Source organism: Musca autumnalis, unplaced genomic scaffold (genome assembly GCF_047663935.1).
Source record: "Musca autumnalis isolate F117 unplaced genomic scaffold, ASM4766393v1 scaffold_2, whole genome shotgun sequence".
Lineage (NCBI taxonomy): Eukaryota > Metazoa > Arthropoda > Insecta > Diptera > Muscidae > Musca > Musca autumnalis.
Window position 1 is genome coordinate 243,739,082 of NW_027411755.1, and position 144,179 is coordinate 243,883,260.

Sequence of the window (144,179 nt, forward strand, 5' to 3'; positions counted from 1 at the left end):
TTTTTTTAAGACGTGGATTTTTTAAAATTTATTTTTTAAGACGTAGATTTTTTAAAAATTGTTTTTTAAAGAAGTGGATTTTTTAAAAATTATTTTTTAAAGACGTGGATTTTTTAAAAATTATTTTTTAAAGATGTGGATTTTTTAAAAATTATTTTTTAAAGACGTGGATTTTTTAAACATTATTTTTTAAAGACGTGGATTTTTTAAAAACTATTTTTTAAAGACGTGGATTTTTTAAAATTTATTTTTTAAAGACGTGGATTTTTTTTTTAAATTATTTTTTAAAGACGTGGATTTTTTAAAATTTATTTTTTAAAGACGTGGATTTTTTTTTAAATTATTTTTTAAAGACGTGGATTTTTTAAAAATTATTTTTTTAAGGCGTGGATTTTTTTAAAATTTTTTTTAAAGACGTGGATTTTTTAAAAATTATTTTTTAAAGACGTGGATTTTTTAAAAATTATTTTTTAAAGACGTGGTTTTTTCAAAAATTATTTTTTAAAGACGTGGATTTAAATAATATATATATTTTTCAAAAACGTGGATTTAGAAAAAAAATATTTTTCAAAGAAGTGGATTTTTTAAGTTTTTTTTAGAGTCGTAGATTAAAAAAAATATTTTTTCAAAGACGTGGATTTAAAAAAATATTTTTTTCAAAGATGTGGATTTTTTTTTTTAAAGTCGTAGATTAAAAAAAATATTTTTTCAAAGACGTGGATTTAAAAAAATATTTTTTTCAAAGATGTGGATTTTTTATTTTTTTAAGACGTCTATTAAAAAAAATAAAAAAAAACAAAAAACAAAATTTCAACAGATATCCCAATAAAAAACGGCACCAAAGGTCTAGTTGAAAAACACTGGCACGGTTGTATGTTTAGTTTTTGATGTAATAAGCAGACACATAACAGTGGGGAAGGATTGTCTTGTTTTGCAAACACTTTCGTTGGGGTTATGTGAGAATATCCCGAACCAAGAAACAATGCCAAATTAACTCCACTATTAAATTAGTTGTTTTGTTTGCTAGACTATTTTGAAAAAAAAAAAAACAAATTTGAAAAAATTATTTTAACAATATCCACGTTTCAAAAAATTATTTCTAGAAAATCCATGTTTTAAAAAAATTTTTTTAAAGAATCCACGTTTTAAAAAATTATTTAAGAAATCCATGTTAAAAAGTTGTTTTTAAGAAATTATTTTTAAAAAATCCACGGTAAAAAATTGTTTTTAAAAATCCAAGTTTAAAAAATTATTTTTAAAAAACCCACGTTTAAAATAATTATGTTTAAAAAATTATTTAAAAAAAAATCCACGTTTAAAATAATTATGTTTAAAAAAATATTTTTAAAAAACCCACGTTTAAAACAATTATGTTCAAAAAATTATTTTTAAAAAACCCACGTTTAAACTAATTATGTTTAAAAAATTATTTTTAAAAAACCCACGTTTAAAATAATTATGTTTAAAAAATTATTTAAAAAAAAATCCACGTTTAAAATAATTATGTTAAAAAATTATTTTTAAAAAAAATTCACGTTTAAAAAATTGTTTTTAAAATATCCACGTTTAAAAATATGTTGTTTAAAAGATTATTTAAAAAAAATGTTTTTCGAAAATAATTTTTAAAAAATCCATGCTTAAAAAACATTTTTAAAAAATCCGCGTTTAAAAATACATATTCAAAAAATCCACGTTTTTAAAACCATTAAAAATTTTTTTTTAAATATTTTTAAAACCAATTAAAAAATAAAGTTTTAAAAAATTATTTTTAAAAAATTCACGTTTAAAAAATCCGCGTTTTAAAAGATTATTTTTTTAAAATCCACGTTTTAAAAAATCATTTTTAAAAAAATCCATGTTTTTAAAACCATTTGTAAAAAAAACCACGTTTAAGGAATTGTTTTTTAAAAATCCATGTTTAAAAATATTATTTTAAAAAGTCCACGTTTTAATAAAATATTTTTAAAAATTCACGTTTAAAAAAAAATTATTTTTAAAAATCTAAGTTTTAAAAAAAATATTTTTAAGAAATATTAAAACAATAACAAAAACAGGCTCAATGCCAGACCAACAATGTTCTAAAAATATTTAAATAAAATTGTCGTATACCACACAAATTCAAAAATTTTCAATTTAATGTTGTTAGAGGATTGTTTTGAAATTTCTCCGAAGCAAGTCCTTGGGGCGTAATTCGTGGACAAGTCGATTCTTCCTGAAATAAAAGTTCAAAAGCTTAAAAAACGCTGCAGGCTTTTTGGTGGAATGAATGAACATTAAATACAGACTCGTCCGTGATTGAGTTCTGGTCTGGGATTGGTAATCATTTTCTTTTCTTAAATTGATATTGAGCGCCTTCAAGCTTTAAACTGATTGCAATCAATTGATGACTTTTTTTTGAAGTCCTATTTCTCGTTCTTAACTTCTCCACGTATAACTTCCATTCCATCTTTTCCTATTTACTTACAGAATGCACCCAATGGACTTACTTACTTACTTAGCTGGCCCATTACAGAACATTTGTTCTATAGGCCGAACTAAGAAGAGATCTCCAACTCTCTGGAATACCGCGCCTTGTCATCTCTTCATCAACTTGTTTGCGCCATCTATTCTTTGGCCTGCCAATTTGCGTGCACCGCCATGTGGCCCGAATTTATACGCCTTTTTAGCGGGTTCATCATCGCTCATTCTTATGATATGGCCTAGCCAACGCAATCGCTGCATCTCGATACGTTTAACTATATTGATGTCGTTGTATAGCAGATACAGCTCGTAGATCTTTCGAAGAATTTTTCTCTCAAACACACCAAGCACTGCCATGTCTGCTTGCGCTAGTACCCAGGCTTCGGAGCCATACATCAGCACGGGTAGTATCAGTGTTTTGTAGAGCGTTATTTTTGTTTGACGAGATGTGGCTTTGTTTTTAAACTGCTTACTTAAACCAAAGTAGCATCTCTTGGCCAATACAATTCTTCTTTTTATTTCACAACTGATGTCGTTTGTTGTGTTTACGGAGGTGCCGAGGTAGACGAAGTCTTTTACTACCTCAATATTATAAGAACCAACTTCCACAGTCGGTCCGAGCTCAATGGACGCATTGCGCGTCGACACCATCAACTTGGTCTTCTCACCGTTTACCGCCAGACCCACTTTAGCAGATTCTCCTTCGACCTTCATAAAGGTATCAGTTACTTCTTTTACTGATCGGCCCATGATGTCTATATCATCAGCATAAGCAAGTAACATGTGACTATTGGTGTAGATTGTGCCACTTCTTTTGACGTTTGCCTCTCGTATAACCTTTTCTAGCAGGATGTTGAAGAGGTTACACGAAAGGCTGTCTCCTTGTCTGAAACCTCTTTTGGTACCAAACTCTTCGGAGAGGTTCTTTCCTATTTTAACTGAGGACCTCGTGTCAGTTAAAGTCATTTTACAAAGCCGGATAAGCTTTGAGGGAATACCAAATTCAGACATGGCTTGGAATACCTTTGAACGCAGCGGGCTGTCGAAGGCTGCTTTATAATCGACAAAAAGGTGGTAGGTGTCGATCTGCATCTCTTGGGTCTTCTCCAGGATTTGCCGCAGGGTAAATATCTGGTCAATGGTGGACTTGCCAGGTCTAAAGCCGCATTGGTATGGACCAATTATCTCGTTGACCATAGGCTTTAGTCGTTCCCACAATATCCCTGACACGATCTTGTAGGCAATAGGGAGTAGACTTATGCCCCTATAGTTAGAGCATACAGTCTTATCTCCCTTCTTGTGGACGGGGCACAGGATACTCAGGTTCCAATCGTCGGGTACTCGTTCTTCCTGCCAGATGGTGCTAACTAGCTGATGAATACACCTTATCAGCGTGTCGCCTCCGGTTTTGAACAGCTCGGCTGGTAAGCCATCGGCCCCTGCTGCCTTATTATTCTTCAGCCGATTTACTGCTGTCTTTTCCTCATCTTGGCTGGGCGGTATACATTCAATACCATCTTCTGGGATTGGGACTGTGGTATCTTCGTTATTGGGATGAGGAGTGCTTTGATTAAGCAATTGGGCTAGTTGAGTGGAATATGCTGTGGCTATCTGTTGTGATTGCAGCTTACCGATGTCTAACTTTCGTGTTGTGTCTGTTCGTACTTTGTTTGCTACGTTTAAGCGGGTGCGTACCTTTGCTGCAACAAGGTAGTGGTCCGAATCAATGTTTGCGCCTCGGAACGATCGTACATCCAACACGCTCGATGAATGTCTTCCATCTATCACAACATGATCAATTTGGTTTCTTGTTTTCTGATCTGGAGACAGCCAGGTGCCCTTATGAATATCGAGATGCACCCAATGGACACTTTTCATAATACCTACCCCAAAACCGATTAAAAATGTACGCTTGAAACTTTCCAAATTTCTATGTGGTCCATGTTGAATTAGACAGGCCTAATGCCGCACTGAAAAGGTCCAATTATTTTCTTGACGGTAGGCCTTAGTGGTTCACATAATATCCCAGCCAATATTTTATATCCAATGCTGATCAGATGTATGTCCCTATAATTTGAACAAATATTCTTATCTGCATTCTTATGGACGGGACATATATGCTCTTGTTCCAGTCACCGGGTACGCGTTCCTCCTGCCTGATGATTCTAACTAGCTAAGGCATTTACCTTATCAGCCTGTCGCCTGAGGTCTTAAACAAGTCATCTGGTAAACCATCGGTTTATTGCTGTTTTTACCTCTTGGGCTACGCGTCGCTACCATGAGTTTCTTGGTGGAGGCGTCTAGTATCTAAGTATGAATATGGGTAATACTTTGCCACTGCGATGAATGGGACATGGTATGACTCTCTGTTGTGATTATTCGCATGTCCCTTGCGTACGTCCTGAGTGCCAATGCTGTGGGTTATTAACTGACGTTTTCATCCTTGTTATGGGTGAATTCGCTGTATGTCAGTGGTCAGTGTCTACTTGAAGGTCATTGTGCACTTGAGATGAAGTAGGGCCCAGATTAGTCCTTTGTCATATTAAAGCCGGTCATGACCTAAGATCCCCTAAATAAACTAAACATGAATTTTTGATTTAAAATTTCACATAAGTAAAGAAAAAACTTGTGTGAAATTTTAAATCGATTCATATTTAGTTTGGATATTCATTTACAATAATCTTCATTTTTAAAGTTAAAAATTTATTTCGTTAAATTTAAGACCAATAAAAATAAAACTATGTCAAAATTTAACTAAAATAAAATAAATTTCTTAAATGAATGAAAACCTCTAAAAAATATCACTACTGAATATTAATGTTGCCCATCATTGGCATTATACATTTTGACTTCCAAAATCCATTCAAAGAGGGGGAAATTCCAAAATAATAAAATTAAACATAAATCTGCAGAGGTGTGAATTGATGTGTTTAGTTATGTAAATTTCTATGATTTTGATAAGCCAAATTGAAATCAATACTGAATTCCGTATTATGGGTTTTTACGCAGTAGAAAATAAATTGAAAATTTCCGGTTTAATATTAGGTAGTATGGATTAATGGTATATTTTCTGAGACGATTCGATCAAATTCATTCAAATTACTTACTACTAAAATTTCTGTTGAACAAAAAAAAAAAAAAAAATATTTGATTCATATGTTGTTTATAGTTAAACAAAAATGTTCTACAATACAGGAGTTTGGTAGTAATTCGAACGAATTTGGTTTCGAATCGCCATAGAGAGACAAAATTAATTTTTTTCAATTCTAAAGGTCTCGGCACATAAGCTGCTGGCTTTCTTAGTCTTTTACCAGAAATAACTTCAGCCAGAAAACCAGCCGCTTATGTGTCGAGGCTTAAGGGCGACATAGAAAATCCGTAGCCTATTACGCTATGATGTACTGTTCCAGGTGAAACATAATGCCTAATAAATTACTTCATCGAAGAAATTATAATTTAATTTGGAGATCTTCAAATATGTCGTTCACATAATGCCCCACGCCTTTCTTATTTTCTGATAATTGAATTTAAATTGGAGCAAATAAATTCACTCCTGTCTCAATACTGTCAAAATTTGCCCAGTAACCGGCACTCATCAATTAAATCATTAAATTTATTTAAAAAATGCCAAAATTGGAAAGTAGAAATAGCAACTTGAAATGCGAAGCAAAAAAACAAACAAGTCCCTCCCATAAAAAATTCCCATTTATTGTTATGGCTTGACATGGATGTGGGTGTTGAAATCGTTGTTGCTGTTATTCCACTTTCAAAGTTGCTGATATCTTCTTCAACAGCAAACACTACGCTTTCAATTTGCACAGCAATGCGACGACACACCCGCCTAAATTTCAATACGATTGAATTTTTAATACCAAAAATTTTTTATTGGCAATATTTTTCTGTTTTTTGTTTTATGGATTTTTTCATTGAATTCGAATAAATGGTAATTTTTGGTTGATTTGCTGCCGATGCTGCTGTATTGAGATTTGACATATTCGCTGTTGTCTTAAAAAGACGGAGATGGCTTTTAAAATTTATTATACCCACTTTTTTTGAATATTTGAATGGCGAATGATAAAAGTGGTTGTCTGTGAATCAAAGATTTGTTTTCGTACATCAACACAGGTTTACATTGAGTTACAAGTGCCACGAAAATGGGAAATAATTTGGAACACCCCATGAACGAAAGTCGTATGAACGGATATTCTAGCCCTCCAGCCCTTAAATTGTATTGATGAAAAAATATTAGAATTTGTAAACTCAATTTGTGAATATAATTTAAAAGTATATTATAATTTGAGGACCTAGGCCCAATATTTTCAAAGCTTCCCAATGCATGAAGGATAAAAGACACTGTCATTTCCAGTTTTAGCACCTCAATAGAAAGATGTTCAATTTCCATCCAAAACTCTTTGTAATAATTCCTTGCCCGTTAAGACACCTCCATAGAGCGGTCCTTAAAAATGTCATCCAAAACAAACAACTCTTTGTAAACTTGTGTAATTAAATGAAATTCAATACTTTTGATGCATAAATAAAGCTAAAGTTAACAACACTCAAAACAAAAATCGATAAGAAGAACACAGTTTTTTTTGTTAAACAACAAGTTGAATAACAACAAATTTACGTATGAAATGACGTTGTTGTTGCTGTTGTTTTCTTGCTTTTTTTTGTTGATGGTGATAAAAATGTGTAACGTTCATTCATTTAAGTTAAAGTTTCGGCTTTGGTTCGGTGTTCATTGAATATAATGTTTATTACATTTATTTGCATTTAAATTGTCCAGTTCCACTTCCCAGCGAACACACGCACTCATCTTACTATCGGTGGGGGGTCTTAATGCTAAAGTGATGATGATTACCGTGCTGCTGGTGATACTTCCAACACAACATGGCTTTAATAATCAAATATTAAAAATATTCATTAAAAAATCCACGTTTATGGGTCTGAAGGTATTTGAAAAAATATTCCTTAAAAAATCCACATTTATGGGTCTGAAGGTCTTTGCAAAAATTATTCTTTAAAAAATCCACGTTTATGGGTCTGAAGGTCTTTGAAAAAATATTGTTTAAAAAATCCACGTTTATGGGTCTGAAGGTCTTTGAAAAAATATTGTTTAAAAAATCCACGTTTATGGGTCTGAAGGTCTTTGAAAAAATATTGTTTAAAAAATCCACGTTTATGGGTCTGAAGTTATTTAAAAAATATTCTTTAAAAAATCCACGTTTATGGGTCTGAAGTTATTTAAAAAATATTCTTTAAAAAATCCACGTTTATGAAACTGAAGGTCTTTGCAAAAATATTCTTTAAAAAATCCACGTTTATGAAACTGAAGGTCTTTGCAAAAATATTCTTTAAAAAATCCACGTTTATGAAACTGAAGGTCTTTGCAAAAATATTCTTTAAAAAATCCACGTTTATGAAACTGAAGGTCTTTGCAAAAATATTCTTTAAAAAATCCACGTTTATGAAACTGAAGGTCTTTGCAAAAATATTCTTTAAAAAATCCACGTTTATGAAACTGAAGGTCTTTGCAAAAATATTCTTTAAAAAATCCACGTTTATGAAACTGAAGGTCTTTGCAAAAATATTCTTTAAAAAATCCACGTTTATGAAACTGAAGGTCTTTGCAAAAATATTCTTTAAAAAATCCACGTTTATGAAACTGAAGGTCTTTGCAAAAATATTCTTTAAAAAATCCACGTTTATGAAACTGAAGGTCTTTGCAAAAATATTCTTTAAAAAATCCACGTTTATGAAACTGAAGGTCTTTGCAAAAATATTCTTTAAAAAATCCACGTTTATGAAACTGAAGGTCTTTGCAAAAATATTCTTTAAAAAATCCACGTTTATGAAACTGAAGGTCTTTGCAAAAATATTCTTTAAAAAATCCACGTTTATGAAACTGAAGGTCTTTGCAAAAATATTCTTTAAAAAATCCACGTTTATGAAACTGAAGGTCTTTGCAAAAATATTCTTTAAAAAATCCACGTTTATGAAACTGAAGGTCTTTGCAAAAATATTCTTTAAAAAATCCACGTTTATGAAACTGAAGGTCTTTGCAAAAATATTCTTTAAAAAATCCACGTTTATGAAACTGAAGGTCTTTGCAAAAATATTCTTTAAAAAATCCACGTTTATGGGTCAGAAAGTCTTTCAAAAAAATATTTTAAAAAATCCACGTCTATGGGTCAGAAGGTCTTTCAAACAAATATTTTAAAAAATCCACGTTTATGGGTCAGAAGGTCTTTCAAAAAAATATTTTAAAAAATCCACGTTTATGGGTCAGAAGGTCTTTCAAAAAAATATTTTAAAAAATCCACGTTTATGGGTCAGAAGGTCTTTCAAAAAAATATTTTAAAAAATCCACGTTTATGGGTCAGAAGGTCTTTCAAAAAAATATTTTAAAAAATCCACGTTTATGGGTCAGAAGGTCTTTCAAAAAAATATTTTAAAAAATCCACGTTTATGGGTCAGAAGGTCTTTCAAAAAAATATTTTAAAAAATCCAAGTTTATGGGTCAGAAGGTCTTTCAAAAAAATATTTTAAAAAATCCACGTTTATGGGTCAGAAGGTCTTTCAAAAAAATATTTTAAAAAATCCACTTTTATGGGTCAGAAGGTCTTTCAAAAAAATATTTTAAAAAATCCACGTTTATGGGTCAGAAGGTCTTTCAAAAAAATATTTTAAAAAATCCACTTTTATGGGTCAGAAGGTCTTTCAAAAAAATATTTTAAAAAATCCACGTTTATGGGTCAGAAGGTCTTTCAAAAAAATATTTTAAAAAATCCAAGTTTATGGGTCAGAAGGTCTTTCAAAAAAATATTTTAAAAAATCCACGTTTATGGGTCAGAAGGTCTTTCAAAAAAATATTTTAAAAAATCCACTTTTATGGGTCAGAAGGTCTTTCAAAAAAATATTTTAAAAAATCCACGTTTATGGGTCAGAAGGTCTTTCAAAAAAATATTTTAAAAAATCCACTTTTATGGGTCAGAAGGTCTTTCAAAAAAATATTTTAAAAAATCCACGTTTATGGGTCAGAAGGTCTTTCAAAAAAATATTTTAAAAAATCCACGTTTATGGGTCAGAAGGTCTTTCAAAAAAAATATTTTAAAAAATCCACGTTTATGGGTCAGAAGGTCTTTCAAAAAAAATATTTTAAAAAATCCACGTTAATGAGTCTGAAGGTCTTAAAAAAAATCTTTAAAAAAATCCACGTTTATGGGTCTGAAGGTCTTTGGAAAAATATTCTTTAAAAAATCCACGTTTATGGGTCTGAAGGTCTTTGGAAAAACATTCTTTAAAAACTCCACGTTTATGAGTCTAAAGGTCTTTGAAAACATATTCTTTAAAAATACACGTTTATGGGTCTGAAAGTCTTTGAAAAAATATTCTTTAAAAAATCCACGTTTATGGGACTGAAGGTCTTTGAAAAATATTCTTTAAAAAATCCACGTTAATGAGTCTGAAGGTCTTTAAAAAAATCTTTAAAAAAACCTACGTTTATGGGTCTGAAGGTCTTTGAAAGAATATTCTTTAAAAAATCCACGTTTATGGGACTGAAGGTCTTTGAAAAATATTATTTAAAAAAATCCACGTTAATGAGTCTGAAGGTCTTTAAAAAAATCTTTAAAAAAATCCACGTTTATGGGTCTGAAGGCCTTTGAAAAAATATTCATTAAAAAATCCACGTTTATGGGTCTGAAGGTATTTGAAAAAATATTCTTTAAAAAATTCGCGTTTATGGGTCTGAAGGTATTTGAATAAATATTCTTTAAAAAATCCACGTTTATGGGTCTGAAGGTATTTGAAAAAATATTCTTTAAAAAATCCACGTTTATGGGTCTGAAGTTATTTAAAAAATATTCTTTAAAAAATCCACGTTTAGGGGTCTGAAGTTATTTAAAAAATATTCTTTAAAAAATCCACGTTTATGGGTCTGAAGGTCTTTGAAAAAATATTCTTTAAAAAATCCACGTTTATGGGTTTGAAGGTCTTTGAAAAAATATTCTTTAAAAATCCACGTTTATGGGTCTGAAGTTATTTAAAAAATATTCTTTAAAAAATCCACGTTTATGGGTCTGAAGTTATTTAAAAAATATTCTTTAAAAAATTCACGTTTATGGGTCTGAAGTAATTTAAAAAATATTCTTTAAAAAATCCACGTTTATGGCTCTGAAGTTATTTAAAAAATATTCTTTAAAAATCCACGTTTATGGATCTGAATGTCTTCGAAAAAATATTCTTTAAAAAATCCACGTTTATGGGTCTGAAGTTATTTAATAAATATTCTTTAAAAAATCCACGTTTATGGATCTGAAGTTATTTAAAAAATATTCTTTAAAAAATCCACGTTTATGGGTCTGAAGTTATTTAAAAAAATATTCTGTAAATAATCCACGTTTATGGGTCTGAAGGTCTTTGAAAAAATATTCTTTAAAAAATCCATGTTTATGGGTCTGAAGTTCTTTAAGAAATAATAATTGTTGTAGAAAAGCAATCATAGTAGTTATTATTTAGTTGGCCATGTTAATAATAACCATAGCAGCCTATGAATTTTATTATTATATATACTAATGTTTAATGAAATATGTATTCAGTCTTCTCTCTGTTTTTCTTGTCAATAAATATACTTTCATATTATAAAACATTCTTGTTAGAACCAATATTGAAGTATTGCGAAGAATGAATACAACAAGAGTATTATTAAACAACATAAAGAAACGGAAAACAGCATATCTAGGGCACATTATGCGAAACCGTAAATACACCATTCTCCAGGAAATACTTCAAGCAAACATAGAAGGAAGACGTACCAGAGGAAGAAAAGAAATGTCATGGATTCAAAATATCCAGCAATGGACAGAATTCCAGAACGTCGAAAATTTAATAAGCATTGCGAGAAATAGAGATATATTTTCCTATTTTGTTAATAATTTATAAAAACATAAATATGTAATTTTTTGACAATTGTAATATGATCGCTAACATTCGAAAATCGAATACGCAATAAAGAAGAAGAAGAACCAACGAAATCTATAATAGGTTATGGGCGAACAAAAGGATAGCGTTGGTATACCCCAATTTAATGGATGCGGATATGATGAATGGCAGTTTCGAGTTCAAATTCATTTTGAGAATTTAAACCTGGAGGATGTTTTAACGGATAATCCTCCCGCAGAAAATACTGCAAAGCAAGAATTTTTAAAGAAGGATAAGAAAGCAAGAGACAAATTGGTATCCTTTATTAGCAATGATTGCCTGGGATACGTTCGAGAAAAGAAGACAGCCAAAGAGATGTGGGAGAGTCTGAAGAACGTATTTGCTAAGAAATCTATAACAAATCAAGTCTTGACCAGAAAGCAGATTCTGAACCTGCGTTTGAAAGAAGGAGAGTCTGTAGCGGAACACCTAATGAAATTTGAAAATTTAATCAGGAATCTTAAGATGGCTGGGGCTGAAGTTGGAGTCAGTGACGTTATTACGCAACTTTTTATGACATTGCCAGAGAAGTTCGATCCATTAATAACAGCTTTACAAAATTTGGACGAATCTCAGTTATCCTACAATATGGTTAAAGAGCGACTACTCTTGGAAGAAACAAAAATGACCCATCGTTCAGAAGGAGACGAAATTCCAGCAAAAACCGCATTTGAAGGTAAAAAGAATTTTAAAAGGAAATTTCAAGGTCGATGTCACAAGTGCCACAAATTCGGTCATAAAGCAATTGATTGTCGCCAAAGTGAAGCGAGAAGTGCCTCTAAAGGAAGCAAATTTACACAAAAGGAGAATAACAAATCAGTTTGTTTTATGACAGATGCAAATTTTTCAAACGTTGGTAAGTCTTGTGTAACATTTAAGCTAGATTCTGGTGCAAGCGATCATTTGGTGAATGAGAAATGGTATTTCGATTCAATGTCAATGTTGGCAACTCCCGTGGAAATAAAAGTCGCTAAAGATGATCAATATCTGATTGCCAACCATAAAGGCGTAATCAAAGGAATGAGTAACCGAGATCTTGATGTAGAACTAAAGGATGTATTATATGTACCCGATCTCAGAGACAACTTACTATCTGTAAAAAAGATGACATCAGCCGGCATTGAAGTGCGATTTGTTAAAGACAAGGCATATATAATGAAGGGAAAATACCACATAGGAACTGCATACTTACGTGGAAGTTTATATGAGATCAGATTTAACATTAACGATCGTGTGGTGAATTACTCAAACGTCGAAAAGAATCAGTTGTGGCATAAAAGATATGGTCATATTGGATCAATCTCCTTTAATGAACTGGTAAATAAGAAGATGGTACTGGGCATTGATGTAAAACCCGAAAAAATCGTGTTCTGTGATGTTTGTGTCGAGGGCAAACAATGTCGTGAACCCTTTAATAAAACCCGCGAAAAGACCACTCGTCCACTACAAAGAATTCACTCTGATGTATGCGGACCAATTGATCCTGTAGCTTGGAATGGTTCCAAGTATGTTGTATCATTCATATCATGACTATACCCATTTTACAGTAATATATCCCATCGCCAAAAAGTCTGAAGTATTTCAAAAATTTGTTGAGTATGAAGCCATGGCTGTTGCACAATTTGGTGTGCCAATTTCAAAACTAACAGTAGACCAAGGCCGAGAATATTGTTCACATGAGCAAGGGAAGTGGTATGCCATGAAGGGAATTCAAGTAGAGGAAACAATTGCCTACACCCCTCAGCAGAACGGGGTGGCCGAAAGATTCAATAGGTCGCTAATGGAAAAAGTAAGAAGTATGCTTCTAGAATCAAATGTGCCAAAGAATATGTGGAACGAAGCTGCTTTGACAGCTGTTTATTTAATCAATAGAAGTCCAACAAAATCCTTAATAAATACAACTCCAGCAGAAATGTGGTACGGCACCAAGCCAGATGTTGGGAAATTCAAGGTGTTTGGTTGCAAAGCTTATGCTTGGGTACCGAAACAAAAGCGAAAGAAACTAGATTCGAAAAGTCAAAGGTTAGTTATGTTGGGCTATGTTCCAAATGGATACAAGTTATGGAATATGCAGGAAAGGAAGATAATCACTTCCAGAGATGTCAAATTTGATGAAACGTGCTTTCCATATAAGGAAGATATCAACACAGTGAATCCTTTGAAAACACAAATTATAAGAAGTAACATGCAAGAAGGGGATGATGAGAATAGCGTGCCTGTTACTCTGACACCTGTCGACATTACAGAGAGCACACCTGACGTGGAGATTATTGATGAAGATAATGTAGATTTACCACAACAAGTTACCACATCAAATGGAAATACTACTGAATCAAGTGACAGTGTAGAGGATACGCCCAGAAGAAGTCAACGTACTAAGCACGTTCCCAACAGATTCATGGGATTTAAATTAGGATTTTCGGCATACATTAAAGAGCAAACACCTATGGACATTCCAGAAAAATTTTCCAATATAGCTGGTAGATCTGATGAAAATTTGTGGATTCAAGCAATAAATGACGAACTGCAGTCATTGGAATCAAACAAAGTTTGGAAAATTGAACGACCTCCCCAAACAGCAAAATTATTGAAATCAAAGTGGATTTTCAAAATCAAGTACGATGGAGATGGGAAGCCATTAAGGTACAAAGCGCGGTTAGTTGTAAAAGGGTTTCTACAGAGGAAAGGTGTGGATTACAATGAGGTTTATGCACCTGTTACTAAGCTTTCTACTGTCCGTGTTTTATTAGCCATCGCTGCAAACAAAGATTTATTTTTATATCAAATGGATGTAAAGACTGCCTTCTTGAATGGTGACCTGAAAGAAGAAATTTTTATGCATGTACCAGAGGGGGTTTCAGCAAGCAAAGATATGGCATGTCGACTTTTAAAATCTATCTACGGTTTAAAACAGGCGCCAAAGTGTTGGAACGAGACTCTTAATAAATACCTTATCACATTGGGATTCAATAGATCAAGTCATGACTATTGTGTATACACCAAACTTATGACCGATGAAGTTATTTATGTCATACTATATGTGGACGATCTACTTATTGCTGCCAGTAATATGGAACTTATTGCAGAGTTCAAAGCGCAATTAGAGAGAAAATTTCAGTTGTCACAATTTGGAGAACTGAAGTACTTTTTGGGAATAAAGGTAGAAAAGACCGCATCAAAAATAATGTTATCTCAAGAAGCAAACCTATCCCGAATATTGGAAAAATTCTCTATGCAAGATTGTAATCCCGTAAAGACGCCAATGGAAAAAGGTTTGAAATTACAAGTTTGCACAAGCGAAACGGCATGTAATAAACCATACAGAGAATTACTTGGAAGTATGATGTACGTTATGCTTTGTGTAAGGCCAGATATATGCTACCATGTCGGTTACTTGGGACGTTTCCAACAAAAACCCTCAGAAGCACATTGGCAAGCAGCTAAAAGGGTGTTGAGATATATAAAAGGGACATTGCAAACAAAATTGAATTATGAAAAAGAAAAGGATGAACCTTCCTTGGTAGGATTTGCCGATGCAGATTGGGCCGGAGACGAAGTTGACCGAAAGTCAGTAAGTGGTTACCTATTTAAAGTATTCGGATGTACCGTATCCTGGTCAAGTAGAAAGCAGCAGACGGTGGCTACCTCATCGAGTGAATCTGAATATGTCGCATTGAGTTCTGCTGTTTCAGAAGCAATTTGGTTACGTGGCTTACTTCAAGATTTAAATGTCATTCAAAATGAACCTGTGACAATTTATGAAGATAATCGGGGATGTATATTCATGGCGTCAAATGTTGAGACTAAGAAATCAAAGCACATAGACATAAAGCATCATTTTATAAGAGACTACATCGATAAAGGAATTGTCAAGATAGAACCTATCGGAACATGTGATCAATTGGCCGATATCTTCACGAAATCCCTGGATAATAATAGATTTAAAAAACTATCAAAATGCATTGGCTTATATGATTGAGAAGGGGTGTTGTAGAAAAGCAATCATAGTAGTTATTATTTAGTTGGCCATGTTAATAATAACCATAGCAGCCTATGAATTTTATTATTATATATACTAATGTTTAATGAAATATGTATTCAGTCTTCTCTCTGTTTTTCTTGTCAATAAATATACTTTCATATTATAAAACATTCTTGTTAGAACCAACGAAATCTATATTAATAATTTCAAAAAAAAAAATTTAAAAATATTGAGGATTTGAGATAATTTTATTGACAGAAATATCGCAAAACATCTCCACGAAAAATTGTCTAATAAGTTCGGTCCGGTCAAACTTAACGATTTTTACTTGTTTTTTTTTTAATAAAACCTCCATTCTGAATCGATATTTTAATTAATGATGGCTCTATCACTTCTCATTAAATGTGTTAAAAATAGCCCCACCGAGTTCTCATACCTCACAAATATCACATAGGTACCTACAACAAAAAACATTTAAAACAAAAATGCGGGTGGGCCGATAATAGTATTGAATATCAAAGTTTAAAAAGAAATGCCGTTAAAAATGGAAATTGTATCTACGCCTAACTAAAATAGTCGCTGGTGTTCTTTCTGTTGTTAGTTATCTGTTAGCTTTGCGTTGGCAGCAAACAATGGAGTTCGTCTCCAAAATAACAACAGCAGACACAACAACAAATTAAAAGGTTTCTTCTTTCATTCACTCATTCACTAAGTTGGGCCACCGTCTTCTTGTCTTCTCTACTACACATTCTTTCTCTTGCCTGAGCGCGTAAGCACAGTAGCCATTGTAAACGGCTGAAACTGTTGCTTGGGACAGACAGAGGAAGCAAAAAAAAAATGAACCACACAACCACATGGATGGTGTAGTGGTGTTGTTGCACTAATGTACACATCCAAAAGATCCCACCAACAACGATGAGCAGAGTATGCCGTGTGGCACTGATGCATGACGATGACGGCAACGACGATTGCTACCGGTTTTACGTCTTCTCATTGGCTTTTATAAACAACAACTAAAATAGTGGTGGTGGGGGTTTCTATTCCAGCTATATACGTAAAGTGTGGTGGCTCCACATTGCAAGAAATGAGTGAGCAATAAAAAATGGAGAATTACTACCCGCAGAAACCTGTAATACAACATTGGAAATTCTATGCAATAGCAGAGGAAGATAGTATTTCAAACTAAAGCTACCGAATTTAAGCATTTCTATTGGTTGAAAACCTCGCTGAGCGACCAACTGGCTTCTATCTACAATGTAGATACATATGTAGATTCTACATAGGTATTGAATTTTTTGTTTGAAATTTAAAATTTTATTAGTTTCAAGTGTAAGTTTTAGCGCCTTTTTTATTTTTATCGTAGGTATAGCTATTCTAATGAAGACTTCTTCTCTTTTTTGGGCCTCATAAAATATGTAATTTAGTTTCTGCAGCTGGTTTTTCTCCATGGGAAGAAACACCTTTTTTCTGCTGTTTTCTTTGATAATGTCATCAATGATACGGGTTTATTATTAAAACAAGTTTTCTTAACGCCATGTGTGGTTTCTCGAATAATAGCTTAGAAAAAGGGGAAGGACAAAATGGGTTATAGATGCATTTTAATTGCTTTGTCATCTTTCTATTCAAGAAAACTGAAGCGAGAGAAGGTTCATAGGTATGTAAAATACTAAAAAAGCAACAGTCAGCAGGGTTGACATGAAAGATATCACACCTTCAGGCCATTCAACTTGAATAAACTACAATTCACTACCATACAGTGGTATACATAGTTACGCACCGTGGTGCATACCGTGTTAAGTGAGTTATTGGTTGAAACGGTCATCGGCGAGCTTATGCTTCCAATATTATTTCAAAATATTTTCAAAAATCTTTCTTAAACCTATTGAAGTTAGGGCAAAAGTATAATTTTACTTTAGACAATTTTCAATAGTTAACAGATATGATGCAATTTAATTAACTCTTATTAAAAACTGAAAAATAAAAAAATCACATTATAATGCAAAATATTAATAAAGTAGAGTTAGGCTTTAGGGCCCGGGGGCCCTAAATAAACATAACAAAATTAAAGGAATTACAAAAACAAAACAGTTAGGCCATGTTTATATTATAGCCTTTTGCAGGGTTAACCTTCTTATTGAGGATTTATTTGACTTTGCTGCCAGATCTATTATATTTCCTTTACTTTTGTGCAAAACTTGTTACGTTATGCCGGGCATACACTATGGGCATGCACGACAGCATTTGTAATAGTATTAGTAAATTTTGAAGTTTTTGTCAATGTATTTGGGAGTAGTTTTGGCAGGATTGAAATCAAAATAGTTTTGATTTTGTAAATGAACCCCTTTCAATCTGATGAATTTTGTTTATTTTCCAAGTAACCAACAAATAATTTTTGAAAACAACAAATATTATTTGTGAGGAAATTAAAAATTTCGAAAACTTCAACCAAAAATCGAGTTCTGGAGGAAAATTCATCATTTTTGCAATATGGATTGAAGGAATGCCACACACTATTCAATCACACACTTACACAAGGGTTCATCGGTTGCTGTCCTGCATGCCCATAGTGTATGCCCGGCATTAGAGCAATTTTGACAGTTCTCTCTTTTGCTACTTTTACTATTAAAAAAGTAAAGGAACAAAGCTTATGTGTTGTTTTAGTTGTAATTCAAACGCATGTGTGTTACATAGATTTTTTTGATTTTTTTTGCAATTATTTAATATTTTATTTGTTGTGTTGTGTAGGGAAGCCTTCAAATTGAGAAAATATTAAATGTAAGTGCAACTTTTCTTAGAAATTTATAAAAGAAAATTGTAACTCTTATTCCGTTTAGTTGCCGTTGCCAGATTGAATAAAATATTATCCCTGAAGAAGTTGAAAAAAATACCATGGAAACGTCGGATAAGAAAATGAAAGCTCTGTTCCAGAACTAAAAAGTTTTTAAAATTTTTACCACTTTTAGACATTTTGTGTTCTCGTAAAAAAATGTATATGAAAATAGTTTACGACTTTTACAACTTTGACGACTTTTACCACTTTATAAAGTTCGGGAACAGGCCAGAAATAAATAATCTTTATCTTTATCTTATCTTTATTTTCTCTGAAAAATGACCTTTTAGGTTTAGAAGACAAAGACTTGAAAAAATTTTAAATAAAGAATAAATCTATTTACAATAAAACATTTTAATGTAAATGCGTAAACACATATTATCAACATCTTTTTGTCCGCATGTGATTTGAATGTTAAAACACCATACCATTAAAATTGCATATATTTTTCCAAAAATTAATATGAAGAGCAAAAATTAATATGAAGTTGTGGAAAATTACACAGTGATACAAAAGTTGAAACCAATTTGGAGGGGTTCCGATGTATTAATTCGGTTCTATTGGGGTCAATGGATGGTGAAAATACCGTTGGTTTCTTTTTGTCACATAATTTTGGATTGTATAACGGTAAACGGGGTTTGTTAGATTTTTAACTTTAAATGGGCATAACTACTTTTTCACAATTCTTTAAAAGGGCGAATAATATACGAGGAAAAGTTAGAATAATAAAAAAAATTACATTTTTTTTGACGCTACATGAACGATTTTTGTTACATGGATTGAAAAAAAAAAATCCCATTCTGAAATCTGTTCGTGATACTAATTTTGGATATTGCGCACAAAAATTATGGCGGTTTCAATTCTGATTATTAGAAAAAATCTTATAAAAACGCAATTCATTATAGGTATCGAGAAACATTGTTAATTTATGACTTCCTACATACTATATTTTTACTGAGGTCCCATAACTTAGTGAAAAAGTTGTACATTTTCGCGGAAATTAGGAAAGAATTCAAAACAATTGGTAGTTTGCAACTTGCTTTAACTATAACCCAATTGTCGTCATGCCACAAACACACGCACTTCAAACTAAACCTAATATAGCCTAAAATCGAAAACAAACTAATTTTATATTCAAGTTATTTCTATTAATTAGATTTTTATACCCTCAGCATTTATGCTATTATACGGGCAAAATGGGTCTCATCAAAAATAATGGTTTTAACCCCAAGTTTGTTAGGACGAAATGTGTTTCAGACAATTTGTAGTTGATTTAGCCATGTCCGTCCGTCTGTCTGTCTGGCTGGAGCGCACGATAACTCTCGAACAGATTCGGTCCAAAATTTGGCTTTTGTAATATTTTGTCCAAACTTAGTTTAAGTTCGATGATGGGTTATATCGGTCCACTCCTTCCGGTACCTCCCCCACGAAAGTTCGAAAATGTTCCGAAAATTTGTGGGCACGATAACTCTTCAAGGGAGGAACCGATTTGGTCCATACTTTGTATATCGTGAAATTTAAGGGGATCACCCCTTAAACTAAAGTTCAGTGCTCACATTTTGAAATTTGGTTGGAGTGGATAATTTTATTGAAATATTTGAGATATATTGTGGACACCACCCAGCATGTAGGCAGATGGATGTCTTCTGGAACTGAAAAATTAGCACACTGAGATTTCGTGCATGAAAATATTCTACAAAAATGTTGCTAGGAAAATTTTATGTATGGTCGGTCCACTAGTACAAGTAATCGATATTGTCATATTTTCATTGTCCTTTATCACTTTTACCCGATCCTTTTTTCATGAAAAACTATAAGATTATGTATTTTATTGAATTTCGTATAAGCTATTGATTGTGTAGAAAACTCGGATATACATGAACTATATCTGTTCCTGGCGGACGGATCCGTTTATTTGAATGTCTACATCTAAAGCCCTCATTGAGTATATAATGAATCCTAGAAGAAAAATGCTCTGATTCAGAAGCGTAACCCTCCGAATTTCATATATAGTTAATAGATTATGCGAACTTTACCGAAATACATAAACATAAGATTTTTTTTGAGAAAGTAATGGGTAAAACTGGCAAAGAACAATGAAAACGTGACAATATGGATTTCTTGGATATGGGAAACCTCATCAACTTTCGCGGTTATAGGCCTCCAAAAGTTTGAGGCTTTGATGTAAAAAGGGTCATTTTGTCAGGACTATATCTTCCAAACCGTTGAGAAATTTGAATTTATCTCAGAGGCAAAGTTGTAGCTCTTGTCTTAAAGAACAAAAATTGTGAACACATATAGCTAATCAAACTTCATCTGCAAGGTCAAAATCGCCATGGTCAAATTTCTTTTAAAAATTTTCTTAAGTTTTGTTATACAGCTATCAAACCGATCAAATTTGAAGCAAACCACCAACTACAAAAATGTACCTCAGATCTCAATAAATATCTTTCTAGAATATACGAACTCTGTAGAAACGGATCTTAATGGTCAAAATACCAAAACAATTGCGATTTTTATCCTCTTTTCTAGGATTCTGCTCCATAGATATTAAACCGTTCAAAATTCAAGAAAATAATCAACCACAATAGTGTAGCAAAGGCTTCAATAAACAACTTTCTGGAATATCCGAAATGTCTATGAACGGTTCTTAATGGTAAAAATAGCAAAAATCTTTTGAAAATATCAAATTTTTATACTTTTTTCTCCGACTCTGGTCCAAAGATACGCAACCGCCCAAAAATTAAGGATACAGTCAAGTACAAAAATGTACCTATGATTTCAATAAACAACTTTTTAGAACATATGAAGATTCTAGGAATGATTCTTAGAGCTGAAATTCACGAACAATTAAATTATTTTTAACATTCCCCCAGCTCAGGTTTGGAAATAACAAACTTTTAAAAACTCAAGGAAATTTGAAAGGTTTGTTACTTACGGACCTGAACAGGAAAGAATGATCTAAAATAATCGAATTTTGAGCTTGAAGAGTCTTCATTTGTTTGTTCTAGAAACTTGTTTGTTGAAATCTATGGTACATTTTTGGGCGGTTGCGTATCTTTGGACCAGAGTCGGAGAAAAAAGTCTAAAAATTTGATATTTTCAAAAGATTTTTGTTATTTTTACCATTAAGAACTGTTCATAGACATTTCGCATATTCCAGAAAGTTGTTTATTGAAGCCTTTGCTACACTATTGTGGTTGATAATTTTCTTGAATTTGGAACGGTTTAATATCTATGGAGCAGAATCCTAGAAAATAGGATAAAAATCGCAATTGTTTTGGTATTTTGACCATTAAGATCCGTTTCTACAGAGTTCGTATATTCTAGAAAGATGTTTATTGAGATCTGAGGTACATTTTTGTAGTTGGTGGTTTGCTTCAAATTTGATCGGTTTGATAGCTGTATAACAAAACTTGAGAAAATTTTTAAAAGAAATTTGACCATGGCGATTTTGACCTTGCAGATGAAGTTTGATTAGCTATATGTGTTCACAATTTTTGTTCCTTAAGACAAGAGCTACAACTTTGCCTCTGAGATAAATTCAAATTTCTCAACGGTTTGGAAGATATAGTCCTGACAAAATGACCCTTTTTACATCAAAGCCTTAAACTTTTGGAGGCCTATAACCGCGAAAGTTGATGAGATAGGGGAAAACGGCGTGACACGTGTCTTCTCATTTTTGGTGTTCTATCACACTGTGGAGAATATGGTTAATAATTTTCGTGTTGCACAGTGTAATTTTCGATGGAACATTTTTGTCAAAAATTTAATTTTGTTTTACTTTTTGAGTTCAAGAACAAAAAGGGCCACGAAGGAACGGAGGTAGAAGGACAGCATATTCGACAGAAAGGTTCCTCATTCTATTTAACTGAAAACATGACATCTAACAATGATCAAACAATATCTCGAAAGAGAGATAAAAAGCTATTTTCTCAATGATTGATGGGGGTCAATCAAAAAATTCATTATGTCATAACTCAGAAATTTCAGCTATGGGATCCTTTGGGGTTTTCAATTGGGGTTTTCATCCCGAAAAGGAATTTTTCCATCCCCAGATCTTGACTTCCATTTTGTGTCACAGGTATTCAGTAAGATTTCCCATAGAGACCACAATGTCTTTAATAATAGAAGACAAGAATAACTTCTCATAAAAACAAGATGAGAATACCAATAGAACTTTGTGAGAATACCAGTAAGACTTCTGACGAAAGAAGTTAAAGGTCCAATCTTAATTCGATTGTCATAGAACTTTACTCTTGTTTGCAAAAAGGTAAAAAATCAATTGGATCAACAAAATAGGGATGAATAGACTACACTTCAGAGCATAGTAAATATCCTGTGAATTTTCCTTTAACTTAGTATAATATACCGTTTGCATAAATGTTTCCTTATACCTTCTTTTCAAAAAATAATCTATATATCTATATATATAAAAATGGTGAAAAAAAATGTATAGTAATTCATAAAATGAGAACGGCTAGACCGATTTCTGTAAAATTTTTTGTCAGTTATTCGCATTTTCGAGGAGAAGGTCTTTACGGAAGAAAATTGTGGAAAATGCCTCTGGAAAAGTCGAAAAATTGGAAAAATCGAAAATTGAGTTTTTGTATGAAATTTTATTCCTTAATAGCGAGACGAAGTTCGCCGGGTCCGCTAGTATATATATAAAAATGGTGTAAAAACTGTATAGTAATTCGTATTTTCGAGGAGAAGGTCTTTACGGAAGAAAATTTTGGAAAATCTCTCTGGAAAAGTCGGAAAATTAAAAAAATCGAAAATTGAGTTTTTGTATGAAATTTTATTCCTTAATAGCGAGACGAAGTTCGCCGGGTCCGCTAGTATAATATAATAATTAAAAAAAAAATGTTCTTGTTCCAAATTTAATGTTATATTTCTATTTGGAGTTATTTTTTCGACTCAGAATCCGACTACAGCAAAATTGCTCGACTCCGAACCCCTGGTTTGGACCGCAAGATATAGATTAGGTTCGAATATGGGCTATATTTGTCCACTCCTTTTGGTACCACCCACACAAAATTTCAGATAAGTTCACTTTAAGACCTGCCCTCGAATCAATTTGATTTTTGTCGAAGCAACTTGCATTCGCTGCCTCAATTACGAGGTAAAAGTTTTTTCAGGGGCAAGTTCATACTTCTTGAGAAAACAGCCCGAAAGGTGTAAAACCCCTTTATGACACCATATCGTCGGTGTCATGCTTAAGTGTTCCATACGCCATTTTTTTACTTTTTGAGATACAGTTGGTTTCTAGGGTTTTCCGGTATGCTCTTTCTGAATTTCTACTCGGCTTTCTCCTATCTGCTCTAGTTTCCGAGATATCCACGCCCCGACGGAAAATCATAAATTTTTTTCAGGTATGAAATTAATATTTTAAAAACTTAGAAGTTTAAAAATACATTTCAAAAATCAGAATTTAATTTTCGATTTAGAAGTATTTAATTTATTGAGGCAAATATGGAAAAAATGTTTGTCACTTTGTTCCATGTGATTTACAATATTTCACATTTGTGTCATAAGTGCGGATATGGAACAAATCGACAAAAATTATTTTTTTAAAAAAATCTCTATAAATTGTATATTCCAATACATATTCCTCTAAATCTTTGCAAATGTGCTCTATATACTATTATTAACATTTCAAGTCAACAATATATATATTTTCTTTAGTCAGCTCCACACAGTTGTGACGCAAAACATTAAAATGCGATTATCTCAAAATGGGCAAATGGCGTATGGAACACTTAAGCATGACACCGACGATATGTAATGGCTGGAGAGCACGATAACTCTCGAAATAATCGATTTGGTCTTCCTGATATTTTGTCATACTTTCAGTTCGAAGATGGGCAATACTGACCCACAACTTCAGGTACTTCTCCCCAATATTTAAAAATTTCACTTAAATTATATACAAGATATCTCCCGAACGGGGCAACCATTCTAGTCCAAACTTTGCTCTCTTTCCTTAGGGTACCTCCTCCACAAAAGTTCAACATTTGTGTCTAAGTGCAGTTTAAGGTCTGTTCGAAGATACTTTGGAAATGTATGCCGATGCTGTTCGTTGTTGTCCTGCCTACAAAGGTGTTAAGTTTTCCGTAGACAAGTCCATGCTCCCTGGCATTCTGGTCCATAAGTTACACGATGACCTACTGAAATAACTAGTGGGCGCGATATATATCGAAAATATATGACTCCCAAAATAAGATCCACTTCCATAATAATCTATTATGTATGTGTCGCTCCATTCCTTTAAGTACCTCCTCTGCAACACTTTTGAACTGTAATCCTAATCTATATTTTCGTCGGCAAGTTCAAATGTCCAAAAAAGCCACAAAATAATGAAAAGACCATAAATACATTCGATCTGACCGTAGATGAAAGTTTCAATTCACACAGGCTGAGGGTATATCTCTGTCGGCAACGTCGACTTATACTTTTTTACTTAATTTAGGTATCAGTCATCACAAAATATCTCCGCCTAAAATTGTGGACAGGATAGAAAATAATTATTCCGTTTTAGTTCAGAATATTTTGTGGTGGACGGTATAAAAACGCTTTTTACTTGTTTTAAATATTTTTAATTTTGCTTTAAGTCTGGAGTAGGTATTTTTAAATAAAATGTAGGAAATTGCACCCCAGTTTCTGTTTATTTCTGTATACAAATTTTCGAAAATCTTCCACAATTTGTTGATAAAAAATTGGAATTAGACCCCAAACATGTGAAAAACTAAATTCTCATGAATGAAATTTCTCAGTCATACATACATATAAAAATAACAGCTCCTATTCAGGAATGTCTGATCTGATTGATGAGGAAAAATACATAAATTTTTCATTTAAATTTTCTTCTTCAGAATATGAGAGCGCGTAATATCAGTAGCAGCTTCGGTTATGAATCGAAAAGAAAGCCACACGGAAGGCTTTAAACTATACATGTATTTAAAAAGGAATTTATATGAGTGTACCTATGAAAAGATTGAAGCAAGTGATCTTCGAAAAGTAGAGTGTGGAATGTGATGCCTTTGCATACAGGTTTTCATTTGTCTTGCTTTACTATTGGTTGATTGGCGGTGGTAACGCCTCTCGAGAATACAACAAAGCTTTGCATTGAAGTTATGTGGGGCTGTTTAACGGTAGTGATCTCCTTTGCTGTGTCCAGTAGCGCAGTATAGCGCTGATCGGTAGCCAAAAATAATGAAAAGAGAACGAACAACCACAACAACAAAAGACGTCAATGCAGACCAATCAAATATGTTGTATGTTTTTTGCTTAAGGGGGAGCTTACTCACACTCTGAAGCGTAAATGGGGAGTCATTTTTTGCAATGGTATTGGTTTGGCAGGAGAGCGAGCAAAAGAGCTACCTTTTTTTGGAGCAAACAGAAAGTAAGAGACTAATTAATATGTACAGGTTGAGTTGGGTACACTCTCTCACACATTTATAACCACGTTTGTACATCACGGTAGCCTTTTATTTGGACATAATTACCAACACTCCTCAGAGCAAGAATGTGGCATTGGTAGACGCCCTCTTTTTTCTGTGTTGCTTGTTCGTTTTTTTGGTGGGTAATAACACGGGTCATACTACCAGCCGAACATGAGATTCATTGCTCAAATTCAAACTCATTTCTTTTGGCTGCTGGGCAACTGAACCCCCCTTCTTGGCTTTTATGGCATTCTCAAGACAGGGACTGAGTATTTGGATGAATGAGTTGTTCCTTTGGGGAAACTCTCTTTTGGCCAAGAGAAAGATTCTCTTGATCTGGTTTGGTTTTTGTGAATGAATGAAACCTGTGGCCGTGTGTTGGAATGAGAATGCCTGGCTAGAAGAGGGACAAAGACAAAACATCACATGGACTCCTTGTTGTGCTGTGTTTGCGGAAAAGGTGAATGAATGGAGCAACGCCGCCAGAAGGACAGACCAAACAAACAACCAAACCCATACGAAGAAAAAAAGGGGGCCGTTAAAGTTGGTAGTATCTTCTAGACAATTTTGTCTTCATTTTTAATGTGGTGAGCAAGGCTTGACGCCACACAGAGCAGCTTTGCAACAACAACGGCACATCAATGAATAGAGCCAACCAACCAGCCAACCAAAGATTAGAGCAGTACAGAAAACCAGACTCATTACACTGCCTGCCATAGCTATCAAGAGCAAACGCCGCCGCCGTAAAAGCCACAGCCACAACCAAAGGCAATAAGACAAAGCACCAGCAACAACAATAACAACTACTACAACAATCACTGAGCTAGCTCACAGCTCCCATTACCTCTCCAGCTCCACTGCAAGCTCAAGGAGCCAAGCAAAAAATCGACTAAAGTTGAAGTAATGATCGGTGATCAAGCCAAAAAAAGACAAGACACAAGTAAGTCGTTGTGTGAACGTGTATGACGGCGAACAGAGCGAAACATTTGAAATTTTTGGAACAGCAAATAAGACCACAATACGAAACGACAAACGGGCCGAAACGTGCATTTTTTGTGCTTCGTTGAAGTGATTTTTTTTCGTTTCAATTCAGTGAATCGGTTTTCGTGTTTTTTGTGATTGTTTTTGTTATTGTACACAAACAACAATATAATTCATAAGATCTCAAAAGCTGCTGAGCCTAACCACACACTTTTTTCCAACTACTACTACCACTACTGCTGGCTGACTTGAATGCTAGCCACCACCAGCTAGCTGTAGCTAGGCTTGAACCACCAACCATCATCGTTGGAGCAGCAGAAGCAGAAGCCACTCGCGCGCTCAACACAGGCAGCCGTTAAGCTGAAATTTCGATCGTAACTTTGCAGTTGACTGTTGCGCACGGAAGCGTTCGGAAGTGGAATATATTTTATTAATAATATTAAAGTCTGCTGTCGTCTCTCCCGAAAAAAGCGGCAAACCCAACCAAGAAAACCACAAAATACCTACCGAGCCAGCAATCTAAAAAAAAAAAACGAAGAAGGCGAAGAAACAGACTTCTCATCATCATCATCAGCAGCAATACAATTTTTTTACTTGCCTTGCTCACTACCAAATGAAGCTTGGCTTATTTAGTTTCTTACCAGTCACCGAGCACGCACCAACAAGTAGTCAAGTTCTCCGCCTAACTACGCGCGTCAACAACAGAAACGTGAAATAACGAAGTTAATAATCGATCAGCTGCGCCAAGCAACAACAATTAAAAGACGTTTTAATTTCATCATTATTGCCAATAAAATTTGAATTAAAAAAAGATACAAATTCACTAAACGTACAACAAAAATAACACGTTTATATTAAGTTAAACGCTAAAACGTTCATTTAAAACGTGTTCGAGTTGTAAGACTCCAATTCCAGTAGCTGTTTTGAAAAGTTTTAAATACCCTCATCAATAATTAAAAGCTGTTAACCAGCAATCGAATTTAAAATAACAACTAATAAAATAAATTTCACGATATATCATCGAGACGGTTAACTAAAGTTTGGACCAAAGAAGCTTTCTGCTGTGTCTTGGGGAAATACATGTTTGAGGTAAGTTTGATTTATTTTTTACTTTGTTCCAGAACCTGCAAGAAGCTACTAGTTTTTACTACGATAACATTTTTTCCTTTATGTTATCGAACATTTTTTTTAAAAATTAGTAGATTTTTGCAGTACTGGAACAGACCAATTATTTCATTAGAAATAGTCAAAATGTTTAACCTTAAACACGGTGCTCTTGAAGCAACTTTAAATGGAAGGTGCTTACACCTGGGAAATTTTTACGGATTCTGAAACTACAATGTTCATAGATGAGAAAAATCAAAAAACAAAAAAATCGCCGGAGCGCTTTTTAAATAAATCGAGATTCAAGTTGAGATTTTTAGGGGTTTTTATGTTTTCACGATATTGTTTGGAAATCGCAAGTCCTATAAAAATAGGACTAAAGAAAATTTTGTAGCTATGAAATTTCTCTACAAGATTAACCTTTATGATAATTTCGTAGGTTTTACCGTTATTGAGATATAGAAGTTCAAATTGGGACAATGCATTAACTCTACCGCTACCTTATAAAACAATGTCATGTATGGTGCGTCCTAACTAACTTTAAGTGAAAACCGCTTGCACCTGGGAAGTTTTTGCGGATTTTGAAACAACAATGTTCATAGGTGAGAAAAATCCAAAAACTAGAAAAAATCGCTGAAGGGATTATTAAATAAATCGCGCTTAAAGTTCACATTTGTAGTTTTTTTAGGTTTTCACGATTTTGCTTGGAAACGGAAAGTCCTTTCGAAATGGGGCTAAAGAAAATTTTGTAGCTGTGAAAATTCTCTACTAGACTGTCCTTTATGATGTTTTCGTAGGTTTTACCGTGGTTGAGATATAGATGTTTAGGTCACATTTTCAGTTTTTTTGTTAGGTTTTCACGATTGGCTTAAAAACGGTAAGTCTTGTTGAAATGGTACTAGAGAAAATCTTATAGCTGTGAAAATTCTCTATAAGATTGCTTTTCGTAATTTTTGTAGCTGTGAAAATTCTCTACAAGATTGTCCTTTATGATGTTTTCGTAGGGTTTACCGTGTTTGAGATATCGTAGGTGTCATGCTTAAGTGTTCCATACGCCATTTTTGACAGGTGGTTTCTAGGGTTTTTCGGTATGCTCTATCTGAATTTCTAGTCGGCTTTCTCCTATCTGCTTTAGTTTCCGAGATATACACGCCTCGATGGAAAAGCATAAACTTTTTCAGTTATGAAATTAATATTCAAAAACTTACAACTTTAAACACACATTTAAAAAATCTGAATTTTAATTTTCGATTTAGAAGTATTTAATTTATTGAGGCAAATATGGAAATTTTTTTGTCACTTTGTTCCATGTGATTTACAAAATTTAACATTTGTGTCATAAGTGCGGATATGGAACACATAGACAAAAATTCTTTTTTTAAAAAAATCTATATAACTTTTATATTTCAATACATATTCCTCTAAATTTTTGCAAATACGTTCTATATACTATTATTAATATTTCAAGTCAAAAATATAAATATTTGCTTTAGTCAGCTCCACACAGTTGTGACGCAAAACCTTAAAATGCGATTATCTCAAAACGGGCAAATGGCGTATGGAACACTTAAGCATGACACCGACGATATAGAAGTTCAGCTTACATTTTCAGGGTTTTTTGTTAGATTTTCACGATTTGCTTGAAAACGGTAAGTCTTATCGAAATGGGACTAGAGAAAATCTTATAGCTGTGAAAATTTTCTATAAGATTGGTTTTCGTAATTTTTTCCTAGGTTGTACCATTTTTGAGATATACAAGTTTAAGTTGGGAAATTGCAGTCATGAGCTTGTTGTATAAGGAGGCGATACAGTCAATGCATTGTCCCAATTTGCACGTCTATGTCTCAAAAACGGTAAAACCTATGAAATTATCATAAAGGCCAATCTTGTAGAGAATTTTCATAGCTACAATATTTTTTTTTTTTTTTAAAAACGCTCTGGCGATTTTTTTTTTTTGTTTTTTGATTTTTCTCATCCATGAACATTGTAGTTTCAGAATCCAGGTTTAAGCACCTTCCATTTAAAAAGCGCCGTGTGAAGAAAATTGGAAGATTTCATAAAGTTGGTTCGTATGCTAATTTCTTTCTGCGAATCCGGAATTCTAATAAGAATATTCAACCATAACTTTGTGTGGAGTGATTAGGTTATCAGGAAGAGTGATTTTTTTATATATGTATTTTTTTAATTCATACTGCAGTATTTATACCTTTTTTGTTGACGGGAGAACAACAAATCCTTTCTGGGATTTTAACAAGTTTTTAATTTTATATTCTTTTATTAAAGCAGACCTGTAGTGCGATTCTGTAATATTTTTTTCCTTTCTGACACTAATTGGTAGAAATAAATTGCCGAAAATATTCTGGAAAAAAACCCCCATGGACAGCTAAAAATTTTCGTCAAGAATACACACTGAATACATGGTAGAACAATATAAGGTAAAAGCAATACCCAGCTGACTGAACTGGGCCATAACGTTAGTGTCAAATTCCATACGACATTTTATATATTTATTTTTATGTTCGATGTATATTAGGGATATATATTTTTTGAGGAAAAATATATCATACAGAAAAAACTATTTCCCGTAAAGACTTTTTCATATCAATAATATGTAACCTTTTCCAAGTCCGAACAACGTGCCGCACACTGTAACACCGTTTATAAAAGCGGTATAAAATTTGTTAATATGTGTGGTATTTGAAAAAAATTTGAAATAATGAAAACCCTAATAAACATGTGCTTCAAATGTTTGCAACAGCTTCTCCTTTTTCAATGAATTTTTAGCGATCTTATACATTTTTGCTAGAATTCTACTTTCTGCGACAAATTATCCATTAGAAAATTTAACGAATTTTTATTTATGTTTTTCAAAATATTCAATGAAATGTGAAAAATATTAGTTTTATAAATTCCAATAATTTACATGAATAGTTGACACTAACATTACAAACAAAAACAAACTCCTATGTGGTTGTTGTTGAGTTGTAGTTTTAGTTGTGACCAAAAATCCCAAATTCAATTTCATCCGAGCCTTATTTTCCGACGAAAAGAAACCCAAAAATTATTATGGAATGTAGAATTGTTGATTTCGGATAATAGAAATATAAAAATTTCTTTCGATCAGTTCCCACAGAAAATTTGGAAAATTTAAAACTTGGAAAATGTTCTTTCTAAATGTGTGACGAAGATGTGAATTGTCACAATTATGATTATTCAATTGGCAAAATATGTTGACTTAGCGTTCTAAGCCACCATCAACTTGTCAAAACTTTAGTAGACAATAATTGATGATCAAAAAATAAAATCTTCTGATATAGAAGAGCAATTACTAATGATGTAGGAATAAAACTTACCATAGTATTTGTGAACATTGAAAAATGGGATTACCAAAGCAGGACTATAGGAAAAGTTTGGAGTTTCAATTAACTGACATAATTTCGCATATACATTTATCTAATGAAGTTCGATATATATACCAGTTACCAAGCTTTGCCTTCGTCTGCCACAAAAACAACATCCTAATACACCTGAAGATCGGATTTACCACCCGTGAAACGTAGTGTAATGGTTGGATGCGTGGGACTTCGGTAGACTCCTAATTTTTCAATGTATCTCTAAAGGCCTAACAGCTCAACTCGAAAGAGAATTAATTAAATATGTTGACGTTTGAAAAGCAATGAGAATACTTTAATACTTTAACTTGTTACATATATCGAAAAATACTCAGTCGAACTTCTCCATGACGTATGTAAGCTATAATAGACATGATTCGAAGTGAGTGGTGTGGCATGCCTACAATAGTACCGACTATAGGCACGAACAAATTGACTCCTTTTTTGATGCAAAATTAACTGTACAGCTATCATTTGGAAGATTGTTTTTTTTAATCACATTTCGAAGTCTTTTTAGAGTCATTTTGGTGATCAAAAACTGATAATGTCGCTTGTATGATCAGAAAGGGACTCGAAAGTGACTCCCTATAATGATTAAAAAGAGTTCAATTTAAAATACAACAACAAATGTTTACCAAGGTGTCTGAACTGGTTTAAAGCTAACACAAGGCCAATCACTGTAAACATCCTAACGGACAGTAAAGCAGCAATTAAAGCAATAACAAACAAGACGGTGAAATCAAAAACTATCTTGCAGTGTAAAAAATCAATCAACGACTACTCCCACCATGGTTCGGTTAACATTATATGAGTACCAGGACATAAAGGGATGAGGGGTAACGAGATAGCTAACTCCTTGGCAAGGCAAGCCGGAGAGCAAACTACGATAAGCCTAGATAATGCTAAGCCTTTAAAAGCGGCGCGTCTAGAGTTAATGGCATGGGCGTCCATACATCCCTCTGGAACACCGAAGAGAAAGGGAAAACACAAAAATCCTCTGGGGAAACCCAGACGAGGATAAAACAAAGGAACTCCTTTTAATAAGTAAAAAGGACATTAGTAGACTGACAGGCATCCTTACAGGACACCTAGAGCTACAAGCACACCTGCACAAAATCGGTTATGCAGAAAGCAGCGAATGCAGAACATGAGGAGAGGACGACGAAACGTTGGAACACTATATCTGTCATTGCCCAGCCTTCGCGGCGCTAAGAAACCAATTTCTAGGAAATAACACTATACTAGAACTCCACCAAATTAGGGCAAACGAGTTCAAAAACTTAAGAGATTATGTCAATGGCACAGAATTTCTTAACTGATAAATTTAGTTTCTTTTAATAAATTATGCAATAAAAATTTATTCCCCTTAGGCTTCCGCAATTAAGGTAGAAACAGAATCAATCGTCACTTGCTTCCCAAATGTTAAATTATAAAGGAATGTCGGAGCCTCCTAAAGAAGAACGCAGGCGGATTTGCAAAGAGGATCTGGCATTTCTTTATAATTTTACATTTGGGGAAGCAAGCAAAGCAAGCGACGATTGATTCAGTTCTGGCCCTTAGAGCACACAACTGCCTATCCTAGCTTTAGTGTATGTCCATACGGGCATGTGGCGATTCTTATATCTTTTATATATTATATAATAATATATAAATAAATATATTCTTTCTCATGATGGAATCTCTCAAATAAAACGCTTGCCGTTTAATTTTGCCACCATTTATAATTTAGATGCAAGCGTTTTATTTGAGAGATTCCATCATGAGAAAGAATATATTTATTGAGGCTAAGCGACAAATTATTTCTTTTCTAAATAAAACACTGAAACTTAAATTTTTTTAAATTATAGTTTATTTTTAACTTTTTAGTAAATACATTTTTCAGACCACAATTAAAGTCAATTTAGGCCGAAAATTTAGATAAAAACTTTAAAATGCCTGAAATCGTGTAGTACCGTTATATAAAGGCTAAACCAAAACCTGGACTTATGTCCATAATTTTTGGTGGGGAAGTTTCTGTACCATTGGGGACTCCAAATGCCAAGTTACAGCCAATTCGGCCTAAAAATGAAGATAAAATGCTTATAGTGGCCGTACCGCTATATGGTGGCTATACCAAAACCTGGACCTATGTCCACAATTTTTGGTGGGGAAGTTTCAGCACCAGTGGAAACCCCAAATGCCAAATGACAGCCTATTCGGGTTAAAAATGAAGATAAAATCCTTAAAACACTTGAAATCAGGTGGTACCGCTATATGGGGGCTATACCAAAACCTGTACCTATGTCCACCATTTTTAGTGAGGAAGTTTCTGTACCAATGGGGGGTCCCATTGCCAGGTTACAGCCAATTCGGCCTAAAAATGAAGATAAAATCTTCATAATAGGTACTTGAAATCGTGTGGTACCGCTATAAGGGGGCTATACCAAAACGTGGACCTATGTTTACAATTTTTGGTGGGTAAATGTCTGTATCATTGGAAATCCCTAATGCCAAATGACAGCTAATTCGGGCAAAAATGAAGATAAAATCCCCAAATTATTTGAAGTCGGGTGGTACCGCTTAGAGGTGGGCGCGTGTCGTGCCGTGAGTAGTGCGTGTTCGTGCCTTCCCGAAAATCGCCGTGTTTGTGCGTGTCGTGCCGAAATCAATTTTTGGCCGTGCGTGATCGTGTTTTTTTGTTCGGCACGATTTTGCACGACACGACTAAACACGACCTGCACTATGTGTCACGATCGTGCTAAATTTTTGGACTCCCTTTAGAAGTCGTGCAAGAGACTATACTAAGCAAGAAAATCGAACAAGAAAATAAAACGACCAAAAAATTCACCAACTGTGGTTTTCCAAAAATTATTTGCTTCGTTTTTGTAGTCCGGTAATTTTTGCCGTTATGTTATGGAGAGGCCAGAACAAAAATTTGATGTTTGTTTGCCATTTGTTTTGTTCATGAGAGAGAATCAAATACAGAAACAACTCAGCGGGTTAACGCAATATACTCCCAGCAACATATATGTGAAGTAGTGATTGAATAGCTTTTTTAGAAGCAGTCCAAGCAGAGTCATGAAAAATGCATTCCGTTCTTCACATTTCGACAATGTCCGATTTGAATCCATTTCATAAAAATTTCACATTTTAGCAATGTTTACATTTATAATAACTTTTTGCAAGAACACAAGAAACAATTTATTTTATGGTATTTTAATTACTCAGCAAAATGTTTGTATCCAAAAAGATAATCATGTATGCAAGAATTATCAGACTGAATCTTTGTTTGTAGCCAAAAAAGTAGTTGAATAATGAGTGCAAGTGGCTATGTCCTTTTACGTGAAAGAAGTCATGATTTTTACAAGGACATGGTGCAGCTAGAATGCAATCAATTTTAGATGACTCTATGCAAGAAGCATTTTAAGATGTTTTTGGGTATTTTTGAGTAATAAAAGCTAACTTTCTAGAATAAAAGTATTTGATTTATTTGAGATATTCCATTGTTTTATATACATTATATTATATTTCGATCGAACTATTATCAAACTACTGTTTTTTTAAACAAAAAATGTTTTACAAAAACATGAGTTTGGTAGTAATTTGAACGAATTTTAATTCGAATCGTCCTAGAGAAACAGATTATAAATATTAATTAAAAGTTACCACATCTTTTTGAAATAATTTTTCCAAATGGCCCTGAGGTTTCAAGTCCGTGAAAAATCCTCGCTTAATAGATGTTAACTTCTCCCATATCCTCGCTTGCGAATCAATTTTTAAATGAATCGAAAAATCAATTCAAAATACTTTCCATGGAATGTATATTTATTCACTACAAAGAACTAATGAAAAATATGTGCTTAAGAAGCAAATTAGACAGTATCCTCACTGCACCAGGCCCTTGTAAAAATCATGTCTTCTTTCACGTAAAAAGATGTAGTCCGAAATCACTTGCATCACACATGATTAAACTACTTCTTTGGCTACAAACATTTTGCTGGGACTGTCTTTGAAAATCAGTTGTTTATCATGCTAAATTTGATATTGATGACAAGTTCGGAAATTCTGTATTTGTAACCGTCAATGGCTCCAACGTTGTTTCGGATTTTAAAAGATTTAAACGTATACCTTGAGCTTGCCACAATTTGAACTTAGTTATGGATGATGTTGTTAAAGAATTGGGAAAACTGATTGACTGCTCCAAAAAGCGTGTAAGATATTTTCAACACTCGTAGCTAAACAACAAATTGCCGAAAACGTTAAAACAAGATATAAGAATATCATATATATTATGCTTGAGAGCATATACCAAGTCCAGAATGAAATTAAGAGTATTTTGCTAGAAAAGAATGAGTTGGATCGTATATCTGACTTAAAGCTAGAACCTCTATTGGGTTTTCTCAAAATATGCAAAAACTATGCATATTTTTACCCTTTGGTCTGAAAAGCTATTGAAAGTTTGCTCAATTGATACCATTGACTCTCAATTCATGAATGATTTGAAAGCTAAAACTAAACAATCATTGCTTAAACGCTTTGTGCCAACAATGGCACATCTTATAGGGACGTTTTTATTTCCGCCGTTTAAGGAGATGAATTTCTTATTACAAGATAAAAGAAATGACGTAATAGCTAATGTAAAAGCAATGTTACTTGATATACAAGGTGAGAACATAGAGTGTTCTAATGATGAGGAGGAAATAACAATGCCACATTCACACGAATTTTCAGAATTTGGCAAAAAGACGAAAAATTGATACTGAAATTTATACATATTTAGCGAGTGCCGTATCTAGCCAGACTGATGTTTTAAACTGATGTTGGAAACAGTCGAACCTAAAATATTTAAAACAATTAGCCAGGAAAATTTTGGCTATACCCAGCAACGAGCGAGATATTTTTTCCACATCTGGAAATATTCTCAACGAAAGATGAACTAGAGTTTTGAGCTCTAACTTGGACAAAATAATGTTTTTAAATAAGAATATGTAAATGTTAGTTTATAAGTAATTTTGCAATATGTATATTTTAGAACATATGAATTTTTTGAACAAATAAATGTACAGCTATATCGATATATAATAATAATAATTGTTCCACAACATCCCATAGGGACAAGGGAGACTTCTCTCATATCAATGAGTGCACCCCGATTCATATTAGCTCAATGATATGGGACCTACAGTTTATCGCCGAGTCCGAACGGCGTGTCTAAGACACCACTTTTGTAGAGAAGTTTTTATATCGATATATATTTTCTTTAATTTCGTGCGTGAGTGTGCGTGTTCGTGCCTTCTCGAAAAACGCCGTGTTTGTGCGTGAAAGTGCATAAAAATTTTGGTCCGTGTTCGTGCATGTTCGTGCCTAATTTTTTAGGCACGCGCCCATCTCTAGTACCGCTATATGGGGGCTATAGGAAAAAATGGGCCCATATTGATGTATTGTCAACCAAATCTGAAAACTGTGCAAACTGTGAACTATATCGGGTGGTACCACTATATGGGTGCTACAGGAAAAAATGGACCCATAATGGATTTGGGTTCATATTCATATACTGTCATCCAAATCTGAAAAGTGTGCAAACTTTTAGTTCGATTGGTCAACTGCAACTGTGTAAAAAATGAGTTACCAGATTTGAAATGCAAGTTAAATAAAGCACCGTTAAAACACTATAAAAATAGACCAATATTAGTTCTGATTCCATATTCGTGTATTGTCATCTAAAGCTGAAAAATGTGCAAAGTTTCAGTTCGATTGATCAACTGCAACTGTGTTAAAAATTAGTTACCAGATTTGAACTAAACGGACACCAAAGCAAGTTAAATAAAACACTAGGTTCGTTCCCGTACTTTCTAATAGTAAAACTCGTAAAAGAGAGAACTGTAAAAAAATTATTCTCACATAAATGTTTTTTGAAATAGTTCGGGAACGGAAAAATGGAATATACGTAAAAAAAAACTGGAACAAATGTCAAAGTCAGCGTATAAGCCAATCAGACACCGGCAACCACTTTACTATTTTTTACACGCTCAAATTCTTCGAGTAAAAAGTTCTTAAAGAGAGCGTCATTCAGCCCCATTTTTGTTTAAAGAGAAGAGAACATTTTACAACTTTTTTTGTGTACGGGAACGCTTTTTCCGGTAAAATGTGTAAAAATGTTAACAACTTTTTAGTTCTGGAACAAAGCTACTGTATTAAAATTGAAATTTTAAATGAATTCCAAATGTTAACAAAATCTTTAATTTATTTGCATTTTAAATGTAATATGTAATCTTAAATTTTGTAAGAAATAACTCTACATTTTTTTTATTTCATCGAAAAGTAAAAAGAATATCGAAGCAAACATGTGGCGACAATTGGTACCTACTTATCCTATAAGACGTTTACTTGAAAGTGGTACCTACATACTTTCTGCTGTCGCAATCGTTTGCGTACCTTCTCTAAACAAGCATCTACTTGTAAATCCTCTTTAAGCTTTCAGGGTTTTTTCTATGACTCCGGAATCTAGCGTTTTACCTTTCGTATTTCGGAGTATGTTCGTCACTATCTTTAGTTTTTGATACCTTTTAAAAATAATTTATTTATTTATGTTTATTCTCCTACATCTTGATATTTATTCTGAAGTGATCTCAATAAATTTCCCCTCTTTTAAAAAACGATTGTAAAGCAAACTTCGGCTACTGGTTTTAGCTTTGTAAACCAATCATTGGTAACAACATCTTCGTCTTAAAGAATGTTCAACCAATCCAATTGTCTATTCAACGTCTTTCAATGATCTCTAAACTTCGGCTGCTACTGTGTTTGGCAAATCATAAAACACCAGCTACACCGATTTAACCAAAGTAACGAAGATGTCTAAAACACGATCACTTTTAGCCGATTTCTTTGTACACTACTTCTTCTTATTCGGTTTATGGTTGTTTAATCCCCAGTTTTATTTGCCTGTTACGATCTGTATTTATTAAGCTTCGGCTACTGGTGTTAAGCGCCTCCTACTTTTACACGAAACCCCAACAGAGGAAAAATAAACGTACACACACATACACACAGAAGACACTAAGTAAGCTCTGAGTGTTCTCTTGATTTGCTCTCCGCATAAGAAAACGAAAAGAAAACAGCTACCGACGATGGTTAGATACACACGAGTGCGTGTTACACATTCTCGGCAAGTAGAAGTAGTAGAAGAATAAGAAGAAAACAGCAAACAGACTAACTTGTCTTGGAAAGGAGGCCTACTGCGGTTTCTTTTGGTTTCTGTTTCTTGTTTAGATTGCTGTGGGGTTGTGTGGAATATTATTACTCATCTCTAAGGAGAGGGGGGAACTTGGGGGAATTTTGTGATATACCAACATACATATGGGATCAAGTATGTGTGAGTATTTGTATTGTTTCTTTTCCTTTCATTTGTCAGCTTTGTTGGTTGGCTTCTTAAAGAACGTTCGTTTTTGAAAGGCAAAGTCAAGTGATTTTTAAGCTTAGCCAAGAGCCATCAGTTGTTTTAACATCTTCATTGAAGTAACATCCTAACAAAGGCTTTTTTCGTTCTCTGTTATGGAGAATACGCAAGTTTTTCTTTACAACTGTAGTGTTCTGATTTCAATATGCAAGTTTTAAAAGTTGGTAAGTGTTCTCTCTTATAGTTTATCTATATTTTTTGCTATTGCGGTAAAATTCGATATTTCTCCCAAGTGAAAGTAATAACTCCACAATGGGTGTTTTTTAGCCCTGGTTCAGGGATGGAAGTTCTGAATAAGGAAAATATCAGTAGCAATTAATTAAAAACTTTCATAAATAATGACCTTCGCCCTAATAAGACACAATTCACCTGTATTAACATTTATTTTGCTTACATTATGTAGCCGCCTCTTCCATTTTTATTTCGGAAACTTTCCATCCCTTTACGAACGTGCAAGTGAGTGATGTTACTTTGTTTTCTCTCTTGCGTAAATACCAGTAGCCATGTTTTAGTTATGTCGTTCTTTCCCTTAAGTTATCTTATTGGGGCGTATAGCCCTTTCTTTCCAGCACTTTTTTTTTGGGCTCCAGCAACAAAGTGTGTAACCACAACGTAAATGAAGAAAAGCCGGCGACGGCAGAATGATATTTTCTCGTTAACGACAAATCACATGTGTTCTTACCACGATGTGTCATGATGACTGTCTGTCTGATGTCGGTCGAACACTTGAATTACACGCTTGAATAATGTGGTTGTTTTTATGAGAGTGCTGTTGAGGTTGTGTGCAGCTGGCTGACTGTGTTATGTTTAGCAATGGAGCGTATGACTTGACTACCAGTCTTACGCTTTATCATTGGTGGGTTTGTTGACTTTGTTCATTTGTTGGATGTTCTGGTTGTTATTGCTGCTGTTTAGCCTCTTAACCACCACATATCCATAGTACCTTTATTGAAAGAGTAATGTTCTGTTAAGACAGCTTTATTAGCTTTTGTGTTGTGTGCATAAATATCATGCGGTACACTGAAAGAAATTGAAAGTAACATACAGTTGGACAAATAAATGTTTGCAAGCAGTGTTTGAATTTGCTGCTAGTTTTTCACAGCACAGCACAAGGTCTATGCTGGCGCTGTGAAAGTGACGCAGCATAGCACATAGTCACAGCATCAAAAATAAAAACTAGTGCTATTGCTATGCTGTGCTGTTTTCAAAAACAAAATCGAAAACTGTTGCTGTGCTATGCTGCGAACATAAACGTAGCATAGCACAAGGTCTATGCTGTGCTTCTGAAATCTTCACAGCACATAGCATAGCATAGTCATCAAAATCAAAAACGAATGCTGTTGCTATGCTGTGCTGCGAACATAAAAGTAGCATAGCACATGGTCTATGCTGTGCTTCTGAAATCTTTACAGCACATAGCATAGCATAGTCATCAAAATCAAAAACGAATGCTATTGCTATGCTGTTTTCAAAAACAAAAACGAAAACTGTTGCTGTGCTATGCTACGAACATAAAAGTAGCATAGCACATAGCATAGTCATGAAATCGAAAAACGATTGCTGTGCTCTGCTGTGCTGTAAACATTTCTACATAGCATAGCATAATTAATGTTAACCCAGCAAACTCACTAACCCCCATTATTATAAATAAGCTTTCTTTGGTTATAGTTTGGATTTTTCGATCAGATTTTTTAGCGTTCCGGTTAAAATAATAGCTGTGTCTGGTTACCCTAAAATTTGTAACAATTTGTACCAATTGTTGCTGGAAGTCGTCTGTTAACACAAAAAACCAGCAAAAGAGAGCGATTCGAGAGAGACATTTTGACAGTTCTTTCACTGAGAGCTTGCAAATTCTTGCTGGACAAATTTATTCTAGCAAGCACCTGCAAGCTCTTCTTCTTCCTGAAAACAATCAATCAGCCGTTTTTAGTTTTTTGTTGATTTATGTTTGTGAACATTAAAAACAATTTTATTGTGGAAATAACATAGTCTAATTGTATTGTTTTATGGAGAACAAATTTGTAAAGTGGAAAAATACTTTTTTGTTTCATTTTCATTTTTAATAAAATACAACGTGTTTGCTTCCTTTGTTGGCGGACAAATTGTTCTGTTTTGGCAAGTCAGCTGATTGCTTGCTGGTTTTTGCTGGGAGGTGTCTGTTTACTTTTTACAATTTTCTAGCAAAAGAGAATAAAAACCCCTTACTCTCTGAGAAAGTTCTTGCTGGACAATTCTTGCTGGGAAAGTAACCAGACAGACTTAATATTAAACTGGTGCGCACGATAAGTCTCGAACGGATCAATCGATTCGGTTTAAATTTAGGGTATCGAAATATTTTGTCCAGATTTGATTTAAGTTCGAAGATGGGCCATATAGGTCCACTCCTTCAGGTACCGCCCCCAAAAATGTTCAAAAATTGTCGCAAAATTTGTGCGCACGATAACTCTCGAAGGGAGTAACCGATTTGAACCAAATTTTGCATATGGTAATACTACCTCTAGGCATACATTAGGTTCGAATATGGATTATATCGGGCCACTCCTTCAGGTACCCCCCACACAAAATTTGAAATAAGTGCAGTTTAGTGACACCTCACGAATCGTTATGAAATGTTTTGTAACAGGATGTTTGTGCGGCCTCTTTTACGTCATTGTAATTTTTTTCGAGGGCAAGTCCATAGTTCCCGACATAATGGCGCATAACCTCAAAAAACGCTGCACTATGTCGCGAGTTCGAATAAACGGTGGCCAAATATAAAAGGAGTTGGCGTTGTCAGATGAATTTTGGCATAAATACTTATAGTTCACTGACAATGTTGAGACTCAATCGGTCCACTCCTTCGGGTACTTCCCACACAAAATTTCGGTAAAGTTCAGTTTAGGGCCTGTTCAAGAATCGCTTGGATTTTTGTTGTAGCAACTTGCATCCACTGCCCCTCATATAACGGTATAATCTTCATCAGGGCCAAGTCCATACTTCCTGAGAAAAGTCCACAATTTGGTCTTTGTAATATTTTGTGCAAACTTAGTTTAAGTTCGAAGATAAGTCATATCGCTTCACTCCTTCATGTACCTCCCCCACAAAATTTAAAAAATGTTCGGAAAAATTGTGCACACGATAACTCTTGATGGGAGTGACCGATTTGGTTCATACTTTACACATCCTAAAATATCTACCAGATATAGATCAGGTTCGAATATGGACTATATTTGTCCACCCATTCGTGTACCTCCCACACAAAATTTTGGATAAATTCACTTTAAGACCTGCTCTCGAATCACTTTGATTTTTAATTAAAAGACAATAAAAAGACAATAATAAATAAACACTTTGATTGTTGTTGAAACAACTTGCATTAGCTGTTTCAATAACGACAGTAAAAGTTTTTTCAGGGGCAAGTCCATACTTCTTGAGAAAAGAGCCCGTAAGTTGTAAAAAACCTCTATAGCACCATATGTAGTGCCTGGAAGGCTCGAACCGAATATATTACCGAATATAGCTATATTATGTTTTTCGCAGGCTAGTGTGATAATCCTATCCATACTTTTGTCGGTGCATACGGCCAACATTTTGAAACCCCCCTAAATACATAAGTTTTTTTTTTTTTTTTTTGGGAAAAAAAAGTATTTCTATCCAGGATGAGGGTATATCTCTGTCGGCAAGGCCGACTGATACTTTTTTACTTGTTTTATAATATTTTGTGTCAAATTTGTTATATTTTAGTGGTCTATCGAAATGTTTTCATATTTGTCCTAAGAATAGTTTTAGAACGATCAATTATTCAATATTTTCTTTGAAATTTTGTTATCTATAACAACAATTATTTAGTTGCAGAACATACAGGAATGTTTGGGCTTTTTACAGTAGACCAATAATAATAACCAGCAAATAGTCATGGGGTTTCTTTCCTTATTTCTCAAATTTTTCATTCAGGTAAAGAGATTCATAACAATTTGACATAAGAGATATTTTGGTACTTTAAAAAATTATATATTACTGTTTTGTCAATTAACAGACATAGTAGTGTGTTAAAAATATCGAAATGTGCATTTAGTCATGGTTTCACAGGTCAATAGCAAATTCTGTTACATTTAAAATACATACATACTTCTTTGCCATCAAACATTTTTCTGGGTTATGTTTGATGCTATGCTGTTGACTTTGTTCATAGCACAGTACAGCAATAGTTTTCGTTTTTGTTTTCTTGACTGCGGCTGTTTACTATGCTGTTAAAATGTCTGCAGCACAGCATAGCAACAGCATTCGTTTTTGATTTTGATGACTATGCTATGCTATGTGCTGTGAAAATTTCAGAAGCAAAGCATATACCATGTGCTATGCTACTTTTATGTTCGCAGCACAGCATAGCAACAGCATTCGTTTTTGATTTTGATGACTATGCTATGCTATGTGCTGTGAAGATTTCAGAAGCACAGCATAGACCATGTGCTGTGCTACTTTTATGTTCGCAGCATAGCACAGCAACAGTTTTCGATTTTGTTTTTGAAAACAGCACAGCATAGCAATAGCATATTTTTAGTGATTTCAGTGCTGTGCTGGTAGCAAATTCAAACACTGTTTGCAAGAACCCAACATTGCAGAATTATCCAAAGAATGTGAACGATTGAATATTAGGGGTCGATCATCGATAACAATTATCGTTGAGTGGCGTTGCCAGTTGTCAAAATTGATCCACGTATGGCAACTCTCAACTGAAGTTGCGAATCTCAGTTGACGAAGCGGCTGTTTTTCAGCAACCACAAATTTTCAGTTGCAGTGAACATTTTTGAAGAAACAAGAAATAAAATAGAAGAAAAATAAACATTTTGTTAACAATTATTGATTCTTTGCATCATTAATTAATTTTGTGTATCAATATGGTGAAAATAACGACAAAGCAACAGTTCGAAATATTAATTGACAAACTGAGTGAAAATCCAAACAGCCCAAGGAGTTCGGGAGTTTTGGTGAAACCAAAGCCACAGCGGATGTAGCGTGGAGGTCCATTTCGGACAGTTTAAACAGCCATGAACCTCCAACACGAACACCTGAAGAGTGGCAGAGTCTGGATTCACTTTAAAGCAAAGTTGAAAAGAAAATGCCTCAAAATAAAATAAACTTCAACGACACTGGTGGTGGTCCATCACAAGTGAATTTATCGCCTTTGGAGCGAACAACAGCAAATCTTTTGCAAATGAATTTGGTGACAAATACAGATCTTTCCACATGATCATCAGCTTACAGTGCAGATGGCAATTCCAATGGATTCGACTTGTCCCTCAAATTTCTTCTAATAGATGCAATGTCCTGTACATTTTCTTCGTCAAAAATAATTCCACCGAACTTATCATTTTTGGGGACAGCAAATAAAACTTGACGATCCGAAGATTCAATGGGCAGGTTATATTCCAATCTTGAGTTGTTTTCCAAATTTGCTCGAAAACTCAGCCAAAATATTAAAATATTGTCCAGAATACACAAAGCGCAATTATTTTTAAAATGTTTTTTTTTTTGCGAATAGAGGTCACAAGTTTGAAAAAACACTGATCGATAACATGTTTATCGACCACCCAGTTGAGTTGACATTCATGGTACAACATTTCGTCTCAGTCGCGCAGACAACTGACAACGCAACTCAAGTTTAGTGACAATACAAGATAGACCCATTAGTATATGTGGTCTCAGCGAAGCCAGATGGAATGGATGTGATCAAGTGTGTTATACTCCGAAATGTCGAATCAAGTGGATAACCACAAAAGGGGTATAGACATATTTTTGACAATATCATGTACTAAGGCCTTTGTATATGGGAAGCAGGGTTTCGGAGTCGAGCTATTTTTAGTTCGAATCCTACTCTGGGGTCGTTTTTTTCAGACTCTGGAGTCAACTCCGATGTTAATGTCATATAGGCACCACTCAATATGCTCAAGTATTCAATTTTTTCCTATACCTATACGGCTTTTTATTTTATTTATTTTATTTATTTCAAAATTCATACATGATACAAAGCCTCAATGGCCAAATAAACGTATCTCAAGACAAAAAACCTGAGTTATAAAATAATAAATTCAATTTAATGTACTTAAATATATTAATATATAACAATTAATTATTATTTAAATGCAGATATATTTTTTATTCGGCTCCCCAGCCATAAAATGTTAAAGAAAAACAACAAAGAAAAAAAAAAAGATGTCCAAAGAGTAGTAACTCAACATATGCTGATTTTTAAAGAGTGGCATATATATACATATATATCGATATACATATATATATGTACTAGCAAAATACCCGCTACTTCGTATGCGGAAAAGGAATAATATACAAATAAACAATATATAAATCATGAAAAAAACTATTATTCAGAGGATGTTACCCTATATATAGCAGTTAATTCTTGAGACATTTTTAGGCCTTTTTTCCATCTTCCAACCCAACGTCAAATTTAATACCATTTAGTACATTTCGTATTTCTCAATAAATCATCCAGCCCTCAGCCTAATTTTAGAATTTGTATGCATTTCAAAAAATCCGTATCTAAACACCAACACAATCCCTCATACAACAATTCCACCTATGTATATCCCTCCATGCAACACCAAACTGGTACCAAATTTAATACTTATAGTATGTATAAGTTTCAAAAATTACTTCCTTTTATCCAAAACTATATCCCAACCGCGATTTAGTATTTTTCGTATACATTAGTACGAATTTCCAAAACTTGCTCTCTATCTCCACTCTAAACGTCAACTGCTATGCTAATACCGGATTTCACAATTTTAGCTCTACGCCTTTACACAATAACAATTTGGAACAAATTCTGTGCTACTTAGTAATTTTCGTACACTTATTGTACGTATATCCACAACCACATCCATATCTCAACCCTACACACCAACAGCGGCTATAATATCAAAATTCCACCTCTATTCATAATACCATTAATACTTTTCGTATGAAAGTTCGAATTTCAATAACTATCTCCAAGAGTAATTGCGAATTTCAGGATTCCACCTCTATCCGTCCATCCAAATCTAAATTGTACCAAATTTAGTAGCATTTAGTACTATTCGTACCCATAAGTACGAATTTCCAAAACTTCCTCAATCCCACACTCCAACAGTAACCTTAACTCGAAATTTCAGGATTCCAGCTCTTTTCGTTCACCCAAATATAAATTGTACGAAATTTAGTACCATTTAGTATTTTCCGTACCCATAAGTACGAATTTCAAAAACTACCTCAATGCTACACTCCATAGGTAATCTTAATTACAGATTTCAGGATTCCAGCTCTATCTGTTCACCCAAATCCAAAATGTACCAAAATTAGTACCATTTAGTACTTTCCGTACCTATAAGCACGAATTTCCATAACTACCTCAATCCTACACTCCATAAGTAATCTCAGTTCCAAATTACAGTATTCCAGCTCTATCCGTCCACCTAAATTTAAATTGTACCAAATTTAGTACCATTTACTACTTTCCGTACCTTTAAGTACGAATTTCCATAACTACCTCAATCCTACACTCCATAAGTAATCTTAAAAAAAAATTCATTCAACAATTTTTTTAATCAAGAAAACATTTAATTTTTTCAAGCAAAACGTGGAATATTTCACCCAAATCCAAAATGTACCAAAATTAGTACCATTTAGTACTTTCCGTACCTATAAGTACGAATTTCCATAACTACCTCAATCCTACACTCCATAAGTAATCTCAGTTCCAAATTACAGTATTCCAGCTCTATCCGTCCACCTAAATTTAAATTGTACCAAATTTAGTACCATTTACTACTTTCCGTACCTATAAGTACGAATTTCCATAACTACCTCAATCCTACACTCCATAAGTAATCTTACTTCCAAATTTCGGGATCCCAGCTCTATTCGTTCCCCCAATTCCAAATTGTACCAAATTTAGTACTTTCCGTACCCATAAGTACGAACTTCCAAAACTTCCTCAATCATACACTTCATCTGTTATCTTAATTCCAAATTTCAGCACTCCAGCTCTATCCGTTCAATCAAATCCAAATTGCGTACCATTTAGTACTTTTCGTTCCCCCTAAGTACGAATTTCCAAAACTTGCTCAATCCTACACCCCAATAGTAATGTTAAATCAAAATTTCAGTATTTCAGCTCTATCCGTTCAACAAAATTTATATTGTACCAAATTTAGTACCATTTAGTACTTTCCGTACCCAAAAGTACGAATTTCCAACATTAACTCAATCCGACACTCCAAAAGTAATTAAATTCCAAATTTCAGGATTCCAGCTCTATCCGTTCACACATATCCAATTTGTACCAAATTTAGTACCGTTTACTACTTTTCGTACCCATAAGTAAGAATTTCTAAAACTACCTCAATCCTTCACTTCATCAGTAATCTTAATTCAAAATTTCAGGTTTTCATGTCTATCTAAATCCAAATTGTACCAAATTTGGTACCATTTAATACTTTTCGTACACATAAGTACGAACTTCCAAAACTACCCCCATATCTCAATCGTACACTTCAATCTAAATTCCAAATTTCAGGTTTTCAGCTCTATCCGTTCACATAAATCCAAATTGTACCAAATTTAGTACCATTTAGTACTTCTCGTATACATAAGTACGAACTTCCAAAATAATTTCCTTATATCAACACTACTTCCCAACCTTGATTCCCATACCAAATATGAAGATTGTAGCTATATCCGCTCAAAATATACAATTGGTACCAAATTTAGTAACTTTTCGTACACTTATAGGTCGAATTTCCAAAAACCCTATGGTACATCTTTCTAACTCTCCATCAGTTACCCTCATTCCAAATTTCAGAATTCTAGCTCTTCCCGTTTGCCTAATACAAAGGGTACCATATTTAGTACCTTTTAGTACTTTTCGTACCCTTCTAAGTCGAATTTTCAAAAACCCAGCCTTATCTCACCCCTACACAACGACAGCAACCCACAGTCAAAATTTCAGCTTTCTAGCTTCAGCGGTTTCGTCTGGGCGATGATATGTCAGTCACTCACTCAGTCACTCACTCACTCACTCACTCACTCACTAAGCTCTTTTATATATATAGATAATATTATTGTTCAGGTAGCCCCTGAATGTATCTAAGGATTTTCAAACGAAAAGGATTATTGGTGTGAGAAAAAATACGTAGTTCTAGTGGTAAAAAGTTCCAAAACCGTGCAACTCTGACTAAGAAAGACCTAGAATACACATCCTTCCAAATCAAAGGAATAAAAATTTGGGGATTTCTAGTAAAATGTAAAAAAGTAAATCTTCTCCTTAGGGCACTAGGTATACCATTCTTTATAAGATTATAAAAAAGCAACGTACAACGGTATTTTATGAACATATCGAAGGAGCAACCTAGAAACCGAATGACATGACCTGATACATGACTACTTCGAGGAAGATTAAACAAAAAACGTGTAATAGTATTGACAATACACCTCAATTTGTCAATATTGGCGCCAATAGTACCAGAATACACCTCAAGTCCATACAATACTTGGGACATCAAAAGAGAATTAGCCAGCAATAACTTTATTCGGTGAGAAAGATATAAATTAGAACCATAAATCCTACGCAATATGCCCCAAACTTTACCAGACAAAGAATCAATGTGGCTTTTGAATGAAAGATCAGAATCGATAATTACTCCCAAGCATTTATGTTGCTGTACGAAGTCAATTTTAGTGTGACCCAAGAAGATATCAATGGGTGGTAAAGAACAGTTATTATTGCAAAAAGCTAAAGCCTTGGTCTTAGAAGGATTGACTTTCAATAAGTTCCTTGTAGCCCAACGAACAAAACAATCTAAGTTTGAATTAATATTACATTCAAGTATGTTGGATGTTCCTATGTTATTTCCTTGAAATAACAAATGCTATTATTATCTTCTTGGAATATAATTACAGGACTGTTTAATGCACTTTTCGAATTACAAAACGTGTATCTTGATCGTAATCTAGGTCAAGAATATGTGTGTAAAACAAAAAATTTATAAAAGTGATAAATTTATACCAGTTTGAAAATTCACTCTAAAATTGCAACTCCAATTATAATTTTAAATTTGCTTGCAATTCATAGAGTATTAATTGGACCAAAAGGGTTTTTAAAGAAATTTGCACGGTGTCAGAGTCGAATAAAATAACTCGACTCCGAAACCCTGATAAGAAGGCAATATCTGAAAGAATTATTGCTACCAACTTAAGAATTAAATACTAAGAATTAAATACGCTCAGCTCCAAAACGGCCTAACCCACATTTTCGAAAAAATCAAACTGACTATGCTGATCGAACCGGAACCTTTTGAAATATATACTAAAAAATTCCCTATTGCATAGGTTAACCCTGTTATTCTACATGCCGAAAACTGTTTTTCCTTTAATGTAAGTTTAAACAAATGTGGACGTCAAAATGGCCTAAGCCACCTAGGCAAAATCGAATACTGGAAATAAAAAATACGTGTGGGTTAGGCGAAAAACGCATGTTGCGTTTTAGTCAGGAGTATATTTGAAAAATAATATAAAAATAAATTTTCGAGAAGAATTTGTAAGTAAAAACCAAAGGTTAAGTAATAAAGTTGACTTGTAAAATGTAAGAAGTTTATGTGTAGCGATCAATGTGGTGGCCAAAACCGTAACATAAGAATGAATACTATTTGCACATACATGGTCAATAATTCGACCTTCTCAGTGAAACAGATAGACCAAAAATTTTTAGTATCTGGCCATTCATTCCTACCATGCGACCAATATTTTGGTCTCATTGAAAAGGAAAAAAATATATCGTGTAAAAGTTCAGTTTAGGACCTGCTCTCGAATCGCCTTGGTTTTTGTTATAACATTTTGTATTCACTGTCCCCTATATGAAGGTACAAGTTTCCTCAGGGGCAAGTCCATACTTCCTGAAAAAAATAGCCTGAAAGTTGAAAAACAAACCCTATGGCACCATGTTTATGGGTGGAAGCGCAACATAATTCTCGAACGGAAATGCCGATTCCGGCCAAAATTTGGCCTTCGTAATATTGTTTCCAAACTTAGTTTAAGTTCGTAGATAAGCCATATCGGTCCACTCCTTCAGGTACCTACCCCACAAATGTTAAAAAATATTCGGAAAAATTGTGCGCACGATAACTCTTGATGGGAGTGACCGATTTGGTCCATACTTTACACGTTCTCATAATATCTACCAGATCAGGTTCGAATATGGAATATGGAGTGGACAAATATTTACTCCATCCCGTACCTCCCACACAAAATTTTGGATAAGTTCACTTTAAGACCTGCTATTAAATGACTTTGATTTTTGTTGGAGCAACTTACATTCGCTGCCTCAATTACGATGGTAAAAGTTGTTTCAGGGGCAAGTCCATACTTCTTGAGAAAACAGTCCGAAGGGTGTAAAGGAATGAAACGACATAGACCATGGGGGTGCCATAGCGGGTACCCCCATGGTCTATGTCGTTTCATTCCTTTAAGTACCTTTCCGCAAAATTTTTGAACTTTATCCTAATCAACATTTTTGTCGGTTCATACGACCAAAATTTTGAAACCCCCTAAATACATATGTTTTTTTTTTGTGAAAAAAGTGTTTCAATTTGCACAGGCTGAGGGTATATCTCTGTCGGCAAAGCCGACTGATACTTTTTAACTTATTTTAAATCTTTTTGGACTATATTCTCAGGAAACATGGAAATGCCCAGAAAAATATTATATCGCTGTAAGAAGAAACCCAAAGAGTACCTTCGTTTAACATTATAAAAAAGATTCCCGAACAGCTCTTAAACTGCAATTAAGCGAAAATGTTAAACTTTTGTGAGGAAGGTATCCGATATAGTCAATCTTCGGACTTGAGAAAAATATTATGAAGTGTAAAGGTTTGACTAATATCACCTCCTTTCGGTGATGATTTTGGAGCTTTTAAGTCATTGGACCACAAGGAGTACCTTCAGTTAAAATTTCAAAAAAGATTTTTATTAATTTTCTAATGTTCGAAAAATGTTTGCATGTGAAGAAGGAAAGGCGAAAAATCAGTCATATCGACAGTGGAAGAGGCTTCTCCAGCAATGCTTCGAAACACCGAAGTTATTGTAATATTGTGACTGCGAATATTTTAATTAAGAGACTAAGCTTGCCATCGAACATTGCCTGATAGGCTAGCTGTGTACCTAACACTTTCATACCGACAAAATGTGTCTCATCGAAATAATGGTTTAAGACCCCAAGTATGTTTGGACGAAATGTGTTTCAGACAATTTGGAGTTGATTTAGCAATGTCCGTCCGTCTGTCGGTCTGTCTGGCTGGCAGGTGCGCACGATAACTCTCGAACGGATCAACCGATTTGGTCCAAAATTTGGCTTTCGCAATATTTTGTCCACTCCTTCCGGTACCTTCCCACAAAAGTTCTGAACATTTGTGCGCACGATAACTCTTGAATTAAGTCACCGATTTGGTCCATACTTTACACATCGTAAAATTTCTACCAGTCTTAGATGAGGTTCCAATATGGACTTAATCGGTCCATTCCTTCGGGTACCTCCCACACAATTTCGGAAAAGTTCAGTTTAGGGTTATCTGTCGAATCGCTTTGATTTTTGTTTTAGCAATTTGTATTCGCTGCCACCTATACGATGGTACAAGTTTCATCAGGGGCAAGTCCATACTTCCTGAGAAAATAGCCTGGAAGGTACAAAAAGAACCCCTATGACACCGTGTAAGGCGGATCTGCCAATTCGGTCCACAATTTGGTCTTTGTAATATTTTGTGCAAACTTAGTTTAAGTTCGAAGATAAATCATATCGGTCTACTCCTTCAGGCACCTCCTCCACAAAAGTTTAAAAAGTTCGGAAAAATTGTGCACAAGATAACTTTTGATGGGAGTGACCGATTTGTTCCATACTTTACACATCCTAAAATATCTACCAGATATAGATCAGGTTCGAATATGGACTATATTTGTCCACTCATTCGGGTACCTCCCACACAAAGTTTTGAATAAATTCACTTAATGACCTGCTCTCGAATCACTTTGATTTTTGTTGAAGCAACTTGCAGTCGCTGTCTCAATTACGGCAGTAAAAGTTTTTTTCAGGGGCAAGTCCAAACTTCTTGAGAAAACAGCCCGAAAGTTGTAAAAAAACCTTATGGCACCATATGTAGTGGCTGGAGAGCTCGAACCGAATACTGCGTTCGTCCACACTTTGGTTGTTGTAATATTTCTTCGAATATTAAATGAAATTCGAAGGTGGTGCTTATAGCTCCACTCATTCCGTTACCTCCCCCACAAAAGGTCGAAAATATTCGCTAAAATGGTACGCGCGATTTCTCATAGACGTATCAACCGATTTGGATCTCTAAATATTGTCGAATTTAGTTCAAATTTGGACTCTATCTGTCCAATCCTTGTGGTTCCACCACACAAATGTTCAAAATGTTTGTGTGGTTAAGGGTCTGTTCGAGGATCCTTTGGACATTTTTACCGAAAGTGTTCTTAGTGGTCCTGTTTACAGCGATATTATGTTTTTCGTAGGCTAGTGTGATAAAAAAGCTCTATCTCTCCCGCAAATTTTTGAGCTTTAATCCTATCTATATTTTGTCGATTCATACGCCCAAAATAATTTTTTTTGGAAAAAAGTGTTTTAATCCACACAGGCTGAGGGTATATCTCTGTCGGCAAATCCGACTGACCATTTTTTAGTTGTTCTTCTTCTCTGCGAGTATTGTTGGCTGACAAGTTCTATGGCAAAAAATTGGGAAGGTAGGTCCACGTTTTGGTATAGCCCTCATATAACGGCACCTCCCGATTTTTGGTATTATGAAGATTTTACCTAATTTTCTCCACCAAATTTGGGTGAATTTTTGCATTGAGGGTTCCCAATGGACAAAAAACTTTTCTAATAAAAATGATGAGGATGGGTCCACGTTTTGATATAGTCTCCATATAACGGTACCGCCCGATTTTCAGTATTTTGAAGCTTTTAGCCACATTATCCAACCGAAGTAGCTGTTATTTGGTATTTAGTCTTCGCAGCCAGAGCAGCAAAATATTCCTACAGAGAATTGTGGGTATTGGCCTACGTTTTCATATAACCCCCAAGGAACGGTACCTCCCGATTTTCGGTATTTTAAAGGTTTAAGTCATATTATCCACACGAAATGTTCAGTCTTTATTTATTTTTGTGGGTTTATTAAGTACATCAAAATTTTGTCTTCAGAGATTTTCCAAAAAAAGGTTTTTTTGGCCGATTAATAGTAAAAGAACGGTCCAATGTTTGGTAAAAATCGAAATGTTGACTCCATTTTCACGATTTTTTTAATTGATATTTTCCAATGTCCACTATTAAAAACAAGATTATTAGGTACCTAACAAGCCTACAAATATATATGATGATCGACACCGCAAAACGCTTTGTTAAAAAGGGGGTAACCCTCTAATGAGGTGGTCACAGAAAAAGATAACGCGTTCGTCGCAAGCCTTTGCAGCTGGCACCTTTATACATTTGAAGAACTCACTTTTAGGGACGTAGTCAGACATGCATCTCGACACCGTTTCGTATTTATCAAGGCGCGATATCTCTTGAACCGTTTGTCAAAAAAAATCTGAAAATATACTGAAATCAAAAACCTCATTTTGAAAAAGTGTCCGATTTTACTCAGAAATCCCCGTATATATTTTCCAAACTAAGTCACAGTGTTAATGTTCTCACAACACATACACATAATCCGATTATGAAAGAGTCTTTGGAGTCTTGCTGTTAATGTTTTGCCACACATTGAGTCCACCACAATAATGCATGACCACGGCAACTTCTCAAAATGTTATGGTGCAAATTTGTTTAGATGGCATGCAGCTGAGAAAAAGAAGGAGTACACTGAATATTGCATAAGTAATGCCATATTTAACCCAGATATGCCCATTGCTTGATCGTGATCATTTTAAAAGACTTTTTATATTATTTAAGAAGCAAATGTGAAATAATAACAGTATGTTTATAGATTTTTTAAACATTTTTTGAAAAAAATGGTTTTTGAAGCCACTTTTGGACACAGGGTTTTATCTTATAACTGGGAGTTATGGGACACAAAACATTTGACATATAGTCCAAAGACACCTTTTCGGCATCTAGTTAACGTTTTTTCGTAGTAGGCTCCACCTCGTGTATGTTTTCGTTATAAAACTACCCAATAATTAATCGGTCATAACGCAAATAATTGTAAACACTAAGCGATAGGTGGCAACTTCGATGAACTAGACCTCAAAACTCAAAAATAGTAGCTCAAAATAATGGAATCACATAATATCCCAAGAGCTACAGATGTGTACTAAGTATATCACCAAAATAAACGGTACTTTGATAAACATAACATATCAAATTAGCAAGAATTTTGTGTGTCCTATATATAGGACGCTGGGCATATCTGGGTTAAAACAGCGTTAATCGCATTAATCTCTCTGTGCTTAAAATAATTAACATCTTGTGTGTACACACAAGACGGAGGACAACAAACAAGACATACTCTTGGCCGTAAGTGTTGCGCTTGTTGCTACAACACCACATGAGGCCTCCGAAAAGTGTGATCTTTGGACAAAACAAACAACAACTTCATATGTGGTGGCCCTTAAGACCAACTCACAAAATGAGGGAGGAGGTGAAAAATCTTAAAAATATTTTCCAACAAACGTCACACATGATGGGATTCACATCTCTCCCTTTTTTCTACAAGTATGAGTATGCACCTTTCCCTGTCTTTTTGTTTGTGGCCATTGTTAATTCTGCATGAAATTAGATTTGCATATAAGTAAGGATTTCGAAATGTTATTTTTCCTTTGCAAAAACTTGAAGGTATTTAAAAACAGTTTAATGTGCAAAATGCGTTCAACTCAAAACAAATGACTTTTCCTTTTTTGACGCTTTGTTTTTGTAAAGTAGACCACCTTTCACGGCCAAACAAAAAAAAAAAACAACTACAGGGCGTGAATAAAGCAATTGTTTTCCCAGAAAAAAACAACAACTAAGAGTCACACTTTAACACCCTTTTTTGAGACTTCGAAACTAAACTAAATATCACAACAACAAGAAAACGAAAGGATCATCCATAACAAGTGATAAAAACAAAAGATTTACAAAATGTTGTTTTTTTTCGTCAATGTCATTGCTGTAACGGGGGTCTTGGTCTGAGAGCGAGAGAGAGATTTGTTCAATTTTCCTTGGTTTGGTTTTTGTGTTTTTTGGAGGCGTTTATCGAAGGTGGCAAACGGCCATTAAAAAAATCAGTTAACCCAAAAATTGTTACCAATTTTTTTGTGTGTTCCCTTTAGACAAAAAACGTAAATAATGATTAGATTTCCACTAAACTCCTTCTGTGTTATCTTTGTGCTGGCCATTTGTTGGCCCTTTTGTGTTGTTGGCCTTCATTTGTTAATGGTCCAAAATGAAAAGGAAATTCCAGGAAATTTTCATTACAAAACAATTAAAGAAGAAGCAGCACAAAAAATTGAAAGAAAAAACCGTCGTCGTGGCCAAAATAATAAATTGTTCCCCCTTTCGGATGGCTGGCTATCTTCAACAACAAATAGCATGAGGTCTCTGCCAGTCAGTCTTGCTCAAACAAGTTGGTCCTTTTGTTTGATAAGAAAACGAAGAAACATGCACACACACCAAACAATCTTCAAAGAATCATTTCTCTGTTACTATTCTAATTGTTCCAAAACTACTTTACAGCAACAACAACAACAAAACAGCACCTCCATCCATCCATCCATCCAAAAACCGAAAAAAGGACCAGTAGTAACTATTTGACTTTGATCATTTAGCCTCTTGACCACTTTTTTTCTTCTTTCGTTGTCCATTGTTATCCAATTGTAATCAATTTGAAATTTATAGACCCACATTGCATGATATTCTCAAGTGGGAATTGTTCTTCCTTCGTTCAGGGCAGTGCACACACAAAAGGTCCTTAAAATGCGTGTGAAAATGTCATCTTTGCTTGACACTTGAACATCTTTTGAAAACTGTGGAAACAAAACAATAGTGCCAATATTGATGTTATTTCATTGTTATTTGGAGAACAACAAAAAAAGAAGTTGAAATAGAAGAACAACAATGAATAGAAGAGGTGAAAAGAATAGAAGAAAAAATGATTTATGTGGGAATAATTTTATTGCATTTTGAACATTAAACAAAATATTCCGCTTTTTCACTTTTGCTTGGGGACAAAAAGTCTGGTGGCAAAGCATTCGAAATGTAGAAACCAACGCCCACAAGCGCCTTTGATGTTTTAGTTTTTTTTTTTTTTTTTTTTGTGAAAGTAAAAACCGTAATAACTGAACTCACGTTTTCAATGCACCTTGAATTCATAACGAAATGGGTATAAAAGTTTTTAAGAAAAATCAATAAAATTCAACGACATTTGGATCTTAGAAATTCACCATTGTTTGTATGTTTAATGGAAGATGTCGGTAGCATTTCACGGGTTACACCTGTTTTAATAAAATTATGACAAATTCCAAGGAAATCGAGACCGATAGACTAAAGGGAAGTCTATAGACAAACGGTGCTGTATTTTAAAGGCTGGACTCATTCACATGACATAAGGGAGAGTTAAACAAGTGATCCAAGGCTATAGTCGGGTCGGGGCCGACTATGTAATACCCTACACCACTACCCCCGTTCATAAGCTTTTGACTAATAAAATTCAAAATATTAAAATTGGGATAGCTTAGCGCCTTTGCTCTGAATGTCTTCATTAACACAGGTAAATTTTTTTGAAACGCATTTAAGTGCATCGACAGTACAACCCAAATAAAAAATGGAAAAGTGGGATGTATGCCAACCATCAATAGGCTTCTTTCTCTGTTAGACCCCCATCAACCCCCAAAATTGCGTGAGGATCCGATCAAAATTTCGTAGTGTGATTGCACAAAAATGGAAAAAGGGATGCATTACCGACTATTGCGATATCTCTGTTGTTTGACCACCTATGACAACCTACTTCACATCGTTGTAAAGGTGATATTTTTTACCTTCCTTGCCAGGTTTTGCTTTCGATATACCTCATACAGAAGGGAGATATTAACTTTGAAATAAAACGTTGGTCTTTTTTCCAAATATTTTTTTCACATTTCGACCCCTCAATAATATCCGCCCATTATCAAAAATCAGAGGGTTTTTTCCTCTGTGGGACCCCCAATAACATCCAAAATTTCGTGACGATCCAATTCAAATTGCGACCTGAAGCGTGATTTCCAAAAAAGTGGAAAAATGGATGTATTACCGACTATTGCGATATCTCCGTTATTTGGATACCTACACCAACCTGCTTTATATCATTGTAATGATGGGATTTTTCACTTTCATTGTCAGACTTTGCTTTTGGAAGGTCCCGAACCAAAGCTGTGATATTCGTCATTATTATTAAAATCGCAAAAATGAAAAGTTGTGTTCTATTAGCGGCTATTGCGATATCTTCGTTGTTTGACCACCTACGACAACCTACGTTGCAAAGGTGATATTTTCTACTTTCATTAACAGGTTTTGCTTTTGATATACCCCTTTTAGAAGCGGAGATATTCGCTTTGAAATAAAACGTTGACTTTTTCTCCAAATAAGTTTTTTCCCATTCCGACCTCTGAATACTATCCGACCATCACCAAAATCAATAGGCTTCTTTCTCTGTAGGATCCCCATTAGCCCCCAAAATTTCGTTATGATCCGATTAAAATTGCGACCTGTAGCGTGATTACAAAAAAATGAAAAAATGGGATGTATTGCCGACTATTGTGATATCTCCGTTATGTGGCCACCTACGCCAACCTACTTTGCATCACTGTAAAGATGGGATTTTCTACTTTCATAATCAGACTTTGTTTTTGGAAGATCCGCAAACGAAGCTGTGATATTCGTCATTATTATTAAAATCGCAAAAATAAAAAGTTGGGTTCTATTAACGGCTATTGCGATATATTCGTTGTTTGATCACCTACGAGAACCTACTTTACATCATTAGAAAGGCGATATTTTCTACTTTCATGGCCAGGTTCTGCTTTTGGTATACCCCATATTGAAGCTGAGATATTCGCTTAGGAAAAAAACGTTGTCTTTTTCCCCAAATAAGTTTTTTGCCCATTACCACCCCTAAATATTATCCGACCATCACCAAAATCAATAGGCTTCTTCATCTGTGTGACCCCCATTAACCCTCAATATTTCGTGACGATCCGATCAAAATTGCGACTTGTAGCGTGATTTCCAAAAAAGTGGAAAAATGGGATGTATTACCGACTATTGCGAAATCTCCGTTATTTGGTCACCTACGCCGACCTAGTTTACATCGTTGTAAAGATGGGATATTCTACTTTCATAGCCAGGCTTTGCTTTTGGAAAGTCCCCAACCAAAGCTGTAATAATCGTCATTATAATTAAAATCGCAAAAATGAAAAGTTGGGTTTTATTTGCGACTATTGTGATATCTTCGTTGTTTGATCACCTACGAGAACCTACTTTACATCATTAGAAAGGTGATATTTTCTACTTTTATTGTCAGGTTTTTCTTTTGGTATACCCCGTATAGAAGCTGAGATATTCGCTTTAAAAAAAACGTTATCTTTTTATCCACATAAGTTTTTTGCCCATTCCGACCCCTAAATATTATCCGAACATTACCAAAATCAATAGGCTTCTTCCCCTCCGGGACCCCCATCAACATCCAAAATTTCGTGACGATTCGATCAAAATTGCGACCTGTAGCGTGATTACAAGGTTTAGATGGACAGACGGACAGACGGACAGACGGACAGACGGACAGACGGACGGACGGACGGACACACATAGCCAGATCGACTCAGCTCGTCGAGACATTCATTTTGGTATATATAAGTATGGGTCTACGGCCATTATTTCGATGCGTTACAAACTTTTTGGCCAAAACCAACTTATAATACCCTCCCCACATAGTGGTGTAGGGTATAAAAATACAATATGTATTTGGAAAGTAGGGAGAAACTTTTATAAACAATAACGGTATTCGCCTTATGCAACCATGTATACAATGTTTCCTCCATATAAATAACCAAAGACTCACTAGAGAATTTCAAATTTTTAGGAGAGCAAAAATAAGATTTTTATACCCTTACCTACACTTTTATATAAGCTTTGTTCCTTTACCTTTTTAATGGTAAAAGTGCTAAAAGAGAAAACTTTCAAAATTGCTTTATCATGACCAGTTTTACCACAAAATGGTAGATCTGATAACAATGTCAAAAAGAAACAAACAAATTCAATTTTCTTGCTATACCCTCCACCATAATATGGAGGGTATAATTAAATTTGTCATTCCGTTTGTAACACATCGAAATATTCATCGGAGACCCTATAAAGTATGTATATTCATGATCAGGGTAAAATTCTAAGTCGATATAACCATGTCCGTCTGTCAGTCTGTTAAAATCAAGATACTGCTCGCAATTTTTGAGATAGAGCTTTGTAATTTAATGTAGAAGTTTCTATTACTCCTAGGATGTTTGGTATTGCGAATGGGCTATATCGGCCCACGTTTTGATATAGCCCCCATAGAACGGTAACGCCCGATTTTCGGTATTTTGAAGGTTTTAGCTTCATTATCTCACCGAAATAGCTGAAAGTTGGTACTTAGTCTTCGTTGGGGGTATAAAACTTTCCCCCAGTATTTTGTCGGCATAGGCCCGCGCCTTCATGTAGCCCCCATAGAGCGGTACCTCCCGATTTTCGGTATTTTGAAGGCTGTAGCCTCACTATTTCTCCGAACTGGCTGAAATTTGGTATTTAGTCTTCGATGGGGGCATACAACTTTCCCCCAGAAAATGTTCGGTATAGGTCCACGCCTTCGTATAGCCCCCATAGAACGGTACCTCCCAATTTTCGGTATTTTGAATGTTGTGGCCTCAATATTCTTCTGAAATTTGGCATTTAGTCTTCGTTGGGAGTATACAACTTTCCACCAGAAATTGTTTGGTATAGGTCCATACCTTCATATAGTCCCCATAGAACGGTACCTCCCGATTTTCGGTTTTTTGAAGGTTGTGGCCACAATAATCCACCGATATGGCTAAAATTTGGTATTTAGTCTTCGTTGCGGGTATAAAACCTTCCCGCAGGTAATTTTCGATATATGTCCACGCCTTCGTATAGCCCCCATAGAACGGTACCTCCCGATTTTCGGTATTTTGAAGGTTGTGGCCACAATAATCCAACGAAATGGCTAAAATTTGGTATTTAAGCTAGGGTCACATTAGGCAAATATTTGCTCTAGCGACCGGAAGTGTGCGCTTACTGAGAGCAAATGAGCGTAAATAATGCATTGAAATTTATGCTCACTTGCTCTCAGTAAACACACACTCCCTGTCGCTGGAGCAAATATTTGCCTAGTGTGACCCTAGCTTTAGTCTTCTTTGAGTCTTAAAACTTTCCGTCAGAAATGTTGATATAGCCCCCATAGAACGGTACCTCCCGAAGGTTAGCCACATTGTTTTACCGAAATTGCTGAAATTTGGTATTTAGTCTTCTTCATAAGCAAAAGGAAACTAATTGTTCCATTTTACTGCATTACAATTCGTGGTGAAGAATATAACAAGTTCGGCCCGGCGGAACTTAACGCCGTTCTTACTTGTTTTATTTCACTCTTCGGGCACCTATGAAACAAAATTTCAAAATTTTTCCCAGTTTAAGGACAGCAAGTTGTCCCTTGTTGTTTCAGGGACAAACCATACTTCTTTAATAGCCAAAAACAAAAATCTTCTATAAGGTCTAAAGCGGAGAGCACCTGCAGGTGTCTCTCCCACAAAAGCTCAATACTTTCGCTTAAATGCAGCTTAAGGCCTGTTGGAGGATGGTTTTGACATTTGTTACAGAATGTACTCGTATTTACAGCGATATAATAGCTTTGTTCCAGAACTAAAAAGTTTTTACAATTTTTACGACTTTTACACATTTTAACCGAAACCCCGTTCCCGTACACAAAAAAGTTGTAAAATGTTCACTTCTCTTTAAACAAAAAAGGCGTTGAATGGCGCTCTCTTTAAACACTTTTTACTCCACAAATTTGAGCGTGTTAAAAATAGTAACATGGTTGTCGGCGTTTGATTGGCTGATACGCCGACTTTGACATTTGTTCCAGTTTTTTTACGTATTTTCCATTTTGTTGTTCCCGAACTATTTCAAAAAACTTTTGTGTGAGAGAAAAATTTTTACAGTTCTCTCTTTTACGAGTTTTACTATTAAAAAGTACGGGAACGAAGCTAATGTTTTTCTAAACAATTCTTCGGTGACCGCAGTGACTGGTAGGTACGATAACTAGTGGAATGGGTGACTGAAAGTAGTCCAAATCATTGCACGTCGTTATATTTCTCTCGAACTTAAATCAAGTTCCAAGATGGTCTTATCTGAATACTCCTACCGTCCGGATCTTAATTGGACTAAAACCACTCGTGTTTGCCTTAGTAGCTGAAGTTCTTTAGCTGCGATGGCTGGATGTTGTGTCTGATTGGCTCGTTGATCCAGAGGTTCTCGATTGTACCATCCTGACGTGTGTGGGTGGGGGTAGCCTGTCCGCAAGCTTTTAACAGGGATGCTCACGGCAATAACACCCAAGTAGTTATTGCATCGACAACATCTTGTCGTGCTGATGTACAGAAAAAAACTTCGACCCCTCCTGCGGTCAGGAGCAGGCAACGTCAAAGAGGCATTCTGCCAGGTTTGAATATTCTTCCACTGCGTAGCGCCAATATTTGCATACCACCCTGGCGTCGAATACCTTATCACGTCCGGCCTTTTGCTTTATAATAGGTCAAGGAGTTTTTTTCTTTCAAATATTACACCCAATATCTTGGGGTAGTTAGTGGGCCGATTCAGGACATCATCGACCAATATGTTTAGGCGGAGCTTCATTTCAGCCATCCAGGTAATGTACAGTGCGGTAGTAGATTCAGCGAGTACAACTATTCATTTGAAAGTTCAATACGTTTGCGTTTTTATTCAGTTGAAGGCTACTTTCCAGACCGCTCTCTTCTCGGTACATTTTGTAATATGAATCTGAAATGTCTCAATTGTTAGGGACTCTCCGGTTGTCTCCAAATACGGCATTCATATTATACCATTGAACTTTCTGGGCAGCTTCATCAGCGTGAATGGTTTAAAAGCCTACCAGATAGGGTTATCGTTTGTACATTTGGACCTCTCTATGTCATGAAGATCTCTCCTAACGTATCTGGTTGGGAAAAACCTCCCCACATCATTGTGGCAGGGATAATCACGACAATAACACTAACAAGCAGGTACTGTTGTTCTGATGCACCGCTAAAGTCTTCGCCTCCTCATGAAGACGGTCCACCGGTGTCATGAGGAGACACTTATCTAAAAGTGTGAGCTCGGATATAGATAGTAGGTCCCATTATTGCTATGAGAGAAGTCTCCTTTGTGGCTTCGGGGATGTTTGTGGAGGGTATTTCAAAAGGGTAGATGAAAAACAGTTCCATAGGTATCAACACTCTACTGGTCTTAGACTTCTTACATCTGATTTCTACGAACGGCTGGCGTTCACACACATAGTTGATTATCCAAGATTTCAAACATGGATAGAGAGAAGTCTTCCTCCACGAACAGCTTGGCATTGTCGACGGTATAGAATGTTGAAAGTAACAGCGGTTCTATCAACCTTCTTTTTCGAATTCCAGAGTGGTTTAACCGTTGCCACAATTTATTCAATCCTGAACCAATGTTGCATTGCTTCATGATTTAGAAAAGAATACCGATCAAAAGTTATGAAGTCGGGTGGTCTGTTAACGTGGGCGGTGATAGTAGGGTGGCCGACTTATCCTCGTAAAAGCATCTTCGTTCACCGTGCAAAATGTGGAGTTTTTTTATTAGTTTTATTTAATTCATAAAATATTCATTACTGTCTATTATGATGCCCCAGTGTCTTTAAGACTTTATAGGGACTAATTGGTTTACAGAAGCTTATACGAACGGTATTATTTTAAAATTTCACAAAAAAAAAAAATATATTAAAAATCAAGAAAGAAAATATATTCAAGTTGCATCAGAAGCATTCCGACCTCACTTGATAAAAATGATTTTAATTCTTTTTAAATGTTGAAATCCTTGAAATAGCCGTAATTCGATTGGGAACATGGTTAAATTAAAGTTATCAATTTGCTCCGCCAGCGCTGTACCCAACTGGTCATTAATTACCTAGTACGGCATGACAACGCTCATGATGAGCATTTAAGTCCATTACCAGCAGACGAATATTGTCTTCCAAAAGCGAAATATCTGGCATATAACGCAAGGTCCAACTTTTCATAGGTGGTATGTACACTACGGTTATGACTTTTTGACATTTTTTCTCAAAAATGATTTCCTGTAGTGAGAATGAATTAACTTTGTCCTATTAACGCTTAAAATAACTTTAATTTCATTTTATTATAAAGAGGTCCCGCACAAATCACTTTGAAAAAAGTTAACAAATTCTATTAAATTAGATTTTTTATCGTGTGCCCATATACCTTGTCTTCAGTGACTGCTTACAGTGCCTTCAAAAAATTGTCAAAAGTTCTGAAAAAATAAAAAACTTTAAAAGCTTTTTGTGCGGAAGCTTTTTTATCGAATCACTTTATAATTAAGATTTTATGCAATCTTAGGTAAAAACTCATCAAAATATGATACAGCGATAGGAGGTTGTAAAAAAGTCATAACCCTAATGTAAATTTAGGCCTTTCCTCAAGCGAGGAAGGTCTATACTAGACAAACTATTGTATAAGAGAGGCAAGTCCTCATTCTCCATCGCAAGGTTTCCTGGATCGTGTAGACCAGGATGTTTCTCCGACTCATAAAGTCTACAATTGTAGACAATATTGATTTGGCATGTGAGTGGCATAATTAGCCCACGGTTTATGGTACCTACACCATAAATGCCTACTTCCAAAACTTCTTTTGTCACCTACGAAAATGCTATTTACTTTTAAAATAAGGATTTGTTCAAAATAGGTAACAGCCCTCATATCCATATTAGTTTTCGACACGTGGATATTTCTTTCTCTTAAAAGGTCATCTCATTTCCAATATGTTGACCTACTTTTTTGCTTCCTTACCACCACATAAGGGCATCGTGCGATTCAAAACATTTTTCGGGCTTTAGCATTATGTTTTCCCAGATTGAAGAAAATATCGTCGCAAACACGTATAAGTATTGCTGAGTCCTTGAAATCAAATCAAGCACCTAGCTCCTTTTTTCAACAAAATTCTTAGGTCATTACAGCTCAACCCAAAAGAGAATTAATTGAAATATCACTATAAAATGACGTTCGCCTTAATAAGGCAAAAAAAAAAGAGAATTCGATTAAGTTTGGTCTTCCTGCATACGGAGATACATATGTTAACGTTAACATTTTAAGTTTGACTCATGGAGAAGAGTATTAGAAAGGGTATTGGTCACATTTAAAGAACTAAGATTCAAAATCGTGTTTTAAGTTTTCTTGTCCATATTCTTGGAGGCATAATGCCACTACACTCCCGTTTTTATTTAAACCAACTAGAAAATGTGTCAAATTACTAACATTTAATGCTTCCAATTAGTTAAACTACCATTGAAACGACATAACCAACACCAAGTGATAACTAGTTCTACTGTTTGACCGGCCCATCCATACTAACATTACAAAGCCTCCTTTTGAAATAATTTATTAAGGTCGGTTTCTCTTGTCCAACATCTGTTTTACATTTTAATTACCGTAAAAATGGTTAATTCATATTTCTTAAGAGGTCCATAAAGAAGAAGACAAGAGCGATGGTAACCTGCTGGCCAACTGTTGGCTATTATCTACTAAATAGACAATAACTAACAATTTAATTCAAACCTTTTGATGTCAAAGAACTTCTACTTCTTCTTATTTACAGGGGGAGCGAAAGAGGGAGAGTAACACCCACATTCCATTCGAAACTAACCAACTGTTGGTTTTTCCAAAATTGACATCAAAAGAATATTGATTTTAGTTGCGTCAATGGTAGTAGTGCTTGGTTGGTTGGTAGTAGCTTGGAGGGTCTTTTATTTTGTTCGTGAAAAGGAATTTCACGTTATTCAGCTATGGGGCGCCCCATCCTGTTCAACGGTTTTATTGTTAAGCGGCAGATGATTAACGGCGACAAAATGACCATGTGACGCCACTTTTGTCCCACTGCTGGCCTTTACCTAATGAATGTGTAAACATTTGGAAAGGTTTTGGCCCAATGACAAAAAAAAATCCAAAGAATGAAACAAAGGTTGTTCTCTTCGTCTACTTCTTCTTCTCGGGTGGAAAGCACCAGGCACGATGATGATTTGTGTTCCCAACCTGGGTTAGGACATAATTTTCATATTTCGTTTCTGTGTTTCTTTTTTCGAGTTTTGAATGAAAACAATAGCTGAGCATTGAGGCGTCTTTGGCGTCACCATTGTTTTGATGGTGTTGCTTGGTTAACATCCGCCACTATTATTATTGTGATTATTCCAATACCGAGTTCCCAATTTTATTGTGGGAGCTTTTTTTCTGATCTTTTGTGTTAAAAAGTGGTTTTTTGTTTTTGTCATTTCAATGAAGGAATCGTAACGAATTGAAAGGTTTTTTTCTTTTGGTCGTTTTTTGGGACAGGAATCCATCCCGCTGTGTGACCATAACAAAGTCACTCTACGCTTTTGTAAGGTAAGAAACCAGGAAAAAAAATGTTCTTATTTTTTGATGTTAAAAAAACTGGCTGGCTGGCTGCTGCTGACTGACTGGCTGGCTGATGTCCAGCTGTGTCAAGTTTAACAATATGTAAATGCGTCAAGTTCATTCCGGCAAATCGTCGTTATAAATACAACATTAAAATTGTGTGTTGTGTGAAGTGTGGGGAGATGCCACAAAGAAACCCCCAAAACAATGACAATCCCCTAAGAAGTATCCAGCCGTGAAAAGATGCATAAAACGACAACGACAAAAGGTTACCTACTTCCTTGAGATAAAACAAAACAAACCCTCGCACAAAGACAATTTTAATGTTTTTGGGGTGAGTGAGGGATAGAGAGGGAGGGAGGCTACCCAGAGGAGGGGGCGTAACTATCCAAATGCTTGGAGGGGCTTCTTCATTTTTTTATGGATTTGCTTAACAAGCTGTTATGAATGTCGTAAATTGTTATAAATTTCGAAAATTTATGTTAAACTGTTTTCCAGAGGCCATTAAAGGCATTCCAGTTAGCCAGCCACGCAGCCACTCCAACCTCTTTTAAGCGCCAGCAGGACAAATATTATTCTTTCTACATTTCATTAAAATATTACGATTTTGGGGACCTATTGTTATTTGGCCTCGTATCAGCGGGATTAAATAAGTCTGTCCAAGGCTGCTGGTATTTTTTGCCTTTGTCACTGATACTTTCATTATAAGCTGAGACAAGCTTCTGGCAATTGTTAAGCTGGCGCAACAGCTTGTGATTATATGACTGTCAATGCGATGATTAAGCCTCACAGCAAGCCGGCAATCATTTGGCATGGCATTTGTTTGTTTATCTGTTGCTCAAAATAAAATTCTTGGAATTCACCCGCAAAAAAAAAAAATAAAATATCCAGTGGCCACTGAGCTGGCTGTTAATGTGAAACAAAAATCACATCAAGATTAATTACAATTGATTAATGTTCAATTTACGGCCGGACAAAGGTACACCAACGCCAAATCATAACTGAAATAACATTTGGCCACTACAAAAAAAAAAAAAAAAAAAAAAAAAATGGTCTGACATTTGCCAAAACTGTTGCTGCTGGGGAATTTTGCTTCCTGTTTTGTAATCGAGGTAGTCGGTTGAACTGGTCAATTCCCTCGCTGTCAATAAAATATTAACAAATAAATTGTTGTCATTTGTTGTTGGGACAAGAGGCCATAAATGTTTTCATTTTACAATGTGTTTTAATTAACATTTTTATTGGGATAATCACATTGCGATATTGGGAGTTGGGTATGTGATTCAAAGGAGATAATCGAAAATGCTATTTTTTTGTTTCTTGCTTCTTCGAATTCCCCCATATACATACATATGTATATTCCCCCAGCATATAACATACACTCTAAACTTTTTGCAACAAGATGCGACACAAATGTGCGCAATTTTAAACATTTGTGTTGAAATTCTATATTTACGCATAAAATGTTTCAAATTTAGGCATTTATTGTTGCATATTCATTCACTTTAGACACATAGGTTCACAATTTCAGCACACTTTAGCTTGAAAATTACATTTCAACAAAAATGTTTAAAATTGCGCACATTTGTGTCGCATCTTGTTGCAAAAAAATTTAGAGTGTACAATGTTAGTAGGTTATTTAAGGAATTTTAAAGAGAATTCTAATATAATTAAAAAAACTATTCGCTCTATATTTTCACATTAGAAAATGCCCGTCTCTAAATGACACTGATTTGAAGACCCAAAAGCCATTGTAATTAATTAACGGGTAATTTGTGACTCTCTGTTCAAGATGATCCAGACGTGCTCATCGTTTTATCGGCGTCTCAAAATTGTCACATAGCACAGTGGCCAATTTTCCGAAAAACCTTACCTAAAATCGAAAAATAAATTTACACTAAATAATGTCAAACTTTGCTTACAGGATCCCACTGCGTATAGTTATGAAAAAATATAATATACGTTTATTGTTCAGAAAAGCAGTTCAAAATTACCTTATTTGGAAATTTACCCGCAACGTGTCATAGTCTCAACATTTAAGTTGTTTTAAACAAGTAAAAAAGTGTCAGTCAGTTTTCCCGGCAGATATATACCCTCAGCCAATGTGAAGCGAAACTTTTACCACCGGACAGATCGAATGTATTTAAGGTCTCTTCAGAATTTGGTGGTCTTTTTGGACATTTGAAATTGCCGACAAAAATGTGGATTAGGAATTAACTGCACTAAGACACAAATGTTGAACTTTTGTAGGGCAGGTACTCTTAGGGAGGACCGATATGGGTAATTTTAGAAGTTAAACTAAATTTTGATAAAATATTGGACCCAATTGGTTGCCCCATTCAGGTGATCTCGTCCTAGCATTTAAGTGACATTTTTTAAATATTGGGGAGAAGTACCGAAAGTTGTGGACCGGTATTGCCCATGAAACTAAGTTTGGATAGAATATGACGAAGACCAAATGTTGGACCAAATCGGTTTTACACTTCGAGAGTTACCGTGTTCTCCGACCGCCACATATGGTGACATAGGAGTTTTTCACAACTTTCGGGCTGTTTTCCCAAGAAATATAGACTTGTCCCTGAAAACACTTTTACCGTCATAATTGAGGTTGCGAATGCAAATCGCTTCAACAAAAATGAAAGTGATTCGAGAGCAGGCCTTAAAGTGAACTTATCCGAAATTTCGTGTGAGAGGTACCAGAAGGAGTAGACAAATATAGTCCATATTCGAACCTGATCTATATCTGGTAGATATATTAGGATGTGCAAAGTATGGATTACATCGGTCACTCCCTTCAAGAGTTATCGTGCGCAAAATTTTTCCGAACATATTTGAAGTTTTGTGGGGAGGTACCTGAAGGAGTGGACCGATATAGCCCATCTTCGAAATTAAACTAGGTTTTGATAAAATATTACGAAGGCCACATTTTGGACCAAATCGACAGATCCGTTCGAGAGTTATCTTGCGCTCCAACCACTACACAAGGTGTCATAGGGGCTTTTTGCACCTTTCCGGCCATTTTTTCAGGAAGTATGGACACGCCCCTGATGAAACTTGTACCGTCGTATGGGAGGAAGTGAATACAAGTTGTTGCAACAAAATCAAAGCAATTCGAGAGCAGGTCCAAAACTGAACTTATACAAAATTTTGTGTGGGAGGTACCCGAAGGAGTGACCAAATTTTAATTATATAGGTCCACGTTTTGATATAGCCCCCATATAAGGCCCCATATATAGTACGCGTCATTTTAAGATATTTTGAATGTATTAGTCCCATTTGACCACAGAATCGGCTGTAACTTTGCGTTTCAAGAGGCAGAGAAACATATCTACCAAAAAAATGTTTACATAGGTCCACGTTTTGGTATAGCCCCCATATAACTCCCCATATATAGTACGCGTCATTTTAAGATATTTTGAATGTATTAGTCCCATTTAAGCACCGAATTAGTTGTAATTTGGTATTTTGTGTCTCCAGAGGCTAAAAAACATTTCTACCAAAGTTTGTTTCTATAGGTCCAGGTTTTGATATAGGCCCCATATAACGCCCCTTATATAGTACGCGTCATTTTAAGATATTTTGAATGTGTTAGTCCCATTTGAGCTCAGAATCGGTTGTAAGTTTGTATTTCTAGAGGCTAAGAAATATTTCTACCATAAAATGTTTATATAGCTCCAGGACGATATCTCCCGATTTTCGGTATTTTGAAGGTTTTATTAATTATTAATCATAATATCATCATAAATTAGTCGGTATAGGTCAACGTCATCATATAGTTCACATAGATCGGTACCTTCGGATTTTTGGTGTTTTGAAGGTTGTGGCCTCAATATTTCTCCGAAATGATCGAAATTTGGTATTAAGTCTTCCTTGGGGTATAAAACTTTTCCCCGGAAATTAGGTATAGGTCTACGCCTTCATATAGCCCCCATAGAACGGTACCTCGCGATTTTCGGTATTTTGAAGGTTGTGGCCTCAATATTCCTCCGAAATGGCTGAAATTTGTTGGTTAGTCTTCATTTGGGGTATAAAACATTCCATGTGAAATTTATCGGTATAGGTCTACGCCTATATACGGGCTATATGACCCCATAGAACTGTACCTCGCGATTTTCTGTATTTTGAAGGTTGTGGCCTTAATATTCCACCGAAATGACTGAAATTTGGTGGTTAGTCTTCATTTGGAGTATTAAATATTCCTGAAATTTGATATTTCGTCCTCTTTTGGGATGCAAAACTTTCTCCTAGAAATTTACCTGTATTGGTCCACGCTTTAATGTGCAATCCATGGAACGGTACATCCCAATTGTCGGTGTTTTGAAGGGTTTAGCCTCATTATAACACCGAAATGGCTAAAATTTGGTACATAGTCTTCGTTGTGGTATAAAACTTTCTACCTGAAATTAGTCGGTATAGGTCAACGTCATTATATAGCTCTCATAGAATGGCAGCGCCCGATTTTCGTTATTTTGAAGGTTTTAGTCTCATTATTCCACCTAAGTGGCTGAAATTTGGCATTTAGTGTTTTTCCGGGTCACAAAAATTTCTCTCAAAAATTTGTCAGTATACGTGCATGTTTTGGGGGGTACCCACATAGAACGGTATTTCCGGTATATCGGTTGTAAGTTTGTATTTCTAGAGGCTAAGAAATATGTCTACCATAAAATGTTTATATAGGTTCAGGTTTTGATATAGACCCCATAGGACGATATCTCCCAATTTTCGGTATATTGAAGGTTTAAGCCTCATTATAACACGGAAATGGCTGCAAGATGGTACTTAGATCCATGTCTTCATATAGCCCCCATAGAACGGTACCTCCCGATTTTCTACATATAGCTCGTTCTGCGCCAAATTAGCTGATATTTGGTATTAAGTTTTTGATAGAGGTATGAAGCATTCCAGACGAAATGTGCCGGTCCTCAAATACCCCCATCACGGTGCTCTTGAATCAAATTTAAATGGAAGGTGATTACACTTGGGAAGTTTTTGCGGATTCTGAAACTACAATGTTCATAGATGAGAAAAATAAATAAAAAAAAAAACAAAAAAATCGACGGAGCGCTTTTTAAATAAATCGCGATTCAAGTTGACATTTTTTAGGTTTAGGTTTTCATAATTTTGCTTAGAAACTGCAAGTCCTATCAAAATGAGACTGAAGAAAATGTTGTAGCTATGAAAATTCTCTACAAGATTGAACTTTACGGTATCTTCGTAGGTTTTACCGTTATTGAGATATAGAAGTTCAAATTGGGACAATGCACTGACTGTATCGCCCCCTTATAAAACAATGTCAGGAAGGGTGCGTCTTAACTAACTTCTAATGAAAACCGCTTACACAGGGGAAGTTTTTGTGAATTCTGAAACAGCAATGTTCATAGATGAGAAAAAAACAAAAACAAGAAAAAATCGCTGTAGGAATTTTTAAATAAATCGCGGTCACAATTCACATTTTTAGGTGTTTTTTAGGTTTTCACGATTTTGCTTGGAAACCGCAAGTCCAATCGAAATGGAGCTAAAGAAAATGTTGTAGCTGTGAAAATTCTCTACAGAATTGGCATTTATGATTTGTTTTCAGGCTGTACCATTTTTGAGATAAAGAAGCTCAGTTTACATTTTTAGGTTTTTTTGTTAGGGTTTCGCGATTTTGCTTGAATACGGCAAGTCTTATCGGCATGTGACCTGAGAAAATGTTAAAGCTGTGAAAATTCTCTACAAGACTGGCTTATGTAATTTTTCCTAGGTTGTGCCATTTTTTTTAGATATATAAAGGAGACTATACAGTATTGAATTTGAATTGTCCCAATTTCAACTTCTCTATCTCAAAAGTTGTAAAACCTACGAAAATATCATTAAGGTCAATCTGGTAGAGAATTTTGTTAGCTACAACATATTCTTAATTCCCATTTTGATAGGACTTGCGGTTTCCAAGCAAAATCGCAAAAACTTTAACAACCCCTAAAAACGCCAACTTTAATCGCGATTTATTTAAAATGCGCTCTGGCGATTTTTTTTTTGTTTTTTTTGATTTTTCACATCTATGAACATTGTAGTTTCAGAATCCGCAAAAACTTTGCAGGTGTAAGCACCTTCCATTTAAATTTGATTCAAGAGCATGGTGCCATAGGACCGTACCTTCTGATTTACGGTATTTTGAAAGTTGTGGTCTCAGTATACCACTGATATGACTGAAATTTAGTATTTAAATTGTCATGGGTGTACAAAATATTGCAGAAGAGAATTATTAGTATAAGCCCATTTCTTCAAATAACCCCCATAGAAGCGTACTTTCCGATTTTCAGTATTTTGAAGGTTGTGTCATCAATATCCCATCAAAACGGATGAAATTTAATATTTAATCTTCCCACCTGAAAATTTCCGGTATTGTTCCAAGTTTTTATATACCTCCCCCATAGAAAGATCCCGCCCAATTTTCGGTATTTTGAAAGTTTTAGCCACAATATGTATTTAGTCTTTGCTGGAGTTAGGAAACTTTCATCCAGTAGATTCGTTTTGTGGATCGATAGGTGATCGTGAAATTCTTATTAATTAAATTAATTTCTTTAAGATAAATTTTTAAATTCAATTGAAAATTACAATATCCACTTAAGAAAAAACGACAAAGTCTCCATAACTCTCGCTCCCTCAAATTGATCTTGTTGCATGAACTCAGCTAAAAATAAACTCTTTGTAATGTGATCTCCAAATAAGAAAAATGCCTATTAGTGGAAATTTATTAATAACACAATGTTTCTTTTTTCTTTCATTGTTTCTTTTACAGGCATTTTTAAAGAAGATCACTGTCTTGCTACCTACACTACAAGAGTGAATGAATGAGAGCACCCACCAATCAAATAATAGATGTGGAAATAACTTGGTGTGTTTAAAATAGAGCATTTGGAAATACGCCCACATTCAACACCACCACAACCAATAACATTTCTAAAATTGAAAACGATCTTTAAGACAGCTATTGTCAACCGCCATCAACAACAACAACAAGAACACAGATAAAACCACAACAACCACCACCACCAGCCAGCGGCAGGCAACATCACCTTCAAAGCAACAACTCCAAAGCGTAAGAGGAAAAGAAAGAAAAAATCTCAAACGCCATAACGGCCATAGAAAACCGTGTTCAAACAACAACAAAGTATTTTTCTGTGTGTTTCACAGCCATTAACACAGAAGAGCCCCGAGCAGGCAGCCTAAGAAAAAAAAGTAAAAAATAAAGGTGTTTAAATCACCATTTGAAGTAACACATCAGTCTGTCAGCAGCTGCTGCATAACGCGCTTGTTATCTCTCTGCGTAGCCGAAAGAAATAAAAATCGTAACTAAATAATACCACAAGCGAGCGATAGAAGTACCAACAAGGCAAGAAGTAGGAAGGCCAACAAAACATAAATTGTTATATTTTCTAACATAAAATAAAACGTAACAAAAGTAATTGTGTTGTGCTGGATTGCGGCCAATCATTGCGGTGGAAGCTAAGCCATAAACCGCATATCATTTTGCTGGACAGCTAGAAAGAAAAAAAAAACAACAAGAGATTAACTTGAACGCCGCCAACAAACGATAAATACGTTTTTTTTTTTTTGTTTTGAGTGGAAAAAAGTAAAACAAAGTTTTCCTTCCTTTCCCACCCCTTTCAAAGCAATAACAATCGCTTGAGTGTTCTTATCTCAAACAAAACCACACAATAATAACGCAAACAATAACAACAACAAAAGTGTAATTCATTTTTTTAATTGTGCACAACTGAAATTACTCAATTACTCTCAAAGAGTATTAAAAAATACACACCAACACATATCACCCAGTTATCCGTTAATCAAGCAAACAACAACAAAATACCACCATTGGACTCATTTGAAAATCCCCCCAGAGAGAAGTACTGTGTGTGCTGACGACTACTATTGCTGCTGCTCTTTATTTTAATTGCAAGTGACATTTTATTTATCCGTGTGTGTGTGCTTTTAATCAACCACACAACAACAACGGCAACAACAATAACACAAAGTTAAGCCAACAACAAAGAAGCCAGCAAAGTAAGCAAACAAACAAAGCCACCACCATGTTCGCTGTAATGAGAATCGACAATGATGACTGCCGGTCGGACTTTCGTCGCAAGATGCGTCCGAAGTGTGAGTTCATTTGCAAGTATTGCCAGCGGCGTTTTACCAAACCCTATAATCTAATGATACACGAACGTACCCACAAATCGCCCGAAATCACCTATTCCTGCGAAGTATGCGGTAAATACTTTAAACAACGTGATAATCTAAGACAACACAGGTAAGTTGAAGAACCTAAAATATATAGAAATTAATTAATTAATGTAGAAATTAGGAATTGTTGCATTAGTTTCGAATTAGGGAGTTAAAAATGAAACCAGAATGTGTCACAAAATGTCACGAAACAAAGTTTGGAAATTTTTGAAGAAGAAAAAGAAAGAAGTTAGAAAAACGTAAATATTCGAAGTTTAGAATTATTTTGACGATGAATTCACTCCTCGAAGTCACGCGAAAACCAACAGGGGTCGAGGGTTTTAATGTAAAATTAATATGTTCAAATCTCAAAACCTCTCCTCCGAAGAGTGTTAGGTTCCATGAAACAAAAGTTCATTACTTGAAACCATAGATACGTCGAATATTCTCAAAATTACGTACATGTCTGTTTGCTTCCGGAATTTGCAAACAAAGAAGATTCAAATATTTTAGAAAAACAGAGTTTTGGTAGTAGTTCGAACGAATATGTATTTTAATCGTCTTAGTGAAACAGGTCGTACGATCTCTGATGTCTTCTAGCGTCTTTCGTTGTCCTAGAAGTTCATGAGGCAAACAAAGTTTCTTGGGTGTGAGCGATATAGAAGTTTTAGAATCATGTTAAGGAATAAACGCCATATGTTCTGTTACCAATTTCCAGAAAAATCTAAAGAATTAAGCCATTTCAATATCGATGCATATTTTATCGTCCTCAGTAGTGGGATTCTGTAACTCATTTTTGCTGTTACCGACAAAAATTGGTAAAATTAAATCGCAAAATTATGACTAAAAACATAAAGAAAAGTTGGCATCACTGTTTGTGTCGGTAGAGGCTAGCGACTACTTTTTATTCATCGTTAACTTACCGAAAATTTTCGTTAATTATCGAAGTTATAAGCATTTTAATTTTACCGACAATTATCGATAACAGCAAAAATGAGTTACAGAATCCCACTACAGGTCTCGAGTGGATATCTTTGGAAACCAGAAGATTTGAACATTATGAAATGCAGAATGAGAGATTGAAGAAATGTCGAAAAATGCTTCTGAACGGAATCGAAATCTTCAGATTATTAGAACACAAAATTCCAGATTATAGGAACTATTGCTTCTGAATTTGTGAAAATTTCTTCTGTTTTACGCCTCTCATATTCCAGATAAGCATTTTTTCGGTTTGATTAAAGTCGGCTTTGTGATCGATATTTGAAGTTTTTGATGGAAATTTTACCAAACTGTGTTCAGTGAAAATTGTTAAAAAAGCCAGGTATAGACAATTAAAAAAAATCAGAAATCTTTGAAAATACGTTTCTCCAAGTCTTGAAATTTATGGGTAACCCCATCACGTTCCTACGCACGGTAGCTACGTTTCTGGATTCTTCTGTTGCTTATGAACTTATGAGGAAAACTTTAATTTCGTGCATTCTTTGGTTCACACCAATAGTTCTTGGAATAGATGGTGTTTCGTGAGCTTTCCTTTATCTGAATAAATGTTTCCTGCTGAGATACGTAGACGACTTTACCCCTATTACATCCTACTAAAAAGTTAGAATTTGGACTTTGAATAAATTTGCTCAAGGTCGTCTTGAGTACGAAAATCTAAAGTAGAGAAAAAGACTTAAGGTATTTTTATGTTTTGCTCTTGATGTTCTTTAGCTTCTAAAAACTATTGCTCCTCAAGACAACTTTTCTTAGGGAAGATTTTTAGACACATCCTATTTCTTATTAATGGCAAATTTCTTGATCTTATTGATCATTCAATAACTAAATTTAAGATCCTACTTTGTACAAGGTTGTCTGTAGCTCATAAAGTTTGCGAAGTAGATCACACCTCCAGCGTTTCTCGGTACCAAGTTTATTCGGCTTAAAATGCCTAGTTTCTTCGGTTGTTTTGTTATTCGCAAAGTTTGTGAATTCTTTTGTTCTTGACGTTTGTGGAAGAAAGCAAATGTTTTGTGAAGACTTCCTTTTCCCGAAAGAAAGCATGTCCTAGAAACTATTGAAGAATTTCAGCAATGTTATATGTCTGATGATGTGGACTTCATTGGTTTTCTTATTTGAAATTTTGCCTGTTAGGGCAAAGATCATTTTTAATGATTTTTATTATTTTTCTCGTTTAGAGTTAAGCTTGATGATCGGAAATTGAAAAAGTGAAAAAGGAAAGCCAAGTACTCGAATCCACACAGTCACCAAATTACGTTACCTGGTTTTGCTGTTGGTTAAGCAGCTCTTCAGACGTATCGACTGTCGAATGGCTTCTCTGTGCTAGAACTTTTCGTTTTTCAAATGCAAATGTGTTTTTATACATTAACGGATATTTGGCCGTTGAAATGTATTTCTTCATGACAAACATTTTCCTTTTTCATTGGACAAAATTCTTCTAAAAAACTATTTGACCCTCCATATCCAATACGATTTATGAGCCGATTAACTAACGGCGAAATAAGTTGAAATGGTGGGCTTTTGAAGTTTTTTGACAGCCATTACCTTGTCGTTTGCAAAAAAAATTTGGAAAATAGCCAAGTTTTGCGTTGTAAGACTTCAAGAATCCAATAAACCTGATCAGATGTTGAACTTACGCTGAAATAATTTTAGAAAATAGCCAAGTTTGGCGTTGTAAGACTTCAAGAATCCAATAAACCTGATCAGATGTTGAACTTACGCTGAAATATGTCACGTAATGAAGTTGGTATGCGATATTTCGCCTTCAAATCCTTTGTTTCAACTCAACAAAGCTTTTTGATTGAGTTAATTGCCGGTTTTCCACTTTCGGAGTATGAACCAGAGAACATTCTATCTGCAAAAGAAATGATCAATATTTCTCCCTCTTTCCTTACTTCTTGCACATTTTAAAATGTTCTTGCTCCCAAAGACTTGTGAAATTTATTGGTGTTCAGTTTTTAGAACTCCATGGGCTTTGGAAATTGCTTACAGTGACCTGAAGAACATTCTACGAAAAAAGTTGCAATTGTTTCATTGACTTAAAGTTATAAGTTGCTCAGAAAAGAACTCTTTTTAGGAAAACATGATTCCTCAGGTAGTTTGCCAATATATAAAATAAATCGAATCGACAAATTAAAAATCGAATTAGTCCTTCAGTTCATTTTGAAGAATTATATATTAAGTTTAACTTTTTTATCTGAACTATTCCCATCTTTTAAGTCAATTGTTCGTAAATTTCAATATGATTGAGACTTTTATCAATTACTAGCTAGTTCTTTCTCTTCTGGCGATTTTGAAAAGAGTGATCTGATATTGACAGAACACAAAATATCCAGAGATGTGCCTTCAAAAAATGTATGTAGTTCTTCAGCTCATTTTGAAGAACTGTTTATTTAGTTCAAGTTTTTATGTGAACTGTTTCATCTTCGTTCTTCATTTTCAGCATGACTTATCTTTTTATCAAACTGCAGATGTTTCTTTCTGTTCTGGTGATTTTGTGATGAGTGATCTGTTATTGGCAATAAATAATTTGTGGTCCAGGAACTAATCATTCAAAGTTCATTTTGAAGAACAGCTCCTTTATGTTAACTAATTTAATGTTTTAAATCAATTGTCAGTCAATTTCAGTATGATTTGGACTAAAAAGAGTTATTTTATGTAGGCAGTCACACAATATATAACGAGATGTGTCGTCAGGCTTAAAAAAAAATTATAAAAAACTGTAGTCGAAGAACTAGTTTCTACAGTTCATTTTCTTGTAAGTTAGCTCCTTTCAATGATCTTTAAAATCAATTGTTCAAGTTATGATAGATTCCTAGTTCATTATTTGCCTCCATTACTCATAACTCATGGTTCGCCATTGAATCTAGCTTATCAAAGGACTATCATGAATCATGAAGGAACTTGTCCTTGACCTTATTTTCTTTAATAATTCCCAATTTTAAGCAATATATTTTATTTTCGCTATACACGTTCGCTGCTCAGTACATTTCTCGTTTGCTCTTTGAAGGACTTAAAAAACTAGTTCAGTTAAATCAGTCGGTAATATGCTAGTAAAACTTATTTTTGATTTTGATGTTTAAGGAAGTAACGCGCGTTTTTACTAAAGATCTGTTGATAATTTGATGTTTTAAGGAGTGAAAACGAAAAACTATTCAGTTGAATCAGTAGGAATAAGTCGGCAATAATAATAATAAGTCTTTTGCCTCTTTTACTGAACTAAATGCGATAATAAAGTATACAATCTGAATTTATTTGAAGAGAAGTAAAACCCCCTTTCAAACTAATCGATATAAAGTTAGAACTATGAATTCTAGCCTATACACTCTAAACTTTTTGCAACAAGATGCGACACAAATGTGCCTAATTTTAAAAATTTTTGTTGAAATATGACTTTTACGCACAAAGTGTGCTGAAATTGTGAACCTATGTGTCTAAAGCGAATGAATATGCAACAATAAATGCCTAAATTTGAAACATTTTATGCGTAAAAATCGTATTTCAACAAAAATGTTTAAAATTGCTCACATTTGTGTCGCATCTTGTTGCAAAAAGTTTGGAGTGTAGGTCGTACTCTAAAAATAAGAAACTGATATAAGCAGTTCAGTTGCTCGTTTTAGTGAATGCCTCAATTGAACTACAATTTCCCTTAGTCCATATTTACATTCGGCAATTTTCCTTGCGGCAATTGTCAATTTGATGGAGAGAGAGGTGAGGCATATGGGAAGCCTTTGCCTCTCAACACCCTATCTTACCCACAAACTGACAATTGCCGCAAGGAAAATTGCTTAATGTAAATATGGACTTAGATACACAACGCTACCCAGCAAAAATACTAAAAATTCTTATTACAAAACCGCCTACTAACCCATTATTTTAACAAGGGCATGCCGCGCGATATTATTAGTTATTTGTTGGTCACTTGCGTAACTAGTTAAATGAGCCGTTACTAAAATTCGGGACTAATTATTTAAGTGGTCAAAATATAACTACTTATTTCGTTCGTAGGGGGTTTTGTTATGAGTATTTTTGCTGGGTATGAGGAAGAAGGCCGTCTTTGTATTGAAATTTAACTAATAAGTTATTGCAAATTTTCATTTTATTTTTTGGTCCTTCAAGCATAAAAGATATGATTCCTTCATGGAGAAATATAAACTGTTTTTCTAGAATCACATTTAAAAGAGAAATTAAAGATGAAAGTTAGTGGTTAAGGAAGGAAGAAGATCATCGTTGAACTGAAATTTGAAACACTCGGTTAGTTTTTGGTCCTTCGACCACTAAAGAAATGTTTTTTCATAGAGTAATTTTAATATTTTTGTTGAAAAAAAGACCTTAAGCCGAACAATAACTTCAAATTAAAAAAAAAAATTAAAAAAAATTGAAAATGAAAAAGTGTGCCCAGTAGGCCTATACTGTAACTTTAAACAACTATCGATATTGTTTAAATTTCTTTTGTTTTTGTAACAACAATAAAACAAACAAATGAAATTGTTGTAAAATTAACAATGAGTAAAGTTGTTAAAAACTTACAGAATAGGCCCTCAGTATAGGAATTCTCTAACTTTTATCGATTTAAAAGTTGTTAACATTTCTTTTGTTTTTGTAACAACTACAAAACAAACAAATGAAATTGTTGTAAAATAAGCAATGAGTGAAGTTGTTAAAAAGTTACAGAATAGGGGGGCTGGATTCTATAGATTTGGGCACAGTGTTCTGTGTCCATCTTAAAATTCATGCGCTTTGCTGCGATTAAAATCACCAAGTTACGAAAAAGTAGTTACAAATATATAGGGTTTATATTAGGGTGGAATTGGAAATATGTCTGAAGGTACTTGATTGATTGTTGGCAAGTTTATAATAAGATTGAAAATTGAATTGAAAAAAATTATTTTTGGTCCTTCGAGCACTTCAGCCTCTTGTTATTGATTCTTACTATATTTTCTCTTGTACGCTTATCGTAGAATCTTGGTAATTTTTTTCTTGAAGGGTTATTGTGACGGGATAGAGGATATGTCATTATTTATTTTTAGTTTGTAATATATGCCTGGTTATCAATTGAGCGGACTATACTGTATTATAATATATTATTGATTAAGTAAATTATAAGCCACTTTTTAGCTAATAAGTTGTAGTATTATATGTAGTTTTTTGGGTCCTCTATTATATTTCTTTATAACTAATTTCTCACTTTTTTCTTTGGTTATTTTTTTCTTTATTTTTAGATGTAGTCAGTGTGTCTGGCGATAAATATCCTATAATATTGTAAAGCACCAATTTTTATATACTATAATATATAAATACATATTATATAGAAAGGAAAATAAAATAAATTTAAAACAGAAAAGAAATGGAAATAATATGTAAACACCAACCAACTCTATAAAAATATCAACAACAACACCACCACGCACCATGTACGCACGCTCAGCACGCACTTCATCAATATGCACCCACCAACAAAAACAACAACAAGCAATCAAACAACAGCAACAACATATACACACTTACACACACACACCCATATGTATACAACAATATAATTGTATAAAAAAAAACAAAAACAATAATGCCATGTATTCCTTAAGTATCATCATCAGCACCACAATAGACATCTACAGTTTCTTTTTCCTCGGGTTTTATTTTACACTTATACTACTCCTACGCGGCGTTGTATAGTGGTCGTCATCAATCCAAGCAACCTACCAACTGCTACAGACCATATGTGAATGCATGCTGTCACCTCTTTTATCTGCTTATTTTATATGATGAAATCACAATTCACTACTCTCCTAGATAGAAGATCATCCATCTAGCCATTTATGCATGTTGGGGATTATCAAGATGAGCTACTTTGCGTTTTCTCACTTTCTCAAATCAAAATGATGAAATCCAAAAGCCATAAATGAAATAGACACAAGTGGGTGTCCCACATGTATCGGTCTATCCACAGGGTGATGGATAGAGAATGTTTTGTGATTTAAGTTTGGAGGTGATGGGTTACCAACAACAACAACACCAGCCAGCAACAACAAACAATAGATTGATGACATTGATGCCACCATGAAAAGAAATTGTATAAAAACACACGCACATACGGTTATGGAGTAGTTCATTCAACGTCTCAAAACTTGGTTTAAGGTTGTATTTTATGGATGTTTTATGGTTTCAGAGATACAAACAGGCACATACACCACAACTATGTAAATACTGGCTGGCAAACCTACCACACACCACCCACGTAATAGTAGTTTGGAGCTTTTCTTTGAATACCACGCTACGGGTATTGTTAAAGTAAGAGCCCAAAAATATGGAACAGGATCAAATACAGCACATTTTATAAACACATAAAAAAATTCAAAATTAAACACTGGAATATTTGAATGCTTGAAATGCGCAGGCGCATTTTGTAGAACAACCAACCATCCATAAAAAATATGCAAAAGCAATCATCTCCCATTTGACAAACAATAAAACAAATAAAACATATTCTTCGAATTACAGAACCATACATCCATAAAATAGGGAAACCAAAAATGCAAGGACAACAGGAGGACACATTAGCCAACCGACAACTTTAGAACACAAACAACTGATCTTAGGAAGATAACACCCCACCCCCCTTGCATCAGCATCCCATCACCAGCAAAGCATCACAATTGCCGAACTAAAAAGCTTGCCTTATTCTTCTTCTTCTTATACATACATATGAGTGTTTTTATAAAAAACCACCACCAACAACTACAATTAATTGTTTAATTTAAAATAAAAACAAAAAAACAACATGAAATACAAGTATTACTGTTATTATTATTACTATTAACTTTTACTATTTAGTTATAATTTTTTACTATAATATTTGTTTCCCTCTTTTTTCCATTTCCAAAAACAACATTCCTATGGTTCCTTTAAAATAGTAGTACTCCCTATCCTTTTTTGCCTTCTCTCTTAAACCCCACCCACCTACTTCGTTCTTCATTTCATCAACTTGTTCTCTTTAATGTTAATTATTAAGCAAACAAAAAATCATAAAAAAATTACAAAAAAAAAAATTAAAAATATTTTTATTATTAATGTGTAAGCATTTAATTGTAATTATCAGCATTATTATCACGACAAACAACAACAACAACAAACAAAAAAGTAAGCAATAAAAAAACTTAAAAAACAAACTAATTTTTTAAATGTAATTTTATTTTAGTTACTTTCTTGAATAAGCTCCCACCCTTTGTTTATCCAATATTTAGTGTTAAAAGACCCCCAAAGGAAGCTGTAACAACATTCAAAGTGTAGTTCCAGCTAACCCCCATTCCTGTTTTCTGCTTTTGTCATTGGATAAAACAAAAAGAAACAACAAACAAAAAATATGCAATATAAATTTTTAATTTTAGTTACGTTCTTTCTTTGTAAATTTTTGTTTAAGCAAATCATTTTCCCTAAACTTTCGCTTTCTAAATTTATGTATTTTACTTTCGACTACCAACTCCTTCCTCTGTTGTTGTATTTATAATTTGATTATAAATGAATAGCCTTCAACTCGTATTTAAAAAAAGAATTTAATTAATTTGTAATGATAAAGTTCATTTGAAACCACCTACTTATAATGCAAAACAACCTAAATAAAAAATCCAATAAAAACCACAAAAATCAAACTGATTGTGTTTTACTTTCAAAACGGTAATTTGGGGATCCTAATCATGAGTCATAGTCAGAATAAAACAAATAAAAAAGGGTTAAGTTCGGCCACGCCGAACATTTCATACCCTCCGCCATAAAATATTCTGAACTAGAAGGTAATAATTAGTTTTCATTCCTGTCCACAACTTTAAGTGGGTACCTAAACATGTCAGATAATGTACCTAAAATGCCTTCATTCGGGCGGCACTTTTATATGGTGCCTATTTTTGGGGCAGCCTATGGTAAAGGTCCTTTATGATAACTGGGAACCGCAAATAATAAATTACATCTAGTTAAGCTAAAAATTGTAGCTAAAACTCTCAAAACACCAAAAATCGGGTGGTACCGTTATATAGGGGTTATAACAAAACATGGACCTATGTTGACAGTTTTCGATGGAGAAGTTTTGTGACCACTTGGAATCTCAAATGTAAAATTACTGGTAGTTTACACAGAAAAAAATTATCGATTTTCCGGCGATAAAAAAATGTTCATATTGACGAAATTCGATAAAATTATTTGATCACAAAGTAAAAATACAACTGATAAAATATTTTGCATATTGACTAAAATATTTAGCGATTTTTTTATATTGAACTGATAAAATATTTCACAGATTGACCAAAATATGTATCAAAATATTCCAAATTTTTTCCAAACATGGACCTATGTTGACAATTTTTGGTGGAGAGGTATGGTGACCACTGTGTACTTTAAATGTCAAATTACAGCTAGTTCGGCTAAAAATTGTAGGTAACATCCTCAAAATACCGAAAATCGGAAGGTACCGTTATATGGGGGTTATATCCAAATATGAACCTATGTCGATAATTTTTGGTGGAGGTATGTGTTGACCACTAAAAACTTCAAATGTCAAATTACAGCTAGTTTGGTTTAAAATTTTAGCTAAAAATCATCAAAATAACGACAATCGGGAGGTACCGTTATATGGGGGCTATATCCAAACATGGACATATGTTGAAAATTTTTGGTGGAGAGGTATGGTGACCACTGTGTACTTTAAATATCAAATTACAGCTAGTTCGCTTAAAAAAATTAGGTAAAATAGTCAAAAGACCGAACAGCGGGAGGTACCGTTATATGGGGGCTATACCAAAACATGGGCCTATGTCGGTAATTTTTGTGTAGACATGCGTTGACCAGTAAAAACTTCAAATGTCAAATTACAGCTAGTTTGGTTTAAAAATTTAACTAAAAATCATCAAAATACCGAAAATAGGGAGGTACCGTTACATGGGGGCTATATCCAAACATGGACCTATGTTAACAATTTTTGGTGGAGAGGTATGGTGACCACTGTGTACTTCAAATGTCAAATTACAGCTAGTTCGGTTAAAAATTCTAGGTAACATCCTCGAAATACCGAATATCGGGAGGTACCGTTATATGGGGGCTATCCAAACATGGACCTATGTCGATAATTTTTGGTGTAGACATGCGTTGACCAGTAAAAACTTCAAATGTCAAATTACAGCTAGTTTGGTTTAAAAATTTAACTAAAAATCATCAAAATACCGACAATCGGGAGGTACCGTTATATGGGGGCTATATACAAACATGTACCTATCTTCACAGTTTTTGGTGGAATGGTACGGTGACCACTGTGTACTTCAAATGTCAAATTACAGCTAGTTCGGTTAACAATTGTAGGTAAAACAGTAAAAATACCGAAAATCGGAAGGTACCTTCATATGGGAGCTATATCCAAATATGAACCTATGTCGATAATTTTTGGTGGAGACATGCGTTGACCACTAAAAACTTCAAACTTCAAATTACAGCTAGTTTGGTTAAAAATTTTAGCTAAAAATCATCAAAATACCGAAAATCGGGAGGTACCCTTACATGGGGGCTAAATCCAAACATGGGCCCATGTTGACAATTTTTGGTGGAGAAGTATGGTGACCAATGTGTACTTTAAATGTCACATTACAGCTAGTTCGGTTAAAAATTGTAGGTAAAATAGTCAAAATACCGAACATCGTGAGGTACCGTTATATGGGGGCTATACCAAAACATGGACCTATGTCGTTAATTTTTGGTGGAGACATGCGTTGACCACTAAAATCTTCAAAGGTCAAATTACATAGTTTGGTTAAAAATTTTAGCTAAAAATCGTAAAAATACCAAAAATCGGGAGGTACCGTTATATGGGGGCTATATCCAAACATGGACATATGTTGACAATTTTTGATGGAGAGGTATGGTGACCACTGTGTACTTCAAATGTCAAATTACAGCTAGTTTGGTTTAAAATTTTAGCTAAAAATCATAAAAATGCCAACAATCGGGAGGTACCGTCAAATGGGGGCTATATCCAAACATGGAGCTATCTTGACAATTTTTGGTGGAGAGGTACGGTGACCACTGTGTACTTCAAATGTCAAATTAAAGCTAGTTCGGCTAAAAATTTTAGGTAACATCCTCAAAATACCGAAAATCGGGAGGTACCGTTATATGGGGGCTATATCCAAACATGGACATATGTTCACAATTTTTGGTGGAGAGGTGTGGTGACCACTAAGAACTTGGAGGCTATTCCAAAATTTTAGCTATAATTCATCAAAATACCGAAAATCGGGGGGTACCGTTATGTGGGGGCTATATCCAAACATGGACCTATGTTGACAATTTTTGGCGGAGAGGTGTGGTGACCACTAAGAACTTGAAGTCTATTCCAAAACATGGACCTATGTCCACAAAGTTTTGTTATATAAGTTTCTTGACACTAAATGTCAAATTATAGATAATTCGATCTGAAAATGTAGTTAAAAACTTCAAAATACCTGAAATCGGGGGTACCGTTATATGGGGGCTATACCAAAACGTGGACCGATATAGCCCATCATCGAACTTGACCTGCCTGCAAAAAAAGACGCATTTCCTCAACATTTCAGGATTCCATTTTTGTGGATGCTGGAATGATTACCACAGACAGATGGACGGTCGGACGGACGGACATGCATAAATCGACTCAGAATTTTACCCTGATCAAGAATATATATACTTTATAGGGTCGTAAATGAGTATTTCAATGCGTTACAAAATGAAAAATAAACTTAATATACCCTCCATACTATGGTGGAGGGTATAAAAACAAAGAAATCAAAGCACTCGAAGTAGTCCCAAGTTGGTCAGCATGATAAGTTTCTAGGGTTTCAACGGTGAAGAAGATGTAAACGTTCAAAACGGCCTTTATAACATGTCTCAAAGGTAATAAAATGATGTGGACTATATTTCGTCCAAGCTGGCCGAAATTTTAGAGGCTTGTTTAACTTTCGAGCACACTCCTGAAGCCTGGCAAGAGACCAATGAAGCTTTAATACCCGAACATGGCGAGGAAACTTACGCGGTACCAAAGTCATACCTTCTAACATGGAACACAGATACCGTGATTATGAGTAAGATTCCAAACCATATGTTAAAATACAATAAACATGCTTATGATAAAAGACGATCGGTGAAACCTCTGAAACTTATATTGAATGTCAGAATTCCAGCTCGATTTTTTGTGTTTATTTATTATTTCAATATACAGGCATGTCACAAAAACCAATTCCGATCGAAAATGGAATTGATTAGCTTCTTCAGAAACCGAAAAACGAAATTTCACTTTAAAACACTCCAAAAACACTTGAAAATAAAAATATTGTTTTATTAACATTGTTTTATTAATCACATTTAATTTCGCATTTTTTTATCATTTTTTTTTTTTAAATTCGCACATTTTCATCATTTCTCAATCAACGAAACCAATTAAATTTGTAAAAACTACGATAAATTAAAGCAATGACAAAAGAAAGAACTCAAACTATATGTTTACTGAGGTCCCATAACTTTAGTGAAAAAGTTGTAAGTTTTCGCGGAAATTAGGAAAGCATTCAAATAAATTGGTAGTTTGCAACTTGTTTTAAAAAAAATTCAAGCTGTTTATGCATCTAAAAAATATATAAAAAATATGTACGTAATCTAAGCATCGCGAAGATTCAAATGAAACCAAAACTATACAAATCCGTTAAGGGGTTTGCATATTATAGCAAAAATAAAAAGAGAAAATACTTTTGTGAGTTAGTTGAGGAAAATGTAAGAAAAATAGGTCGGAGTTATTCTTCTATTTTAGTTAAATTTCACGCAAAAAATCACATTTTTTATTCTAATCACTTCTCGAATACACGCTAACATCTAACAGAAGATATATATATTCAAATAAATGTTGGGTTCCTCTAAATGGGGTATAATCTTGAAATAAAACTGTATCGGGTAATGTTCATTTTGAAATTCGTGTAAATCGCGAAATCCTCAAAATCACTTGATGCGCATGCGGTTTATCAATACGGCGTATTCTTCTCTTTTAATTTGTACACATTTGCCGGGATTTACTTTGGCCGCTAAGATGTAGCATCGTCTGCAGTTTAGTGTGCAACAAACTGTATAACGCTTATAATTTGCACAAAGTGCATACACTTTTTATGCGCATCCGATCATGTAAACTATCATCTAAACCTATTTCGATAAAATCCATCAAGAACCGTGGATGTAGCATCACACACTATTTTTGGCATAAATCGGATAAAGCTCCCATACCACTAAATCTTTTAAACCGCTGTTTTCGCAAAAACGTGAGTGATATGTTAGTTTCTTCATTGAAAAGGAATAGATCCACGGAAAACGCGATTTAATCCGTGATATTTTCAAAAACATTTTACGCACCTTTTCCGTTTTTGAAGTGGCTGTTTTCGCAATATCAATATCTAGTGGATGGATTTTCACGATCTATGACTCATATTATCCGGACCGTCAAAAAACTAAAATATCCTGTGGTCCCAGCACAATCAAAATGATATTGTAAATACTGAACCCAAAAATAGGGTTTTTCGAAAAAATATCGCACTAAATTTTAACCTTGGCAGTGGATTACTGTGATGCTGTCTGGGCTACATAGTCAATATACATATCAAATTATGCGTAATCGCGAGTATTTTGATTCTAATATATATTTTTTCTTAAATACCCAAATGCGCGTCGCAGTTAGATCAAATATACAAAAAAACCTAAAATCTGGCTTCAAAATGTCAGCATCCATAAAAGGTGGATGTAGTGGAGATTTTGAAATGTGATACATCAGAAGTGTAATCTTCTTCATTTTGTATTCTTCTTCTTTTACTTTGGACAGATATCCGTAATTTAAACGGTTTAACCGCCAATCAAATAACAACGTAAACAAACTACCCTACACCACACTGTGGTAAGGGGTATTATGTCTTTGTGCATTTGTATGTAACATACAAAAGGAAACAAAATAGACCCATAGTTCCTTTTGTGGATATACATATAATCACTTTTTGAGTCGATTTATGCATGTCCGTCCGTCTGTCCACGTATTTTTGTTCGCAACGTACAGGTCGCATTTTTTGTCCGATTCAGTTGAAAATTGGGGACTACAATTTCTTTAGCCATAGGAAGAACGCTATTGCTTTTTGTGAAAATCGGTTCAGATTTGGATATAGCTCCCATATATATTTTCGCCCGATTTCAGTATTTGCTGCACCAAACACGCTATATACGTCCGATTTTGATGAAATTTAGAATGTGTGACTGAATTCGGTCTAGAAAGAAGTGTGCCAAATTATATCGAAATCGGTTCAGATTTGGATATAGCTCCTATATATATTTTCGGTTGATTTCACGTATTTTCTGTACCACTCACGCTATATATATATCCGATTTCGATGAAATTTGGAATGTGTGACTGAATTTGGTCTAGAAATAAACGTGCCAAATTATATCGAAATCGGTTTAGATTTGGATATAGCTCCCATATATATTTCGGCCAAATACGCGAAGTATTTGCTGCACCAAACACGCTATATGAGTCCGATTTCAATGATATTTGGAATGTGTGACTGAATTCGGTTTGGAAATAAATGTGCCAAATTATATTGAAATCGATTAAGATCTGGGTATAGCTCCGATTTATATTTTACATATTCACAGTGATGTAGGGTATCATATAATCGGCTCCGTCCGACTTTGATCCTTTCCTTACTGGTTGTACCTATTATTGAAATATTTTTTTCCATAAGAAAATAAAAAAATTTTGCATAATTTTGCATATGTCATATGTTTCGATTGCAATTTAATCAGAGGCCAAAAATATGCCCAGTCCCAAAATTTGACATGAATCGGACCAAAAAAAAAAAAACTAATAGCACCACCATTAAAAATTTTCTTAAAATGATAGAAATTGGACAAATGTTTACACTTTATTGCTCAAGAATAGTAGTACATAAAGAGAAACAAGTGCCTACTGATTTATTGTTCAATTGAATTCGATTGTTACGCCTCGGGAAAGGCTTGGTATCGAACAAGCTGATTCTGGTATTGTTCGCAGGATTATTCTTAAAAGACCTCTAAATTACTATCAAAAATGATTTTCTGGTCTTTGGTTTTGATGCTATAGTTGCCTTACCCAGCAAAAATACTCATTACATATTGGAATACTTTCTCATTATTTTAACACGGGCATGTCATAGGGAGTAAGTACTTATTTTTTGGCCACTAAAAAGTAGATAAATACATAAGTAGTTACTCCCTGATTACTTCAAGTCGTAACTACTTATTTAAGTACTTATTTATTTACTTTTAAGTGCCAAAAAATAAGTACTTACTTCCTATGACATGCCCGTATTAAAATAATGAGAAAGTAGACTAATTTGTAATGAGTATTTTTGCTGGGTATTGACCTTAGCTAACACTTCGTTCGGCCTAGAGAATGGCCACAGAATTTCTATAAGACAATTTATTTGACTTTCTTCCAGATTATAATCCAGTTTATTACTGTTCATATCCTTTTGGAAGGACCAAACTAGTGCCATCTTATTTTCTAAATGGAATAGAGTAATATTTTCTAGGATTTCAACGATGATAAGTTAATTCTTTACAGTTTTGTTGCTATGTATAGGTCTTAGTCTCTAACGACAAAATCAGCTCTATACTATTACGGTTAAACAATCCTTTCATAATGGTTTTTGCTATATATTTTTGGTTCTATTCAGATTTTTGAGATCATGTAACTGAGAAATATAACTATTTCCTCCAAATAAAGATATTTAGAACCACAACTACATAAAATATTGCCCCACAATTGGTCTTGCAAATCTAAAATTTCATGGTGACTATTTTTCGGCTCTGTATAATGTAATCCGTTAAATTTATGGCGTTTCCTGGAACTGTGTGCTTTTACATTATGTTCTCTGAGACATTTGCGAACTGTTTGTACTGTTTCCGATACAATGTGGTCCTTTTATAGCCTACTAGGTTCTTTGAAATAGTACTTTTTTGCATTTTAGATGAAAGTTTTGACCTGATGTTGTGTCAGGGATCAATTAATTCCACTACTTTACGCATTTAATAGCGTGATGAATCATTTTCTTAGATTTTCAAACAAATCTGCTAACTTATCTGTAAAACTTTGCTATCAACAGAGGTGGTGTTTATAATTTTGGGCTTCTCTGCAGTGTAGGCCCTTTACGACCTATTTTAACTTAAAACATCGTATTTTTTTGAAGGTGGAATGGAAAAATGGATTTGATTCGCCTCTTTTTGATATTTTTTAGTTAAAGCTGCCAAAATCAAATATTTATAATAATGTGAATAAAAATTTTACTTTTTTATAAAAGGAAACACCTTAGGATATGCACCTAACAACAACATTAGTGGAAACAACAACAATCTTCATTGCTTTTGTAGTGGCAAACAAAATTTTCACGGTGGTGCTATTATTGTTTTCGCAACTGTATTTAAAAATCATGGAATTAGCTGAAAACCCATGATTTAAAACAAGTGAGCAAAGGCTATAGTCGGGACAGGGCCGACCATGTGTTACCCTACACCACTACCCCTGTGCATAAGCTTTTCACTTTTCTTTTAGGGAATATTAACCGAATACCATCAAAAATAATATGACTCTTTCTCTCGGGACCCCCATAAGCAATCAAAATTTCGTGACCATCCGATCAAAATTGCAACCTGTAGCGTTATTGCAAAAACTGGAAGAATTGGATGCATTGTGGTATCTCCCTTGATTGACCACCTTTGCCAACCTACTTTACACCAATTTAAAGGTAATATTTTCTTCTTCTATTGACAGGCCGTTGGAATACCCCTACTAGAAGCCGATATATTCACAAAGAATAAAGGCCTGCGTACATAAGCTGCTCTGCCTGATTGCCTTGCTTTCCTGCTTCATTTTTGACATAATAAAAATAAAAGAATAAAGAAGGCCGAGGAAATTTCGAACTGGGTTGCCCTTTTCTTTTTTATTCTTTTATCAGAAGTAAGCAAGGTAAGCAGGCAAGGCAGCTTATGTACGCAGGCCTTAACACTTTGAATTTGTCTCCACATGAGTTTTTCCCCATTCCGACCCCTAAATATTATCCGACTATCACCACAATCAATAGGCTTCTTCCTCTGTGGGGTCCGCATCTACCCCCAAAATCTCGTGACTATCCGATAGAAATTCCAACCGGTAGCGTGATTGCAAAAAATGGATATATTACTGACTTTTGCGATATCTCGGTTGTTTGCCCACTTACGCCAACATACTTTGCATCAATATAAAGGAGATTTTTTTCTACCATTGGCGGGCTTTCTTTTTGGAATACTCCTACCCGAAGCAGAGATATTCGCATAAGAAAAAAAGGTTGACTTTTCTCTTTTTGCTTATTCCGACTCCTGAATATTATCCGACCAGCACCAAACTTAAAAGGCTTCTTCCTCTGTGGGACTCGCATCAACTCCCAAAAAATTCGTGACCATCCGATCAAAATTGCGACCTGTAGCTTGATTACAAAAAAATCGGTAAATGGGATGCATTACTGACTATTGCGATATCTCTGTTGTTTGACCACCTACGGCAGCCTACTGTACATCGTTGTTAAGGTGATATTTTCTACTTTCCTTGCCAGGTTTTGCTTTTGATATACCTCTTAAAGAAACAGAGCTATTGGCTTTGAAATAAAACGTTGACCTTTTCTCCAAATAAGTTTTTGCCCATTTCGACCCCTGAATATTATCCGACCATCATCAAAATCAATAAGCTTCTGCCTCTGTGGGGCCCCCATTAAATCCCAAAATTTCGTGACAATCCGATCGAAATTGCTAAGCTAAGAATATATTTGTGTCTTTCTTAGGTCACTAAAACTTTTTTACTTGTGTTTTGTATTTGTTCGTAGCAGTCGAGGTATTTTTGGCTCGACTCCGACTCCACACGAGTTTTTTCACGACTCCGGCTTCGACCCCGGGTCGACTCCGAGAGTGAATTCCTGTACCACTAAAAAGAATAAAATGTGCGCAAATTTTTAACTTTTTCCTATATTTTAGCCCATATAGGCTAATGTGTTAGTTTTTCCTTACATATTCATTAGAAAGGGCATTCGTTCGAATACATTCGAAAATAACAATACTGTTTTTGCCAAAAAAATACTTATGTTTAAAATACTTATGTATCAAAATTTTGGGCATATGAACCGACAAAAGCATGGATAGGATTAAAGCTCAAAAATTTGCGGGGATATCGATAGATAGTGCTTTTTTGTCACACTAGCCTACGAAAAAATATAATATCGCTGTAAACAGGGCCACTAGGAAAACCTTCGGTAAATATGTCCAAGGGATCCACACAAAAGTGTTGAACATTTGTTTGTATGGTGCCACAAGGATCGGACAGATAGGGCCCAAATTTGAACATAAACTAAGTTTCGACAATATTTAGAGATCCAAAGTTTGGATCAAATCGGTTGCCACGTCTATGAGAAATCGCCCGTACCATTTTAGCGAATATTTTCGAACTTTTGTGGTGGAGGTACCGGAAGGAGTGGACCTATAAGCACCACCTACGAATTTTATCTAATATTCGAAGAAATATTACAATATCCAAAGTGTGGGCGAATGCAGTATTCGGTTCGAGTCTCCAGCCACTACATATGGTGACATAGGAGTTTTTTACAACTTTCGGGCTGTTTTCTCAAGAAGTATGGATTTGCCCCTGACAAAACTTTTACTGTCGTAACTGAGGAGGCGCAATGTTATGTAGGGTTGGTCCACTAGGACAAGAAATCTATATTGTCATGTTTTCATACTCCTTTATTACTTTTACCCGATCATTTCTCATGAAAACTCTATGATTATGTATTTCATTGAATTTCGTATATGCTATTGATTGTGTAGAAAACTCGGATACTGTTCCTGGCGGACAGATCGGTTATTTGAATGTCCACATCTAAAGCCCTCATTGATTATATAATGAATCCTAGATGGGATGAATCTGTCGGTGACCAACAACAAATTGATGATGCCCTAACTAAAGCACCCCCTCAGTAAATTTTTTTGAAATGATAATTTGTTATGAAATGATAATTTGTTATTTATTTATATCTTTATAATTGAAAAATACAAAAATAAGGAGATTAGAATTTAATAAACAAAAGTTAAACTTCAAAAAACATTGTAGGTCGCAAATATAAGCGGACAAAACTAAAGCACCCCCCCATTTGAGGTACAGCAAAAACTATTGAAATCAATATTTCGTTGCTTATCCTCTATTCTGGATGACACAATCACATCTTTTAGGCATAAAGGATACTAAATTATTAATTATTGCAGGCGAAATAATCGGTTTTCGGAAAATTTAGCTTAAATCCTCAAAATACTGAAAATCGGAAGGTACCGTTATATGGGGGCTACACCCAAACGTGGACCTAGGTCCACGATTTTTTGTGGATATGTTTTGTGACTACTAAGAACCCTAAGTACCAAATTACAGCAAATTTAGTACGAAAATGTGGCTTAAATATCCGAAATACCGAAGATCGGAAGGTACGGCTATAGGAGGCTATACCAAAACATTTGCCGATATTGTTCATATTCATCTAAAAATGATGCTACAGCATTCTCTGGTCAAATACTAAATCCCTTAGGTTTAAAAATTCGCAAAAGAACGAAATGCAAAAGAATGGTAGACGGCGGCTTATTCAGTCGACGACAAGCAAAAGACCTTCCGCCTCCATGTTTTACAGCGTCTTTGCAATATTTAGGGTTTAACGGTTGCCCATTTGGTCCAAGCCTTTTACCATCTGAATACTTTAAATTAAACATAGATTCATCGGAAATCAGTTCAAATGGGTCTTGGCGAATGCCAGTCTGGCTCCTTCATTTTTAGTCGATATGAAAGGTTTTTTTTGCTGGTCGTCGACTGAATAAGCCGGCGTATATCGTTCTTCTGCAATTCGTATTGGTGGATGCTGTAGCATCATTTTTGGATGAATATGAACAATATCGGCTAATGTTTTGGTATAGCCCCCTTATAGCGGTACCTTCCGATCTTCGATATTTCGGATATTTAAGCCACATTTTCCTACTAAATTAGCTGTAATTTGGTACTTAGGGTTCTTAGTGGTCACAAAATATATCCACCAAAAATCGTGGACCTGGGTCCACGTTTGGGTATAGCCTCCATATAACGGTACCTTCCGATTTTCAGTATTTTGAGGATTTAAGCTAAATTTTCCGAAAATCAATTATTTCGCCTGCAGTAATTATTAATTTAGTATCTTCTATACCAAAAAGATGTGATTGTGTCATTCAGAATAGAGGATACGCAACGAAATATTGATTTCAATAGTTTTTGTTGTACCTCAAATTGGGGGGTGCTTTAGTTTTGTCCGCTTATATTTGCGACCTAAAATATTTTTTGAATTTTAACTTTTGTTTATTAAATTCTGAATTCCTTATTTTTGTATTTTCCAATTATAACCCCATTATTATAAGTCTTCTTTTGTTATAGTTTGGATTTACCGAACAGATTTATAGCGTTCCGGTTAACTTAAAGTTAAAACTGATGATGGAATTTCAGGGAGGAGCTTCTTGTCATTAACTTTCAATGTGAAAATTACATTTTTAATGCCTCCAAGTTAGTTTATTTTACATTTTCAAATCCATCAGATAGTAAAAGAGCACATGTAATAATGGCCCATAAAGATATAAATAAATAAAAAGAAAAATAAAATATAAATTTATAATTTAGTTTTCATAAAAAAATTATCATTTCAAAAAAAAGTACTGAGGGGGTGCTTTAGTTTTGGCCGATACTGTAGTTAATAGATTATGCGAAATTCACCGAAATACATAAACATACGCTAAAACTGATAAAGGAAAATGAAAACGCGTCAATATCGATTTCTTGGATATAGGAAACCTATATCTATTCGACAGAAAGTTCCTCATTCTATTTAACTTAAAAGATGTCATCTAAAAATGATGAAACAATATCTCCAAACAGAGATATAAAGCTATTTTCTCAATGATGGATGGGGGTCAATCAAAAAATTCATTATGTCATAACCATGGCACAATTACCCAGGTAGTGGTACCGTAAAATTATGAATGTGTTATGTCAAAATGTTCTTTATGTTGTTGAGGAAATTACAACAAAAATAATTTTCTTTATAAAGGGATTTGATTTTTCATATTCGAACAGCTGGTGCGACACCACTACCTTGGTAATTGTGCCATGGTCATAACTCAGAAATGTCATATATGGGATCCTTTGGGGTACTCTATTGGGGCTTTCATTCAGAAAATGAATTTGTACACCTACCATCTTGACTTCCATTTTGTGTCACAGGGTATTCAGTAAGATTTCCCATAGAGACCGCAATGTCTTTAAAAGAAGACAAGGATGACTTCTCATAAAAAACAAAACGAGAATACCAATACACTTCTGTGAGAAGACCAATAAGACTTCTGACGAAAGATGTTAAAGGTCCAATCTTAATTCGATTGTCATAGAACATTACTTTTGTTTGCAAAAATGTAAAAAAAATCAATTGGTCAACAAAATAGGGATGAATAGACTACACTTCAGAGGATAGTAAATATCCTGTGAATTGTCCTTGAACTTAGTATAATATACCGTTTGCAAAGATGTTTTCTAATACTTTTCTTTTAAAATAAATAATGATTTAAAAAAATGTTCTTGTTCCAAATTTAATCTTATATTTCTACAACGTGGAAAAAATTTTGCCCGGAGTCGGAGCCGAGTTATTTTTTTCGACTCCGACTCCAGCAAAATTGCGCGACTCCGACTCGTAGACTCCGACTTCGAAACCATGGTTCGTACTTTATTCGGAACGTTCCATCGTGTGCAAGCCTTTACTAGAACCAGCAGTGGAATTCTGTAACTCATTTTACAGATATTTGTCGGTAACTCGAAAAATGAGTTACAGAATTCCACTACAGATAATGATTCAAATCGATGTTTGATTTTTCAATTGATCGGGCTGCAACAGACTCGATAATTGTGCCTTTCAATGTGATCGATTTGAATTATTGGGAATTGATCTGGTGAAATTTAAGAGGGCATGTGTGTATCATGTTTTTGCATCCCCAAGTTGATCGCTATCTATGTATATCCACTATAGATAACTCAAATAGTTATTATCACGTCAATTTCCCTTTAAAATAATCATGCAGTACATATTCGCTAACAAAGTAGCGGGTACGTGCTAGTCTTTTCTAAATACTGAGAATTTCTAGAAGTTTAAATAAACTTTTTTTTGGTATTCAAAAGACAAATCAAAAGCGCTACTTATCTCTACCACTCTGTCTACATGGATGGTGGTAATAAACGATGTTACATGTGTAATTTGGCCCACCATGAAGGCGTTTACAATTCGCCCCGTCATATCACAAACAACGGCGATAATAATTTCATAAGTCATTAGATTCTTGAAATTCCTTGGAAGTTGTACAAAATAGGAACATTGAAATTATTTGACAAATTTGTGACATTTAACATATCAAAGCCGAAACAAAACCAAATGTGGATGTGAATGTGTGGTGGGATACCACAGAACCCAAACGCGACACACAATCGAAGTTATTAAAATTAAAGAATTTATTTCAACTGTCATGTGACGTTTTTGGTGGTTATGGATTACGTCGCCTTTTTTAGGGAGTAGTACACCAGTACACCGATCGCCATACGCCAAAGACACACGCACACACAGCGGATCATTGGAGTTTTCTCTCTTTCAGGTCGTTGGCTGTTGCAGCGGTCCCTTTGATTAGCGCTTCGTTGTCATTTGTTTGTTGACATTGTTAAAGGTCTAAAATCTACTCTAATTACTTTATGATACGTCTTTACACATTCAAAGTGACGGCTTCTCTGAAGCAGAATTAAAACAAAATAAAGAACAAAAACAATGAAAATGAAAAAAAAATGACGAGAATTCCGGTGAATTCTCTCTAAATACCCATCATAAAATCTTAATTGAAGTCATGTCATATTGATAAAATGAAAACAACAACAGCAACAGAACTAAAACCACAAATGCAGCCACACCTTATTCTAGATACCCAACCCCCCAGGCGGAGAGACCTGGCCAGAGTGCAATCATTGCAATATGATAAATACCACAAAATCATCACAAAACGGGACAAATGTTGTTGTTGTACCTATTATTGTGGTTAGTGGCATGACTTGTGGGAGTTGGTGTTACTGTTGTTGTTTTATTATTATGTTTGTATGTTCGTTCTCCTGTTCAATCTGGCTCTGGGTCTATCTCCAGTTCCAGGAAGTTGACCACTTCGATGGGTTGTAACCACAGATCCACTGGAGTCAGATGAGTAGGCTTGGCGGGGCAGTTGGATAAGTGCTTAGTATCGTGCGGGCCCATGCCGCATACTGGGCAGATGTCTTGCACGGTGCGATCGACTCCCGCCCAATAGGAATTTAGGCGACTGCAATATCCTGACCGTAATTGAGCCAAAACTACTCTGGTTTGACGTGGCAGCTGACACTCTTCAGCTGCGATAGATGGGGAATGTGCTCCAATGACTGCATTCACACAATAATTGCGTATAGTCTTAGCAACTGTGTCCGTGTGAATGCTGTTCAAACCTGCCTGATATGCCTGTTGATCTAGAGGTTCTCTCCTATATTGTTGGACCGTTATCTCTAGAGCATGAATATCCTTCTTGATATGCCTGGGTGTATCGGTGGCCAGCAGATGGTGATTGGGATGGCTCTCACGGTAACACCCGAGCAATTACTGCAACGATAGCATCTCATTATGTTGTCGTACTGGAAAAATCTTTGCCTCCTCATGTAGATGGTCCACTGTAGATTTGAGGAGGCACCCTGTTGCTGTTCTCAGAGCGGCGTTCTGACAAATTTGAATTTTATCCCACTGCGTGTCACATAAATTCGGGCACCAAACTGGCGCCGCATAGCTTACCACAGACCGACCTATCGCTTTATACGTGGTCAACAAGGTTTCTTTATCTGCACCCCAAGTGCTGCCGGCTAGGGACTTGAGGACCTTGCTCCTACATTTCAGTTTATCGCCGATAGCTGTGCAAGTGGTGTCGAATGTGACCTCTAAAATTATGGGGCAGTTTTTGGTCGGAATTCTGTTACTATGGACCCTTATATTCAATTCTCTTCTATACTGCGCCGTCCATGCGGTGAACAGAGTGGCCGTCGATTTAGTGGCGGATATCTGCATATTCTTCGCGTGGAAAAAGGTGGTAAGATCGGTTAAATAGGAATTCAGCCTCTCACAGCTGTCATTAGGGTAGGTACCTGACGCCAGGATCGTACAATCATCAGCATACGTTACGATCTCAATGCCGTCTGGAGGGGGCGGAGTACAGGGAAGGCAGAGGTTAAACAGTTCCGGAGATATCACCACCCCTGTTTCACTCTACGGGGCTTGGATTTCTTGCTCCTGAATTCCACATAAGACAGGCGACCACACATATACATAGTTGATTATCCAACGTTTCAGACTTGGCCGGAGGGTTGTCTGCTCGATGTCCTCGAACAGCGTGGAGTGCTTGACAGTATCAAAGGCTTTTCATAAGTCAAGCGCCACCATCACTGTTCTATCACACGGCCGCTCCTGGTTGAGTCCTCGACAAATATGTGTGGAGATATATGTGGAGCGCTGTTGTCGTGATGTGCTGCTTACGGAATCCATGCTGATGATCGGCAACTTGATAGCTATTTCTAATGCTGGGGAGGACTAAGGTCTCAATGGTCTTCGCTATAGGTGACAAAAGCGAAATCGGCCTGGCTTCAGTAGCGGGACCACCCTGCCTATTTGCCAGACATCGGGAACAATAAGGGTGGCTAGCGACAGATTGAAAACTTTAGTGAGATACTCCACTCCCGGCTCATCCATGGAAATTCCATCAGGGCCCAACGCTTTGGATGATTTAGCGTTCCTGATGGCATTCGCATCATCATCCATTGTTAACTGTGGTGGTTCATCCTCGGCAGGAAGAGATCTAATGCGACGTAACACTCTTCTCTTCGCCCTGTCACTCTCGGGGTGCTCGATAAACAGTCGATTGAAGTAACTTGCACACCTCTTCGGGTCAGTCAACGTAACGTCGCCGAACGTGACTGAGGTCCCATCCCTCCTTCCGGGGTTCGAGAGTGACTTAACCGTTGTCCACAATTTGCTTCTACCGGCTCCAATGTTGCAACTCTTCAGATGATTTAACCACTTGTTCCGCTTATGCTCGCCGACCAACCAGCTAACTTCCCATGTCAGCTCCCTGACTTTGGGGTCAGACTCATTTGCTAATCACGCCGCCTTACTTCGGGTATTCAACCAGCAGGTATATGGCGAGCGGCTGCAGCATTGATGATGTCTAGGAACGTCCTTTCCGCTACCCGAACATCAGAATGATTGGGCAATTCTCTGAAGCGGTGATTAGTGAACTCTCTGAAACTCGGCCAATCAGCTTTCCCATGATTGACGAATGTGCGGCGTTCAGAGGTGATGAAATCGGGTGGTCTGCTGATGGAGACAATTATGGGAAGATGGTCTGATCCAAGGGAAATGACGGGTTACCAGGTGACAATCCCACGGCAGCGGGTTCTCTGTACCGGATTGACCCAGGACCACACAACATCAGCGTTCCGGCCAGCGGCTGCCACCTCAGTGTACAAGTGTTTGTATTTGTTTCGTTTTTCTGTGCTGGGAGCGGCATTTCTCGGAATGTCTGCTCCGTATTCTTTTGGTCCGTGCCGGGACGGAGGAAAACCCAGGACCAATATATTTGTGCTCGGTTTGTCACATACGCATCTTCACCCATATCTAGTTGGTGTTATGGGTGTTTAATATGAAACATAATGCTCCGTTAGGCTACAAGCTGCAAGAATCGAGTACATTCCCTACAATCTATGGCTTAAGACTTTCATTAAAAAGAATATGATTTTGTCAACTTGAGAAAAATTTATGGGCCTCTCGGGGAAGACTTTTTAGCCTTCTTTAGAAATACCCTTTGACATTCTATAGAAAGGCCCTTTCACGGATCTAAGCAGACCATTTGGTCTTTTAAAAGAGTAAATTTTGGTTTTCTATAAGAAGCCTTTGGTCTTGAATAAGAATACCATCTGTTCTTCTATGAGAATAACTAACGGTCTTCTATGAGACAATATCACGGCCTTCTACAAGAAGTGCTCCCGATCTCCTATGAGTACAACTTCCGGTCTTTTACAAGAAGACCTTCCGGTCGTTTATAAGAAGACCTTCCAGCCCTCTTTGGCAAGACCTCCCGTCCTTCTGTGGAAATCTTTCCAGTCTTCCAAGAGAAGAATTTCCATTCTTCTATGGGAAGACTTTCTGGTCTTCTGTGAGAAGACGTCGGTCCAGGTCGTCTATGAGAAGAAATTCTGGTCTTCTATAAAAAAACTTGTTGGTCTCCTATGAGAAGACCTTCCGGTATTCTATTAGTCCTCTATGAGAAGACCTTCCGGTGTTCTACGAGATGGCCTTCTGGTCTTCTATGAAAAGACCTTCAGGTCGTCTAAGAGAAGACCTTCCGATCTTCTAAGAGAAGACCTCCCGGTCTTCTATGAGAAGACCTTTTGGTCTCCTATAAGAAGACTCTTTGGTCTTCTATAAGAAGACATTCTGGTTTTCCATAAGAAGACACTTTGGTCTTTTATAAAGGGACCTTTGGGTCTTCTATAAAAAGACTCTTTGCTCTTCTATAGAAGACCCTTTGGTGTTCTGTAGGATGACAATTTGGTCTTCCACAAGAAGACTCTTTAGGCCTTGGCCTTGTATAAGATGACCCTTTGGTCTTCTAGAAGAAGACTCTTTGATTTTTAATAAGAAGACCTTTTGGTCTTCTATAAGAATTATCTTTGCTCTTCTTTAGATGAGCCTTTGGTCTTCTATAAGAGGACACTTTGGTCTTCCATAAGAAGACACGTTGGTCTTCCATAAGAAGACTCGTCAAACTTCTTTAAGAAGACTCGTTGGTCTTCTATAAGAAGCCCATTGGTCATCTATGAGAAGCCCATTGGTCTTCTATAAGAAGACCTCTATGAGAAAACCTTCTTGTCTTCTGTGAGAAGACCTTCTTGTCTTCTGTGAGAAGACCTTCTTGTCTTTTATTAGAAGACTTTCTGGTTTTCTATGGAAATCCTTCTGGTCTTCTATGAGAAGACCGTCTGGTCTTGTATGGGATGTCCTTCTGGTTTTATATGAGAAGACCTTCTGGCCTTCTATGAGAAGAATTTTGTGTCTTCTACGAGAAGACCTTCGGGTCTTTGGTCTTCTATGAGAAGACCCCTTGGTCTTCTATAAGAATATTTTTTTTGTCTTCTATGAGAAAACCTTTTGGTTTTCTATTAGAAGACACTTCGGTCTTCTATAAGAGGACCTTTGGTCTTTTATAGGCGGGCCTTTTGGTCTTCTATAAGAAGACGGTTTGGTCTTATATAAGAAGATCTTTTGGACCCTTTGTTCTTCTATAGAATATCCTTTAGTCTTCCATAAGAAGACATTTTGTCATCTATAAGAAGACACTTTTGTCTTCCATAAGAAGACTTTTTATTCTTCTATAAGAAGATTCATTGGTCTTCTATAAGAAAACTTCTGGTTCTCTACAAGAAGGCACTTTGGTCTTTATAAGAAGACCCTTTGGTCTTTTATAAGAAAATACTCTTTGATAAATACAGATCTTTTGGTCTTCGTTAAGGAAAATATTTGGTCTTCTATAAGGAGACTCTTTGGCCTTCTATGAGATGACCTCTTGATACTCTATAAGAAGACCTTTTGGTCTTCTGTAAGAAGGCCTTTTGGTATTCTATTAGAAGAAATAAGAAGAAAGAAGAATAAGAAAAAATTTTGGTCTTCTATAAGAATAAGTCCTCTATAAGAACACCTTCCGGTTTTCTATAAAAATACCTTAAAACATTTTAAAACTCTCAATGAAATAAATAAGAATTATTATCGGAATATAAGATGATATTCACTTTTTCCTATTAATCTGTAAATAATTTGAAGTACTTATTGAATTTATAAATATTTTAGTTTTTATGACATCAATAAAGCTCCGACTTAAGCACTCAATCTTCCATGTGTTACTCTGCCAAAGTATGTTTACAAACATTCACAAAAAATCCGAACATCAAAATAATCAGATTAGTTTCGATACGGCTGGCTCTTCCTTAATTATGTGGTAGCTAAACTGGATTCGTTACGTTACGTTTTGGTTACAAAATTGTTGATATTCAAAATTAATTTTTTCATAAAATTAATTCAAATTCAAAAACCCTTGTTTGTTTTTTTGTTGTTCTTTTGTTAGATAAAGGTGCGGTTAAATCATCTTCGAAGTCATCTACATACATCAACTTTATGGATTAATTAATAAACTTCCCACTGTGCAATGAGAAGACACACCTTTCATCTCAAACATTTTTCATAGTCCAAATCGAGATGGACGGACGGACACATATGGTCGGGTGGCGACTTAGACTTGCGGTTATTATGGCTGTCGATTTGCCGCCGTTGATCTCAATGTTAATATACGTCTGTTTGCTGCAGCTTTGCTCACGTCCTCCTCATGGTTTGGTTTTGTGGCCTGTTCGTCGTCGTTATACCAACCAGTCTCCCCAGCTCCACCAAAAAACATACATTTGTCTATTTAGTGTAGCAAATGGCAGCTTCTGCTGCTGCTGCTTCCACCACAGCTGAACAGCATTATGCGCGGTAGTCGAAAAACCAACTAACATGATCTACTGGATGTTATGGCTGCCGTTACCTTGTTATCCACTTTAAATTAATCGAAATCGAAATTAATTTTGGGGAGGGTAAAAACAAAACTATAACAATTTTTCGGATCATCTCTCTGTTGTTTGGAATTCTATGGGAAGATTTTTGTACTAATTAATTAGAAATATTTACATATTTGCATTTAGTCATTTCTTATTGTTGACGGGGTACCATAGAAATACAAATTAGTTTTTAATTTATATTAATTTTTAATGTGAATGCATTTGATTTTGGGTGCTAGGAAATTGTTTTTAAACAAACCAATGAATATGATTAGTTGGGGAAACTTGGTGGGGCTACCGTTTATATTCCATTTATCAAAACAGCATCTGATAGCATAAAATGATCACATTAGTTATGGTAAGTACGGCAACACCCATCATATTATTATTATGAATTTATTTTGTCTCCAACAAGATCTTTGGAATGCCAAGGTAGTTAAGCTTGGGCCACCCATTAGACCTTATATACATATTAAACACGAGAAAATTTTCTACGGAAGATAAAGGGAAGTACTAGAAGACACGAATATCTTCAAATAAATGAATGAAGTTAATGCAATAGAGTTCAAAGTTTTGCTATAGAAGAGCAAAAGGTTTTCTGGTAGAAGAGAGTTCCCAAAGAAATCAGTAGATATTCGCATAGAAAAACTAAATCACATAGAGGAGAAAAGGGACATCTAATAAAAGAAGAAAAGTGCCATAATAGAAGAGCAAAAGTATCTTCATATAGGAGGATAGAGTTTTATAATAGACATCAAAAGGTCTTCTCCTATAAACGCATGAGATATACTAATAAAGCTGAAGGTGGTATCAAAGAAGATCAGAAGGTCTTCTCATTGAAGTTGAATGGCTTTCTTGTTGAAAAGTAAAGGTCTGAGAGATTTCTTTTTTCTTCAATAAGGCAATAAAGGTCTTCCTATAAAACCCAATATAGGTGTTGTTATAGACCACCGGATAGAAGGCCCTAAAGAAAGCAGGAAAAGCTTTGTTATAGGTTATCGAAAGGTTTTCTTATTGCAGACCAACAGGTTTTTCTCATAAAATGATGAAAGGCTATTTTTACGGAAGACAGGAACGTATTTCTACATACGATCAAGAGGTTTTCTTTCACATTTCTTATGTATCGGTTCCTTCCGATTTTCGCTGTTTTGAATGTTGTGGCCACAATAATCCATCGAAATGGCTGAAATTTGGTACTTAGTCTTCGTTAGGGGTATACAACTTTCCCCTAGAATTTTGTCGGTATAGGTCTTCGCCTCCATATAGCCCCCATAGAGCGGTACCTCCCGATTGTCGGTGTTTTGAATGTTGTGCCCACAATAATCCGTCGAAATGGCTGAAATTTAGTATTTAGTCTTCATTGTAGGTATTCAACTTTAGCCTCTATGGTTCTCGGTATAGGTCCACGCTTTCATATAGCCCCGATAGAACGGTATCTCCCGATTTTCGGTATTTTGAAGGTTGTGACCACAATAACCCACCGAAATGGCTGTAATTTGGCATTTAGTCTTCGTTGGGGTACCTAAGAAGGCATTTTTATCCTCTATAGGAAAACTTTGTGGTCTTCTGAATGAAGACCTTGTGAGCTTTTATAAGAAGACCTGATTGTCTTCTATAAGAAAATCTAGTTGTCTTTTATAAGAAGACCATATGGTCCTATATAAGAAGACATTGTTGTCTTCTATAAAAAGGCATTGTATTCTTCTAGAAGAAGACCATATGTAGTCTATAAGAAGACCTTGTCGCCGTCTGTAAAAATACATTTTGGTCTTCTATAAGAATACTATATGGTCCTCTATGAGAAAGCCTTGTTGTCGTCTACAAAAATACCTTGTTGTATTCTATAAGAAGACCTTGAGGTGTTGGGGTCTTCTATAAGAAACCCTTGTCGTCTTATATAGGAAGGACTTGGGGTCGTCTATAACAAGACATTAGCATCTTCTCTAATAATACATTATGACATTCAACAACAAATTACATTCTGGCCTGACCCTGTTGTCTTCTTCAGACCACGTTTTTTCAATAGTAAGACCTTGCTGTACATATACATTAGGGCTATAACCAAAAAAATACCACCACATAGCCGTGTAGAGCATAAATACGATTCTCACAGGCAAAGTCAACAAAAACAGCCTGTAACTTTCGCGAATTCGTTGCAAATGACCCCATATTCTCTTGTCCGATAGGTAAAAAAAAAATAAACATAAAATTCACGATTTTTGTTGTTTTGCCTTATTAAGGCGAAGGTCATTTTTAGAGTGATATTTGAATTAATTCTCTTTCGAGTTGAGCTATTTAGACCTGATAGGTACATTGAAAAATTAGGAATCCACCGAAGTCCCACAACCCGAAATGATTTTCGTTCCCATAGGATATTAGCTTATGTTACACATTTTTTTTAATTTTTGAGTAAATTTTTAAACTGTTTTAAAATTTTCAAGAAATATGTAAAGTATTTTGAGGAAGTATTACAGAGAATTATTTAACGACGTTGGTATACTTATTGTCCAACATATTTGAAAGTATAAAAATAATGAACACCTTAGGCTTTTTGAGCAATTTTCTGCATAGTTGTTGTTAAGTTTTAAGGTGTTGTGTAAGCGTTTAATCGTAATTTTAGGCTGACTGTAAGTGTTACTGAACGTTAGTAGCATATTACGACCAATACTTTGGCTTATAAGCAACATCTAGAAAAAACATTCTTGCGATCTTTTTTTTACAACTTTTGATAGGAGAAATAAGTATATAGTCTCTAACACGTTTTTGTAATGAACTATTTGGAACATCATAACAATTACAAATTCTTTATTATGTTTGAAATTTGCAACAAAAGAACTATATCGATCATTTATTATGATATAATTTCTATTCCACAGCAGTGTCGTCCGTTAAGATTATTTTAAACTCGTCTCTTCCCACAAATTAGTAAATGTCTATTGTCCAAAAATTATTTTTTCTGTCGTATTTTTATGTTTTGTTCGATCTTTCGAATGTTAATAAAATCAAGATTATTGAGATTAAGGTGAATGTTCCTAGAATTTTTCCTTTTTCCTTCTTCGGCAAAGGACTTTATAACGTCAAACGAAATAAAAAACAAGTGAGCCAAGGCTATAGTCGGATCGGGGCCGACTATGTGATACCCTACACCACTACCCCTGTTCATAAGCTTTTGACTAATAAAATTCAAAATATTAAAATTGGGATAGCTTAGCGCCTTTGCTCTGAATGTCTTCATTAATACAGGTCAATTTTTTTGAAACGCATTTAAGTGCATCGACAGTACAACCCTAATAAAAAATCGAAAAGTGGGATGTATGCCAACCATCAATAGGCTTCTTTCTGTGTTAGACCCCCATCAACCCATCAACATTTTGTGGTTGCATGATGAATGACAAAAATGAACGGCCACACTAGCAAGCACCAACAAACCTGTCATTCAAAACTGGCAATGTGTACTCAGCTTAAAGGTGATATTTTCTACTTTCCTTGCCAGGTTTTGCTTTCGATATACCTCGTACAGAAGGGAGATATTAACTTTGAAATAAAACGTTGGTCTTTTTCCAAATATTTTTTTTTCACATTCCGACCCCTGAATAATATCCGACCATTATCAAAAACCAACAAGTTTTTTCCTCTGTGGGACCCCCAATAACACCCAAAATTTCGTGACGATCCAATTAAAATTGCGACCTGTAGCGTGATTTCCAAAAAAGTGGAAAAATCGGATGTATTACCGACTATTGCGATATCTCCATTATTTGGATACCTACGCCAACCTGCTTTACATCATTGTAATGATGGGATTTTTTACTTTCATTGTCAGACTTTCCTTTTGGATGGTCCCGAACCAAAGCTGTGATATTCGTCATTATTATTTAAATTGCAAAAATGAAAATTTGGGTTTTATTTGCGACTATTGTGATATCTTCGTTGTTTGATCATCTACGGGAACCTACTTTACATCATTAGAAAGGCGATATTTTCTACTTTTATTGTCATGTTTTGCTTTTGGTATACCCCGTATAGAAGCTGAGATATTCGCTTTGGAAAAAAAACGTTGTCTTTTTATCCACATAAGTTTTTTTGCCCATTCCGACCCCTAAATATTATCCCACCATCACCAAAATCAATAGGCTTCTTCCCCTCCGGGACCCCCATCAACATCCAAAATTTCGTGACGATCCGATCAAAATTGCGACCTGTGCGTGATTACAAAAAAATTAAAAAATGGGATGTATTGCCGACTATTGTGATATCTCCGTTATGTAGCCACCTACGCCAACCTACTTTGCATCACTGTAAAGATGGGATTTTCTACTTTCATAGTCGGACTTTGTTTTTGGAAGATCCCCAACCGAAGCTGTGATATTCCTCATTATTATTAAAATCGCAAAAATAAAAAGTTGGGTTCTATTAGCGGCTATTGCGACATATTCGTTGTTTGATCACCTACGGGAACCTACTTTACATCATTAGAAAGTATTTTTTCTACTTTTATTGTCAGGTTTTGCTTTTGGTATACCCCGTATAGAAGCTGAGATATTCGCTTTGGAAAAAAACGTTGTCTTTTTATCTACATAAGTTTTTTGCCCATTCCGACCCCTAAATATTATCCGACCATCACCTTCTTCATCTGTGTGACCCCCATTAACCCTCAAAATTTCGTGACGATCCGATCAAAATTGAGACCTGTAGCGCGATTTCCAAAAAAGTGGAAATTCCGAAATTGAAAAACTGACCATATTCTGACACCGCAGCGTGATAAAAGACAAAAAAAGAAGACACTGGTCTCAGCATTTTTTCTTTTATTTATATAACTCCTAAATGTACCTGCAAATATAAAAAAATACTAGTTGATAACGCCATGATATCCGAACGTTCCCTCTGCATAAATCAATTCTCTAATAATCCCATTTTCCTTCCATAAATTACTCAATAAAATTGGAGTGGAAAATTGAAGCCATGATTTTAAACTTTTGTGAAGTAGGAAACAAAGGACAGGTTAAGATATTTCTAAGGGTTTTCGATTGTATACTCTTTTTTTGGTCTTACCGAAGTGATATCACTGAATTACATAACATTCACTGTAGTTATGAGTTATTTGATAAATGATACACCCGAAAGTACATGCGACTATTAATATATCCATTTTTTGAACATATATTAACTCTGATATGTTGTCAAAAAAGTTCTGAAAACAAGGGGAAATTGGCCAAGAAGTCTTACGTCATTTTAATTAAAAAATAGTAATGAAAAGTATTTCATCAGTAATATAAGTATAAAATAAGGTTTACATAATTGCTAAGTAAGAAATTTTTGCTAACATGAACTTTCAAAATTTTGGTCAGGTGGGCCCCCCCCGAAATGAAATCCTGGCTACGTCCCTGTATTGAATGGTGTTTTTTAGTGGGTGGACGAAGGCTAAGCTTGGAGACTAGCATTTATATCACAAATCATTCGAAATTTGTATATTCGAATTATTTATTTATTTTAATGTTAGTCATTTAATTCCAAACCTTTCCTATAGTCCGACTTGGCTGGTAACTCTATTTTTCAATGCTTTATTACAAATACTAAGGCAGCTTTTTTCCACCTTTATTTTATTTGTTCTTCTGTATCAGAAGATTTTGATCATCAATATTTGTCATCGGAATCTTTGACAAGTTGATGGCGGCTTAGAACGCTAAGACGCCTGCAACCGTGTCACTTGGTTGTTGGGGTCCCAGGTTCGAATCCCAGCCTGGCTCATGCTGAAATCATTTTTTTGTTTTGCCTTATTAAGGCGAAGGTCATTTTTAGAGTGATATTTGAATTAATTCTCTTTCGAGTTGAGCTATTTAGACCTGATAGGTACATTGAAAAATTAGGAATCCACCGAAGTCCCACACATTCAACCACTATGCTACGTTTCACGGGTGGTTAGACCGATCATCAGGCATATTGAATGGTGTTTTTTAGTGGGTGGACGAAGGCTAAGCTTGGATACTAGCATTTATATCACAAATCATTCGAAATTTGTATCACGAGTTTATAAAGAAAAACCAAAAATTGCAATAGTGTCAAAAATTCCTAATATGCTCCGAAATGGCGCGATTTGAGGACAAATTGGTCCAGAACGGTTTGATAATGATATTAAATTAGATTACAAATAAATAAAAAATTTAAAGAAAAGCAAATATGTCGTTATAACAGATATGTTTAAAAAATGCATTACTGAACATCAATGCATTTGGTGCGGAAACTTTTTTCGCGATAGAGAAAAAATGACACCGTTTTTATTAATAGTTTTCCATGCTCTACACGGCTATGTGGTGGTATTTTTGATATTTGCAAAAAAGTGCAAAAAGTTATATCCCTAATATACATGTACATATAGGACAACCTCGTCGTCTTCTTTTAGAAAACCGTGTGATTTCCTATAGGAACACATTTTGGCATTTTATATATTCTCCTCTATAAGAAGATCTCCAGTTTTTTAATATTGTCCTCTGGAGTTCTGTGAGAAGACTTACACGGTGCGCCCCAACCAACTTTAAATGGAAGGGGCTTATACCTGCTTTCTTCTCAAGTGGACACTAACCTCCCAGTGGTGTCATCTGGGGAGCTGCCTTTAACACCCTTTATAGGTAGTGAGCTAACATGTGCCACGCGTTCACCCATAAGAAGGTTAAAAACTTGGGATTGGGCTTCGGGTTAGTAACCCTCCCCTAGAAAAAAAGCATCCTACTATGAAAACAACGAAAAAAAAAGAAAAACAAACCCCTCTAAAGTTGACGACCCCCGCAAACGTTTTAAGGACCATGATTTGTGAATATGCGCCTGGAATGTTCGCCTTATTTATAGGGAGGTGCAGTTTACGCATTGGCAGATGTATTTAAAACGTATAAGGCCGACATTAGTGCCGTATAGGAAATACGATGGATTGAGAAAGGCGTCACAACAACACCTGAAAGTGACACACTGTATTACATCTGGCATGACACAAACCATGACTTTGGTTGCGGATTTGTAGTTTGTCGGAGTTTAAAACATCTGATCTCCGACTTCATCCCAGTGAATAAAAAACTTGCTAAAATACGGATAAAAGCAAACATTAACTTTATCTGCGCTCATGCTCCAACCGAAGACAAGGGCGAACAGACCAAAGATATATTCTACGAGCGCTTAGAAGCAACATATGACCGTCGTCCTGCCCATATCATTAAAATTATTCTAAGAAATTTTACTGCCAAAATTGGAAAGGAGAATATCATTGGCCCAACAGTCTGGAAATTCAGTTTCCATTGGGAAACATCTGACAATGGAATGAGGGTGATACACTTCCCAGGGGTAAAAAAAACTTGGTAGTTAGCAGCACCAGATTTAAGCATCTCAACATTCATAGGGCACCTGGCTGTCTCCAGATCAAAGGACAAGAATTAAATTGATAACGTTGTGATAGATGGAAGACATTCTTCGAGCGATCGTTCCGAGGTGCAAACATATACTCGGACCACCACCTTGTTGCTAAACGTAGTAAATAAAATACAAACAGACACAACACCGAAGTTGGACATCGGTAAGCTGCAATCACAACAGATAGCCACAGCATATTCCACTCAACTGGCCCAATTGATTAATCAAAGTACTTCTCGTCCCGATAACATATCAGCACAATGGCAAAGTTTTGGCACCAAGGAATCCATGGTATTATCAGGAGTACCGTGCGTAGCGCACGAGAGATGTATCGGGTGAAAATCGGGTATGTGAAAAAATCGAGATGTGCAGGAGCCAGAATGAAGTCCGAAAATTCTCCTGTAGAGACCAGCAAGGTAATTTGGTAACTGATACAGATAGTGTGCTGAGGATATAGAAAGAGCCCTTTTCCAAACTGTTGGTATGCAATGATACCGCAGACGAGAAGATACCACAGATCAAAACCCTGAAGATTGTATTGAATGTATACCTCCCGACCAAGGTGAGGTAAATAAAGCAATAAAGCGGCTGAAGAATAATAAGGTAGCAGGAGCCGATGGCTTACCAGCCGAGCTGTTCAAAACCGGAGGCGACACGCTAATAAGGTGTATGCATCAGATAGTTAGCACCATCTGGTAGAATTTCTTTTTATTTACTTGTGACAACATCCTGACTAAAGCCCATGGTCAACGAAATAATTGGACCATACCAATGCGGCTTTATATCTGGCAAATCCACAATTAACAGATATTCACCCCGCGGCAAATCTTGGAAAAGACCTACAAACTGTTTGTCGGTTATATATAATCAAATTTGAAAAAGATTTTGTAAACGTAGATAATTTTCTTAGCACTACTTCATTCCGAAATTAATATTCAACAAATTCCACAAATATTTACATTTTTTCATTCATAATTTAGGTTTTTAGTTTTTGTTTTAAAATAAAAACATTTTTTGACGTCTAACTTCATAATATTCCTTGAAGATTAGCTGATCGATTACCGGTTACTATCGAAAAAATCGATAACATTGCTTGGACGTTTTCGATCGAGTTTTGTCATGCCGTTTTTAATGCCATGTTCATACCAGCATTTGAATCACGTTGTTCGCTCTCATAATTATGTACATGAATTAACCCGTTCATACGACATGGTACACAATACATAGCACCATGGTTCATATTTTCATACTTTTTATTTACTTATTTTAAAGAAAGTTCCGTCCAAAAGACGAGTAAAATTAATTGATATGAACTGAAAAACTATTTGTCCTTCTTTCAGATATCTATTTAATATTTAATTATTTTATTTTCGTTCATCTTTTCTATTTTTATACCCTCAGCCTTTAGGCTAAATGTGCCTCATCGAAATAGACCCCAAGTATGTTTGGACGAAATGTGTTTCAGACAATTTGGAGTCGATTGAGCAATGTCCGTCCGTCTGTCTGGCTGGAGCGCACGAAAACTTTCGAACGGATCAACCGATTCGATCCAAAATTTGGCTTTCGTAATATTTTGTCCAAACTTAGTTTACGTTCGAAGATGGCTTATATCGGTCCACTCCTTCCGGTACCTCCCCCACAAAAGTTCGAAAATATTCGGAAAATTTGTACGTTCGATAACTCTTGAAGGGAGTAACCGATTTGGTCAATACTTTGCAAATCGTTAAATGTCTACCAGACTTAGATGTGGTTCCAATATGGACTAAATAGGTCCACTCCTTCGGGTACCTCCCACAGAAAATTTAGGATAAGTTCAGTATAGGACCTGCTCGCGAATCGCTTTGATTTTTGTTTTAGCAACTTGTATTCACTGCTCCCCATACGACGGTTCAAGTTTTATCAGGGGCAAGTCCACACTTCCTAAAAAAATAGCCTGAAAGTTGCAAAAACCCCCTATGACACCGTGTGAGGTGGTTGGAGCGCAAGATCACTCTCGAACGGATCTGCCGATACGGTCCAAAATTTAACCTTGGTAATATTTTGTCCAAACATAGTATAAGTTTGAAGATAAGCCATATCGGTCCACTCCTTCAGGTACCTCCCCCACAAAAGTTCAAAAATATTCGGAAAAATTGTTCGTACGGTAACTCTTAAAGGGTGTGACCGATGTAATCCATACTTTGCACATCCTAATATATCTACCAGATATATATCAGGTTCGAATATGGACTATATTTGTCTTCTCCTTCTGGTGCCTCTCACACAAAATTTTGGATAAGTTCACTTTAAGACCTGCTCTCGAATCACTTTGATTTTTGTTGAAGCGATTTTCATTTGCCACCTCCATTACGACGGTAAACGTTTTTTCAGGGGCAAGTCCATATTTCTTGGGAAAACAGCCGGAAAGATGGAAAAAACCCCGATGTCACCATATGTGGCGGTCGGAGAGCACGATAACTCTCGAACCGTTTAACCGATTTGTTCCAACATTTGGTCTTCGTCATATTATATCCAAACTTAGTTTCATGGACCAATGCCGGTCCACAACTTCCGGTACTTCTCCCCAATATTTAAAAAATGTCACTAAAATGGTAGGACGATATCACTTGAATGGGGCAACCAATTTGGTCCAAACTTTGGATCTATTAATATTTTGTCACAAATTAGTTTACTTCTCCCACACAAAAGTTCAACATTTGTGTCTCAGTGCAGTTAATTCCTAATCCACATTTTTGTCGGCAAGTTCAATTGTCCAAAAAGGGTGAAAGTTTCACTTCACATTGGCTGAGGGTATATATCTGTCGGCAGAGCCGACTAACACTTTTTTACTTGTTTTTTTTTAAAGTGCGACTTTTTATAAATTATTTCATTCAGTTTTTCTTTTATTCAAGTCTGTAATGTATTTCTTTGGAATTTTTTATTTACCCACGTGTCTGTTGTTGCTTTTGATTTTATTTCTATGCCTTTCAATAAACCACCATCATTTATAAGTGTGTTATATGTTTGAAATAGCCAGTGAGCGCTTACTGAGAGCAAGTGAGCATACATTTCATATGTTTCAGATTAAAATTTACGCTCCTTTGCTCTCAGAAAGCGCCCACTGGTGCATGTATTTGTTTTTTTGTGGCTTTTGGGTTTGTATTTGTTTGCACCCAAACAAATATTTGTTTGCGCCCAAGCATATATTTGTTTGCGCCCAAACATATATTTGTTTGCAGGACCCAAACATATGTTAGGTTTGGGACTGATTGCAAACAAATATATGTTTGCTGCAAAGTATGTTTGGGACATATGTTAGAGAGCAGTTTTTTTCCTCCGTGTAGAGGAAACTTTCAACTCACACTGATGGTGAGGGTATATCTCTGTCGGCAAAGCCGAATGATACTAATTTACTTGTTTCTATTTCTCTTGTGAGATACACTTGATATGGGCTGCAAGGTAACCTTACGTACTCTCGATGGTATTATCATTGGTTTCATTAAATAGGCCTCGGGTACCCAAGTACTGATTTTGCAGGTGTTTGTCTGGAATGGGTTATACATAGCTATTTATTCACCCATTAATTGAATAAGGTAATAAGAGTAGGCCGCAAAATGTGTCTGGAAATCTCAAAATACGTTATAAGGAGTAGAACCGTTATATGGAGGCTATTTAAATCTAGATGTACAAAACTAATTTGGATCCAATAACTGATATTTCAGGTCAATTGCATATCTTGAAAAATTTTTGTCACACCTACCAATACAAATGCCAAACGTGAAGTTATGTGATTTTTTTAAATCATAAGTATGACTTCGCAGGTTAGCATATCCGCCTTCTACACTTTTTTAACAGTGGATAAAACGATATTGGATTGCATTTCCTGAGTACTTTAGCCATGAAAAACTTCTGTAAAGTGATGTGATACTATTTTCCAGGCGCTGTTCAAATATTCGACTTCGAGAAGTGCTATGATATATAGGCTGCACTTTGGTATGATGGTGATATGCCTAGATTTTACCTAATTATATTTCTCCCAGTGTAGTGTAACATAAACATATTCAGCTACTCGATTTAATAAACCAATAACCTTTGACATGAATAACCAAACATTAACCCAGTGGCCGTCAAATCAGAGTGGGAACACCTTACTTCAAAACAAATGTAATCATACCAGAGTCTGGGAATATTTTATAGATCGTTATACAATGGACCACCAGAGCTACATCTTTGTTTTATTACCACATCTCCAAAGAAGGCGGATTTCAAAAGAAAAACAAAGAGGCGTTGTAATAAAACCCAAAACAAACGTAACAATCAAATCGTACACCCAAATGAATTGTAAAGTGGGGGATAAAAAAGCGCTCATCAGTCAATTTAAATAAAGTTATGAGTTGTGAAAAAGAAGAAGAAGAAGACAACGACGATGAAGATCATAAAGAAGAGATTTATGAGATGTTTGGTTGGTAACAAATAGTCAACATACATATCTGACGAATGCCTTTAACATTCCAGATTTATCATTTTTGTTGTTTGTGGGTCCAATCTAAAATATTTGTTGTTTTTAATTAATAACATGGGAGATAATATGGTGAATACATGGCGACTATATAGTAGCGGAAAAATAGGAGGATCAGATCCTTTACACAATTATATAACAATTTGGATTAGAGGACAAAGAGTGTTGCCACCGTTCACAGTTTCGTCAACTTATTGATATGTCACCTGAAAATATTTTATAAATGATTATTTATATCCTTGCACCTAAGGGCCACATATAGTCTTAGGTTCGATCTCTGATCAGTTTGCTTTCACATTTGGCTTACTTCATACTTTCTCTATCAGCACCCCTCAGTTCTGCCTGTCAGTTTGAAAGTGGTCTCTAAATACCACATGATTAATATTAAAATAATGACTACTGTGGCAGTTAAGCTTTACTTTAAGCTCCTTCACCAAAATGTGTCAGCAAATATCCAAAAATATTTCCGTAACGAAATGTTGTCATTTGTTCGAATACCGCAAATAATCATAAAATATTTAATAAATTCCTTTATTTATGGCGATCATAATTTGGCACTTCATAACTTTATTTGGCAAAAATGGTCAGTCGCAGAAAGCTACCAATCCAAAAATAAAGTTGTAACTTAATTTAAATAACATTTATTATTGCTGTTGTTGTTGTGTTTTAAATTAAGAACACTAATCCGCAGATTGTTGTAATAATGAACTGCTTATCATTGCCTTGTCGTTAAGTTTGCGGATTTAAAGCTGTGCGTTTGTTCGTTCGTTTTCTTATTTCAGATCTGAAAATACGTCGTTGACAAATGCTTTTTGTTGTTGTCATCGTCAGTTTCGGTTTTGATATGCCGCCAAAATTGATCGACTGTCAGAAGTAATTAAATGCTACCTCAGTGAATTTCAGGGATCTTTAGCAGCATATCACGTCAGCAGCAAGCGAGCAAGCAACCCAACAACAACATCAACAGCGCCAGAATCAACGAGGCCAACAACCAGCCAGCATGCAAAGAGACAGTCAGTTAGGCGGCAGCAGCCAGTCATCAGCGAAATGCTAACAAGCATACCAATATGTTAAGATTTATGCTAAATAGGGGAATTTGGAGGCACCACACCACAGCACCAATAATTCAGTCAAACGTGGCACAGTGCTTGGTGTCCAAAAAAGATTTAATTAAATTTCAGAATGGAAACTTTTTTTATAAATGTTTTCAATGATAGGTAACTTTTTATATGATTTTCTATAAGAAAAATTTTTGGTCTTATAGGGGAAGACCTTTGTTAGTTTATGAGAAGACTTTTCGGCCTTCCATGAGAGGAACTTTTGTTCTTCCATTACTTTGGTGTTCTATAAAATGGCATTTGAGCCTTTTATACAAAAATCTATTGGTCTTCTATGAGAAAACGTTTGGGCCTTCTATGTAAAGCCCTTTACACAGAAAAAAAAATTATCGATTTTCCGGCGATAAAAAAATTGTCATATTAATGAAATTCGATAAAATTATTTGATCACAAAGTAAAAATACAACTGATAAATTATTTCACATATTGACTAAAATATTTATCGATTTTTTATATTGAACTGATAAAATATTTCACATATTGACAAAAATATGTATCAAAATATTCCAAATTTTGTATCAGCATTCAGTGGTTGTTAGAATAGCTACCAATAAACATTAAACATTAGGGTTATAACATTTTTGCAAATATCAAAAATACCACCGCATAGCCGCGTAGAGCACGAAAAACTGCTATGAAATACGGTGTCATTTTTTCTCTATCGCGACAAAAAGTTTCCGCACCAGATACATTGAAGTTCAGTAATGCATTATTTAATTTTATTTGTTAAAATGGCATATAATTTAAAATCAATATCGGACCATTCTCGACCATTTTGGCTCTAGGTTTGTATTTAACAAAAAAATTGTAAATATGAACATTTTGTACCGATTGAAAAAAATGTATTAAACAATTTTTTTCATCAAGAAAATATTTTGTTTTTATCAAGCACAATGTGAAATATTTTGATAAATATTTTTGTCAATATGTGAAATATTTCATCAGTTGTATTTTTACTTTGTGATCAAATAATTTTATCGAATTTTATCAATATGACCATTTTATTATCGCCGGAAAATCGATAAATTTTTGATTGAATGTAAGAAGTATCTATTGTTTTTTATATGAATATACATATATTGGTCTTCTATGAGCAAATCCTTGGCTTTTGGGCCTTCTATCAGAAGACATTCGTGTTTACTATGAATAAACGTTTTGGTCATCTAAGAAATGACCTTGCGGTCTTCTATAAAAAAGAATGCACTGCGGTTTTCTTTGACAGGACATAGTTGTCCTTTATGGGTACTTCTATAAAATACCACTATAAGCTGTCCGTCGGTCTATAAGAATATCTTTGGTGTATAAGAAGACCCTGTACTCTTATTCTATAAGACGACCTTTTGGTCTTCTATGAGAAGACCTTGTGGTCTTCTGTAAGGAGACCGTGCGGTTTTGTATGAGAATACCTTGTGGTATTCATTTAGCAGACCATGAGCTTTTCTATGTGAAGACCTTTTGGTATTCTTTAAGAAGAGCTTTGGGTCTTCCACAAGACCTTGGCGTTTTCTACAAGAAGACCTTACCATCTTCTACAAAAATACCATGTGGTCCTTTATAAGAAGACCTAGACCTCTTGTGGTCGTTCTATAAGAAGGCCAGGTGGTCTTCTATGAGAAGAACTTTTGGGAAGAACTATAAGAAGGCTTTGTGGTCTTCCATAAAAAGTTCTTGTCGTCTTCTAAAAGAATACCGTGTGGCTTTACCTTGCGGTTTTCTAGAAGAAAAGGCTGTGGTCTTGTATAAAACAGACATTGTGGTCTTCTTTAAAAAGATCGTGTTTTCTTCAATAAAAAGACCATGCGGTTTTCTATAATAAAATCGTGTGGTGTTCTATAAGAAGATCGTGTGGTCGTCTTTAAGAGGGCCTTGTGGTCTTCCATAGGAAGATCTTGTGATCTTCATTAAGAATATATTGCGGTGTACAATAAGAATTTTGGGTCTTGTATAAGAAGACTTTTGGGTTTCATTAGATCTTCTAGAAAAAATCTCTGGGTCTTCTATAAGGAAACTTATGACTCTTCAATAGAAGGTCTACTATACGAAAATCTGTGAATCTTCTATAAGAAGGTCTGTGTATGTTATATAATAAGACCGCTTGGCCTTCTACAAGTAGACTTGTCTTCTGACCGTTTCGTCTTCTTTGGGCAGACTTTTGGTCTGCTTTGAAAAGACCTTGTGCTCGGGCCCCTTTTACGATGGTTGTTGTTGTAGCAGCTTCTACATGTATGTGTATGTCTTCATTTTATTGATTCGGCTCTGCCTACAGCTCCAAGTTCAGAAAGGACGCCACCTGAATAGGATCGGTCCAAAGTGAGAGTGGAGTCAGGTTAGTCGGTTTGGCTGGGCAGTTAAAAAGGAGCTGCGTAGTATGCGGAGAGGTGCCGCATGCTTAGCAGATATTCCGCGTGCCATGAATCTTTACCCAATAACAATTGAGGCGGCTGCACCATTCAGATCTTAGTTGTGCCAACACGACTCTCGTTTTCCTTGCCAGCTGTTGCTCTTCCGCTGCTACGGGTGGTAGATGATCTTTGAGGACGATATTCGCACTATAGGCTTCTCAAAACTTGCCCGATAATAACGTTGATCTAGGGGTTCTCTTTCATATCTCTGGACCTTCCTTTCCAGTTCACGATAATCCTCCCTGCTTGCTTGAGGGGTTCGGGCATATCTACCAGATTGTGATTTGGGTGGTCTTGTCTATAGCATCCAAGCAAGTACTGCATCGTTAACATCCTGTTGTGCCTACGCACCGTCAGGATTTTGGTCTCCTCTTGTAAATGGTCCACTGAAAACATGAGTTGACAGCCTGTAGCTGTTCTCAGGGCAGCATTCTGGCAGATATTTAAGTTATCCCATTGCGTATCACTTACGTTAGCAAACCATGCTTGCGCCACAGACCGAACTATCGCGTTAACAAGGTTTCTTTATCCGCACCCCAAGTGATGCCGGTTGGAGTCTTGAGGACCTTGTTCCTGTTTCTCAACTTATCGCAGATAGCTGCAGCATGCTCGGACGACCTATACATGCTATCGAATGTGACCCCGAGGACTTTGGGATAGTTTGTGGTCGGAATAATTAAACCGTCGACCTGCACATTCAGTGGGAGATTCATTTGCGCCGTCCATGTGGTGAACAGTGTGGCTGTTGACTAAGTGGTGGATATTTTCATATTCCTCGCGTGGAAAAACTCTACAATATAAACGAGGTATGTGTTTAGCTTGTCACAAATGTTACCGATGTTGGGACCTGACGCCATGAGTGTACAATCATCCGTGTACGCAATTAACTCAATGCAGTGGGGAGAGCGTGGAATTGCAGAAAAGTAGAGTTAAACAGTTCCAAAGATATCACGCCTCCTTGGGGAACTCCCTGCTTCACTCTACGGGGTTTGGACTTCCTGTCTCTGAATTCCACGTATGACTGGCGACCACACAAATAGTTGAAGACCCAGTGTTTCAGACAAGGCCGGAGGGTAGTATTCTCGATATTCTCAAACTAGCATGGCTGACCGTATCAAACGCTTTGGTCAGATCCAATGCTACCATCACTGTTCTGTGTCATGTTATGTCCTGATTGAGTCCTCGGCCAATATATGTGAAAATGACGTGCAGTGCTGTTGTGGTACTATGCTGCTTCCCGAAACCCGTGTTTATGATCCGCAACTGGATAACACGTTCTAATGCTGGGCAGGGGTAACGCCTAGAGTATATTTGCTACTGGCGATAGAAGTTAAATCGGTCTGTGTGATTCACATTTGCTGGCATCCTTGCCAAGTTTCAGCAATGGGACCATCCTGCCCATCTTTCAGGCTTCGGGAACTATTAGGGTGGCTGGCGATAAGTTGAGTACCTTACTTAAATACTCGACTCCCGGGTCATTCAGCTGTTTTAGCATCACCATTGAAATTGAAGCCCTTGGGATGACTTTGCGTCACGGATAACATCTGCAACATCATCCATCGTAAATTTTGGCGGTTCTTCTTCAGCTGGAAGAGACCGCAAACGACGTAAAAAATTCTCTTCGGGGGTGCTCGATAAACTGTCGGCAGAAATAGCCCGCGCACGTATTCGGATCTGTCACAGCACACCGTTAAATATGACAGATGTCTGATCGTCCTTCTTACCAGGGTTCGATAACGTCTTAACCGTTCTCCACAATTTATTACAACCGGTTCTAATGTTGCAGTACTTCAGATGTTCTAGCCACTTTTTCCGCTTGTGTTCACCGACTAATCTATTGACTTCCACAAGCTCATTACGCTCATTAGCTAATCACGTCGCCTCTGCTGGGAAGTTAGGTCTTATTTCAGGCATTCGACCAGCATGAGTATAGCGAGCGGCTGCAGTAGTGATTATTTTTCGGAATTTCCTCTTTGCTACCCGAACATCAGAGGAATTTTGCAGTTCTCTGAAGCGTTGGTTAGCGAACTCTCTGAAACCTTGCCAATCAGCTTTTTCCATTGTTAATGAAAGTACGGCTTTTAGAGGTTATGAAGTCTGATGGTCTATTGATGGAGATGAGGATTGAGAGATGGTCCGAATTAAGGTAAATGACGGGTTGCCATGTCATGTCATTCGGCAGACAGCGTGACACGATTGATATGTCAGGCAAACTGCGGCAGTCTCCTCTAGTCCTGGTGGGTGCGCCCTTATTCGTAGTGTAGAATGTGGAGCTATCTATTTGCTCAGGCAGATCTGTGCCTTTCTGGTCATTCCCTAGGGCTGAATGCCATAACTCATGATACGCATTGAAATCCGCTGTGACCAACCGGTTATCACCTCTCAACAGAGGTCTTATGTTAGGCGAATAATGCGGGGCACAGCTATTAATCGGCGGGATATACACATTCTGCAGTTCTATCTCGGCGGTTCCACACCTCACCGCTACCCCCACACACTCCAGTTATGTGTGATACTCCATAATATGGAGGGTATAATTAAATTTGTCATTCCGTTTGTAACACATCGAAATATTCATCGGAGACCCTATAAAGTTATATATATTCTTGATAAGGGTAAAATTCTAAGTCGATATAACCATGTCCGTCTGTCCGTCTGTTGAAATCAAGATACAGCTGGCAATTTTTAAGATAGAGCTTTGGAATTTAGTATAGAAGTTTCTATTACTCCTAGGATGTTTGGTATTCCAAATGGGCTATATCGGTCCACGTTTTGATATAGCCTCCATAGAACGGTACCACCCGATTTTCGCTATTTTGGAGGTTTTAGCTCCATTATCACACCAAAATGGCTGAAATTAGGTACTTAATCTTCGTTGGGGGTATAAAACTTTCCCCCTGAAATTTGTCGGTACCTTCATATAGCCCCCATAGAACGTACCTCCCGATTTTCGGTATTTTGAAGATAATGGCCACAATAATCGATAGAAATAGCTGAAACTTGGTATTTAGTCTTCATTGGGGTTATTCAACTTTCCCCTCAAAATTTTGTTGGTATGGGTCCACGCCTTCATATAGCCCCCATAGAAAGGTACCTCCCGTTTTCGGTATTTTGAAGGTTGTGGCCTCAATATTCCTTCGAAATGGCTGAAATTTGGTATTTAGTCTTCGTTGTGGGTACGATACTTTCCCCCAGAATTTTGTTGGCATGGGACCACGCCTTCATACAGACCCCATAGAAAGGTACCTCCCGATTTTCGGTAGTTTGAAGGTTTTGGCTTCATTATTACACCGAAATGGTTGAAATTTTGTACTTAGCCTTCGTTGGGGGTATGCAATTTCCCCCAAAATTTTGTTTGTATGGGTCCACTCCTTCATACAGCTCCCAAAGAACAGTACCTCCCCATTTCCGGTATTTTGAAGGTTGTGGCCACAATATTCCTCCGAAATTGCTAGAATTTGGTATGTTGTCCTCATTTGAGGTATACAACTTTTCCATATGAAATTTGTCGGTATAGGTCCACGCCTTCATACAGCCCCCATAGAACGGTACCTCCCTGGTTTCACAACTGTTCCAATTTACTTAAATACCACTCGTGGTGGAGGATATAAAAAGTTCGCCCCGGCCGAACTTAAAGCTGTTGTTACTTGTGTTTATCTCCTGTTAGATTATTTCGTCACACGGTGCCTGTAGCTTGCGCTGATTTGCATGTAAAATCGTTGACATAATCTGGGTGATTATCTGCGTATAAAATGTCGCCAATGTTATTTTGGTTGTTTGTTATTATTTTTTACGTTTGTTGTTGTTATGTATTTTTATTCCTTTGTATGAGATTTGTTGTTGTCGTTGATTCTTGTGTCAAAATTTATCAGTCACGTTGATATTTGGTATGTGCTACCTCGCCCAAAAAATTCAAAACGCTGGTGAGCAATGCTAAAACGCGTGTGGTTTTTGTTGTTGCTTTACATTGGGGAGACGGCGCATATTGCATGCCTCCAATTCCGTCAAGCGTATTGTGGTACTGTTTAGCAATCATAAGTAAATACATGTGATATCCATATCCATAATCTGGAACAACAGGGAGAGAATCATCAAACTTGAAGAAATTCCTTCAGATCATTTTCAGGGGAGATTTCGTTTAGAATTAAAGGTGAATTTGCTAAATATGTGTAAAATACGCGAATATCTATAACAGCATCTTTTCAATGTTTGTTCGTTCGTTGTCATGCCCAACGATGACAACAACTACGGCGGCGCGGCGGTGGGTATGATGCTGATGACAGCCAAAGCTGATGACGAAGATGTGCTGAAGATCATGATGTTGGGATGCTGATGATGATGCTGATACGATACAGTAAATGAACTTGTTGACATTTTCAGGTTTAGGTATTTAGCCTGTTTTGGTCGATAAGTGATTACAGTTGAGAGTTGCCTCCAAGAAGGGTTAAATATGGGCAATATTAAAACGGAAGATTCTAGGAAGTCGATGGATTTTGTAATATTCTATAAAAATTACGTTTACAAAACCTTGCGTCGGGATCAAATTGATCTTTAAAACGTTATTCTTCAATTCCAAAGGTCCTAATAAAAATCCGACCTAAAATTAAATTTCGACCAACAACCCAATCCCTGCTTAAATTATGAGCAAACCTTAAAAAATGTTTCGTTCGGGAATTTTAGATTTTTTCAACCTGTTAGGGAGTTGTGTAGGATTTGAAAGGAATTTTCCCATCCGCAGTTAGCTTATTTAAGCTCTTCATTTCAATTAAATCTAAAGCACGGATTATTGTTATTGGATACACCTAAGATGGGTGGCCATTTGGACAATTGTTATGACAATGTCTCATTCAGTTTCAGCAGTTGTTGTTGTTGATCTTCGACTGTTTATGCCCTCGGTGGCGTTGAGATGATGATATCCTACTCTGCTACATCATCTCAGTTCATTGCGGGTCGTCGGCAATTTGCACAATAAAACGCAAAACTTCAAAACTCTTCACACCTTACAAGCTTGACAAACTGAGTAGTCGTCGTCATCGTGGTCAGTAATCAAATGAGTTTATTTTTAACGCTTTGCTGTTGTGTTTATTTTTTGTTTTTCTGCAAGGAGGAGATGTCATGGAATTGTCTGACAGTACGCAGACATTATCTGTACATTTCAATCCTTTAACAGCAGTCTCTTTGGGGACATATTCACACGCTTGCTAGCTGTGGCTGCCAGCAGCAGATGGATGTCTAGCTCATGTGAATGGAGAGGACAGACAAACGGACAGTGAATTGCCGGCTGAAGGCAAACTCTTAACTAAGCTCTGGACACACTCACTCGCTGCTCGATGCTGATCACTCCACTCGAATCGAAGTCTTGACATTTTAATCGCATTTGCTTAAACTCAGTGAACAATTCCGACATCGTAACTCTGTGAACCAAACGACGAACAACGAAGCGAACAACCATCCAATCGTCCGTCATTAAACAAAGTGTGGTTACAAAAATTGGTTTGTTGTTCGTTTGGATCTCTTCTACTGTATCCCGGCTGATGTATTTCTACAGTGTCCATTGGAAAAACCGTTGATTTTATTTTTTTCGCATAAGTCCTAATAAGAGTAGATTTGCCGCCACTGTCGTCAGATGTCTAGCAAATCTTTTGCTTATAAAAATGTCATTAAAGTACGTTGTGCACAATGGGTTGAGGAGGCAATCATGAATCTTGACCATTAAGGAAAAATAACACAAAGTTTCTTCTTCCGTTCGAGAGTTATAGTGCGCACCAGCCAGGCACACAGGCAGACGGACGGATATAGCTTAATCGACTCCAAATTGTCTGAAACAGATTTCGTCCAAACATACTTGTGGCCTAAAACCATTATTTCGATGAGGCACATTTTTGGCCGTATGAAAGTGTAGATACCCTCGTTAGCATCAATGTTGAGGGTATAACTAGATCTCCTTATAGAAGAACACTAGAACTTCTTATAGAAAAGCACTGGTCTAATGAAGACCAGAAGTCCGTGGCTGCGTACCTGAAAATATATATTTAAAATTGCAGCAAGAACTGTTAGATTATCGCCCCACTCATAGCCACTGGTCCAAGATTTTTTCTGTTTCGATTCGGTGGACGTTTAGAATACTATAATGCTATGATGGGAGTTAGCTTAATACAGAAGATAACCTCCAGCAATCTCGGAAGGTTCAAACGCAACACCTAAAACTGCTCTGTCCCGTACTGTCTTTCTAAACACTAAAAAACCTTCTGGCCTAGGCAACTCGCTGTGTCGCCAGGTGTCATTTGACATTTTTTTTTTTGGAAAGTTTGACAGTTTTTATCCTAACCGGACTCAGGTCAGTTTGACATATGACCATGTGTTGGGTTCTTTACAGTGACTTGAAAAAAATACTTTGCGAAAAAAAATGGAATTTACTTGTGAACATTTCCGTCCGAAAAGTTTTCATAACTTTCGACGTGGATAATCACGGCAAGAGTGCATCGATCAAACTAAATCTTTTTATGTCGATAGGACTATGAAAAACTGCTTCAATGAATTCAATCTTGGCGGACACTCGTTAAAAAACGAAGATCGTCCAAAAACGGCCGTTGTGCCAGAAAAAAATTAGGCCGTGCGTGAATGGATAATCCAAGATCGCCATGTTAAATACCGTCAGATAGAGACATCCTTGGGTATTTATTCCACCAACTAACATTCGATATTGCATGAACACCTGGCCGCAAAAATGGATTTTCCTCGCTAGATTCAGTAAAATTGGTCAATCTCTCAAAAAAAGAATCTCGTGGATTAGTGCAAAGAAATTGTGCATAAAAACAATCGCGGTGTTTCAAACGGATGACGAAAAAAACAGGAATCGACCGTTTGGGTCTCCGAAAGCGAGCCAAATCCAACCAGAGTTGTTCATGGAAATAGACCTTCGAAGCAAATGTTCGCCTGGCTCTTCGGCAATACTGACCGTGTGGCGACTCTACGGCTTGAGAAATGAAGGACGGTTAATTCTAAGCATTACACTACAATTTGTTTGCCTGAAGTCTCCTGAAAAATTCGAAAAACGAACAAGAAAAGACGAATTGTTCTGCATCATGACAATGCGAGCTCTCACACATCGATTCAAACCAGCGCATGTTTGACCGGACAAAACGTGGAATTGATGGGCCATACGCCGTACAGCCCTGACTGGGGATCCAATGACTTCATTTGATTACAGCAAATCAAGAAAAAAGCGTTGTCAACGATTTTCGTCGCCAGAAGATGTTGTAAAAGCGTTCAAAAACCATGTTTTGGAGGTGTCTCAATCAAGCCACTGTAAACAACCCAACACATGGTCATATGTTAAACTGACCTGAGTACGTTTAGACTAAAAACTGTCAAATTTTTCAAAAAAATTTCAAATGACACTTGGCGACACTGCGAGTTGCCTAGGCCAGAAGGTTTTTTAGTACCCCTCGTAAAACTGAACGAAAAAAATATGTAGAAAGGATGAAATGAATTTCGGGTACCCAGGGACGTACGCAGGATTTTATTTCGGGGGGCCCAACTTAACCAAAAATGAAGAAACTTATGGGTCGATTCCGTATTGCGACGGGAGTCGTGTCGCGTTGCCAGTTGCCATTTTTCCATTACGTATGGCAAAAGTCGCCCGACGACGTCAAATTCTGTCGCCATAAAGTTCATTTTCTGGCGACAAGAAATTAGCTGTCGCCGTGCATTTTTAAAATCGAATAAAAACGAAAAATTGAAACGTAAGTAACATTTTCATTTATTTTAAGTGAATTTTTTTAATATTATATACTTTTTTGTCGTTTCAGTACTTATATTGATAAAAATTACTACAAAACAGCAATGTGGAAGGATGTTGCGGAGCAATTAAATAGTTGTGTGCTTACACCGGATAAATGGCACAGAGTACGGACTCATTTTAAATCCAAACTAAAGAAAAAAATGTCTCAAAATAAGAAGAACATTACAGCTATAGGAGGTGGACCATCACAAGAAATATCATTGTCGTCGATGGAGCAAGCGGTAGCAAACTTACTGCAAATTAATATGGTTTCAAATCCTGCAGGTGCGATCTACGGAATTGAAGAGACATGGGATGATAAGAACAGTGAAATTTGACAATCTGCTGAGGTAAAAAATGAAAAACCTTAAAATGAAGTAGAAATTGACAACGTACTTGTCAACAAAACGTTTAAACTAAAATATCCTTTTCTATTCAGATATAAATGGCGAACATCTTCCTTTGGTCGCCCGGGAAATTTGTTTTTGAATAAAAATAGTTTTTATTTTGACGCTTTTCCTCTTCTGTTAATTTGGAAACAATCCACATTTTACACAGTTTTTCCTCTATTAACTCCAGAATTTCACTTAATACCTTTGACAATGTGGGCTGAGCCATCCCGAGGTTAAAGTCATTGCCATGGGACTTTTGAAAGCTTGTTTCTGCAAAAAATCTTAAAGCAGCACACACTTTAAGGAGACAATACTGATGGCAATTCTAAAGGATTCGATTTATCTCTTAAGTGACATGACTCGCGTCGCAATACGGAATCGACCCATTAATAATGTTGTGTAGCGTTACTCTGATTTTTAGTTGATTTTAAATGCAATATTTCCACAATAGAGAGAGATCACAATATTTTAGATACAAGTTTGAAATTGGGATGTTTAAAATTGAAAATGAACCATATCAGATTACGTTCGGTATAGTCCACATACAAAAGTGTTTAACCAAATTCTCCTACAGAATTGAAGCAATAACTAAAAAATATTTCAAATGAATATTACCCATATAGATTTACGTTTTGGTGTATACCAGAATTTTCAACCACATTAGCTCTTATTTGACATTTTGGGTTCTATATAGAGAATTGCTAATATAGCTCCACATTTTCGCTTTCAAAGATTTTCTGTAATTCGAAACATAGCATAATTTTTAAAAATATCGTCTGTAATATGGATTTTGGAAATCATTTTGGTGAGAGAACCTCCATGGAGTATGTGGTGAAAATAGATCCACGTTCGAATACAGGGATTGCATTCACGAATATGTCGAATAGAGATATAGAGTGTTTTAATGTGGTGGAGGATATAAACAGTTCGGCCCGAACATAACGCCTTCTCTTCTTTAAAGTACATATCCAGATATCACACACTAATTAAAAAAGTTTTGTATTATAAGAAAATAATATTCTTTTGTTTCATAAAAGCACCAAAATTTTACTATAATTCAGAAAATTACATTAAGAAAAAAGAAAACAAAGCCGAAGCCGCTCCACATCCGATATGTCTGAGGAGCCTTTACCGAAGGCGAAACATGCATGTCACATAGTGGTGGGTGTTTGGGTTCGAATCGTCGGCTTTCCTTTTTCACTTGCATTATAGATCATAAAGCTCGATTAATAAATTAAAAAAAAGAAAACATTTTTATCAGGAGTCGGGCGATATTTGAGACTATGCAAAAACATGGTCTAAAAAACCTCGGCAAAATTTTAGCTAAGTCCTGAAAAAAATAGGATAAGTCAAAATAACTCCCTCTGATACCTGGTTGTTGCTCCTGATTATTTCTATTTTAATTGTACTAGTAGACGTTTATGCACTCGATGACATTAGAAACTTTCCAAGGACTATGCCCAAAGACTAATCACTTCTTTTGGCATAATTCATAATTTTGGTTTTCTGGAAAACAAGTAAAAAAGTATCAGCCGAGTTTGCTGACATATTTTGGCTTGTATAGGCTAATCTGATAGTTTTTCTTTACATATTCTTTAGAAAGGGCAATCGTTCGAATATAATACTCAACTGCAGAACATAAATATGATGTAAAATTCATATCTATATTGTACAACTGAATCTTACATTGAATGTAACAGCAAAATACACGTTAGAAAGTTTTTATCGGTTTGACGGGTTTTCTGTACGGAATTCTTCCGCGTGAAAAAATCTTTAAGCCAAAATATGTACAAATTAAGGGACAATACAAATCATAAGGACTACATGCGATAAAAATTACAAGCAATTCATGACCAAGTTTTAAGCCAATGAGATTGTCCTTAAAATGAGACCCCCAGTTGTAAATCCCAACAAAAGCCAATTTTCAAGAATTTTTTCCGAGAAAACTACGAAACTTTGTTCGTAGATTTTTTTCTTCGTCTGAAAGAGAAGAATATTATTGTGGCAAACGGCCGTCTACGAAATCCTGTTTTTAATAATCCGATTTCTAAATGTCATTTCGAGAAAAATAAGTATTTAGTTTATACGCTACAGACAAAATACAATAAATTTTTCCCTTCCAACGCTCATATCTAAGGCAGGATTGTTCCGATCGACTTGAACATTTGACCACATTGCTATTTATGCTATTTATACTTGTTTATTTATTTATACTTGTTTTTCTCAAATTTACAAGTCATCTCTTAAACTAAAATTCAGCGCACACATTTTGAACTTTGGCGTCCATTATTACTTTTCCCGATCCTACATAACATTTTCGGGTGAACATTTTCGTACAAAATTTCATCTTGTGTTACTTTTTCAGTTCAAGAACAAACTGGCTAGAAGCTAGAAGGACAAGATATTTGACAGAAAGATTCCTCACGCTATTTAACTGAAAACATTCATCTCAAAATGATGAAACACTATCTCCTAACAGGGATATAAAGCTATTTTCCCAATCCTTGTTGCCTGTGAATAAAAAACTCATTATGAAATAACTCAGAAATTTCAGCTATGTGATCCTTTGGGGTTCTTAATATACCCAATAGGGACTTTCACTCCGAAAGGGAATTTTCCACCCCTCCTCGACTTCCATTTCCATAGAGACCATAATGTCTTTTAATTTAATTTAATTTAATTTGTTTATTCTTTCCAATTCTAAGTGCGAAGACCTCATTTAACATCACAGGATATTAAACATAACAGGAAAAAATAACTGAAGAGATGCTCAATATGGTACAATAAAAAACATATAGCAACTTAAAATATACAACTACATTTCACTAATTATCAAAAGAACTAGTGAAAGTATCGATATATAATAAATAAATCACAATCCGGCTAAGGAACTACTCGGTTTCCGAGCAGCAATAACTCACAACATCTATCTATATATATATAAAATTCTTCGAGACTGCCATGATGTTCGAAATTTAACTCCTCCGAAACGGCTGGACCGAATTCTATGAAATTTTGTATGTGGAGTTTTTAGGTCTGAGAATAGGTTTTTATCTATTTTTTATACTGGTCAGTGGAGTGACCAGGGTACCTCCCCCACAAAATTTTTTAAGAAAACGTGAAATCCAAGATAATTTTGAACGTATTGTTTAAAAATTTATTGCAATACTATGGTAATAACTGTCATGATCCTGAATGGTCATCACGGAAGTAGAATATCGCGGTCAGCCCAATTTTTTAAAAATGTATAATTATAGGTAATATCCTTAATTTTAGTAGGCGAGACTACAAAAACGCTATAAACACTGGCTTCAATAATTGGGAAAGCGCGATCAACCGTACATTTTCAAATACAGTGCAACCCAAATAATGTTAAATGTCCCTTGACCGAATTTCCAAAAAATCGATTGAGAAATCAGGCAAAACATAATTTCAAAGATGGTTAAATAACTAGAACGTCTAAAAAATGTTCATTGGTCACTAAAGCGATGGGCCACCAATTCGGTGTATCTATAACATATCTAAATGTATATAGGTTTTTTAAGACTGGCATGATTTCCTAAATTAAACTTCCGAATCGGCTGGACCGAATTGGATGAAATTGTGTGTAGGTTCATAAGGTGGGAGAATACCGAAAATGGAGGGTGTGGGGGACCTCCCCAACAACGGGTTTTAACAAATCGATAAATATCAGAGATTATTAAACGTATTGGTACTCAATACAATTGCAATTGTGGCATCTGCCATTGATGGGTGTTTTGGAAGCAGAATACCGCGAGTGCGTCCAATTTTTGAAAACTTTATTCTTACTGATTAGATTTACAAATTTAGTAAGTGGTACAGCAAACATGGCATGAACATTGACTTCAGTGCTTGGAATAACTTGATCAAGACCACGTTTTTTAATACAGCAAAGCCAAGATAAACCCAATAGCATTTTGAAGTCATTTTTTATGAATCACAGATGTTTTCATGTTTAGGAGTGCAAAATAATAACGTGTTCAATGAAACATTTCTCTGTTAACAAGAAGTAAAAACGACGTTAATTTCGACCGACCCCACTTTTAAGCACACCACCATAAATTATATTGAAATCAGGTTTAAGCCATTCCGGTTGAGTAATGTGACTTATGCATCCAAAATCCCAAAAAAAAAAAAAAAAACGGTAGGTATAGTTTTATGAATGAAAACATGGATTTATATTTGATACCTCGAAATATAGCCATTTCTGTTGAATAATGCCGCTAAAACCTTGAAAATATTGAAAATCGGAAGGTATCGTTCAATGAAGGCTACATAAAAAAACTTTTACCGAATATTCTATGTGGGAATGTTTTATACCCACAATGAAGACAGCACACTAAATTCCCATAGCCATTTCGGTTGGATAATGAGACTAAAACCTCCAAATTATCGAAACTCTGGAGGTACCGTCCTATATGCTGATAATTCTCTGCAGAAATGGTTTATACTCCCAAGGAAGACTAAGTACCAATTATAGCCATTTCGTATGAATAATGTGACTATAAACTTGAAAATACCGAAGATCGAGAAGGAGACTATTTAGAAACCTGGACCTGTACCGAATATTCTATGTTTTATACCCACACTGAATGCTAAATACCAAATTGCAGCCATTTCGGTGGGATAATGAGATGAAAACCTCCAAAATATCGACACTCGAGTGGTACCGTTCTAGGGTAGTTCTATCAAAACGTGGACCTATGCTGATAATCCTTTGCAAAAATGCGTTATGCCTCTAAGGGAGACTAAATACTAAAGTATTGTCATTTCGGTAAGATGATGCGACTAAAACCTTGAAAATTCCAAAAATCGGGCGGTCAGTCGGTGCTATATCAAAATATGGCCTGATATAACCAATTTTCAATACTAAACATGCTACGAGAAAAATAGAAACTTTTGTACCAAATTTAAAAGCCCTATGTAAAATATCGCGAACTATATCTTGATTTCAACTGATAGACGGACATCATTATATTGACTTATTTTTTACGTTGATCACGAATATATACTTTATAGGCTCTCCGAAGAATATTCCGTTGTGTTACAAACAGAATCATATAGTTAATTATACCCTTCATATTATATAATTAAAGTAATTTTCTATTTTACATCTGGAGACACCATTGCATGAGGGTTATACCAAAACGTCGATTTATCGTCAAATCGGTTCGAATATCTAGAGGTATCAATAATAGATTGACAAATTGTAGATATATTACTGAGCCTTACGCGGAAATCCAAAACGACGGGCCAGCAACGCGGAACCGGGTCAGCTAGTTACATATAAAAACCAGTAAGGAAAATATCATATTCCGGCGGGGCAGACTATATGATACCCTACAGACCCCAAGTATGTTTGGACGAAATGTGTTTCAAACAATTTGGAGTCGATCTATTTCGCACTAAAACTCTCGAACAGATCAACAAACACGGTCCAAAATTTGGCTTTCGTAATATTTTGCCCAAACTTAGTTTAAGTTCGAAGATGGGTTATATCGGTCCACTCCTTCCGGTACCTCCCACACAAAATTTCGGATAAGTTCAGTTTAGGACCTGCTCTCGAATCGCTTTGATTTTTGTTGTAGCAACTTGTATTCACTGCCCCTCATACGACGGTACAACCTTCATCAGGGGCAAGTCCATACTTCCTGAGAAAATAGCCTGAAAGTTGCAAAATACCCTATGACACCGAGTGTAGTGGTTGGAGCGCAAGATAACCCTCGAGCGGATTTGCCGATTCGGCCAATATGGACTCAATCGGTCCACTCATTCGGGTACCTCCCACACAAAATTTCGGATAAGTTCAGTTTAGGACCTGCTCTCGAATCGCTTTGATTTTTGTTGTAGCAACTTGTATTCACTGCCCCCCATACGACGGTAGAACCTTTATCAGGGGCAAGTCCATACTTCCTGAGAAAATAGCCTGAAAGTTGCAAAATACCCTATGACACCGTGTGTAGTGGTTGGAGCGCAAGATAACCCTCGAGCGGATTTGCCGATTCGGCCCAAAATTTGGCCTTAGTAATATTTTGTCCAAACATAGTTTATGTTCGAAGATAAACCATATTGGTCCACTCCTTCAGGTACCTCCCCCACAAAAGTTCAAAATGGTCGGAAAAATTGTTCGTAGGTAACTCTTGAAGGCAGTAGACGATTTGGTCCATACTTTACACATCCTAATATATCTACCAGATATAGATTAGGTTCAAATATGGACTATATTTGTCCACTCCATCTGGTACCTCCCACACAAAATTTCGGATAACTTCACTTGAAGACCTGCTATTGAATCACTTTGATTTTTGTTGAAGCAACTTGCATTCACTGCCTCAATTACGATGGTATTCATTCCTTTAAGTATATACTCCGCAAAACTTTTGATCTTTAATCCCAATCAACATTTTTGTCGCTTCATACGCCCAAAATTTTTTAAAACCCCCTAAATACATACTTTTTTTTGGGAACAAATTGTTTCAGTGTACACAGGCTGAGGGTATATCTCTGTCGGCAAAGCCGACTGATACTTTTTTACTTGTTTTTTAATGGATTACGTCCATACTTTTCGTATCGTAAAATCTATACGGGACATAAATCAGGTTTGAATATGGACTATACAGGTACACTACTTCGAGTACTTCCTTCAAAGTTTTTTTATGAGTGGAGTTGAAGGCCTGCTCTCAAATAGGTTTTGCTTCTTTTTGTAACAACAAAAGTTCGCTGCCTACAATACGACAGTACACGTTTTTTTCAGGGGAAAATATTCGAAAAGTTTTAAAATTCCCCTATGGCAACAGGTGTAGTGGCTGGACCGCACGATAACTCTCCAATGGATCTGCCTAATCGGTGCAAAATTTGGACTTCGAATCCCTTTTGTTTTTGTTGTAACAACTTGTATTCGCTTTCCCCATTACGACGGTACATATTTTTTCAGGGACAAGTCCTTACTTCTTGAGATAAAGGCACAAAAGCTGCAAAAAAGCCTGTCGGCACCAACTATCTGGGTAATACATAAGATAGCCCTCGTATATCTTTGTCGGCCAAGCCGACTGATACTTTTTTATTTGTTTTTTAATAATTTGTAGGGAGAGGTAAATGTCCAAAAATGTTCAAAGACGTGATTTTTCGAAGAATTTTAATTACAACCTAGAACCCTTTCCTGTAGTAATCGACAATAGTAACTTCCAACCCATTGTGCCATTCGAAAACTGTAACATTAATGCATTTACATTCACTTCCATTTTCATGGAATACTCCGCTAGCTCAACAAACATCGTTGATTGAAGTGTGAGTATGCGCCGATGATGATGCTGGTGAACCTTATCTAGAGATTGTTGCAACATTATCCTAGCATACCGGGCACACACACACACACAATGCTCTTGGAATATTTCCAATTATGCTACGTATGGACATCACACCTTCTTAGCAATGCTGTCTGCTATGCGATATTTACGCAAGCGCAAGAAGTTAACAGACAGACGGACACACATAATACTAATGTGGTTAAATTAACTTGTATGACATTAACAACATACAGCAGGCAAAAGTTGTGGTTTTGTTTTGCTTAGCTTACTTATTGCGCGGCTCCTCTTCACCATCAGACGGCCGGCAGCAGTTTTGACACACGTGACATCTGCTTCAACCGTCTGACATCACTCACAGTTTGCACATTTGCACTCTGATTTCACCGAAGATGATGATAGCTTATTTTCGAGAACTGCCTGGACTTGGAGGCTGGCGATGATATGAATGAGAGCGGTCTTCCCATCATAACCATTGGCATGGGAAAATGTACAAAAGAACAACTATGCGTAAGCCTTTGTTGGTCCTTCTACAAGATACCGATACACTGCTGCTGCTGTCTTGGTGAATTTGCCAAGTTTTTAATAGTTGCAACAACTATTTTCCCGAGTGAGTCCTCTGTGTGACATTTACTTTAAAGTGACTTAAGTTGCAAAACTTAAGCTCAATCAGTTTTGTTAGTGTGTATGCTTTGTTTAAGCCCATCAACTGTTTTTTTTTTGCTGTTGGAGAGGATTTTTGATTCGATTTCGTTGCTGCAATTTGCTCTAGCTATGATGTTGGTTTTACTTGCCTGCCCATGGTTACGGGGGTTTATTGGTGACTGGCCTGCCTGCTCGCTTGCATTGATGCAACGTCAGAGCAACAACGCTTTTTTCCAAGCGACTTAATTTAAGAGATCGTGATAAGACTTGGAAGCCGCTTGATTTATTTCCATAAAATGTCTTCATGTGAGTGTGCTGCTGCTTCTTCTTCTTCTTCGTTGTCTTGGATTGTATTTTGCATTAATTTTTGTTTTATTTTCTTCGGCTTTTTGGTGTTTTGTTTCTTTTTGGTTTGTTTATTTTATTAATTCGTAAAACATATTTGTTCTGGACGGCAAAATACACTGGAAGGAATCGCAAATGTTCTATATGATTTGCCTTCTATGGAAAAATTCTCAGATTGGCGAGCACTAACAGTAGCGTCCATTGAATACTGATTTTCTTGGAGGAACATTTCGACCCTGAACTGTACTCTTCTATTTGAAGAGGACATGTAGACGGTCTTCTGTGCTTAAAAAACCTTTATACGGTCTTCTACGTTTAGAAGACCTGTAGTCGCTCTTTACATTTAGAATGACTTCTATGTTAAGAAGACGTTTAGGAGGTATTCTAAGTTTAGAGGAAGCTTAGGTGGTCCTCCATATTTAGAAGACCTGTAGTCGCTTCTCTACATTTAGAAGACCTGTCTTCCACGTTTAGAAGATAATTAGAGCGTGTTCTATGTTAAAAGCCCATTTAGGAGGTATTCTATGTTTAGATGGTATTCTATGTTTAGAAGACCTGTAGACGATGTCCTTAGTTTAGACCACGTGGTTACAGTCTTCTACGTTAAGAAAACCTGCACATGGTATTCTATGTTAAGAAGACCTGTAGCCGGTCTTCTACGTTTAAGATGGTCTTCAAGGTTACCTGTAGCCGGCCTTCTATGTTAAAGATGGTCTTCTATGTTAAAATGATCTGTAGAAAGTCTTCTGTGCTAAGATCTTTAGACTGCCCTCAATGTTAAGAACATCTGTAGAGGACCTGTAGACAGTCTTCTATGTTTAGAAGACTTGTCTTGTCAATGTTAATAAGACCTGTACTCGGTCTTTCATGTTCGGAACACATGTAGATTGTCTTCTAAGTTTCGATGGCCTGTAGACAATCTTTTATGTTTAGAAAACTTTTAGAGGGTCTTCTATGTTTCGATGACCTGTAGACGGTCTTCTATGTTTAGAGGACATGTTAACTGTCCTCTATGTTTAGAATACTGGTGCACGGTCTTCTATGCTTCGACGACTTGTAGACGGTCTTCTATGTTTCCATGACCTGTAGACGGTCTTCAATGTTTCGATGACTTGTATACCGTCTTCTATGTTTAGGAGACCTGTAGATGATCTCCTATGTTAAGAAGACTTGTAAACGGTCTTTTATGCTTCGACGACCTGTGGACGGTCTCTATGTTTCCATGAATTGTAGACGGTATTATGTGTTTAGAGGACCTCGAGACTGTCTTCTTTGTTCACAAGTTTTGTAGACGGTCTTCTATGTTAAGAAGATTTAGAGACGGTCTTCTCTGTTTCGATGATCTGAAGATGGTCTTCTCTGTTTAGAAGACTTGTAGAAGGTCTTCTATGTTTCGATGACCTGGAGACGGTCTTCAATGTTTCGATGACTTGCATACCCTATTCTATGTTCTATATTTAAAAGGCTTCTTCTATGTTAAGAAGACATGTAGATGGTATGCTATGTTTAGGAGATCTGTAGATGATCGTCTATGTTAAGAAGGCTTGTAGACGGTCTTCTGTGCTTCGACGACCTGTGGACGGTCTTCTATGTTTCCATGAATTGTAGACGGTATTATGAGTTTAGAGGACCTCTAGACTGTCTTCTATGTTTAGAAGACATGTTTAGAAAACTTAGAGAACTTCTAGTCGGTCTTCTATGTTTACAAGATTTGTAGATGGTCTTCTATGTTAAGAAGATTTGTAGACGGTCTTCTCTGTCGATGACCTAAAAATGGTCTTCTATGTTTAGAAGACTTGTAGACGTTCTTCCATGTTGCAATGACCTGCAGACGGTCTTCAATGTTTCGATGACTTGTATACCATATTCTATGTTTACAAGACCTGCAGACGGTCTTCTATGTTTTAAAGACTTGTAGACGGTTTTCTATTTTCCAAAGACCTATAGACGGTCTTCTATGTTTAGAAAACTTGTAGAGGGTCTTCTATGTTTCGGTGACCTGTATATGGTGTTCTATGTTTCGAAAACTTGTAGCCGGTCTTCTGTGGTTAGAGGACCGATAGACCGTATTCCATGTTTAGGAGACCAGCAGATAGTCCTCTATGTTTAGGACACCTGTAGACGGTGTTATTTGTTTAGGGGACCTGTAGGCGGTCTCCTATGTTTAGGAGGATTGTTTCGATGACTTGTATACCGTATTCTATGTTTACAAGACCTGTAGACGGTCTTCTATGTTTTAAAAACTTGTAGACGGTTTTCTATTTTCCAAAGACCTGTAGACGGTCTTCTATGTTTAGAAAACTTGTAGAGGGTCTTCTATGTCTCGATGACCTGTATATGGTATTCTATGTTTCGAAAACTTGTAGCCGGTCTTCTATGGTTAGAGGACCGATAGACCGTATTCTATGTTTAGGAGGCCAGCAGATAGTCTTCTATGTAGGCGGTCTTCTACGTTTAGGAGACCTGTAGACGGTCTTCCATGCTTAGAAAACCTGTAGGCGGTCTTCAATATTTAGGAGATCTCCTATGTTTAGGAGACCTGTAGGCGGTATTCCATATTAATGAGGCCTGTAGATGGTCTTCAATGTTAAGGAGGCCTGTAGATGGTTTTCTATGTTTAGGAGACCAGCAGATAATCTTCCATGTTTAGGAGACCTGTAAATGGTTTTCTATGTTTAGGAGACCAACAGATAGTTTTCTATGTTTAGATGACCTGTTGGCGGTCTTCTATGTTTAAGAGACCTGTAGATGGTCTTCAATGTTTAGGTGCCCAGTATACGGTTTTCTAGTTTGGGTAGGCGGTCTTCTATGTTTTGAAGACTTGTAGACGGGTTTCTTTGTTCCAATTATCTGTATGTTTTCATGAATTGTAGACTGTATTCAATGTTTAGAGGAACTGTAGACTGTCCTCTATGTTTTCAGAAGACTTGTGGACGGTCTTCTATGTTTTGATGACCTGTAAATGGTTTTCTATGTTTCGAAAACCTGTAGACGGTCTTCTATGTTTAAAAGACTTGTAGATGGTCTTCTATGTTTAAAAGACTTGTAGATGGTCTTCTATATTTAGGGAACGTGTACTCGGTCGTCTATGTTAAGAAGATTTGTAGACGGTCTTCTACGTTTCAATGACCTTTAGGCCAACTTCTAGGTTTACACGATCTGTAAACGATCTTCTGTGTTTAAAAGAATTGAAGACGGGCTTCTATGTTTCGATAGCCTGTAGACGGTGTTCTATGTTTAGAAGACCTGTAGATGGTCTTCTATGTTTTGTAGACCGGTAGGCGGTCTTCTATATTTTGAAGACTGGTAGACGGTTTTCTATGTTCCAATTATCTGTAGGCGGTCTTTTATGTTTTCATGAATTGTAGACTGTATTAAATGTTTAGAGGACCTGTAGACTGTCCTCTATGTTTTCATGAATTGTAGGCGGTATTATGTGTTCAGAGGAGTATTATGTGTTAAGAAGACCTGTACTCGGTACTCTATGTTCAGAAGACATGTGGATTGTCTTCTATGTAGACGGTCTCCCATGTTCATAAGACATGTAAATGGTCTATGTTTCGATGACTTGTAGATAGAATTTTATGCTTAGAAGACCTGTGGATGGTCTTCTATATTTAGAGTACATACAAACGGTCTTCTATGTTTAGAAGACTTCTATGTTTCGAAAACCTGTACGTTTCGATAACCTTTAGGCGGTCTTCTAGGTTTAGATGATTTGTAGACGATCTTCTATGTTTAGAAGACTTATAGACGGTCTTCTATGTTTCGACCCTTAGACGGCCTTCTTGGTTTAGAATAACTACAGTCCCTCTTCTTTATTTCGAAGACCTGTAGTCGGTCTTCAATGCTTGAAAGATAATTCTTCTAGATTTTAAGAAGTCTACGTTTAGGTCCTTCTGAATTTCTTAAGAAAATCAAATCTTAAATCTCAAACAATCCAAAATTTATTTCAATATTCTGGTCCTTAGAATAATATTTTTAAATTCGTCATTACTTAATTATTCTTATTCATAGTGTACCTTGTGCTATAGAACATTCACAACAAAAACAATAACAACTGCAATAAAAAATAAAATCTCAAAACGATTTCTTTATTTTATAGAGAACATAACAGAACCGAACAGACAGCCAGCCAGCCAACCAAACGAAACGCAACGCAACGGAAAGAAAGAGGAGAGATGCTATCTTTGTCGCATTTTTGGTGAATTAAGTACAGAATGACCCCTTTTATCCAACATTGTCATCAACACTTCGTAAATAATTGCCGCTAAAAACACGGCATTTTAACACCTCACAACAATACGACAATCTCACAAGAAGACCACTGAAAGATCAACCGCAAAGGAGCCTCCATCCACCTCCAGTCGTCACTACTGCTGCCAAATATGGCACACAAAAGCCTAATGCAGCCATGGACAAGCAACCCGCCAGCCAACCAGCCAGCCGGCCAGCGAACAAGTCACTCAGATATTCACACTTATAATTTACGAGGATTTGACTAGAAGACATTTTGGTTGCTCTGGTGACCGGAACGTTGACGACCAAAAAGATGCACTGTGAGGCAGGCGGTGGTGTATGCTGTATGTGAGAGTCTTTAAGGGTATCGCCAACAAAATCTTGGACTTTATGTTGGCTGAGAAACAGTGAATGAAATACTTTTAAGCAGATTAGACCCCACAGCATATATTCGTATGCCGTAACGCCGAAAAAAGACCAAACACGAAATAAACAACACCTCAATGACGACTAGCAAATCTTACGCTTATGGGATCTGCAAAAAGAACAAAAGTTTTAACAGCAAATAGATAGCAGTGGCATGCGGCAGTTAGTGTCTTTCATGGCCCAGGCAGGCGACTGACTAACATTGCAAAGTCACAACAAAACCTAGGCAAGAAGACAATTTCATTTAAATTATGTTTAAATTATAAATTCATTTTCATCTCTTCTGGTGGTAATTTACCTCCTCATGGAAGAATTTCCTAGGCTCAGCAAGGCGACGTACGTGCCAGGCAATAACAACACAAACCAACGATGAAATGCAACTTTATCTGTTGGAGTTGTTGGCCCAGTTGAAAAGTTGTTGTAACAGACGCAAATTCGGCTTTGCCTGGGCTTGGAATGTATGTTACACAGGATCTGAACAGTAACAACGGCAACAACAACAACAAGGGAAATATGCAGGAAAAACGAAAAACTTTTATCAAATGCTCAGATCACTTAGCGATCATTTAACCAACATTTGTGTAAAGTCAAAAAGAGTTACAATTTCAAGTGAAAATTACCCCTCTCTCCGCAAGAAAAGAGGAAGGAAGACGAAAAGCAATTGCAGCGAAAACAACAGGTATGAGAGTTAATATTTGAAGGCCGCAGAATGACAAGGCCTCTTTAGTCCTTATGAACTTGAAATAATGTCTACAGGTCTTCTAAACATAGAAAACCAAATTCAAGTTTTCTGAACATAGAAGACCGTCAACAGGTCTTCCATCAAACATACAATACCGTCTAAAGGTTTTCTAAACATATAATACCACCTACAGGCCTTAAAAACATAAAATACCGTCGATAGGTCTCCTGAACAAAACAAACCTACTTCCAGTCTTCTCAACATAGAAGATGTATATACATACATAGGTCTTCTAACCGAAGAATACCGTGTTAAGGTTTTGTAAACATAGAAGACTATAGACTGGATTTCTCAACATAGGAAACCGACTTCAGGTCTTCTAAACATAAAAGCCCGACTACAGGTCTTCTTAAAATAGAAGACAGACTGCAGGACTTCTAAACATTGAAGACCGAGTACAGGTCTTCTGAATTTAGAAGGACGACTGAATGTCTTATTAAGATAGAAGACCGACTACAGGTTTTCTAAACATTGAAGACCGACTACAGGTCTTCTAAACATTGAACACCGACTACAGTTTTTCTAAACGTAGACTGCCGGCAACAGGTGTTCTGAACATAGAAAACCAACTACATGACTTCTCAACATCGAAGGTAGACTAAAGCTTTTCTAAACATAGAGTACCGACTACAGGTCTTTTATGTTAAGAAGACGACGACGACCGGCTACAGGTCTTCTGAGCATAAAATACAAACTACAGATCTACTGAGCACATATGACTGACTACAGGTCTGACTACAAGTCTGCTGAGCATAGAAGACCGATTATAGATCTTTAATGTTAACAAGACGACGACCGGCTACAGGTCTTCTGAGCATAGAATACCGACTACTGGTGTTCTGAGCATAGAAGACCGACAACTGGTCTGTTATTTTAAGAAGTCGACGGCCAGCTACATGTTTTCTGAGCATAAAAGACTGACTACAGGTCTTCTTAACATAGAATACCGACTAGAGGTCTTTTGAGCATAGAATACTGACTACAGGTATTTTATGTAAAGAAGGCGACGACCGGCTACAGGTCTCCTGAGCATAACATACCAACTACTGGTCTTCTGAGCATAGAAGACTGACTACAGGCCTTCTTAACATAGAAGATCGACTGCAGGTCTTCTGAGCATAGAATACTGACTACGGGTCTTTTATGTTAAGAAGCCGATGACAGGCTACAGGTCTTCTGAGCATAGAAGACCGACTACAAGACTCGAGCATAGAAGGCCGACTGGAGGTCTTCTGAGAATAGAAGATCGACTACAGGTATTCTGAGCACAGATTACCGACTACAGGTCTTCTTAATATAGAAGACCGACTACAAGTCTTCTGAGTATAGAAGACCAACTACTGGTCTTCTAAACATGGAGAACCTTCTACAGGCCTTCTAAATATAGACGACGAACTACAGATCGTCTAAAAACTGAAGGCCTTCTGCAGGTCTTCTAACCACAGAAGACCGTCAGCAGGTGTTCTAAACATAGAAGAGCGTCTACAGGTCTAAACATAGAAGACTGCCTACAGATCTTCTAAACATAGAAGACCATCTACAGCTCTTCTAAACATAGAAGACCATCTACAGCTCTTCTAAACATAGAAGACCATCTACAGCTCTTCTAAACATAGATGACCGCCTAAAGGTCGACTAAACATAGATGACATCCTAAAGGTCTTCTAAACATAGAAGACCTCCTAAAGGTCTTCTAAACATAGAAAGCCGTCCACAGGTCTTTTAAATATAGAAGACCGCCTACAGGTCTTTTAAATATAGAAGACTGTCTACATGTCTTCTAAATACAGGACCGCCAACGGGTCTTCTAAACATAGAAGACCGTCTACGGGTCTTCCAAACAGAGAAGACCGCCTACAGGTCTTCTAAACATAGAAGACCGCCTGCATGTATTCTAAACATAGGAGACCGTCTTCCAAAAAAATAAAACCGTCTACAGATCTTCTAAACATAGAAGAGCGTTTACAGGTGTTCTAAACATAGAAGAGCGTCTACAGGTCTTCTTCCAAACAGAGAATATCGCATACAAGCCTTCTAAACATAGAAGACGGTCTACAGGTCTTCTAAGCAAAGAAAACCGTCTACGGGTCTTCCGAAGAAAGACAACAGTCTACAGGTCTTCTTAACATAGAAGCGCGTCTACAGGTCTTCCAAACAGAGAAGACCGGCTACCGGTCTTCTAAACATAGAAGACTGCCTGCAGATCTTCTAAACATAGAAGACCTCCTAAAGGTTTTCTAAAAATAGAAGACCGCCTACAGCCTTTCCAAACAGAGAGAAGACTGCCTACAGATCTTCTAAACATAGAAGACCGCCTACATGTCGTCCAAAAACAGAAGACCGTCTACAGTTCTTCTAAATATAGAAGACCGCAAACGGGTCTTTTAAACATAGAAGAGTGTCTACAGGTCTTCAAAATATAGAAGACCGTCTACGTGTCTTCCAAACAGAGAAGTCCGCCTACAGGTCGTCTAAACATAGAAGACCTGCAAAAGGTCTTCTAAACATAGAAGACCGTCTACACATAGAAGACCTCTTAAAGGTCTTCTAAACATAGAAGACCTCCTAAAGGTCTTATAACATAGAAGACCGCCTACAGCCTTTCCAAACAGAGAGAAGACTGCCTACAGATCTTCTAAACATAGAAGACCGCCTACATGTCATCCAAAAACAGAAGACCGTCTACAGTTCTTCTAAATATAGAAGACCGCAAACGGGTCTTTTAAGCATAGAAGACTGCCTACAGATCTTCTAAACATAGAAGACCGCCTAGAGGTCATCTAAACATAGAAGACATCCTAAAGGTCTTCCAAACATAGAAAACCGTCCACAGGTCTTCTAAACATAGAAGACCGTCTACAGGTTTTTTAAATATAGGACCGCCTACGGGTCTTCTAAACGTAGAAGACCGTCTACGGGTCTTCTAAACGTAGAAGACCGTCTACGGGTCTTCCAAACAGAGAAGACCGGCTACCGGTCTTCCAAACATAGAAAATCGTCTACAGGCCTTCTAAACCGTCTATAGGTCTTTTAAATATAGAAGACTGCCTACTTGTCTTCTAAACATAGAAGACGGCCTACGGGTCTTCTAAACATAGAAGACCGCCTACAGGTCGTCTAAACATAGAAGACCTTCTTCCAAAGAAAGAAACCTGTCTACAGGTCTTCTAAACATAGAAGAGCGTCTACAGGTCTTCTATATATAGAAGAGCGTCTACGGGTCTTCTAAATATAGAAGACCGCATACGGGTCTTTTAAACATAGAAGACCGTCTACGGGTCTTCCAAACAGAGAAGACCGCCTACAGGTCTTCTAAACATAGAAGACAGCCTGCAGGCCTTCTAAACGTAGACGACGGTCTACGGGACTTCTAAACATAGAAGTTTGCCTACAGGCCTTCTAAACATAGAAGACCGTCTACAGGTCTTTTAAATATAGAAGACTGCCTACATGTCTTCTAAATAGAGAAGACCACCTACGGGCCTTCTAAACATAGAAGACCGTCAACGGGTCTTCCAAACAGAGAAGACCGCCTCTACAGGTGTTTTAAACTGTCTACAGGTCTTTTAAATATAGGAGACTGTCTACATGTCTTCTAAACATAAAAGACCTCCTACAGGCTTTCCAAGCAGAGGGAAGACTGCTTACAGATCTTCTAAACATAGAAGACTGCCTACATGTCTCCAATAACAGAAGACTGCCTACAGGTCTTCTAAACATAGAAGACCGTCTACGGGTCTTCTAAACATAGAAGAGCGTCTACAGGTGTTCTAAACATAGAAGAGTGTCTACCGGCCTTCTAAATATAGAAGACTGCCTACGGGTCTTTTAAACATAGAAGACCGTCTACGGGTCTTCCAAACAGAGAAGACCGCCTACAGGTCTTCTAAACATAGAAGACAGCCTGCAGGCCTTCTAAACACAGAAGACTGACTACCGGTCTTATTAACATAGAAGACTGCCAGCAGATCTTCTAATTATTGAAGACCGTCTACGGGTCTTCTAAACATAGAAGACCGCCTAAAGGCATTTTAAACATAGAAGATCGCCTTCATGTCGTCTAAACACAGGTCTTCCAAACATAGAAAACCGTCTGCAGGTCTTCTAAACATAGAAGACCGTCTGTGGGTCTTCTAAACATAGAAGGCCGTCTGTGGTTCTTCTAAACATAGAAGGCCGCCTAAAGGTCTTCTATAAATAGAAGACCGCCTAAAAGTCTTCTAAACATAGAAGACTATCTGGAGGCCTTCAAAACATAAAAGACTGGTTCCAAATCTTCTAACCATAAAAGACCTTTCACAGGTCTTTATAATAGTCCACAGGTCTTCTTTTCATATAAGACCATCTGCAGGTCTTCTTAACATAGAAGACTGCCCACAGGTCTTCTTAACATATAGGACTAGCTATGGGCCTTCTAAACACAGAAGACCGTATACAGATCTTTTTAACATAGAAGAACATATACAGGGTTTTTAACA

The 144,179-nt window shown here is 35.9% G+C and overlaps 1 protein-coding gene across 2 annotated transcripts; it reads left to right on the forward strand.

The window, feature by feature from the left end:
- Window positions 1-26,375: 26,375 nt before the first annotated feature.
- On the forward strand, window positions 26,376-82,200 carry drm (odd-skipped family member drumstick). Of its 2 annotated transcripts, XM_073971232.1 has the most exons (4): window positions 26,376-27,769; window positions 72,134-73,648; window positions 79,779-79,818; window positions 81,058-82,200. In XM_073971232.1, exons 2-3 carry the CDS (start codon window positions 73,428-73,430, stop codon window positions 79,801-79,803), a joined length of 246 nt encoding a protein of 81 aa, XP_073827333.1. In that variant the 5' UTR covers window positions 26,376-27,769; window positions 72,134-73,427; the 3' UTR covers window positions 79,804-79,818; window positions 81,058-82,200. The 2 variants fall into 2 exon arrangements, with proteins under 2 accessions (XP_073827333.1, XP_073827332.1); XM_073971231.1 differs by having other exon boundaries at window positions 79,779-82,200.
- The last annotated feature ends 61,979 nt before the right edge of the window (window positions 82,201-144,179 follow it).

Bases quoted from the DNA above. Each gene is read 5' to 3' on its own strand.
- drm (XM_073971231.1), top strand. From the start codon at position 73,428: ATGTTCGCTGTAATGAGAATCGACAATGATGACTGCCGGTCGGACTTT. The intron at 73,649-79,778 runs GTAAGTTGAAGA...CTTTATTTTTAG, and splicing joins GATAATCTAAGACAACACAG to ATGTAGTCAGTGTGTCTGGC.